This window comes from Leiobunum rupestre, chromosome 4, assembly GCF_980474605.1.
Source record: "Leiobunum rupestre chromosome 4, qqLeiRupe1.1.hap1, whole genome shotgun sequence".
NCBI classification, from domain to species: Eukaryota; Metazoa; Arthropoda; class Arachnida; order Opiliones; family Sclerosomatidae; genus Leiobunum; species Leiobunum rupestre.
The window spans coordinates 37,837,038-37,981,216 of NC_143387.1; the positions used below are offsets into that span (position 1 = coordinate 37,837,038).

Consider the following 144,179-nt stretch of genomic DNA (forward strand, 5'->3'; position numbering starts at 1 on the left):
GGTTCCCAATTTCACTGCGCTTCGGATTAGGTCATCTTGTCTCTTCTTTGGGGTCTATGAAATTCGCCAGTAGATGACTATTATTATTATTACTATTATTATTATTTTTTTAAGACGTCTTTTATTTCAGGTGAGGCGGTACACTATACTTCATAGTTATTTTAAGATTAGAATTTCTAATATTAAGTGGTTATCTTCTAGTCGTTAATAGAGTTGGTTATATACTGTTAGATAGTTTAGTTCTTTTTTTGTATCTTTTTGTTGTTGTTTGTGAAGGCTGTCTGGGTTTAGGTATTTTGATTAGTCTTGTAAAAGGGTTTGGGGGGGAGATATTTAGTATAATGAATTTGTTACAGTGTTAAGGATTTTTTTATGTAGTTTGTTTTTGACCTTCTTTCTGGGTTTGTTAGAGTTTCCTCTTATTGTAGCTTATCTTTTATTTTTAATGGTGTGTATAGTTTCTGTGTATCCTTCGGGGGAATGGGGTTCTTTTAGAAGATTTTTTGGTTTAGATAGTTTAGGGTATGCTCTTTTGTTCTTAACGGTTTCGATCATAGTAGTAAGTTTATTGAGCTCTTATTCTTTATTGTTAAGGGGTGGTAGTGGTGTGTTTCTTTCCCTAAGTTTTATTCTTATAAATTTTTTATTTTTAAGATTTAGTGTGAATAATTTAATGCTCTTTTATATTTTTTTTGAAGTGTCTTTGGTCCCTCTTTTAGTTATTGTTGTTGGGTATGGTGCACAACCTGAGAGGGTCGGTGCTGGTCTTTATATGTTATTTTATACTATTTTTGGCTCTTTACCGTTGTTAGTCGGGATTTTATTAATTGGGTTAGATGTGGGGAGTTTAGCCTATAGTTATTTGTACTACATTAATTGTGACTTTGACTTAATTATGTTTCCTCTAATTTTCTTTGCTTTTTTGGTTACGTTGCCTGTGTATATGGTGCATTTGTGGCTCCCTAAAGCTCATGTAGAAGCACCTGTTTTTGGTTCTATAGTATTAGCTGGTGTAATACTGAAATTAGGGGGTTATGGACTTATTCGATTTTTACCCTTTTTTGTGAATACTCTTAAAAGTTGACTAGATTTAGTAGTAAGTTTTTCTGTTGTGGGTGGTGTTTTGTCTAGAGTTATTTGTTTATCACAGGGGGACTTAAAGTCCCTTGTAGCATATTCTTCTGTCGGGCATATAATAATATTTTTAGGTGGTGTTTTTAGTATAAGAGTATATGGTTATAATGGGGGGGTTATTATGATGATTGCCCATGGGTTTACATCTTCTGGGTTATTTAGCTTAATTAATATGGTTTATGAGCGTCTGCATTCTCGTAGCCTTATATTAATTCGTGGGATATTGTTAGTAAACCCTTTTATGGGGTTATTTTGGTTTCTTTTAAGTGTAAGAAATATGGCTGCTCCCCCCTTTTTGAATCTGGTAGGGGAATTAATTTTATCTTTTGGGATTTTGGGTGTTGAAAGATTATACGCAGTTCCTTTAGGGCTAATATTTTTTTTAGGCGCTGCATACTCCTTATATTTTTTTTCTTTAGTTCAACATGGGCCTTTATTGTGTAGTTATAGATTTTATAGTTGTTTTAATTTGCGAGAAAGTTTTATTATTCTAGCACATATTATCCCCCTTCTATTCTTTGTTTTGAAGTTAGATTTTTTTTAGCCTTAAATAGTTTAAGAAAAATATCAATTTGTGGTATTGGAGATAATATACAATTTTTAGGTAGTGAATATTTTTAAATTTTGATTTATACTATTAAGAGTGTGTTTCGTAGGGGTATTGTTTTTTGGGTTAAATTTATTAATAAAAGGTCAAAGTTTTGTTTTAGAGTATTCTCTTTATGAAGGGGGTGTTAGAATGAGTTTTATACTTTTGTTTGATTGACTAGGTTTATTTTTTTTTTCTGTGGTGTTGATTATTAGAAGATTTGTACTTTTTTATAGAAGAAGTTATATAGGGACTGACTTAAATTTTAGGCGATTTTCTTATTTGGTCGTTTTATTCGTCTTGAGTATGGGTTTATTTGTTTTAAGTCCTAATTTAGTATCTTTGTTACTAGGGTGGGATGGTCTTGGTTTAATTTCTTATTGTTTAGTAATTTTTTATCCTAATATTAAGGCTTATAATTCTGGCATAATCACTGTTTTAATGAATCGTATTGGGGATGTGGGTATTTTATTAGGTATTTCTTTTTTGGCTTCGAGAGGGAGATGAAATTTTATTTGATTTTCTCTAGAGGATTTGGGTAGAAACTTAAGTATAGTTGGAGCTTTAATTATTTTAGGGGCTATAACTAGGAGAGCACAGCTACCTTTCTCTTGTTGGTTACCAGCTGCTATAGCAGCTCCTACTCCTGTTTCTGCTCTAGTGCATTCTTCTACTTTAGTGACTGCAGGTGTATTTTTACTTCTTCGTTCTGAGGGCCTTTTAGGTTTAGAGTTAAAGGGGGTTTTAATGGTTATTTCTTTATTAACTCTCATTATGGGTGGTATAGGTGCTTGTGTGGAAATAGATTTTAGGAAAGTTATTGCTTTATCTACTTTGAGCCAATTAGGGTTGATAGTGTTTACATTTTCTTTAGGCCTCTGAGAAATAGCTTACTTTCATCTTTTGATCCATGCTATTTTTAAGGCCTTATTATTCTTATGCGCTGGTTTTGTTATTCATAGTATATTTGGTTACCAGGATATTCGGGGTTTGGGGGGATTAATACAGAGTTCCCCTCTTGTAGGCTTGGGGCTCCTAGTAAGTTTTTTAAGATTGTGTGGGGTTCCTTTTTCCTGTGGGTTTTACTCCAAAGATTTAATTATTGAGTTATATCTTATAGGGTCTAAAAATTTCTTTATTGTTTTTGGCTTTTTTTTTGGTATTTTTATGACGGTAATTTATAGATTTCGTTTAGTTTACTATTTATGTATAAGAGCTTACCAGGGGGGATATTTATTAGCTTACAAGGAGGATAGTACTATAAATTTTTCTATCGGGGGTATAAGACTTTTAGGTGTAATTTTTGGGGGGGTAGTTCAATGGCTTACTTTGGATTATGTCTCTGGTGTTTATTTATCTTTTTGGGGGAAAGTTTTTACTTTTACTTGTGTTCTTTTGGTGTTATTTTTAGTAGCCTTAAATGTCTTTTATAGAAGTTTTTTAGCAAAATTTGTTAATGTGATAATAAATTTTTTATTGGGAATATGATTTTTAAGCTGGGTTAGTTCTTATCCTGGGATACTTTTAGGGGATAAAATTGGCAGGATGATAGTCCTAGGGGATTTAGGTTGAAATGAGTTAATAGGGGGTGTGGGTGTTTATGAAGTTTTAGGTAAGATAAGAGTAAAAATGCAAAGTTATCAGTATAATTTTTTAGGCTCACAGTTAGGTTTTATTTTACTAATTACAGTTTGATGTTTTTTTTACTACTTGTATAGTTTAATTAGAATATAGTTTTGAAGCAACTAGGGTAAGAATTTTATAAGTATTTTTAACCAAAGGTAGTTTGGGTCTGAAAATCCCACGTGTTTTTTACACCATAAAAATAAAGACTATGTTATCAATTAACATCTTTAAAGTTAGCGGCTTTATCTATTTAGTCTCTTTAATAGGAGTATCCTCAATTTTCTTATTAACAATAAGATACCTCTATTTGGTTTCTATTAAGATTAATAGGGTTTTCCTTCTTTCAGGCCGAAACTGAATGTAATATTATACTACTATTAAGGGAGTAAGGCTAGGTAAGATCACAATTTTTAATTGCAAATTAAACTTTATTTTTTAAATACTAACCTTAAGCTCAATTAAGTGCTCCTTGGTGCCATTCGTGTAATAGTCCTAGTATTAAAATAAGTATTAGAATAATAACGGATGTTACTATTGTTATTGAGATAAAGTCTCTAATAGGGATGGGGATTATAATTACAATTTCGATGTCGAATACGATGAAGATTAGTGCAATCAAAAAGAATTGGAGGGAAAACGGGATTCGGTTTTTATATAAGGGGTTGAATCCGCACTCAAATGGAGAGATTTTCTCTAAGGCGGTGTGGGGGGTAAAAGCTAAATTAGAGGTGAGTAATATAAATGAGATTCTAATTATTAGGGTGATTAAAACTAGTGTAATAATGATTATCTAATTTATTTAAACTTTTTAGTTGGAAGCTAAGTGTACTTTGATTATACTAAGTAGATAGCTACCTCATCAGTAGATTATTGAATATAGAAGTAATCAGACAACGTCTACGAAATGTCAATATCAAGCTGAGGCTTCAAACCCAAAATGATGAAGACTTGAAAAATGAAAGTTGTTATGGCGTAGAAAGGAGACTATTAAAAGGGTAGACCCTACAATTACATGTAAACCATGAAATCCTGTTGAGACAAAAAATGTGGTGCCATAAATTGAATCCGCGATGGTAAAAGGGGCTTCAAGGTATTCTCACGCTTGTAAAAGTGTGAAGTACACTCCTAAGGCTAGAGTAATTGCTAAGGCTGATTTAGCTTGTGAAAAATTATTATGTAGGAGTCTATGGTGTGCTCATGTAATTGAGATGCCTGAAGATAGTAGGATTGTTGTGTTAAGTAACGGGATTTGGAGAGGGTTAAAAGGTTGAATTCTTTGAGGTGGCCAGATTATTCCTACTTCGATATTAGGGGCTAATCTTCTATGTAAAAAAGCTCAAAAGAATGAGATAAAGAAAAATACTTCTGAAATAATAAAGAGGATTATACCCCATTGGAGTCCTCTTATAACTTTATTGGAGTGTATGCCTTGGAATGTTGCTTCTCGAGTAATATCACGTCATCATTGGTAGGCTGATAGAGATAATATCATTAGTCTAATTAATAGTAAAAAGTTAACTTTTAGGTAAATTCATCTGATAATACCTGAAGTTATAAATAGGATACTAAGTGACGTTATTAAGGGTCATGGGCTTTGATCCACAATATGGTAGGGGTGAAAGTTTTTCATAATGGATTTCTGTTGAGTATAAAGAGATTAAAACGATAAAAACGTAAGCTTGGATTATAGCCACTGCCCATTCTAGGGTTAAGAGTAAGAATTGTGTTGAAATAATAAGTCTTCTTTTAGTTAGAGAACTAATTGTTCCCTGGTTACCAAGGAGTGTTAGAAGCAGGTGCCCTGCAATTATATTAGCAGATAGTCGGATAGCAAGAGTAATAGGTCGAATTGTATTTCTAATTGTTTCAATTAGAATTATGAAAGTTATTAAAGCAAATGGGGTGTTGTTGGGGAGTAAATGTGCAAATATCCTATTTGTGTTATTTAGCCATCCGAATAGTATAAATGTGACCCAAATTGGAAGGGCTAAGCTTAGCGTAATTACTATGTGACTAGTAGCGGTGAAAATAAATGGAAATAGCCCTATTAAATTATTAATTAGAATTATCCATATTAGTGCGATAATAATTAGGGGTATCCCTTGTGTTGCAGTTCTCCTAAGTAGGGCTGTAAGCTCCTTAGTTAAGGAGCTTATAGCCTTACTTATTAAAATATTATTCCGCGTTGGTAGTAGCCAAAATCAGAAGGGTATAATGAAAATAGGGCTAAAGGCTCTAATTCAGTTTATTGCGAAATTTTGTGAAGTAGAGGGGTCAAAAGTGGAGAATAAATTAGTTATCATTGTCAGTTTAAGTCTTTGTTCTGTTGGATTGGGTGGTTGTTTATAGCTCTCGGATTGAATTTTTTGTAAAAATTTAGCATAATTAAAGTTAATCTTATTAAAATAAGAGGGTAAAAGAAAAGACTAGTTCATATTATGGGAGCTATTTGTGGCAATAAAAGGGGCGACTGCGATTGTATTTTGACAAAATACTGTTATTTGTTAACTACCCTTTGCATTAAGGGGGGACCCATAGGATGGTTTAAGAGACCAATGCTTATACTTTCAGCCACTTAATGATATTATTTATGTATCTGCCCATCCCCCTATATTAATTCAGTTGATATAATTTTGTGTGGGGATACTTTCTAGAATGATGGGCATAAAACTGTGTTCTGCTCCACAAATTTCTGAGCATTGGCCGTAGAATACTCCATTTCGTAGGGATAAAAGAGGGAGTTGGTTGATTCGTCCTGGGATGGCATCTGCTTTAATCCCTATTGAGGGCATTGCTCATGAATGGATTACGTCCGTGGCTGAGATTAAAAGGCGAACATTAATATTAGTTGGGACCACTATTCGATTATCTACTTCTAGTAGTCGGAAATTATCTTTTAAAAGGTCATTTGTTTGGATTATATAAGAGTCAAAAATAATGTCTTTAAAATCTGTATATTCGTATGACCAATATCATTGGTGCCCCATAGTCTTAATAGTTATGTTTGGGTGGTTTGTTTCATCCATTATATAAAGTAGTTGTAGCGATGGGAAAGCAATAAAAATAAGTATGAAGGCGGGGATGATTGTTCAGAAAGTTTCAATTTCTTGTCCCTCTAGTAAGAGTCGATTTGAGAATTTATTGATTAATGAATTAATTATTATATATGAAACTAAGATAGTGATTAAGATTAAAATAATTAAAGTATGGTCATGGAAGAAGATTATTTGTTCCATAATAGGTGAAGCTGCGTCTGGGAAGAGAATTTTATTTCAAGTTGCCATAATTGAATACTAAATTTAATTGGGTGTTAGTATGACTTATTGGTGGGTGTTGATGGGCCCATTCTACAGAAGTTGGTATATGGGAAGAGAAGATTATAATTCGTTGGGCTACTATACTTTCTCAAATGATAAAAATTAAATAAATTATAGCAATTATGGATAGGGTAGAACCAAGTGAAGATATAATGTTTCATGAGGTGTAGGCATCTGGGTAGTCAGAATAGCGTCGGGGTATCCCCCCCAAACCCAAGAAGTGTTGGGGAAAAAAGGTTAAATTAACTCCCAGAAATATTAGGATGAAATGTGTTTTTAATCATTTAGGATTTATAACTAGTCCTGTGAACAGAGGTATTCAGTGAACAATACCCCCCATAATGGCAAAAACCGCTCCTATTGATAGAACATAATGAAAATGTGCGACCACATAGTAGGTGTCGTGGAGGATGATGTCTAGTGAAGAATTTGCTAAGATTACACCTGTGAGCCCCCCTATAGTAAATAAAAAGACAAAACCTAGACTTCAATACAGAGAGGGGTCTAAGTTTAGCTTTGATCCATGTATTGTTGCTAACCAGCTGAAAATTTTAATTCCTGTGGGTACTGCAATGATCATTGTGGCAGCAGTGAAATATGCCCGTGTGTCCACATCTATTCCGACAGTGAATATGTGGTGGGCTCACACGACAAAGCCTAAGATTCCAATAGCTAGCATTGCGTATATTATTCCCAATGTCCCAAACGGTTCTTTTTTTCCTGTTTGGTGTCTAATGATGTGGGAAACTATCCCAAACCCAGGGAGGATTAAGATATATACTTCTGGGTGCCCAAAAAATCAGAAGAGGTGTTGGTATAAAATTGGGTCTCCCCCTCCTGCGGGGTCAAAAAAAGAAGTATTAAAGTTACGATCTGTTAAAAGTATCGTGATAGCCCCTGCGAGAACTGGTAGCGAAAGTAGGAGAAGAATTGCTGTAATTTTAATTGATCAGACGAATAAAGGAACTCGTTCAAAAATTATCCCTGGTGTTCGTATGTTAATAACAGTTGTAATAAAATTTACAGCCCCCAAAATTGAGGAGACACCTGCTAAATGCAAAGAAAAAATAGTGAGATCAACAGAAGGCCCTCTATGGGCTAAGTTTCTTGATAGGGGGGGGTAGACTGTCCATCCTGTTCCGGCCCCACTTTCTACTATAGTGGATCTTAAGAGTAAGAGAAAAGAGGGCGGGAGTAATCAAAATCTTATATTGTTTAAACGGGGGAATGCTATATCTGGGGCTCCTAGCATTAGGGGGACTAACCAGTTTCCGAAACTTCCTATTATAATAGGTATAACTATAAAGAAAATTATAACAAAAGCGTGGGAGGTTACAATTACGTTGTAAATTTGTTAATGTGGCGTTATCAATTGAAAATCCTCCTCAAATTCAGATTACTAGATTGGGACCAATATAAGGAATTGCTGAGAATAGGTTTGTGATAACTGTTGCTCCTCAAAAAGATATTTGTCCTCATGGTAGGACATAACCAAGGAATGCTGTTGCTATTAGTAGAAGAAGAATAAACACTTCTAAGATTAAAAAATAAAAGCTTTTTAAAACAAAGGAAAAAACAAAACCACGACAGTTTAACAAATAAGAACTTCTTGCTCAACCAACGACATATAAAATTACACATCATTAACCAAGCTAATTTTGTTGTTTTCTTCCTTAACTATCCCGCTGCACAAAAAAAGTATATATAACGAAGTTCGATAGCGCTTTTGACATTCTTTTTCCATTTCCACAAATTGGATTAATTTCGATTTAAAAAATACCTTTAACATTATCAAAGCCTCTTCGCTGTTGCCATTCATTTTTTTATTATAAGTAAAGTATATAGATAAGTTAGTTAATTATTATTTTTAACTATAATATTAACTATATTATCATAAGAAGTTTTGTCGAACAAAAAATTCTGTCGATTTACAACTATTCAAAACCTCTAGAACGGAAAGTAAATCTCTCCTTAAAAGTGATAGGGAAACCTACGAGAATATAATAATAGACGACATCCAATCAAACCCAAACAAGCTTTGGTCATACGTCAATGAACGCATCAAACCCAAGGAAAAGGAGATCATTCTGGAAGAGAATGGCAGCTATGTAACCGAGACTAGCGAAATTGCATCAAAGTTCAAAAACTACTTTTCTAAGCTTTGCAGTGCTTGCGACAATCCTAATTCCCACAAAGATTTTGTCTCTAAAAAAGTCGACTCCTTCTGCCAGCTGAAGATCAAGGGTGGTGATATCGATACTGCCATCAGGAAGTTCAAAGTTAAAAAAGCTACCGGCGCGGATCAGATACCGACTGTTATAATCAAAAGTTGCAAAGACATTTTTATCCCGTTACTGCTATATATATTTAACCTCTCTCTGAAAAAAAGAAGATTCCCAACACGCTGGAAAAAATCAGTGCCAGTTTTCAAGAAATGGTACAAAAGTGTGGTCGGAAATTATCGGCCAATCTCCCTTCTTAGCATCTTTTCTTTGAGTCAATCTTCCACATTTACCTATACAGTTGGTTCAAACAGTTTCTTTCCACAAACCAGCACGGCTTTTGCAATGGCAGGTCAACCGCCACAAAGCTAGTCAGTTTTATGAATTATCTTGTACCCAAAGTAGTCAGCAAAGGTCAAGTGGACGCCATATTTTCTTACTTTAACAAGGCTTTTGACTGCATGAACCATAACATTCTACTATCTAAGCTGAAAGGGTATGGGCTAGGTGGTGCGGTACTTAATTGGGTGGAAAGCTACTTGGCGGATCGTCCTAACATTATCAAAGTAAACGGTACAATAACATCTGTAAGCTATGTGACACGCCGCGGCGTTCCCCAAGGATCGTGCTTAGGTCCACTTTTATTTATTATATTCACAAATGACATCTTTTGGGAGATAGACAGTCCAAGTGTTGCCAAAGCGTACGCCGAAGTTACAACAACATACAATAACATAGAGTCAATATCAGACTGTAAAACCTTAGACACCAACGTTAACCGAATTTATTCTTGGGGGGTTACCAATGAAATGCCATTAAACGGCTCGAAAACCATTGTTGTCTCTTTCACCCGAAAGCACAAACCCATAACCTATCCCTATTCAATCAACAGTGAAACTTTAAAACGAGAACTCGAGGTCAAAAACTTGAGCATCATCTTTTGACTCGCAGCTACGTTTTTCCCACCATATTGATAAACTTAAGAAAGATTGTATAGGAAAATTGTACTGTATCCTAAAATTGGCCAAAAGACTCCGTTCTCCAAAGGCCTTTCATTTGTTATACATTTCGTTAGTTAGGTCTAGGCTTGAGTATTGTTGTGTGGTGTGGAATGGCTGCAGTGAATATCTCAAAAACATAACTGAAGGCGTACAAAATAAGTTCGCCCATCTATATTCTCATAATTTCCACCCGGTTTCCAATTACAGATACAAAAAAATTTTAATAATGTGTAACCTTCAATCAATTAAAAACCGAGTAAATTACCACGAGATAATGCTAATATATAACCTGCTAAGCTCTAGAACTGACTGCATCGAGCTAGTTAACGAAATAAATTTAAGTACACCACTCAAGAATACTCGAGCCAATACGCTTTTCTATATCAAGGATACAAAAGACCTAAACCCAATAACCCGATGCCAAAAGACATTCAATAAATTATGCCACAAACTAGATATATCGTATCCGTATTCAACGTTTCGCAAAAATGTACTAAAAGAAATGACTTTGCTTTAAAAATTTATATCTGTAACTTTGCAATTTGGTACGGCTCTGAGCGCCTATGCTACAGACAACTGTCGAAACCGCGGTCGAAACCCTAATGAATAGAACCATAAGTTAATGATACCTCTAAGTACACAAATAAGCCCTTTCAAGGAGGAATCTTTGTCCAGAAAATGTGATGTCAAATCTTGTCCCTCCGATTCCCGCAAAAATGAAAGATTTGAAAAATATCTCTGACCCAGCGCCGCTGTGCGGTCGAGAATGAAACTATATTGGGAGGGGCTACTTTTACTAGTCGTACCTTAGTGGGGGTGCCTTAGCGGGGTGGAGGGGGAGAGGGAGAGGGAGAGAGTTCATTCGTTATAATTTCAGTCACATGAGAGAAATAAACCAATAGCAAAAAAAAACGTTTTTCTGCCTCTGCGGGGGGAACGAATTTTCTAAGGGAATATCGAAATTTACCTCTTTTGGAGAAGTTCAAGCTAGCCTTGCACCAAACAGGATTAAAGAAACGTCAGCTTCGGCAGTTCCAAGTGTATGTTAAGGCTACTTTGATACGCAGTACGGAGATACATAGGTCGATTTGGACAAGCATTTCCGCCATAGGCAGCATAGCCATTTGTCTACTTAGAGGTATCATTAACTTATGATAGAACTTATCTACAGGAGAAAGTAGGATACCTCTAGCACGGGCGATATGTACCCTACCTCGGGACGGGAAAAGAAGAAGGGGTGGATATTTCTGTCAGACTTGCATTTTTAAGTATCACCTAGAGGCGGTAAAAATTGTAAAATTGAAGTGCGTCGCCGTTAAAACAAAACCACGTAACTTGAGATACGTGGTTTTGTAAAAATTGACATATTTAGATTCTACACCCCAATTTACGTATATAACATTAAAAACATTAATAGGTTGCAATTTAATTTCTTTTTTTGAATCGAGAAAACATTTAAACGTATCTTTGATATTCACAACGCATTTCGCGTAGAAGCACGTATCTTGCTTATTTTCAGCTCCTATTTCACCTCATGACGCGAAACCAAGTATCTCTAAAAATTCCCCTTTAGCAAAATATTTTTAAATTAAAATCCTCATAAATTCAATATCGAAACGAAATTATTTAACTATAAAATTAACTCGCGTGTAAAAACCTAACACGCGATTTCACAAGTCCCTGCAAAATTAAATATCCAATTTTCTCAAAAAGGCCACCGAAAAGATACGTGGTTTTGTTTTAACGGCGACGACTGTGGTCGACATCTACTATTTTCTCCAGCTAGGCTTAGGAAGTTGTAGGTGTGTAACGGTTTTCAACTTTTTAAACGTTCATGATTAATTATGGGGAAATATTGCTTCTATGAAAAATTTAAAAATGATTATAGATATCACAACAATATAACCTTTTATCCGGTACCGAACCGGGGAAAAAATACTAATTTAGAACTTACCCAAATGGGTTTCAAGTATAAACCGCGATACAATAACTGTGACAAATATTTTTTAATAAATCCTAGGGCGGCTAGGGCCTATGCGAAATACAATCTCTAAAAGCACTTGTTTTTCTTTCTCAGTCAAGGTCAAGGCATGTCAAGGGTTTGGGGAACGAAAAAATATTTATAGTTCAAAATTCCGCTAAAAGGCGGCAGCACTAAACTGACGTTCGACCAAAACCAAACCCCCCTGTCCCGACTCCCGGGCTAGGGTACTGAAACTTTTCCCCTCCAGAAGTCCAGATAAGTTATATTTTCCAAGCTTTGACAAATACCGCAAACGCGACCTTGGTTCGAATATCAGTTTTTTTTAATGGTTGGAAATCGATAACTGTGTAACTATATTAGCGCTATTTTTAATATAATCCTCGATATAAACCAAGGTAGAAAGGCGTTTTCGAAAAACTCCAAAAACATAAGTAAATCAAGTTATTCATTTCAGAAGAACACGTATGTTAATAGACCCATGTTGAAAGTTGGGGGGTCGAAAATTAACATTTTTACCTGGCAGCTCAGCATTTGGACGGAACATCCGTTTCCTTACTTCTGCCTGTATATTTCAATGGCGGTCACGTGGTTCAAAACGTCACAAACAGGATGTTCCGTCCAAAGGTCTCACTTAAGCCTCGTCTGCGGCCCCTCTTTTGTTATGGGTCTATAGCAAATTGTTTTCGTAAGAACGTTTATGATCAGAGTTCAATCGCGATCCGGCACGGTAATTTGGATATGCCGTCGTTCTTATCAACAGTCGCGTGAGACAAATTGATAGCCTTCGAATAACTGTTGAGCGATATAATCAAACAGATAAATTCGAGCGCCATGGATAGAAGCATTTATTTGCTCGTCTTCGCTTTAATATTTTCAGTTTTAGAAAATGTTCAACCGGAAGAAACGGACAACCACGTAGTAACTAATTCTGGTACTGTTCGAGGGAAGTCCTTAACCACATCCAGCGGGAAATCTGTGACGGCGTTTTTGGGAATTCCTTACGCGAATCCTCCAATCGGTGACTTGAGGTTCACACCTCCGCAAGATGTTAAACCATGGCCTGGAGTACGCGACGCTACGAAAATGTCAAAATCATGCGTCCAACTTCCCTGGTCCAGCTATTTGGGTTTGCCCAATCCTTGGTGGGAAGCACCTACCGCGGAATCGTCCGAAGACTGCCTACACTTGAATATATGGGTTCCGGAAGTGAAACCGGAAAAAGCGGAAGTACTAGTTTGGATTCACGGAGGTGGATATTTCTGTGGTTATTCCGGAATTGAGAGGTACAGTGGAGACACTTTGGCGGCGGAGGAAAATATTATCGTTGTGTCCTTGAACTACCGACTAAACGTTTTCGGTTTTTTGTTCTCGGATACTCCCGAGGCTCCCGGAAATATGGGGCTTTTGGATCAATCTCTCGCTATTCAATGGGTTTACCAGAACATAGAACATTTCGGCGGTGATCCAAAGGAAATTACCATAATGGGCCATAGTGCTGGTTCATCCTCGGTCAGTTTTCAACTCGCGGCTCTGAGCAAAGCCAACCTAGTGAAAAGAGGCATTCTTCTCAGTGGAACCCACTTTCATTCTTTCGCATTCGCAAAGCCGAAGAATATACTAGAGAGTACCGTAAAATTAGCCACTGAATCCGGCTGCCTTAGTTCGAGCCCAGACAGCTCAGGAATGGTGCAGTGTTTGAGGAAATTATCCCCGGACGAACTGATTAAAGCAACTATTCAAGTTGCGCTTTCGAAGGGGCCTTTGGCGTTCTTACCGGTTGAGGATGACTTATTAGTTTCGAAGGACTTAAGTTACAAGCGCGTCAAGGAAGTCATGATTGGCGAGACAAAGGAGGATGGCGCTTTTCTGGTCTCCATGTTCGCCCGAGATCTTCTTTCTCGTGATTTCAGCCAGGAGGAATGGATCCAAGCTACGAAGCTCGCCATGGCCACTGATGACACGGAAGTAGCGGAACTGGTACACTCGTATTATAAAAATTGGACTGATCCGGATGACGAGGGAGAGAAACGTTCGAGTTACGTAAAGCTGGCTACCGACTTCATTATGTCTTGTCCAAACGACGAATATGGAAACGAACTTGTCAAACAAGTATGTCCCAAGTGTCTATAATACTTCTGGTTTTTTAAGAAATCATTTGTAAGTTTCGTTTTTATCTTGGACAGGGTGTGAAATCGTACCGTTTCATTTTCGACCACGTGCCGTCCGTCTCTGATAATCCAAAGTGGTTGGGTTCTGTGCATGGCGACGAAATCGAATTTATCTTTGGTGGCGTTCTGAAACCGGAAAAAGGCTTCACTGACGCTGAAATGACATTTTCAAAAAATGTTATGAAACGAATTGGAAATTTTGTTAAAACTGGGTAAGTATTTAAAATATTTCATTAAATTAATTAGAATAACTTTGGAATTTTTATTTCGGCTTGCAGAAATCCAAATGACGAAGACGACAGCGATGTTCAGTGGCCATCGTTCAATCTAAAACGACAGCATCTGCACTTGAACTTGAAAAACAAAGTTGGCTCAAACTATCGCGTAACTGAATGCTCTCTTTGGAAATACGTTTTTAAAAAACTTTTACAAAAGGACAGTCAGGAAGATTCGTGTTTGTTCACACCGAGATCATAAGTCATTTATTAAACCATTATAAAATTCAACTATTTTCTATGAAATTCTATTATAACGAGCATATATATATATATATACATTCCTTTCGTAAAAATTTCGTTACGCTCGAATAGCGCGCCTTTCGTCTTGAATTTTATTCAAAGTGACACTGTTAAGCGCCGCCTAGTGACTACCACGAAATTCATTCAAACGATTATAATAATAATAAAATTAATTATCGTCATTCGTATTTATTTTTTAACTACCAAATTTTAAATTCTTAGACTTAATTTTTATTTTTTTCTTTGTATACTTCACTCGGGAGAACAGAGATGGCGACGTAACACTATAGACCGATTTTTTTTTGAGGCGAGCTGGTTGCGTTATCAATTCGAATTCTAAATGAGACATCCGCTTACTCAACATGTTTATCGTCTTCGATGATGGGGAAAAAGTGAAAGTCACGAGTAATTTAATACAAACAAAGCTAAAAAGAACCCGCAATGGACTAGAATTCCGAACAAATCTGATTATGAATATATTTAATTCGATATTTTTAGGAACGGAATTGAAATAAGCAAATAATACATCTTGTTTTAAGTCGCTACGCAATAACTAAAAGGGTTTTAGCAACAATATTTATTTCTTATTATTTCCATTTTCCATCACCGTTACTTAGGTTATTAATTCAACCAACGCGATACAAATTATTACGTATTCGTGTTACCCTTCAACGAAGCTGAACAAATAGAATGGTAATCACAAAAATAGCCGCCGACAACCCACGAACGAGGAAGCAGGATATTCGCGGCCAGAAAAATTTAAGCTTAAAATATCCCAACACCTGTTAACGCGTATCGTTCAATATCTCCATAATTTTTTTATTAGTTTTTTTCAGCCGTTTCTTTTTCGGAGGGTTGCAGTGACGTGTCGCAATAGGTTCCGCGAACGCCCAAAGTAACCCTGGACTCGTTGCTATCGGTATATTTATTTCTTTTTATTTGGAAAGAGGGATGTAGTGGAAAGGAAAAAAAACCACCCAAATTCCGAACAATTTAACTCACTCGGAGGGGACTGTTCAATATTAACGCCACGGATTTTAGCCAGTCAGTGATACGTTTTCGAAACCCACTTGAGAAGCGTTTCGATACGCGCGTCTACGTATTGTGTTAGAACGCGAGTATAGGGAAAGTCATCTCGAAAACGATTCATCAAAAAAATGTACGTCGAAGCGCGTGGTGTATAAATTGGGCGCTTTGCCAGCATACTCGTTGTACTGTTACGAAATAGTTCGAATCGCGCGAAAGCCGTTTCGCCGTGAACACTGGATAACAGCGGTGGGTGTAGCGTTCTGTTAGCCGTCTCTCCCCCCTCAGTCTCGCTTTCCGCGGTTTCGTCGTTGTTTTTGTTTCAGACGCGTTAATTTGCGTTTAATGTAAGGCGCCCAGATGGCCAAATTCTAAATCGCGTAACGAACGGAGTATCAGGTACTTAATGGAACTAGGTTTATTTGGAGTAGATGTTCGCGAAGCGTTCGAATTAAGTAGTACTAGTCGTCGTCGCCTCCGCTTTTGGGAATATCATGGCGCAACCGGTGGCTCTGCTATGGCTGCCCTTAGCGACGCTGATGTTTCGTCTGATTTCTCTGGGGGCCTTCGAACTGCCCGAAGATGTCAGCGAAATTACTTGGGCCCACGCCGTTAATAGCCGCAACGACTTGGACACTGCCCTCAACAGTGAGTATCTTTTTAATCATTCCTAACGTGTTTTTACCTATTAAAACGCGTCTTCCTTATTCCCGAGTATAATATGGTATCACCTTTATTTCAAGAGCGGTTTTCCGTACAGGCACACCCATACGCGCCTCATTTTACTAGAAATGTTACCTGATATTAAAAAAATATAAATACGATGGCCATCTAACATTTGACAGTAGTAACGTGTTATAATAGGGAAGGTGGATTTCTAGAATGTTTTTCCTTTAATTTCTTGTAAATTCAATAATGGTTGTCGTGATTTCAAGACCGGTTCTGAAATAAGCCATGGACTGGGGAAAAAAGGTTTTTGTAGCCTGTCAAAATTTAAAGAAGGTTTGTAAAATTTAATATGGTGTCCGATGTTAGAAACGTAAATATTGAGGTTTCCGTTTCTAACATCAGGCACCATATTAAATTTTACAAACCTTTTTTAAATTTTGACATGCAACAAAAACCTTTTTTTCCCCAGCCCATGGCTTAATATTCATAATATCATAAGTGGAATAATTATATGTATGACACTTCCTAATCTGATATAGTCTCGCTTATATCAGACCTGAACCAACTGGTTGAGTAGTAGTGTATTTCGCCTTGGGCGTATTTAGACACTACATTGATCTTCGCTAAAATAAACGCAATAATTCTGAAATCAGTTCGGTGGTAATTTTGGCTAATTGCCAGACTTATATTTATTATGCTACTTAAAATTTGGGTAAAAATGCCGACCCTTCCAGCAAAATTTGAATTAGTATGAAAGACCAATAAGAAACTGCTATTTCGTTACCCGTCGTCTGAAACGCAGACGATTTAAAACCGAAAACATTTTTTTTTAAATATTTCTTACAAACATAATTTTTTTAATTGGAATTTATAATATCATTAAAACTAGTGACGCCCATTAACGGTAGCCCGGTTAATTTGCGTAGGAGGGTGGTGGAAAGCCCTTCGTGTCACAGTTACTATTACCGGTAACCTCGGTAAGTTTTTATGGATTGGGAAAACCCAAGAGCTCGGAGAAAACCCATCTAACCAACAAGGCAATATTTGATTTTTTAAAATGTCTTTACGCTTGCCCAACTTGTTGAAATGTTGCCCTGGAATAGCTCAGCCAATGCCTAAGAATGAGTTCATAAGGGCTACGTTCAGCAGCAGTCAACGGAAAAAAAACCCGATGGATTTGATATTTTCCACCGATGAGCTTTTCCATCATAATGACGTCGTAAGTTGCTGAACGCTTTTATTCAGTCATCGGTGTTTTTTAAAATGCCGTAGCTTTAATAGTAGTTTTACGTCAGATATGACGTCAGTCATCGGAAAAACCGACTCTTCCAACCGATGACTTCGGTGAGTAACCGATGACCATCGTGACGTCAAAACCGGAAACGCGGCAAAGCGTACAGTAGGAAACCGATGTCACCGATTAGTAATCGGTGAGTCCGATGAGCGCTGCTGAACGTACCCCTCCTCTTTAGTGGGAAAGAAAACGGATCCACAGCTGAAGCGGGGAGGCAACATTTCAACAAGGTGGCCAAGGTTATTTTATAAAAAGAACTATTACTTTTATTTTTAATGGAGAAGTGGTTCCGAGATTTCACCCATTGCCACAAGCTGGGATTGAACCCGTCTCCTCTCGCTGCGAGAGTGCCAACCCCTACCCCACCTCACTTATACTCAATGTTTGGCCCATTGTTGTCTTAAACCTGTTTTTTAATTAATTTATCATTTCCAACTAAACAAGAATACTGTAAACTTCAACGTATGACTATTGATCCTATCTTGGACGTTCGGCAAATTTTGGGCGAGGGGATATAGTCAACGTGGCACCGAAATCGAGGCCCTTATCTGGAGCGCGCTCTCTTATATTTCCATTTGAGATTTACTCCCGAAGATCGAGTGGCCAGACAGTAAAGTTTAATCTCTGGTATTTGTTTCCAGGCGAGATATCGTTCTTGGAAGGCGACATCTCCATGGGCTATATTCGGAGAACGGACAATCTGAGCCCGGTCCTAGAACCCATCATGGCGCACCCGCCCTTGACAATGTCGGACATATCGCTGAACGAGTGGATAGGCGAGGTCGTCGAGCGCTCGAACGCCACGAAAGGGGTGAAACTAGACTTTAAAAGCACCGACGCCGCTAATGCTTCATTAGAAATTCTGAATAAGTGGCGGGATAAAGTAAGCCACGTTTCCACTCTCAGTATCTCTCCGCATTCTCGCCGCTGATAACGGAATTGCCGAAACTTTAAGCTCTTCGCCGATATTTACGTCTCACGAACGATATACGCTCGTTTGTCATTTTGGGGGCTGCGAAGTTAGTTTTGCGGATTAACAAGAAGCCGCCCGTTCTCGTTCCCCGGAATATTTCGAGCTTCCATCCGCGACCTTGTTGGCCGCGTGCGCGCGTGACCCAATTAATGCCCTCGGCGAGTCGCGAAACTTTGAAGCGAAGCGACCGAGTTTTGCCAAGTTCGGACTTTCGCGACTTCCCCACCAAAACGAATATTCAACGGAACTCTTTTCGCTTGTCAGTCGCGACTTTGCCCGGGACCGAAATAATTAATAACCCACGTGTAGAAAAGAGAATGTAAAACGCAAGCTGGTTCGGATTTCTAACGCCAATAGCTGTTTACCACCTGAGAGACCTTTTCTCGGAACTTTTAGGACACCCGAGAGAACGGGCGCGCGAGAACCAAATTTATTTACCTCTTGTCGGACTGAATAGGCCCCTCTCGAGTTGCGCTGAAGCGGCCAATCGCGATCGTTACTTAAACTATATCGTAATGGATAAAGTTGGCGGTGTTGGAGTCTTTCGTGCGGGTGAAACTCTCGGGAGTGGGAGATCCCAAAGCAGCCATTCGCGTTAATAATGAAATACTGCCTGAATCGTTATCGCCTTAAGATGTCGAGATGATGCGCGATATCGTAATTTATTTAAAAAAAAACGCTTTCTTTGTATTTCAGATAACGTTTCCTTTGTGGCTGAACGCGGACATCCTTCCTGGACCAGTCGACGCCGTCAGCACCCCGGTCGACGCCAATACGTTTATTCTTTTATGCCGGCACTTTTTTCCGAACGCCACTTTGTCCATTGGCTGGACAACCGACATTTTCGCCGACGAAAACGATTATCGATACACTTGGAATCACGTATGGCGAATGGTGAAGATCATTCGCTGTCTGGAAGTAGACGGACTTCAACCAATCACTTTTCCAATTAGAGCTCTTTTCGTTAAAAATTCGATGCCGCAATTATTGTGGCTAGTCAACATGGTCTTAGATTCTTCCATAACGGTGTGGTCGAGTAAATTTGACAAGGTGGACGTGAGCTCTTTAATCCAATTACGAAAGTCACTTCCCTTTTCCCAAGTATTTTACGATTTACCCAAGAAACTAGATGATAAGTTCCACGCTTTGAAAGTCAACGTTAGTTACGATCCGTCCATAATTCCGTTTAATAATTGGGCAGTTTTAAGGGACTCCACCGAGCCGTTCGGTTGCGAAGACGAGACCTTGGTGTCGGGAAACACTGTCGTGTACGGAGGTGACAGAACCGTGGCAGTTTTCAACGAGTCACCCGTTCGCCGCAACGCCAATATTACGGGGAAACTCTACCCGTACGCCCTGCCTGACTTCGCCGGAAACTTCAGCGAGAGGGCAGGTGCCATGGCCGTTATTCTCGCTCCGGATAGGAACTTCTGGGCGGATGGTCACTGGAAGTCTTGGCAGAATCTGACATCCCTGGCGATCGGAGTGCTCTCGCCAAACCATTCTGAGTCTTGCTGTTCCATAGACTTTAAATTGAAGACTATCATGCCGGAAGGTGGACTGGAGCACGACGTCCAGTTACGAACGTGCCACGACACGGAACCGTGTATCGTGTACCAGGACACGGCCGAATTCAATTTGTCAGGCATAAATGAATTTTACTTGGGTTTTGTTTTCATGGGTGAAAGAGCTTTGATTCTCGACGAAATAACAGTTAATGGAGTTTCCGATTATTTCGTTCAACCTGTGATATCTTCCGCATATGGTCTGTTTTCAGCGAACGTGTTCACATCCGTATTATGGTCGCTAATACTAATCCACGCGTCTTTTTATTAAACCACACCTTAAACTAACCAAGGCGAGTTCGTATGACGGCCAGCAGCGAACCACCAACCAGTTATCGGCCGTATCATTACATTGTAACAGGAATGACAACATTCCAATATTCAAGTACAAAATATGAAACAATTTTGCAGTATTGAAATCGTTTTTTTTGCAAATACAGCAGACTTAATTTTCCTTTCATTGATACAATCGTACCAATAACAACGAATCGTTTTCTATCTGTTGCATCACAGTGATCAGCAGAGTTCATTCCATTTAATAAATCTTGACATCACTGCAAAACTAATATATTACTCACATTGTCAGTGGTCTGACCAACGAGCAAATTCAAATGAAATATGACGGTGTATGAATAACATTTTCATCACAATTCTTTTTGTTTAACTATGTGGTCCCTTTTCGCCGGCCGACAGAAATACTGAGAAAAGTCAGTTACATTTATCTTCTTGATAAACATAAACTAGATTTGGACCAACGAAGATGACGTAACAATAGCCGCATATAAGGGACGTTGGGTTCTTCAATGCAACCTAGAATATCTCGACACGTAATTAAAATCAGAGCAGCAGAAAAGTGAAGACTTCCTCTTTAGTTATCTTTGCGCTTCCGACAAAGATATTCCAGGAAAAAAGAAACAAAAAATGTACAAATATAAATGGAAATAAAGTAACTTTTTGTGATATTGTAATTATTTGAACTGTTCCTACTTAGATCTTAGTTCATTTAGTTATAAATATTATACAGGGTGTTTCAAAAAGTTAGGCGACAATTTTAAGGAGTTGTGGGGGGTGAGTTGAGACGTATGCCTGTTTTTTTTAGTTTAAATAGCGCCAGAGAACTTAAAAAAAATGGCCTACTAGCCCCTGGAAGTAGGCTGCAACAAGCGCAAAACCAAGTAGCAGGGACTTTAAATACTGTTTAAGTTCACTTTTTTACGCTGGTTACCTCGATTTGTTTACGAACCCAAACCTTAATGTTCGCGTTTCCCTGCTGCTTGGTTTGGCGCTTGTTGCAGCCTACGATTTTTAGCGTATCTCCCTATCCACCTCATGCTCGTAAAAGTGAAGCTCCTTCCCCCTAAACAAAAGCAAATCAGCTCGGAATCTCGTTGGTTCCTATTCACACGAGTGGACATGTTGTCGGGGAGAGTTCTCTAAAGAAGTTCTTTCGAGAATAATTTCAGTTCGATAAAGGAGTCATCGAGGTGCTCATCAAAACTAGAACCAGGGACGTCTTTTCAGGATTTTTCAGGAGGGGGCAGAACTTGTGCTCCGGAAAACAGTTTTTGTCAAGGATAAAAACGTGTCTAATTTTAATTTTAATTTTTAATTTTTAATCGAAATAGTTATTGCATAGTTGCTAGTGATTTTCAGGATAATAGACAGAACAAATCCTTTTCCCCAGAAATTCCTTATACTTCATCCAATTCTGAGTTGGTATTAGAAAAATGTGTGAACTTTTTTAGCTCATATAAATTCAGGGGGGGGGGGGGGGGTGTCCAATGCCCCCCCCCCCATGACGTCCCTGACTAGAACTCGATGTTTTGTTCCTAACCAGCCAATTGCAGATACTTTGGAAGCTCACGAAATCATGTTGTGAAGTTTGTTTCAGCTCGTTTATTTAAACTGACTTTTCTATAATTACTTAATTTCACTTTAAATCACGCGCAAGACTTAAAATCACACCCCTACCAAAGTATTATATCTGGTTTCATGGTTAATAACTTGAACCTTAGTTCGTATTACATTTTGGTGGCGCTTGAGAAACCTTTTTTCTAATTCTTAGACATAACCTCAATTTTTAGCGTCGCAATTTTGTAATTCAAAGGTCAGGAATTCAGCGGTGCGTGGTTTCAAAATTAGTCTACCCGAATAGTTTCTACTTTCTAGTAATGCCGAAAAATTTAAAATGTCCTCGCTTCCTGTTTTCGGATCTTAAAATTCTGGTTTAAATTCCTGGTCCTCCCTCGAAGGTACCGGAGATCAAACAGTCAAAGGCAAGGCCGAGGGAATAAATAGTGCTGAAACTTGGGCTGTGCGATTAGTGGTCTAAGGCAATCGAGTCGGTTATCGAGTGTCAATTTTTTTTCATCGACTATTTAGTAATATTGAAGTCGAGTCAAATAATCGAGTACTTGATTAAAGGAAAAGTTCAGGTTGGGTAAGATTTGGATTTATTTGAAAGATCAAATAAACTCGAAAATATCAGTCGTAAAATTGTATATTTTTTTTAATGACGATAAATTAATTTTTAAACGACCCAAATTTACCCGCCAAGCGATCTGCCATTTTGTTTCGCGGTGACGTTTTAGGACTTTAATCACGCGCTGTTCGCGCTATAACAGCCCACTGTTCCCTGCGCGCGCTTGCTTCGCGTGCGGTCTGCGGAGGCACGGCCAACTTTGATCACGCGCTGTTCGCGCTACTACGGCCAACACATTCGTCGAAATTCCGCGAGCAAGGATTTTCCCCCTATAAACTGTACTATAATGTGTAGGAGTTCAGCGCCACGCTCGGTGGTTATATTGTCCCCAATGTAAAAACTATACTAAAAATAATAATCCGCTAGGGGCGCTGACGTCATACACATCTTTTGCTCATAGGTTAACACAGAAACGTCAACGAATGAGATGGCCGCTGTAGCGCGAGAGATGCGTGAGAAATCAAAGTTGGCCGTGGCGGAGGGAAGGCGAAAGAAAATGGCAGCTCGCTTGGCGGGTAAATTTCGCTCGTTTAAAAAATAATTTCTCGTCATTAAAAAAAGATACAATTTTTGAGTATATTTAAACATGATCTTTCAAATAGACCCAAGTTTTACCCAACCTGGACTTTTCCTTTAAGGGGAAACTTTTTCTTATTCGAGTCGAGTAACTAAAAAAACCTCTAGTAATATTTTTAACGAGTCGGGTTATCGAGTACTTGATTAGAAGCTGGTTTTATTCAAATAATTATGAAATTAATTTTAAAAGGAGTATAAAGTTACTTTCAATGCTGAAAAATATTCCTTTAATTTAAATGAACCACAGTTTCCAAAACTTTGTAGGTACCGTTTATTGCCCCCCAAAAAGTTGTAATAATCCCTCTTTGAACTTCGAAGCAACGAGGATAGAAATACAAATACCCGACGAGTTTAGAGAGTAATCGGTAATTGGTACTCGGTAATCGACGAGTATTCTCCAATTACTCAAAAAAGGCCGAGTACTAAATGATATTCGAGTACTCGCATTGCCCTAGCTCAAGGATGATAAAATTAGCGAATAAGTAGATTAGTCCATTATGAAAACGGATAACAAAGCTAAACCCTAAACAAAGGACATCGCACTTCTTCTATGGGATTTGGCTTTTGACCGATTTTTTTCAAATTGAAACATGTTGTTGGGCTTGATCAAAGGAGAAAAATTGTCCATTGCCTTTTTTCCTAGCTCCTATAGTTTGGCCAGTAGCAGCGGTCAAAAGTGGACGAAACTTAGTGTAGTCTATTTGTTAAAAGAAGTCTCGGCCCATCGCTTAGCGCTCTATGTTTGCGCGTCGCTAGTCCGGGCTCACTATCAATAGAGGTTTCTTGCCGAAATTCCCGGTGCTTCCCAAAACCGAGCGTCGTATTTGGTTTCGTTCTGTTCGTACGACGTTCTGATCACACGATGAACGAACTCAGTAGATAAATAGTTAAGTATTGAGTCTTAACTGTCGTGTGACCGTGACTTTAACCGACTATGTGCTGTATCGATAAATAAGTGTTTGATCTGTTGTTGAGTGACTGTTTCTTACCTATGAGCGAGTGTTGAATGTGGGATTCAACGAAACGGTTAATCATATATATTCTGATTTCTTTAGTATTTCTTTTATTTTATTATTTCTCATAAAATATTGAATAATTAATAATTCCACGTACGAAAATTCATCGAATAATAAGTTGCGAGAAAAGAAATAATGAAGTAGTGTAAAAATCTTGGCAAGAAAACTCTATTGATAGTGAGCCCGGACTAGCGACGCGCGAGCGTAGAGCGCTAACCGATGGGCCGTGCTCCTTTTAACAAATAGACTATACTAAGTTTTGTCCACTTTTGACCGCTGATACTGGACAAACTGTAGGAGCTAGGGAAAAATGGCAATTGACAATTTTGCTCCTTTGATCAAGCTTAGCAACATGTTTCATTTTGAAAAAAATCTGTCGAAAGCCAAATCCCATAGAAGAAGTGCGATGTCCTTTGAAGAAATTTAAAAACTTACTATAATAGCTCGTACCGATAGGTCTTCGAGCAAACATAAAGACGCGAAACTCGGACCAAATAGATCTTCGAGTGAAAAACAAAATTAAATTAAGTAAAATAGCCAGAAATTCCAACGGTAGACCGGTTTCGTCCTATTTGGGACTCGTCAGTACCGTGCGGGAAATCTGGCTCGCGACTATAGGCCAAAACTATTCGCTCGCTTTGGGACGAAAAGAGTACACCTTTTATCCCAAACTACCAACTTCTTCCATACAATAACAGCCAAACTGTATTTTGAAGTTGCTCGCTATTTCCTAAAAAATTACTCCAAAACTAGCGAATAGTTTTCGCCTTATAACACCGAAAAGAAAAACTAAGCCTAAACGGAAAGCCGAATAGGGGGAGAGTGGTGGAGATTAGTATATACGCAATGTTAAGTTAAGCCCTAGCTCAAACCTATCGCTTTACTTTATTTAATGCGGGAACGAAGGTTTCAGGTGTCACCACATTAATATAAACGACAAGACCAATTAGATATAGTCGTTTGGCAACTGCGAGAACATTCTCGGATTCCGGAGACCTTCAAACCGATAAAATAGCGCTCTCACGAATTTTCCGAGCGACGTCCCGAGTGTCGGTGGAGCGGCTTTTACCGCTGGCCCATCTGATTTATTTCTCCTCGCGATCAAAGTTTTTAAAGAGTTTTCTCTGGAAGAGATTAATGGGCTAGAAGGAGAAAATTTATTTCGTTCATAGGCGAGTTTCCTTTCGAATTTACTGGAGTGTGTATGAATAATGTTCCCGAGAAACCTAACATCATGATACGCGCGGGGCATCGAAACATTGGCGGCCAGCAACCAACTACAACCGGAAGCCACCGTCTGATGCCATTTCTCTCTTTCTTCGAAGAAAAAAATAGGAAGATAAGAACGATTTTGCAACAGGCTCTTGTCTGGCAGCTCAAAGCCGCCGCTTTCGATATAAATCGCTTTCTAGCGTACACCCGTATTTAAGTAATACACTCGTTTTGAATGATTGGACTGACTGGGAAAAATATCGTTTCCGCTATGTCGTTACGTAAGGAAAGTAACGGTAAGGTATTTCCTAATCTACTTTAAACGTAACACCCTAGAAACTTGTTCTTTCTCACTCGGAAACGATAGAGTAGTCTTTTTTATTATTCCTAATAATAAGACCGCTTTGATCAACTTCCGGAATCTAAGACATCTCGAAGATAGGAAATTAAATGTTCCCATCTATTTACGGTCGGCATATCGGCTTCCTTAGCGCGTTTATCTTTTCCTCGATCAGTGATAATTCTCCAAAGTCTCATTGGTTTGGAATAATCTTTGGGCAAGTTCGAATGAAGGGAATTTACGAACCAATCACCCACGAGACAATGAGAGAGAGAGAAAGCACGAGGGAACCGGAAATGGAACTTTATCTTCGCGGAATAAATGACCCATAAATAATACAGCGAGAACAAAGCTCGTAAAAGGAGAGCCTTTAATTAGTACGATATATATGACCCTTAATTAAAATTAGAGGCACTCCGGTGGTGAAAAGTTATTTATCCCTGTCGCGGGTAGGAACCCATCTCTCGTCCGAACCCTTAGAGAGAAGAAAGGCCCTTTACCAAAGTACGGCGCCCCTGAAAATAGGGAAATATATCCGTTGGACGTAGGCCAATAAGCACCTTTTGGGAGCCCAGAAGGCCGCGGTGGCTCGAGCAACGGCGTAAGGGGTTCGGCCGATAACGCGGAATACCCTCGGATAACGACTTAACAGCCTTGTAATGGTAGTTGCGCGCGTGCATTGAAAAAATAAAGTAAACGAGTGAACAACGCGAAAAGTACCCAAATGACTTTATCGATCAAGAAGAGTGTTTACGCGTTTCCCGTCACATATTTCGCCTCTCGCCAACGCTGACTATAGTCCGTCGATTTGACGTTGAGTGATGTTTTGCAAAGTACGATTGCCGGGCACGAACCCAACTCTCGTTTCCTCCTGACTAGATATTATTAAGACATCCATTCGCGTATTGAGGGCAAAAGTACGTATCTGGAGAAATATATTTAAAGGCTCGTTCGTGTTTCCAAAGCCCGGTATCGCAAACAGGTCCGCGCGTGTGTGTGTTCGGGATAAAGCACGGAGACTTCCATTCTTGTCGTGTAGTTGTCGGGGCGTCGGTTTGTTTTCGCGTGCGTGCCGGCCAGATGGATTTTAGACACTTGTTCGTCACATACAGGGCGAATATCTCAAAATGTGTTTTAGCTAAGATTTTGAAATTTTAGGTTGTTATAGAGCGCTCAGGGGGTCAACCAACTATGAAAATTTCAATGACCTTGAACCATGTCTTCAAGGTCGTTTGAAAATTAACTTGAGAACCGTAAGAGTTAGGAAGTTGATTCCAATTAGAAAAGTGTTCCCCGTCTCATTTTATGCTTAACTAGCTTTGACTCGATCTGATTTGCGAAATAGGAAGTCGAGAAATGTTAGGCCAAAAACAAGAAGGTCGTTAAGTTGATAACGTGTAGAAGACGAGTTTTGGGAGCTGAAATTTTCAAACTAAAGACCCTCAACCACGATAAGGTTGTCTAACAAATTCCAGTACTCTAACAAGAGTACTTTTAAAGTTATCAGTTGAACATCGTCTTTAACACGTTATCAACTTAACGGCCTTCTTGATTTTGGCCTAACATTGCTCATCTTCCTATTTCGCAAATCAGATCGAGTCAAAGCTAGTTAACCATAAAATGTGACGGGGAACAACTTTCTAATGGGAACCAACTTCGTAGCTCTTACGGTTCTCAAGTTAATTTTCGAATGACCTTGAAGACATGGTTCAAGGTCATTGACATTTTCATAGTTGGTTGACCCCCTGAGCACTCTATAACAACCTAAATTTTCAAAATCGTAGCTAAAACACATTTTGAGATATTCGCCCTGGTCCATTTTTAGTTAACACCCTGTATAGCGAGCGAGGACGAGACAAAGATTAAGCCCGCGTCGTGAAACTCGTCAGAAGCGGGACTGATCACGACAATGTACGAATACTAATTTCGGGGACTAGTAGTTACGTCACTCTTCAGCTCCGGCACTCATTTAGCACCGTTACGTCACATTCCGACTTTAAACCTAACACTGGATCGGAAGAGGACTCCAAGCCTCCAAAATAAGAGCTTGAATTTAATTAAAGCTTCAGATGTGGAATTTTTAGGGTCATTTTATTAGAGTGATACCCAACCTCGATGGAGGGGCAAGTCCCGGGTTGGCACGGGTGGAAAAACTAGATTTTTCCGCGGTTTTTTCCACCTATTGTTTTCCTGTTAAAAACCGTGTGGAAAATCGTACTTCCATGGTTTTTTCCACCTCTAGTGGCAAAATTCAATACAAAATAAATAATAAAAACAGTATATTCTTCTATTCTATTCACTCTTCTTCTGGCCTTTTTTTCATCTCTCCTATTTGCAATGACCAAATTAGTCACTTATAATAGATATATTAATGATTAATTTAGCATGAAAAGAGTTTTTCCCAACCGAGGGGTAAGACACCGAGTTCGTGCATTTCGCACTGTTAAAGGTACATATTTTCAAGAGTTCACGAGTTCCATTTAGCACTGCCAAAGGTACGGCAGTGTACACCGAGTTCGCAGAGTGTCTTACCCCTTGTTCCCAACCCTGGGCAAGTCACGTGATTTTTGTTAGTAAAAGATAAAAAGGTAGGGACGAATTGTCCGGTACTTTTCAGCGCTCTTTAAAGTAGAATCTTCCTCGAATACCCACTACTAGAGCCTAGCGCCGCCGATCCAACGCCGCCTTCACCGAATCGCAGCGGCAGAATCATTTACTTTTTGGCGCGCCGCCGTTAAATTTTGATCCCGCCACCGAGTTATTTTTGAAATTTTCTACGTAACTTAATTTTTTTTCTTTCAAAAACATTTTGGAATTTTTTTTTTTCAAAATTTTCAAAAGGGGGGAGAAACTTTTGCCCCTTCGCGCCGCCACCGCCGCCGAAAAAAAACTCCACCGTGGAGAATTTTTGAAAAATTGGCACGCCGCGCCGCCGCCGACCAAATTGAAATCGGCGCTATGCTCTTCCCACTACTATCTTATCTCTATTCCCATTGTGACATTAGCCGTTTAGCTAAAAGAAGTGGCGTAGTGTAAAGATAATTCCTCGCAAAAGAAAAAGGATTCCACTTCAAAGAGCCAATGCAATGGGCTTCCCTCGCTTTTGTTACGCCTATAGACCATAAACGCGCCTTCCCAATCGACCGCCATTACCTTACAGTCAACGGGGAGGGTGATGAAAAACCCAGTTTTGGGGGGATGAAATTTCTGCGGTAGAGGGCTAGCTCGTTGGTTGTCTGTCAGTGGCGCCGATCCCATGGGGGCGGCGGGGCCGAAGCCCCCATCGGGAAAAGTCAATGAGGGCAGAGCCCCCATTGGTAAAACCGCCGATGTTAAAGGCCATTTACTTTTAAGCAAGAAAGTGTTGCCAGCAGCCTCATTCCAAGTTTATTAGTGAGCTTCGGCCCCCATTGGGAAAAAAGCGATCGGCGCCACTGTTGTCTGTACGATAATGGCGGCACCCAGTAAACGTTTCTAAAAAGAGTGTATAGCCAAATCGAATAAGTTTACTCGAACTTCCTTATCAAAGAATTGACGAATGCGTTTTCTGAGTCAATCGCTCGCTGTTAGGGCTGTGCGAGTACTCGATCAGCATCGAATACCCAACGATTTTTGAGGTCAGATACTCGAACTCGAACCCTCCTACGCAGTGTAACCCGGCCACGGTCCACCTGAATTAAAGGCTTCAAAAGTCGCTTGATGACTTAGGCCTAAGGTGGTGCCTTGGGTATTAGCCTAGCTGATATATTATTATAAAAAAAATAATAAATTCTCGTTGATTATCGAGTATCACAAATTTGCCATAATCGGGTTCTCGGATACTGTAAAACTCGCCGAATTGTTTTACCTGCTGAAAATATTCGGGTAATCGACCACAAGCCGTGTAATCGACCTTGAGTGATTGGCTGGCTGGATTTGTATATAAGTTTTTTATTTTTGGTTTTGAGATCTCGGAATTATCTCTGGCGTGAGTGCCTGAGTAATGTTCTTTAGTTTAGCGTTTTGTTAACGATTTTCATCTTTTTTAACTTGTTAGTTGTTACCTAACATCCATTTAAGTAGTAACTAGTAGGCTATTTTAAATTTTTCTTAATTACTCGACTACCCGAATAGAACTCGTCGATTAATCAAGTACCCGAACGATATTTCTAACTACTCGAGTACCCGAACGGGTTTTTCTGACTACTTTACTACTCGAACAAAAAAATTTTGAAATAATCGAATGCTCGATCAAAATATTAGCTGACTCGACTACCCGTTGAAAAATTTATTAATTCTCGAAACCCCACTCGATTACATAAAACCCCTACTCGCACAGCCCTACTCACTGGTCAATAGTTCGATTTCGACCACCAGTGGATGAAAATATAGTTCTCTCTATCTCACTGTTGCGTCGTCTTACCTGGAGAGTGGCAAAAATAAAACGAAGGAATAGATGACGCTATGTAAAAGTGTTTTTTTGTTTTTGTGTTTTGTTTGAAGATTTGGGCCCCCTCGAGATGACGAAACCCCAGGCGCCCAACTGTTTCGGATTTCCAAAGTCTTCTCGAGATTCAATATCCCGTACGCAATATTCGTAAACGTCTGACCTCTCTGTTTTGGTATACCAAATACATATATTGCCACTTGTGATACGACAGTAGCGTCTAAGTTGTGAATTCTAAATACCTCTAAATTATGAAGGTCATCATTTTCAAGGTAAAGATCGCGAAGTTTATAATAATTATATAAATTTATTATAATCAGTTAGGCCAATACCCGAGGCACCACCTTAGGCCCAATCTAGCGACTTATAATGCCTTTTAAACAGGTGGCCGGGTTACAATGCGTAGGAGGGTGGTGGCAAGCCCTTCATGCCACGTGAGCCAACAGCTCCCTACACTAAATATTACCGTTATATATTTTAGAGATAACCATTTTGAAGTTACAAATCACCATTTACTAAAGATCGGCAATTTTTGCACCAATGTGCTATAATCGAGAACGTTTCTACTTGGTTTAAAGTTACTCCGTGTGTCAATAAGCGCCAACTTCGGCAACAAATTAAAAATATTCATTCGGGGCAGTAGCGGCTCGTCTGGATTTTAACCGCGGTTTTTACGGGAATAGCGCCATTTGCGCGTATGTACATTGTACAATTCGTAGAGAAGGCGCTCGAACAACTTTGATACAATAGTCGAATTTGCGGAGATCCTCGCGCGGTAATAAAAAGTCGAGCCTTTCGCCCCGAAACTAAAACTGGAGTCGCCTCTCATTCGCGGTGGAGCCGAAGCTCGGATCGGGTCGGGGGAGCTCTCTCTGGCGGGTCGCTGAGACACTCGCTTTTATATTATCGAGCGAACGGCGCTATAAAACGGAGCCGCGCAACGTCGGCCGAATCAATCGGGAAGCCGGTCCGGCAGAGCAACAGTCATTCCAGGGGTTCTTTGTCCGCAGCTTCCCCTTTCGGAGCGGCACGCGCCAGCAGTACCGCACGCCGCGGCGCTTTCATTTCGGCGCTCGGTTATCGGGAACTGTCTTTCTCCCCACTCGACCAAAAAAACGAAATCAGCCAGTGTGTTCGGTGGTGATAAAAAGGATTCTGCACTTTCATTCTCAGCGTCGAGGGACGCAATATGCCGCACGTTCTCTCCAGAAGCTTTCTCTGCAAGAATGAAAGGTGCGTAAATCCTCTTTTTTTTTCTTCTCTTTTCCTCGCGTTGACATCGGACTCCTCGAGGGGAAGGGGTGGGAAAATAAATTCTTGATTTATTGAAAGCCTTTGACAAAAGCCACCTCTCCGGGACAGACCGCGATAGCGGCCTCAGGACGTCAAAACGCCGTGTTGGAAATGCTAATTCGTCAACTTGCCCAACTTCTTCGCGTCAATCTCGCCATAATTTAATATTAATACGAAATTCCTCTTGGGTAAATATTTCGCCTTCACCTCAGCTCTGCAGATTTATAAATTCAAACAAATTGGAAAAGTTATTTATAAGTAGCGAACTAAAACTTCGCCTTAATACGCGAGTGAAAAATTTTAATACGTTGGAATATTTATTTTTAATGAAAAGTCGAGCAAAAATGAGGAATGAAATTTCCAGAAAAAAATATTCGATCTGTGAAAATATTCCCGTTTTAAACTTTTTAAACGTGTCAGCGCTGTTTAAATAAACAAACAAAGAATAGTTAAATAAGGCGCAATGTTTTGGTTATTTTAAGGTAGTTTTCCATAATATGTTTGAATGAATGGAAGGGTGTACTTTAAATGAACGCATTAAACGAATAAACGTACAAGAATTATAAAAAATGTTAATCCCAACTTCACTTGACAGAATGATTTTGGACGGGCGATCTAGTCTTGGGGACATGATTGTTGCGCTCGTTGATTTAACTATTAAGCCTAAGCTTAATTATTCTGTAGCGTTTGGTACGACTCATAAATAAGTGTGCCTAATATAAGTCTAATTATAAACTGCATTTACGCTTAATCTAGATTAGGTGAGTCGACCCCTGCCACAAAAGGTAATAAGATCCGGGTATTCGCCAGGCTTTCTCTATTGGGGCCTGCGACTAAAAATGAATTAATGTCTAGGGGTAACTTTAGCGATAGGGAATTATAAAACGTATGCAGGTTGCCAAGTAACGTTTAATTAAGAGGATAATAAACACTTTTATGACAATAAATCCTAATTCTAAGGTGCACCCAATGTTTGAACAATTACCTAAGCTACCTTAAAACTATTAACATTTCCCGACAAATTAATAATAAATTGATTATAATGAAATTGAACTAAAGTTAAGTAATTTAAGAATGAACCGACATTAATAAAATTTAACGACAGAATTGAGATAATTAAAGAATTAGTACTATTTTAAATTTATCCGTAGTAACGGAACTGTGGTTTTCGGAGAAGCATTACGCTGAGGTGAATGTTATAAAATGGTTTGTTCGATACTTAAGTTTGTGCGATGAACATCCTGAGCTGAGATCATTGCCTCGTAGTTGAAGTTCTCGATGACTTGCTTGATTGAACAATTCAACGGCAAGCGAACACCACTGGAATCCGTCGCGTCTTGCAGGATCGCGACTGCTAAATTAATTACGCCGACGATGGATTTTATAAATCCGACACATCTCGCGGTAAAACTTCCGCGGAACACCTTAAGCTAGGCGCGGTCAAGACTTGTGCCTGTTCATCGGAGAGAACTTATTCTTAGCTGGAGCATGGCTCTTCTGACCTTCTCGAGTTCATCCCAAACCCATCGCACCTCGGTTTTCATTATTAGTCCCCTTCTTTCCGTTTTCCAGGAAAGAGGCTCTATATCACGGCCTTTCCCGTTGGACCGGGGATTTCGGCCTATTGCGACACCATACCGATGTGCCTTTTTCGCGCACTCGAACTCGAGTAAAACCACATTCTATTCATACCAAATAACCTTACAGTCTATCTAAATATATACAACAGAACTCAAAAACGCTTGGCAACCTACATTTCTTAAGGGCATCTTAGAAGTATGCGAGGGGGGGTAGTGGATGAAAATAGAACAAGAAAGCCTGTCAATCCCAGAAAACAACCATTGCCACAGGAAATCGACGCACCTGGCCAGATAAGCGCAAATTCCCCGAAAGGGCTAAACCCAAAATCCTTCTCCAAATGACCAGCATTTGGATAGAAATTAAGTAGGCCTAGACCAATAGCTTTGAATATTCAATTTTGTCCTAATTTTACGTTACAATCCCGAATCATTTTTTCTTAATAATATAATAATAATAATAATAATCAGCTAGGCTAATACAAAAGGCACCACCTTAGGCCCAAGTCATCTAGCGACTTATAATATTTATCTCGCAGTCATTTTTCTCTAGCGTTAAATAAAGTCAACCAAGTTTATTTTGGAAATAAATGAATTTAGTATCGCTATTACTTTCTTAAATTTATTTTATCATAATTTTTGTGACGAATCAGTATAAACTATAATTTGCCGTTAGAAGGCAAAAATATTAAATTAAGGGAGATATATTAAGCTCCTACAAGAAGACTTATAGAAACGGAAATTTAACTACAAACGAATGATTCTTTTCGACTCTTAACACTCGTCATGACAAACTAGAGGTCGGGGATGCTTAACTCTTATTCAATAGATAAAGCTCTCAAAATTATTCGTAAAACGTTTTGATCAAGTTATTTATAATTCTGTATCATACGATTAGTTTTATGATAAATTTGTAAAATTAATCGGAAAAACGACGTTTTTTTCGATAAAAAGCAAAAATTTTACGAATAATACATGTTATTTAATCATTTTCCGAAATATTAACCGGTAAATTTCTTTGTTTACATTTTTTCCCCGAAAAAAATCAATTTAAACATGGATAATGATTAACCATCCCCGACCTCTAATACAAACAAAACTACGATTTAGATTATTAGAATGAAATATTTAGCCTTAAAAATCCCAAGTCTATATAAATAAGCACAGCGGCGCGTACCCTCTAGGGGGTTTTGTCGCCTTTGCTTAATCTCTCTCCCTAATAACATTCAGCGCTGCCACATTTATGGCCGATCTCCGCGTAATTTATAGGGTAGCTTGGAAAATATCATCGAAAAACACAAACTCCCGGAGTTTTCTTCTCCCACAGGAGGAGGGGGGGGGGGAGGGGAAACTCTAGCTCCCCGAAGTAATAAAACTCGGTAATAAATGTCCTAATCCCGGCTGGGAACGGTCTACGCGCGAAGGCGCCCGATTACCACCTCATTCTCAAAACATTCTCGTAAAGAACAATCACGGCTAAAATAACGCGAGCCGTTACGCACCGTCCGTAAATGATAGAGTCCTTGGCGCCCCAGACGACGCGTTTTTTCCGCTCTCTCTCTCTTGAGCGCACGTGCTCCTTGGGAATCTACATTCGGGATAATTAGAAGAGATTCGGCCTTTCTACGTTTTTATCGGACAATATACTCTCGGTTAGCGCGTGGTGAGTGCTAGTCGCTAAAACGGCACCGAACTCTCGGGTTATCAAAATGGCGAAAGGCCAGCGCTCAAACAAGGAACGCGTTTCTATTTAATTTACTCGCGAATATCGAATCTTATTATCTCTCCGCCAAGTTTTTTTCGCTCACTTTCTATTCCCGGTCAAAGTAAATGCGTTGACCTATTTTCGCCTAACTGATATTTATAAAAGGGGTCCAACACTCCCCTCGTTGCGTTTTCGGGGGTGGGTGCCTATAACCGTGATTTATTAACGCATTAAATTCCTCGCGAGCCGGAATCTCAATTATTGTCGGTACATTTAGGTTGAAAAAGGCCGAAGGCTATCACCGATTTATTGTTTTGGGGGAAACCTAATCAAAATAAGGCCGAATGTCCTTCACCCTTCCACGCGCTTGAATACTTTTATACTCTAGATTGGCTTCTCACCCACGTCTTATTTAGAAAACCAAATCGCATCTAAAAATAATTAGAAAACGTTGAGAAACGAATTTTTAATTAAACAGTGGGTTGTTAATTAAATGTAAAAATAAATGTAACACAAATTTTCGTTTGGTGTTTTCTTAATTGGTGAAATATTATTTGTTTAATACGTATCGTTATTCCTTCAAAAGAGAGTGCCCTAGTGTTGCGTAGCCGCCCCCATTTATCAAAAAACATTCAAATTTTTGGCGGGAAGCGATTAAAACTCAAACACGTAGCCCATTTAAAGGAAGTATGAACTAAATCGGAAGATCATCCAAAATTCTAAACTTAATTAATCTCTTTCTAACCTTTGTCCTGACCATCTATACTCCTAAAATGTAAAAACACTATCCAACTTTAGTCAGTTGATTAGCCGCACGATTTTTGTGGACAAATCGGTGAACGTGAACGTGTCGTGTCCTCTGACAATAGCTGAAAACTATTCGTGAGTTCTGAACCGTTCAACCAGTCCCCATGCGCACTATTCGGCAAAAAAATTCTAGAACTACCCAAATGCAAACTATTCGCAGACAAGAACCTCTTGTTGAACCGTTCGGAACCGTTCTAAATGGTACCTGCTCAAGAGCAAGTACTGGCCGGAACTCAAGGTTGAAATCTCTAAAATTCGTCTGCACATCGGGCTGCGTACGTCAAATCGTACGAATCACAACTATTCGTCCAAAAGTTCTGAACTATCCAGAACTTTTGCGTGACGTTACAGCTCAGTCCTAGGCCGTTCTCTTAACGGTTCAGAACTCACGAATAGTTTTCAGCTAATATGTTTATCGGGAAAGCTTCCAATTTCGAATCGGAGAGTGAGAGGCGATTTGAATCGGCAGACTGCTAGCTAATAGGAGACCTTCCCCAATACGACGGCAATGCATCACGTATCGAAGCCCACTAGGCCTAAACTTAAAAACATGATCTTATAATTTCCTACACTTATTGTGGTTTGGCGCGTTAAAAGTGGCATTTATCTAATAGTTATTTAAATATAAATTAAAATACGCGAAAAAGTAGATTAGTCCATAATTAAAAGGGATAATATAGCTAAATCCTAAACAAATTTGAAGAAATTAAAAAACTTACTAATAACTCGTACCCAATAGGTCTTCGAGCAAAAAACGCGAAACTCGGATCAAATAGATCTTCGAGTAATAAACTAAATTAAAATTAAATAAAATAGTCAGAAATTCCAACGGTAGACCGGTTTCGTTCTATTTGGAACTCATCAGTACCGTGCGGGAAATCTGGCTGACGACTGTCAAATCTAAAGGAGAAACTAAGCCTAAACATTAAAAATTTCAAAACGCGTTGCATATAGCAACGGAAAGCCGAAAAGGGGGGAGTATGGTGGAGAATAGAATATACGATAAGTTAAGTTAGAAGAAACCACCTATGGACTGTGAGAAGGATGATAAAATACGCGAAAAAGTAGATTAGTCCATAATTAAAAGGGATAATATAGCTAAATCCTAAACAAATTTGAAGAAATTAAAAAACTTACTAATAACTCGTACCCAATAGGTCTTCGAGCAAAAAACGCGAAACTCGGATCAAATAGATCTTCGAGTAATAAACTAAATTAAAATTAAATAAAATAGCCAGAAATTCCAACGGTAGACCGGTTTCGTTATATTTGGAACTCATCAGTACCGTGCGGGAAATCTGGCTGGCGACTGTCAAATCTAAAGGAGAAACTAAGCCTAAACATTAAAAATTTCAAAACGCGTTGCATATAGCAACGGAAAGCCGAAAAGGGGGGAGTATGGTGGAGAATAGAATATACGATAAGTTAAGTTAGAAGAAACCACCTATGGACTGTGAGAAGGATGATAAAATACGCGAAAAAGTAGATTAGTCCATAATTAAAAGGGATAATATAGCTATATTATCCCTTTTAATTATGGACTAATCTACTTTTTCGCGTATTTTATCATCCTTCTCACAGTCCATAGGTGGTTTCTTCTAACTTAACTAAATATAAATTAAACTAATTACGAAACTTTCTAAGGAAGAATACTGAAAAGGGTATAGATAACGTCTATCGGTTATCGCTTAGGGCTTGGATAAAACGCTCGATACAAGTCTAAATTCTTATAATATTACCTCAAGAGACGAAGCGAGTTTGAAAAATGGACGCGGTAAACTATATATTTATCCAAATGTCGAACTTTTTTTCTATATTTTGCTTATATGATATGAACCTAGTAAAGTACACGAGAACTACATTTTAAAAATACCAAGGCCATTTAGGAAATTGGAGGTAGCCTACCGTAGCCTATAGCCTTAGTGGCACCCTACACGCCGGTGTACAGTTTCCTATTTATTACCTCCGCGTGTATACAGGGTGTTTCAAAAAGTTAAGCCAAAATTTATGCCAAAATTTTATGGATTTGTAGGGGGTGATTAAACCGTGAGTTGAGAAGTATGCCTGATTTCCCCATTTTCCTACGATGAGTTAAAAGAGCGCCAGATAACTTAAAAAAAATGGCCTACTAGCCCCTGGAGGTAGGCTGCAACAAGCGCAAATCCAAGCAGCAGGGACTTTAAATACCGTTTAAGTTTACTTTTTTACGCTGGCTACCTCGATTTCTTTACAAAGTCCTTTTTCACCTATCACACAAACCCAAACCTTAATGTTCGCGTTTCCCTGCTGCTTGGTTTCGCGCTCCTTGCAGCCTACTTCCAGGGGCTAGTAGGCCACAATTTGAAGCTCTATGGCGTTCTTTTAACTCATCGGAGGAAAATGGGACAAAAACAGGTATACTTCTCAACTCCTTCAAATTTTGCATAACCTATTGAAACACCCTGTATAAATAGTGATAAGTCACGGGTGAGATGGGCTTTTCAACGTTGTCCTTATTTCGTGTTTTACTATTTTTTCATCCATTATATCCTTGCGCCTTAATTTTCGCTGTGGATTTTTAATGAAAAATAATGGGCTTTTTAATCTGGTCAGCCGAGATCTTACGATGGATTTTAATCATTACGCGCTTCTGAGGGCTCGTGTAGTGCCTTTTACGGCCTCTTTCTCGCTTTCTCGACCGCAATTTTGAAACGCGTATTACGCACGGAATAACCGCGCTCTATATACGAGAAATTTCGCAGTTCTTTCTGCTTTTAATTGCTTGAAATTTAATATAAACTGGTCACTTTCTCGGTTAGTAGCGGTTCCGAGGGGTCGGACACTTGCCATTATTTTGTACGGGATTTCGGGATTTCGTAGAGATTTTGGCGATTTTATCAGTACTTTTTGAAGTGATTTCGGGATTTCAATGTTAATTTACATAGAAAGAGTTAAAAGATTTTGCGATTTTAGACAAAGTGTACGGGATTTTGGTAAATGTCCGACCCCTCGAGCGGTTCGTTTTCTTGTCGGACGCTCGCGCCTGCGCCAGTGCTCAACCGTTTTCGGGAGGATATCACCGTATTTAAATTAACAACAAACTCTAATTTTTCCTTACATATCGACAATTTACTGGGAACCGCGTATTGCCCTAATCTGTACAGATTGTACTAATCAGAACACAGATGCTAATTATATAGCACCAGTGGCAAATAGTGGAAATTTGTGGCAAAATGTGACCAGTAGTAGATGAAAATGCAATAATGCGCGTAAAAAGCTAAGTTAACCATATAGTTTGATTGAAATTTTCAAACCATTCCTTTAAGAGTAATAACTAATAATATACTTTTAATTTGCCATAATACAAGAAATATAATAAAAAATTGGAATGCTATGTCGTTCATCTGAATCAGTTTATCTGATATATTATTTTAACCAATTTTCAATAAAAAAATAGTCCACTATTTGGCTCATTGGGCAGCAAACTTCTTATTTTTCAAGCTGGAAAGATTCACTATAAGACTAGTATCAGTGTGACGTCAACCATGTTTTTTTCAATAGTGAAAAAAATCGCGTATAAAATGGCTGCCATGACCAAAGCTACGAGGTATTACACCGATTTGGTTCAATCTCGGGGGTTAAGTAGGCCATAATGAATCATGAAAATTCCTAAAAGGAAAAGTTTCAACGGGCATTAGTTTTACCATGGAAACACAAAATGGAAAATTCCTTACCAAAAAAAAAACATGGGATTTTGAAAAATTCTAAGGGTGCCCCGTTGGAAAATTTGATCAATTTAATTTTTTTTCGTCAATTTTGATAAAGTTTTTCTAGTTTTTGCATTTAAAATTTTTTTAATTTTTTGGAAAAAATTCCATAACCTTGTAATTTTTCAAAATACCATGTTTTTTTCCCATGAATTCGGTGTTATACACTTGGCAGTAAGGCGGAGGTAGTAGTATTATAATCGCCGACTGTGCGGCGAACCCGTCCCAAACTCCGCGGGGTGCCAACAGGCAGGCAGAAAATGTCCCGGTCGCAGAAGCAGGTACGACGCTCAATCTTCGCCAAAATCTTTTTTTTGCGGGAAGTATAAATGCAAGGGGAGTGTAAGGAGTGTTGCAGGTAAGACAAATTCAAGGCGGACAGGCAGAAGAAAAACTGGGCCTTTAACCCCCGCGTTTGAACAAAATCGGTGTGTTACACCTCGGGTAGTCCCCTTGTAAGTGATACTACTCTATACTTTAAGATACTATTTACTACCAGAATTTGTATCCAGGTCTCTGAACGCTGGTTTGGATGGATTCAATACTCAAAATCCTAAGATTCTAATAAAAGCCGATTTATAGAAATTTCGGAGGGGTGAGTTAAATCAACAGAAATATTAATTTTCGGTTCAATTTAAATAAGAAGAATTTGTACCGTGTAGAGAAGTAATATTAGATTAATTGTTTGCCGGAAATTTTATATGGGGTGAATGAAGTCCGGGTCACACGTACAAAGTGGAACAAATTTAATATAAAATGGTTTTAAATGGCGGCTAAGATGATAAGGAACTGCGGAGAAGAGGTTGGAAAAAAATGGTTTCTGTCGTTTAGATGGGCTAAAATGACCGAAGCCGAGTTAAAACCTTGAATAAGTCCTTAATCATCTAAAAGTTCCGCTTTCGAAGATAAAGCTCCCGTTTTAATTTACTGCAGCCGCTTGAATAGTAGCGAATGAAAAGCCACTAATGAACGAACGAGTTCACTCGAGAAGACCCGAGCGCCAAAACTATATATCGGGAGGAGCGTAGGCCGCAGCTATTGCCCCTATTTGGAAAGCGGCTTTCCAAATCAGTCAAAATGAGATAAAATTTATTTTTTTACCTCCTAATTATCAACATAATCAACGAGAACGCCTTTCACCTTCATTTTGGCGGAATATAACATCCGAATATACATCTTCGTTTGTTAAAACGTTATGAAATTTACGATGTAAATTTCTACGTAGAAATTGATACGCGAAGCCTTGTTTAAGGCTGGTCACGTTTGCACACTAAAATAGGCTTTAGCTCCGAAACAAAATTTTGTGGTTTTATTTCCATTATGATAATCAAAATCTTGGATTTTGTGGCAAATATTTACGAAATAAAAGAATGTAATTTACCAATCTGTTTTATTAAAATGTCAAAAAGCTCCTTTTTCTGTACACTTTATACCACAATTATTATGGCCGCGATGACCCGAGGGGGAAATAACTTGAGTAATCTGTTGTACACTCGTTAGGTAATCCCAGGTAATTTGTGTAATCTCAAGTAACATCCGTAATTACAAAATAATCTCAAGTAACATCCGTAATTCCAAAATAATCTCAAGTAATATCCGTAATTTCAAAATAATCTCAAGTAATATCCGTAATTAAAAAATAGTCTCAAGTAACATCCGTAATTACAAAATAATCTCAAGTAATATCCGTAATTCCGCTGCCTTTTGGTGCAACCAATTCTGCCTTGAACAATAAAATGTGGCACGGATTCCCAATATTTTGAAGGAAATTGAAATATTGGGGGTATAATAGGTGTTAATGAATAACACGTAATATCAGTAATCTCGCGTAATCTCGCGTAATGTCGCGTAATATCAGTAATCTCCAGTAATCTCGCGTAATCTCTAGTAATCTTCAGTAATCCCCAGTAATATCGCGTAATCTCTAGTAATCTTCAGTAATCTCCAGTAATCTCGCGTAATCTCTAGTAATCTTCAGTAATCTCCAGTAATCTCGCGTAATCTCTAGTAATCTCCAGTAATCTCGCGTAATCTCTAGTAATCTTCAGTAATCTCCAGTAATCTCGCGTAATCTCTAGTAATCTCCAGTAATCTCGCATAATCTCTAGTAATCTTCAGTAATCTCCAGTAATCTCGCGTAATCTCTAGTAATCTCTAGTAATCTCCAGTAATCTCGCGTAATCTCTAGTAATCTTCAGTAATCTCCAGTAATCTCGCGTAATCTCTAGTAATCTTCAGTAATCTCATAACAAATCTCCAATAATATTATTTGAATTCGTCGAAATAAATAATCCCGCGTAATTTTTTGAAGAAATCTCTTGAAATATGTAATCTGGTGTCTATATTTTCAGCGAGTTATTTCCCCCTCGCGATGACCCTTGGAAAGCCTTCCCACAGAAATTAACCTCTATATCAGAGTCCGACGCCGCCGCCGCTCACGCCGCCACGCCGGCTTTTTACCTCATTTTTGGCGCGCCGCCGCCGCGGTTTCTTCGGCGTGACGCCGTGCTATTTCCAATTTTTTTCCCAAAAAACCAAAAAATATCAAAGCCAGAAAATTCTATTATTCCAAAGCTTATTATCTCAGGTTACATTTATTTCTAGTATGGGTTTTGTAGCATTTCGTTTAAATAAAGAATGAGTGTTTCAGTTCCTACTTCCTAGCCTGTGTTAAAGGCCTAGGATTTCTTCTGCCTGTTTTCCTTTATGTTTTCTTCCCGCCGCGCAAATATCCTGGTGGTAGGCCAGCCGCAGAACACGTTGGCCTACCACCAGGATATTTGCGCGGCGGGAAGAATACTTAAAGGAAAACAAGCAGAAGAAATCCTAGGCCTTTAACTTATAATTCCCATTTCAATTTTTTATATTCTTTGATGTATTTTTAAGGCAAAAATAACCGTACGCTCTGAAAATCGGCGTCGGACTCTATACTCTATATATGAGATAAGTCAAATTGTAACGATTTTGCTATCTCCGATGCCAGGAGCCGATGCCTTATCCTTATCTCCTCTGCAGCGACTTATCGACGATTTATCGTTTCGAATGGAAATGATAATAGATAATTCGTTAAATAGTTAACGATGTTTGATAAATCAGCTAGGCTAATACCCAAGGCACCACCTTAGGCCTAAGTCATCGAGCGACTTTTGAAGCCTTTAATTCAGGTGGCCGGGTTATAAAGCGTAGGAGGGTGGTGACAAGCCCTGCATGCCACGCGTTCGAGCCAACAGCTCCCTACACTAACTATTACCGTTAACCTCAACAAGTTTTTATGGAAGGGGAAACCGAAGATCTCGGGGGAAAACCCCTTAAACCAGTGGGGAGAGATCTTGCAAACTCTACGCAGAAGGAGTTGTTCCGAGTTTTCACCCAGTGCCACAAGCTGGGATCGAACCCGGCTCCTCTTGCTGCGAGGCGAAAGTGCTAACCACTCCGCCACCCCATGGTATGTTACATTTCTTAATGAGAAAGTTTAGGGGGAGCTTAAGCCATAAGGCATTCCATAAGGGCACCCGACATTCAAATAATATATAATCAATCGTTATTTCACTGTATACAATGGTTTGGAGAGACAAATTTTTGTCATGGTGAACTGACTTGTATGCGAAATAAATAAATTACGGAATACTCATGACGTTAAAAATATTTATTTAAAAATATTAGATGCTCGTTTGTAGCATCACGGCCTTTTAATATTTTTAAATAAATATTTTTAACGTCATGAGTATTCTGTAATTTATTTATTTCGCATTCTATACAATGGTTTGTTTAAAAAATTTAACCTATATACGATTTTCACACTGACATCTATTTAAAATTAAATATATTGTAAATTTGGGCATTTCATACTCAAAAGGATGAAATTACTCTAGCAAAAGCATACAGGGATTAAGAAAGATTTAAAAAGAAAATATAATTTTATATATAAATATGAAGTGAAACCATGAACATCATTACACTTTCTGGCATCTGGAACTAGGATGGGCGTTTTACTTAATCAATTAAGCCAGTCAGAAGACATGTCAGATGTCGTTTACTCGATCCAGAAACCGTTTTCGGAATTTCTCGTTTTAAAAAATCAAGGAAATTAGTTGTAATTCGAAGAAAAATATTACCAATATTTTCCACAACTTTCATTCAATCGAAAGGATGTATATTTCAATTTTAGAAATTAAATTTCGCGCGGTGAAAACTAGCCCAGTTTCCATTTCAAATTTGTTATAATGCAACGATTGGCACATTGAATATTTTTTGTGGTTCTTGAATCTTGAAAATTGGTACGTTGCGGTTGCCTAGGCCGAGGGGCTAACCACTCTTAGAAAGTTTGTACACCGGATTACGCTTAGATTAGTACTGCCAAAGGCAGGGACTACAAAGATTACGTGAAATCCCATTAGTACAGTCAAAGGTACGGCTCTGTACACCGATTACGCGGAGTGATCAGCCCCTCGGCCTAGGCAACTAGGTCCCGATGCGAGGGAGAAAGAAAGAATCCTATGCACAGGATTTTATACGTAGATAACGCGTGTGAAATTAGAGCGGAAGCTGGCCTATTTGGCGCCCTGGGCTAAAACCCTACATTGCGCCCTTGTGAACTTAGAAATATAGATATCAATCATAAATACGTAAAGAAAACTATTCATGGTGTCTGAAATTACTTTTTATAAAAATGTATTTTACTTAGAATTGTAAAATAGTAAAAAAATTAAAAGATTTTCGTGGTTTCAAAAATTGTAATTTGACACCGGTAGTTATGTATACTTTTTAATGAGCAAGTTGTGAAATCTACGCGAAAACGCCAAATTGAAGTTAATAGCGTAGAAAACGGAAGCTTTTCACTTAGATATAAGTGTATGAATAAAAGCAAGTTGGTATAAGAAGGCAAAATCCTTTCACGGATTACCGTCTATAAATGCTGAAAATGGTTTATTGTAACACAATTGGTTATTTTCAACCAAAAAGCTTTTCAGGTTACCGATCATGTTCAATAACACCTCCGTCCACAGCAATTCAGATCTGATCACGATCAGGCGTGTTTGGAAGTAAGCGCATGACGAATGGAATCAACCATTCTTGGATGCAAATCTACAAGGCTGTTAGTGGGTGTCTGTTATACCAGCTCCACGATGAATACCCACCGAAAACGTCTATCAAAGAAAGATCTGGAGATTTTAGAGCTCAATCCTTCCGGCGTGTTAAGATGCTTCGGAAAAGCTCGAGGAACTTGGAACCATAGCCGTCTGAAGTTAACCAAATAAATGTCGTCCAACGCGTTCGCAACTTCGTTCAGCTTCAGCAAGAAGATAAATTAATTCTGACCATTCAGACGAATTGTCCTTACGTTTAGTTATTCTTTAACAGTTAGAAATTGGAACACTATCTGTATTTTCACACTCTTCCATTATCTTATTTGATCAGATAAAATCTACTAGACTTTTGATTTGTTTCAAGTTTAAAATCCGATATTTAAACAACTGTCCGGTTTTTGAAAAATATTATTTTGATGTATAAATAATAAAAACATCAAAAGTGAAGTGTTTTGTTTTCGGTTAAAGAGACGTTTTAAAATTCACGATGTCACGTGATGTAAACTTTCTGATCTGATACCTCGTCTAAAAACTGATTGTAAATTTGGATAAAGGAAGCGGATAGGTTTTTGTTATCTCATTTTGATATCCTTGCAAGTATTATAGGGCAAAATTCCAGATAAAATATCGAGGGTTAAAGCACTTCGTTTAGTCGTAATTGCACTTGGTGAGGCTATTGGAATCACCCAAAGCGGATTTTGGTTGTTTTGGTTTGTTGAATAATTCATTTCTTGAAATTGAACACACAACTAACACAAAGAATAATGGTTTCGTCCGCCGTTATTCCGCTAAGGCAGTTAAAAAAGTCAAATCCATGTTCTAATTCACTTTCATGAAGAGTGATTGAAACCGATGAGAGTTATGACGGTGAACGGTCCTCTACCAAATTAAACAGACTTAACTGATTTAAATGAGTAAAACTTGGGAATTATTTTAAGTGAAATTGTCGATTTAAAATTATTTGGAAATCTGACCATTGAGCAAATAATTAAATGGGAAAAATTCAAAAATCTGTGAAACAATGAATTTTGCTATATCGGATAAACATTTCCCACCGTTATGGAAAATTTTCTATAAAAATATATATTGTCCTTGTTAAAAATAGGCCGTTTCCCAACAAAATAACTTACGATTTTATCCTTGAAATATATTGTGAAAATTGCGGAACAATTGAAATTTTCTGAAATTTACAAATGAAAGAGTACACTACCATTGAAGTATATGTATAGTGAAAGACACTAGGTTAAGTAATTTTTTGTGAGAAAAACTATGAAATTTGAAACACATGAAATAAATTTTCCTTTTTACACAAAATCCTAAGGATTTGTGTGTATTAGTCTCACGTACAGTGTAGCCGTTGCCGCCGTGTCACGCATACCTCTTCAACGGTTATAGCTAGAAGAGGCAATGATATCTACGTTCGAATGTACATACATTACCATTGATAGCCTTTCATAAAGTTTTCAAATCGGAGCCCAAGAAGTTGGGCATTTGCCCGATTTACCGTTTTCGGTAGTTTGGCTTTGTGTGGTTGATATTTTGTTAAAAATTAAGTCCAGTAACGTTAAAAAAAATATTATTGGATAGGTTAGGATTCAGTGGAACTACAACTTCGGTTATATCAGTAAATATTAAATTTAAGTATAGTTTTCGGGGTTATTTACGGGACCTCAATGTTCGTGGTTTTATATTTCCGCCTGAAAGTCGACATAATGTTCCTTAATTTAAGTCCGATTTTCACGAAAGTTATATTTTTGAATAGCTGTAGTTTCCATAGCACATAGAATTGCAATTACGTTGCTTAATTTTTTTCTAAGTAAGGTTTTTTGGGCAGCGTATACGGACCCCCTCAACTTCTCTCTGGCATTTTTCAAGGCCGTTCTAATATGGCCCAAAGTAACAAATAAGTGTGACACTTATCGGAGCAGTACGTGATGCTTGCAACGTATGACCTGAAGTAACAAAGAAGTGTGACACTTATCGGAGAAATACGCGATGCTTACAACGTATGACCTGAAGTAACAAATAAGTGTGACACTTATCGGAGAAATACGCTATGCTTATAACGTATGACCTGAAGTAACAAATAAGTGTGACACTTATCGGAGCCGTACACGATGCTTGCAACGTATGACCACAAGTAACAAATAAGTGTGATCTAAGTAAAAAATAAGAAAGACACTGATCGAAGGAATCTTCGATGCTTTCAAAGTATGACTAAAAGTAACAAATAAGTGTAAATACAATTATGTGTGGCCGTGGATATATATTGGTTGTGATACCGGCGTTGCAGGCTGCTGTGAATAGCTCAAACAAACTTAACACATTAGAAGGATTGTGTGTATTCTGACCGTCGTACGTCTTGTTTCAATTGACATTTCCATGAAATAGCTACTTGTGTACGCTGCGTTCTGCAGGCAATAATTTGATCTATCCTATCTTTCTAAAATATTCAACCTATCAACAAAATTTTATCCAGAATCTATTATTATCTCGAATACTTCAGCTGTAACTTATTTTATTATATATTTAAAATCTTATACGCATTTCTAGAAAATTGAAGTCGGCCATTATTTGAAATCGCTAATTTGCGTCCTGGGCAAGTGCCCCGCTTACCAGGCACCTAGCTACATAACTGCTCTGGTTGAAACGTTTAAGACTAAATAAGGTAGAAAAACAACCGTAGACCAAAACCACAAAAAATTCCCCGTGCGACAAGCAAATGCGTTCGTCGATGAAGTTTATTTTGTACAAATATGCGGAAAAAACCAGCTAAATTACTGCGAAACTAACAACAACAATTACTACACGTGATTGACTATAGTTTCGCTGTATCGCCGAGCGTTAATTGTTTGAGAGGGAAAGACGCGTTACCATAGAAACAATTGGCGAGAAATTGAGCAGACGCCCGCCAAAGGTGAAATTTTGCACTCTCGTATATCGATAAACTGTCTTTTTCTCTTCGATCGGTACAGATAGGTACGAAACGGGCATTTAATCTCGTTCCTTTTAAACGGACGCTGGTCGGCGCTTTTAGCGGAGGCCCCCTCCCTGAGTGCCGTACACGTAGTCAGCCGAAGCGGAAAATGAAACTCAATTGACTCCCCGCAACCACTATGAAGTTAAGTTTCTTCTGGCGCAAACTGAAAGTTCGTTACACGACGCCAAAAAGTAATCGGGATGCGAGGAGGGGGCGAAATAAATTTTGTATTATCTCTCACGTCAGAAGGAAAAAGAAAACTTCTTTTGCCCTTACATTTATTATTTAAAAAGCCTGGCGAATATAGCGGCTGATGCTGAGACTAGTTTATCCTCCCGGAATCAACCTCTCGCTTCCCGTTCTCCAGAAACTAGCGGTTTTTCCATCGTGTAATAGTATAATCACGGACCAACAAATCTTTCCCGGGACTCACGGCGAAAGTATTATCCTGACGATACTCTTGGCTAAGAAAGTGCCGTTTCGGTACCGTTTGGGGACGTCTTCAGTGGTCAATCGGTACTACCCATGGCCCCACGATTCTAAGAAGCCCCCATGCAGGGATGGTAAAAGGGTCGTTTACAGGAATCCATACCTCTACTTGGAATGCTTTTCCTGCCGTATCGCGTACGGTAAGATCACTCTGACAGCTTTGACCCCACCTACGAGAGAAAAAATTCCCTCTGCGCGCGCTCCCCTCTCACGTTGTTGTTTGTTAAGTTAACATAGCGACGTCAAAAAACCGTTAGCCACATCGATACGAAAATCTGCCGCGATAAGATTCCAAGTTGATGTATGGATTCCTGTCGTTGCATGAGAATAGGCACCGTGTGCGTTGCTTTCCCATGTTCCTCTAATTCTCTAAATAATACGTCTTCCATTGAAAATCGAAAGAACTCGCGTCTTGAATTTTAACGCTGTGGTACTCGACTACAGCGCCACGACGTTCGTTCGAGATGAACTAGACTCTGCCACGATCAGCCTTTTAAAAAACTACGCGTTTTTCCGTTACAAAGCGGCGAATCCCACCAAACCGTTCTCCGTCCGTGGTCCGCGAAAAGTAATTTTCAACTTTTATTCTACAGACTTCGAAGAGAAAATTTTATTTAGAGGCGAGAAAAATTTCTCATTCGCGGGGCAGAAAATTCCGAACTATTTTTTCGGCGTTGAAAAAGCGAAGCCGCATCACAGTCATAACTCGGAAGGGTCGCCCGCGGAGCTCTTCTTATATCCTGGCCCATATATCAGCGGGCCGAAACAAAAACTTATTATTAAAGGGGCCCTGAAATATAGCGTGCTAAAAAATCGTTATATGGGGGGGGGGGGGCGGAGCAATCAGTGCACGCGCTCGACGCTGTCTTCTAGCCGGGGAAATAGCTTCTTCCTAATAGGTCACGGAGTGCTAACGGTCACTCACCGTTTCTACTCGCCAGCTTATTGTTCCGCCGCTATTTTCGCGAGTGGCAAGCACGAAACGATATTGCGCTTAGGCAATCCTCTCTCTCTCTCTCTTTCTCTCTCGAAAGAGCTAGTATCTCCACGAAAGCGAAAATATAGCGATATCAGTTCTTCTAAGAACGAAACGATACGGCTATAGCTAACGAAGAATTATACGCTCGTGATGCGCAATTTTGCTGCCGAGATTAGTTACTAGCCAGATCGTACGAGACCCGGCTTTCGTGGCTATTATCTTTTGGTCTATTACTCAGTGGCTGAATAGCGGGGTCTTTAACGGCAATGGGCTCCTAGCTGTTGCGTTGTATGTCATTTGAATTCGCCTATATTCCACGAATATGGTCTCGTTTCGCGTGATTTACGGCCACATCCGTAAAGGGCTTACGCGATTGCTCCCTCTATTGCCCGGAATTCGCCTGCGCGTACTCTTGTTTCGTACTTTTTCGATAAATAGGAGAAGTCTACTTAATAGTTCACCCGTTGAAATTAACGATCGCGACCAAAAAGAGTGGAAACGTTTTTTCACCTCTCTTTATTATCGGTGTGAGGGGGCGCAATGGCGCCGCGGCGTAGTTTGGTTTCCACCGTTTCGAGTTAACGATTTTCGTCGCTCGGGGGAAAGGTGGATTTCAATTGCGCTAACAATTTTTCCTGGTCAAGAGCGGCGGCACCTGGAATAGTAGGCGCGTGGCCCCCGGCGCTTAGCATCCTCGGCGGGCCCGGCGAGAGGATAGTTTCGAAACAAGGCCCCGGATAATTCGCTATCTTCGCGCGTGACTGGCTTCGGTCTCTCCGTGATCCGTCGGGAGGCGCGCGCCCCGACAACGCGAGAGGACAGTTCCCGGCAAAGGGTCCTCCATCTCGAAATCAAGTGGCTTATTTGGGCGAAGGGCTTCGGCTATCCATTAGGTCGCTTCGAACGAATGGGTCCCCTCCGCTAATCGAAATTGGCCGTGGCCGCGAGGGGTGGATTAAGCGTTATTGAGAAAGCAGATGCTTTGGACGTTGATTTATACTCACTCGGTCCGGGTATTTTTATACGACTTATATTACTTAAAAATCTCGGACTCTCGCATCCACGCGCCGGAATTCGTTATAAATTGAGTCGTTTATTAAATGGTCCCCATTCGGTGATTTATCGTCGTCGTTTGGCCAGAGAGCCCCTTTCTTGGGCCGTCCCGAATTCCATCGTGGATATGACTGCCTTTCCCACCGACGCCGCCGACGAATTAGATAAATGACTTCTCGACGAGAGATGGAAATTTCGTATAGGACCTTTAGGGTGAATAAATAAAATTTCGCCTTATTTAAGAGTTTTATTGATGGCAATTCGTATTGTTCGTTCTAGGTTACCGTAATTCCGATCGCAAACTGCGGAGGCACGAATTTGGTTTCTCTTCGGGTTTTTGGGTCCCAGATTTAGAGATAGATTTAAAGGGTGGTTTGAACGCGGTGCCGGTTGCTGAACCCATTTGAGTTATTTATCGAGTTCCACTGCCCCTCTTTTATCGAAATTTGGATACATTGACAAAGTTGTTTTCAATTTCGTTGCTTTAGAGGCGGAACAAGCTACGCTCTCGTTTATAATAAATAATGACCAATGTTCAAAGTGAATGGATCCATAAATTCATTCGCAGTACGGTAGTCAGAAACCTAAATATTTAATTTTTGGTCGCTTATAAAATCGTACAGCACTATCTTTTCAAATACTCTTGAGATCTGAATATCCTTGGAGGCAAATATGTAGTTATGTACCTCCATTTACCATCCCTACCACCACCAATACATTATAAATTTCATCTCTAAGAGATGTCATTTAACAGGTAAAACAAAAACAAATTAAGGGGTATTTTCTATTTGTTCAAGCTCAGTTTTCTAGCTTTTGGACATTTGAGTGCGAGCTGTTTTCTGGCTTGTGGACATTTGATTCGAGCTCTGTTTTCTGGGTTGTGGACATTTGATTTCAAGCTCGATTTTCCGGCACGTGGACATTTGATTCGAGCTCTGTTTTCTGGGTTGTGGACATTTGATTTCAAGCTCGATTTTCCGGCACGTGGACATTTGATTCGAGCTCTGTTTTCTGGCACGTGGACATTTGATTTCAAGCTCAATTTTCCGGCACGTGGACATTTGATTCGAGCTCTGTTTTCTGGGTTGTGGACATTTGATTTCAAGCTCGATTTTCCGGCACGTGGACATTTGATTCGAGCTCTGTTTTCTGGGTTGTGGACATTTGATTTCAAGCTCGATTTTCCGGCACGTGGACATTTGATTCGAGCTCTGTTTTCTGGCACGTGGACATTTGATTTCAAGCTCGATTTTCCGGCACGTGGACATTTGATTTGAGCTCTGTTTTCTGGGTTGTGGACATTTGATTTCAAGCTCGATTTTCCGGCACGTGGACATTTGATTTCGAGTTCGGTTTTCTGGCTTGTGGACATTTGATTTCGAGTTCGGTTTTCTGGCACGTGGACATTTGATTTCAAGCTCGATTTTCTGGCACGTGGACATTTGATTTTGAGCTCTGTTTTCTAGCTCGTAGACATTTGATTTCGAGTTCGGTTTTCTGGCATGTGAACATTTGATTTAGAGCTCGGTTTTCTGGCTTCTTAATCTCGGGTAACGAAATGTAGATTTAGGTTTAAGCAATGCTAAAATAGTGTAACCTAATCGGCGTTCTTTGAAAATTCTACTAATCGCTTCATTCTAAAATTTAATTACTTTTCTAAGCGATGTTGCGATGTCACATATCGAAAAGATATTAGTTTCACAAAAAAATAGGCTAATCTATTTAAGACTCAAAAACATCCTTTTTTATATCCAGGCAGATCCGACAACGACTATTTATCAAAGGGGGGGGGTGGGGGGCGTATACTGACTCCTTGGCAACGCCACCCCCCCTCCATCTGAGTAACAACCCCAGCTGCAGCAAACTGAAACTAGATTCTCCATTATAAAGTATTCCATTATAAGGCGCGTAGTAGTATGGATGAGGCTCTCTCGAGTTCGATCATGGTTTTTTTAGTTCGCGAAGGAGTACGGGTTCTTTTCCAACTTCGTTACAAAATGCGCGGCCCGCAAAAAGATAGGAATTTAAGGCTCGAAGCGAAGTGATATCGAGTGACAGTTAAGTCGATAATCTCATCCCCCGTTGCCCCTTATGCTCTGACGGTTCCTGTCCATTTGTCTCGGTCAATCATACTCTATAGTCGCGGGTCAACTCGTCCCCGGAGAAGGCGCGCGCGACGTCACGTGACTCCGGAGGGACATCGTAGTTGCCGATATCGACCGGCCACGGCCAACTACGTACAATGGACCGAGTGGAGTCTTTGGCCAGAGTAGCGGAGAGATTTACAGCTTCTTAGGAGCGCCAGGCATCAATCTGCAGTTTCCCTGTTCTCGCAAAAAGGCGGCAAAGCATCGTGCTTTTCCGAATCGGAACCTACAGGTTTCCTAGCGCGGTTTCCAATAGTCCCTCAACGTATTAAAGGTATGATCGTTTTCAAAAAAGGAAGATAAACTGCGCCTTGTAAGAAAAGAGGAACCAATCGGCGCGACCACCTAAGGACGGAACTTGGGAAGTAACGGGACGTTGGATATCAGGCTAAGGCTAACCGATCATTTTGTATTTTCAGGTGTAAAACGCCGCGCGAATCCTAACTTTATTTTTATAATGAAAAATTGAGAGCGGTTTTTTTCCAAACATACAGTATTTCATCATGTGATGCTATAATGAAATAAAAATAATATAGTACTTTAGGTTTTCTAGAACGATTTTATCAAAATTTGTTTTACTAAAGTCAAACTCCCAAATAAAAATTCTTCATTCTTAACAAAAAATAAGTAATTTGATAGCCAGTTTCAGCGATAAGTTTAAAGGTCAATAAAAGTGACGTGGGATAAATTAAGTGGCGGAACCTGCTCAAACTGCACCGTGACATTGAATCTAGTACCTTTTACGTTGTATAGCAGCACCATAGGCAAACTTTCTTTGAATTGTGCCACATTCTCTCTCTTTCGCCAGTGTCATGGTGCAATTTCTGCAGATTCTGCCACTTAGAAATTGTTAGTTTCCCTCATGTTAAGAAGATGGGAATGAGTATTTTTGGTTGTTGTTGTTATTATTGTAATATTGTAAAATATTTGCGTTCTTTGATTTAGTTATGAACTTAATTGAATTTGTAATATAGAAAAAATCACATAATTTAACTAAAATAAACAATTTAAAACTGTAACTACACCTTTTAATAAATATTGCAACGCACGTGAAATAGGATCCGTATAAAAATAAAAAAGGTCGTGAGAGGGAATAAAATTTGGTTAATCTCCCAAATTTATAAAAATTATTAGTAGGCCCCGAATAGGCAGGTTCAAATTAAAAGTAAAATAAAGTTCGCAAAAATCAAGTCTTATTTAAATTTATATAGCAATATCTAACGTCGCAAAACTATCGGGTTTTTCAGCAAGCGCGGTGCCTTAAAATTCGCTCTACCTAAACCCGGAAGAAGGGTTAGTGAAAGACAAGATATTGGAACTGTATACAGAATTACGAATAAAATGACGACTCGGTATGAGATATGGAACTCCAAAAGACAAGTGGTGTTCGCTAGTGCCAAGAGAATTCAAGATGAGCTCGCAGTTGTTATACAAGCTCCGATAACAGAAACCATGGTTTGGGACATGGGAAACAAATTGGCCTTCTTGGAAATGAAGGTGACCACACTGCAGGAGATAGACGAGAAGGCGTGGAAGTATTTGCCAGAAGAGTTTACGCTTGACGTAATCCAAAAGCAACAGGATGAAATCGCAAACATTCAAGAAGAAATAGCGCTCAGCAAAACCAAGGCCAAGAGAAAGCTTCGGGAATTAGAGACTAAAAACAACGACTCGGTAAACCACTCAATTCAAATCGCGAAAGTAGCAAGACTACCAACACTCGTGCTTCAATTGTAGAATGAGAAGGACTAACTTAGGTACAACAATATTATTATTTGCTGTCTTTATTGGGTGGCGAAGCGAAATTATCTATTTCGGGTTTGAAAGTGTCAGAAGCAAATTATTATGTCGCGTTAAACATATTAGAAAATAGATTTTAACGACCGGACCTTGTGGTCGAAAATTTTATGAATAAACTTAGAGCTTTAGAAGTAGTATAAGACTCTATTGATGTTAGTGCCTTAAGAAAGCTGTAGGACACCAATATTTGAGGGTTAAAGGCTTTAGACGTAGATGTTAGAGCAAATTCAGTTTTTTTGTGCCCATGCAGTTTTGATTAGTTGTTTACACCAGGATATTAGGCTTAAGTGCACTATGGCTCAAGGTAGAAATATTGAGTGGGATATCGCGTCTTTGGTACGTTTTCTGAGGTTAGAGGTAGAAGGTAGGGAAACGTGCTCAATGATTAAAGGTAAAAAACAAAATAAGGTGTTCGAAAAGAAATCGTAATCAAAGCAGAAAATGTCAAAAATTAACTGCCCATGACAACAGCTGATTATTATTATCAAGTCAGATTAGAAAAACGAATCAAAACAATGGAGTTCGGCGATGTTGTCATGTTGCATGATGACAAAGTTCCAAAACACATGTGGCGTATAGGGGTAATAGTTAAGGCCCGAAAAGGGCGTGGCAAAGTTAGCTCTTGTTTGGTTCCAATGCCAAACGGAAATATTATTAAGCATCCCATATCTTTATTATACTCCCTAGAAATTGCTGTTAAAAATTAAGTTTGGAACGCTAATCTTTGTGTAAATAACATTTTATTTAAGGGCGAGTGTTAATAAGATGGGAATAAGTGTTTTTGTTTTGTTATTATTGTATTCAAAATTATTACACGTTATAAGAAATATTGCAACACACATGCAATAGGAATAGTATAAAGGTAGCAGAACGTCGCGGTAGGGAAATTTTAACCTTTCACCTATTGTAAAACGGTCGCCTTCGAAGAACAAGGTCAGAGTTCTTCTGGCCTACGTGAGAATAGCCACAAAGGAGAACAATTTCCTACCTCCCTCTTTGCAAGGAGGTCGTTGAAAAACCTTTTGTAAGACAGTGTGCAATTAGAAGCCTCCGAAGGCCGATAAAATTTGGTCAATATTCCAAATGAAAAATTCTTAGTAGACCGCAAATGGGCAGGTTCAAATTAAAAATAAAATAAAATTCGCAAAAATCAAGTCTTCTTATTTAAATTTATATAGCAATTTCTAACGTCGCAAAAGGCTACCGGTTTTTTCAGTCGGAGCGGTGCCTTAAAATTAGCTCTGCCAGCCCCGTTACGAATTAACATCCCACGACACTTTTGTGGCCCTTTTTTGATTAACAAGAAAATAAACATAACTTATCCCACTTGGTTTTCCCGTTGAATTTTCGTTAGTAGGACGACATCAAATAGAAGCTTTGCAAAGTCTAAGCCACATGCAAATGTAAAAAGTCTGACATAATTCCAAAAACAAATCGTTTTATTTCGATTCATAACTCACGAACGAGGAACATTTCTAAGGAATTGTCTTGCATCTCGCGTGAGAGGGGGCGTCGCAATGACCACTGTAGGTGCGAGGGAGCAAAATTGGTGCCGTGTATCTATCGTTTTCTCTAAAAAATAGTGCACCCTATAAACGGCTCTCAAACCTGAGCTAAGAAAAAAAACCAACAAAAACACTATAAAACGAAATGGGGTTTTTGGGCGGATAAACTAGCTCGGGCGAAGTAGATCGGTGTCTGCAAGGTGTGTCTTTTGCGGCAAAAAGGGCGGAGGAGATCCTACTTTTATTCGCGGGTCATTTATTTCCAGTGTCAGATGTATTATTAGGATAAATGATGTTATATTATAATGCACGCGCGAAGCTATTCGGAGGAAATTGACGCGGTCGTAATCAATTTCGCTGGAAATAACAGCGTGGATAGCTTCATTCTAGTTATTTTCGGTTTCCCAAGAATCCTTCCCTCGGCTAATAACCTAGAAAGAACCCGCTCACGTGCCGTCCGTTCGTTCGTTAAACATAGTTTGATACGAAAACTCGCTTTCTTTAAAACTTCGAAGGTACCTTCCGCGTTACTTGGAAGTGAATAGGTTTCAAGGCCGTTTTTGTTGCTTTGTACATGTTTGCTTTTCGATATTGAAAATATGAAGCACGCAATGTTTCAAAAGGCGGAATTTTAAAAAACACGGTTGTTACGTATAAAACTAGTTGGATCGAATAGATGTTAACTACGGACCTCTTGCGGCGGTTTGCCTTGACACGAAAAAGGTTCGTACTCGTGTTGTTTTTTTTTGTTAATATACTTAAATCATTTTAATCAAATTTTGCAAATATTATGATAAAAGAAAAAATTTTAGTTTTCACGTTTTTTCACTTTGTGTATCTAATAGAGAATAAGCAAACAGGCAATAGGTGGCGGAGTACTTGTAACTTAGCACTTTTGCCTCGCAACATGAGGAGCCAGGTTCTATTTCAGCTTGTGGTTGAGTTTGCAAGTTATCTCCCCACTGGTTAAAGGGGGTTTCCCTTTCCATATATACTAAGAAGTAAACAGTTCACTATACTTATTATTACTGTTGGCTCGAGTGGCACATGCAATTGCAATGTGACTGCAGAGGAGCTTTAAAGTTGATGCGAGAGAACTGCAATGCGGCTGCTACTTATCTGTAATTGAACTTCAAGGAACTGTAATGAACGCCGCCGTTTACTTTTCGGCGCGCTGCCGACGCCACCGCCGATATATTTTGATTCCGCCGCCGAATTGTTTTTGGCGATTTTCAACGTAACTTTATTTTCTTGCCCGCAAAAAATCTTTGAATTTTTTCACCAAAATTTAAAAAGGGGAAAGAAACGTTTACCCTTCGTGCCACCGAAAAAAATCAGCGCGCCGGCGCTGGGTGTTTTTCGTGAAACACCACCGCCGCCAAAATCAAATCGGCGCTATGCTTTAGGCTGTTATGTAGCTGAAACTGGCCTGCAAAGATTCCAATGAGTTCTGGAAATGGACTGTTTTAAGACTGTATTCTTCTGCAAAACCCAAGGCGGTAGTCACTCGTAAATATTTTGTACACCTGATTTCTGTTTTTCGTTAAATATTCGGTGATTACCAGTGATTTCTCATAATTTTTCGGTGATTTCCATTGATTACTCACAATTTTTCAGTGATTTCCGGTGATTATAGTGTATTCCCGTGATTACCTATGATTGGTTCATCTGATTACTTAAGTGACTACCACCTCGGCAAAACCTTTACAAGAGACCTTTCTATAAAATAAGCTACGCTTTCTAAACTTATTTTTATGTAGCTCATTCGTCACGAAATACGTAGAAGTTCTATTCAGTTTATGCTTAAAAACAGGGTGCCTCATCAAATTTACTCCAGGGACTTTCGTAGTTAAACGTCATCGATACGTCACCTGTGATGCAGCAGCAACATCAAAACCAGAAGGCCAATATTACTTTATAGAAAGGCCTATTTGACTGTAGGTTGTTTGATTTTTGGCTACCGTTTTCGTTAGAAATACATTTTTCGAGTTATGAAAAATGCATGAAATTGGACCCTATCCAGTCCAAACACAGATGTATTTCAGCTAAACTGCAGTTTCTAAATGAATTGATTATAAAAGTCGGAAATTTGCATCCATATTGCAGCCTTCGACTGTAAATATGGAATTGAAAGTCGTTCGCAAATCTGTGCTTGGTACAATTCAGAAGTTTGGAATAAATTAAAAAAAATAACCTATTCGTAAAACAAAATGTAAGCCACAAAAGTATGAGTAGATCCGTTGGTTAAGATTACTCTTGTTCAATCGGCGTGTTCCCATTTATCGGAATCTCTTATGTCTGTAAGGGCTTTCTTAAAGTAATATTTGCCGCGTTAGCAAGAAATTATAATAATATTTCGCAATGTACACATTTAGTTCAACGATATTAAAATTTAGATAACTGCGAACACGGTGTAATATTATCTTTAGCAAAGTTCCCCGGGATGAGCGTATTCCGCTCTGTAGAGTTTCTCTTCATTTCAACGAGCTTAGCTGTTTACCGAAGAAATGGCGCCGCTTAGGTGAAATTTCCCTATCGCCCTTTGGTAATTACGGTGGCGCGAATCAACAGCCTCCCACCTCGCCCAACTGTGTTTTCTTAACTCCAAGGATAAATTTTCTCAGTGTTTGCTTCTCTCCTTTAGTTTTCTTCGCATTCTCTATCCAGGCAACTTTATCCTCGAGTTTTATTATTTGTGATATCAAAATTTCTCCGAGTTTCGACTCTACAATAAGAAGAAAACAAAACTCTTTTTCGCGAATTTGAATCTGAGAGGGCAGGTGCTATTTTCTCGGCGTCCGCCGAAAAAAACCTCCCGCGCGCTGTTTAGAGAAGATGAAGAAAAAAAAAGAATTTGAAGTGATTTGAATAATTAATCCGACAAAAATTTTGAATGGCGGAAATTTCCTTTACACTTCTAATTTGCATTTAGGTGTTCAATTTGCATTATTTAAATGTTAATAACTTTTCGTTCCTGGCGAGCAAATCTTATACTGTCTTTCCCTTCACGGACTCAGAGTGACTTCGCTCCGAAAATGTCGATAAAACGTCCGAGGGGCGTTTCTTTCGGGCCATCTTTAATTTAAAGACGTCAAGGCTCGTCCACGACGCGAGCCTATTTGAAATGACTTCGGGACACGCGAGCCCAGGATGACTTCAATTACCCATCTACGTATACTTTGGTCTCTGTTCTCGCCGCCCGCGGTGACTCCCTGTTCTTTGACTTTTCGTCGCCCGCGATCGTATGAGGGACAGCCCTGGTGACTTTTATCTTCGCGGTTACCGTTTTGCCTCTCTTCGTGTCAAACGTAAATGCTACAATTTCGGTGACGTCTTTGGCGATGGTAGCGGAGATATCGATTTCGATATTATATTACGAGGAAGGTTTCATTCCCTTTAATAGTTTATAGTTGTTACAACGTAAGGCATACTAACAACAAGCTTTGTAAAGTTTATCTATTATTACTGGACTAATATCATTCAAATATTAGCGCTAAAATATAACGTATACAAAGGGCATCCCGTACTTAGAAAGTTAATTTAACTAAACTTACTGTCTTATAGGGAAAAGTTAAGACTAAATATTAATTTTATAATTAAAAACAACACGTTTTGGAATTGATAATTTTATCGTATTACGCGGGTAAGAAACCAAAACCTACAATATTCCGTCATTTTTATCGTCGTGATAGGTATTTCTTTTTCAAAAATTGCAGTCGGATATTTCGCCATTTTTGTCGACTTCTGTTCTAAAAATAATTTTATCTGTGTCAAGCTCATTGCCGTTAACGAGCCATCTGGTCCAAAGCCATTTGGAGAGACAATTATAGGAGCATCAACCGAGTTATGAAATATTGTTAGGAAATGGCGAATGCTCGAGTTTCACGCGGAATCATTTTCCTTTTAGCTCTCCGCGCTTTTCAGGGTTATTATATATCCATTTAAATTGTTTTTCATTATCTTTAGATACCATAATGACATCGTATACCACTCTATTTGTCTTTTCAATTCCCCTTGGAAATGAAGATATCAAAATTATCCCCTTCCGTCGTGACTTTAATAACACCGACATTAAAAGGAAATGTTTCAATTTCTTTCTTGCGTATAAATACCGTATTGTTAATTTGCAGAAGAAACAAATTGTTGCTGATTTTGTAATTGAATTGTAATTATTTTTTAATTAATTTAAGTGTATGGGGCCATGTGCTATATTAAAAAGTAGTTTTCCCCGTTGACTTGGTTCGTGGTGACAACGACGTTTTTCGTTGTCTGCAAGAGCCTTAAATAAACTATCTGAAAAAGTGATGATAAATCATGTCGCAAAGTGAAGAAATCGTTGTTGGCAACCACCGAGGCAAAGCCTATTTGGACATCGTTACCAAGACAAACAAATATTACAACAAATTAAAATAATTATCAAGAATTTTAAAATAAATATAAAGAATTTTAAAATAATTGTCAAGAATTTTAAAATAATTATCAAGAATTTTAAAATAATTGTCAAGAATTTTAAAATAATTGTCAATAATTTTAAAATAATTGTCAATAATTTTAAAATAATGAACAAGAATTTTAAAATAATTAAAAATAATTTTAAAATAATTATCAAGAATTTTAAAATAATTGTCAAGAATTTTAAAATAATGAACAAGAATTTTAAAACAATTAAAAATAATTTTAAAATAATTAACGATAATTTTAAAACAATTAACAAGAATTTTAAAACAATTACCGATGATTTTAAAACAATTAACGAGAATTTTAAAACAATTAACGATGATTTTAAAACAATTAACGAGAATTTTAAAACAATTATCAAGCATTTTAAAACAATTAACGAGAATTTTAAAACAATTAACGAGAATTTTAAAACAATTAACGAGAATTTTAAAACAATTAACAAGAATTTAAAACAATTAACGAGAATTTTAAAACAGTTAACGAGAATTTTAAAACAGTTAACGATAATTTTAAAACAGTTAACGATAATTTTAAAAGAATTAACGAGAATTTTAAAACAATTAACGAGTATTTCAAAACAATTAACGATAATTTTAAAACAATTAACGATAATTTTAAAACAATTAACAAGAATTTTAAAACAATTAACAAGAATTTCAAAACAATTAACAAGAATTTCAAAACAATTAACAAGAATTTCAAAACAATTAACGATAATTTTAAAACAATTAACAAGAATTTCAAAACAATTAACAAGAATTTCAAAACAATTAACAAGAATTTCAAAACAATTAACGATAATTTTAAAACAATTAATTAACAAGAATTTCAAAACAATTAACGATAGTTTTAAAACAATTAACGATAATTTTAAAACAATTAACGATAATTTTAAAACAATTAACGATAATTTTAAAACAATTAACGATAATTTTAAAACAATTAACGAAAAACTAACAAGATGTTATCAAATAAATTTAAAATAATTAAACAAAATATTATGTAATAAAGGAAATAATTATTGGTGCTTGTTTTGAAATTTAGAGTTAGGACTCAATTATTTCTTTGTAAAAGTAATTGTGATAGGAAAGAAAATGTTTTCTAACGATCCATCCCCTTTCCGCGAAATGGGTGTCAAATGTTGTCTTTTCTCCGCATCTTCTCAGCATCCTTTTTGATATTCTGGTAACTCGACGTATTAAGGGAGAAAATGTCAAAATTTATTAAAAGGTTTATCGCAGCGCCATCTGTTTCGCTCTTAGGGAACGTAATTTAGTTAATACTTTTGAGAACTCGGCCACACCCTGATTTTTAAGAGCCATTTGAAAGTTAACGGCAAACCTATTTTAAATTTGAAAGCTTCGACTCTGGATTTCTAAAATTTCTGGGCGAAAAAATTCGAAACGGTTCATTTGGTGAGAAAGTGGATATTAGAAAATCTCGTTAAGAAATTAATTGAAATTGACTTATAAATAGCGTCTGGGGGTTGAAAGAGTCTATATTTCCCGGGATTATGAAGTGCGAAAATCCTTTAGAGGGGGCTTTACGCGTTTCAAAGTCAGCCGCAGGCGTTGCCCTCGGGCAAACAGATTTAAAGCTCCGGTAGCGGCGGTCCCTCTGATACCGGCGTTGTCTTTCGAGCCTCGTCTTCAAACGAAGACTTTGGCCGCGGTAGAGACGACAAAGCGAACGAAGGGGCTGCTCTTTTCACGGATAGATGGCGCGAGTGTCGGCGGCGGTGCGGGCAAAGGCCGGCCCCGTAAGTGATCTCATTACCGCCACCGGCCCTAATTAAGCGGCCGGAATATAAAGGCGGCCGGCGAATGCGCCAACATTAAAAGCCCGAATCGAAAGTTAAGCTTTATTAGCGGCACCGTTCTCTAAACCCGCGCCACCCCACCCCCCGCCAAGATTCTCTTTTATTTCGGACGCGTTAATGGGCTTAAGGGAAGAGTGGGTGCTCGTATATCCCGGCCACTGCACCCTTTATTGGTCGCTCGCGTTCACTTTTCAATTTCGTAAATGGAATTAGCGATATAGAGTGACATCGGGCTGGCGCTGTAGACTTTCGATATTAATTTTTCAGTTTATCTCTGTTGCTGAAACACGGGCGGCCGCTCGGATGTAATGGGCCCCAATTGAATTAAGGCACCGTTATTTCGTTTATATTTAATGTCTTTGTGTCGTCTCCTAATGAACTAGCTACTAGTCTCTCCAGAAACACCAGCGCGAGTCGTATTAGCGGCCAACGCGCGCCTGAGCACGTCTTTCCTCAGTTTGCCGTTGTTTCTCGGCCGTATCGAGCCAGGAACTCTGGCAAGAAAGTTTCCCGAAATTTATCTTCCGAGAGTCGCTGATATGTGTTTCCTCCGGTTCCCGAAATTGTCTTTTACTCGTTTCTAAAACTGATCTTGTTTGGCAGTTTCGCGAGATAGTTCTCGAGTTATTTTTACCAACCGTTGTTTGGACTTCGGACAAAACTTAAAGGAAACTTTCTTGATAATTGGTCCAATTTAAAAAAATATTTAGGTTTCATCAAGAACTGATTTATACGTTGAGACTAAAGGTGGACATCATGGACGAAATTTGCGTCAGTATTAGGGAAACAATTATTTAAGTAGTTTAAACATATCGAAATTAAAACTAATATGACCCCCTTCAAAAAGGTAATGAATAATGATAATTTGAAAACCATAATTTTTTCAAAGTTTAATAATATTATATATAGTCCATAGTTTCATATTTGTTTGGGGCTGATCTGTTAGTAATGTAAAAATTAATTTTTCAGTCTATGTTTTCGCGCGAGTATAGCGGCGAATATGTATTTATTTTTCGCTGCTAGAGGCTGATGCGTTACGAATAATAAATAAATAAACAGACGTAAGCCCAAATTCTCTTCCACTATATGTTCATAAATTCAAGCTTGCCGAAGTTTTACAAAGGATACCTTCGTAACCGAAGCGTAAACGGAGTGAATGGAATTATTGTATGTCTAAGAGACGGGTGGGAATTCCGAAACTTCGCATCGAGGTGTTCGCGGGGCTGCTGCAAAGCGAAAACGTGAGTACGTGACTACAGAATCTGGGATATTTTTGGGTATAAAAATGTTTATCTCGACGATAGAGCGAGTAGATCACTAACGATGGCCCCGTATTTGACCAATTTTGCGAAATCGCTTCGATAAGAATGGAAGAGTTTGGCCGCCAGGGAAAAAGTCTAACAATCGTCGAAGGCGGGTGCTGCGGGGAAGAAGCCCTCTCTTCCATTTTGAGGAGAAAGGGAGAAGGGCTAATGAAAAATGTATCGGTATTTCCACCCCCCTCTGCGTTCCAGATAAGGGCTTACAAAGTTTGTTTCGCTGACTCGACTGCGCTTTCTCGAAGAAAACAAAGTTTCCGATAATAATCAAAACTTCCGGCTGAGCCCACGCTGGAAGCCGCTGCCTTTAAAACCTTTCGATTTCGATCTCGCTGTAAAGATCCTCGGGGACCTAATTATAACTTTTAAATAAATAACTTTTAAACTATTTATAATGTTTGTAATAAAATTTAGGTTTCTTTGTTTAAATAAAATTTTAATAAATGTATGGACAGTATAAATTTTAGATTAACTTTGCTGTAATTAAAAGTTAACATAACGGGTGATAAACGATAGTTACGAATAGATAATGATGCTAATATTAATATTTTATCGTAAGTTTATAACGTATTCACGCGGTGTTATGGTATAGTTTACTTATATTAGTTTTAGTCGTAAATGAAATGACTCATCACTCGAAATTAAATAGGTAGATTAAAAAGGTGAGAGGTGTAAATTTTCACTTACAAATTTGAAAATTTTGGCGAGTGTCCACGTAGTTCTACGAAACTTATATTATCGGATAGTACATTTCATTTATAACTAACGCGTTATTAATAGCGATGTTTTAGCTCGTTTTCGCTCCGTCGGGCTTTTTCGAATTACGCGGGGATCGAACCATCCCCGGCGCTAAACGGGGAACCCTTACACAACGGCGCGTTACTAATCGTATACTACTTAATTCTCTCTATTTAGCTTGGCGCGAAGATTGCCCCTAGTAGTAAATTTACGGTCGCTTAGACGTAAGCCGAATCCAATCTTTAAGCGCGAAAAAAAAGGACGCGAAGAGATTGACGCTCATTCGAACGAGGGTGCGCTATAGGTGGGAGCCCGTTTCTCTTTCTGGTCCGCGTCGTTTTCGCCTTTTCTCTTTTCGGTCCGCGTTCCAGCTTCCCTTCGAATAATCCGCTGGCGTTCATTTCGAGTCGCGTTAGACCTCTACCGGCGGCGCCATTCGCATCAGCGACCCTCATCGAATTTACCATTTGGCCCGAGGGTCTACCGCGCCGCTATATACTGGTCAGCCATCCACAAATCGAGGCCCCGCTCGCCCTACAGCTACGAGGAGTCGTTCCGCTACTTCTGTCCAACCAGTGATAAAATTAAATTCCCTCTTCGCTAACTTCGCTAAACGAGCCCAGGTCGCTTGATGAGTGGGGAGCCCTTCTAGGTTTTTGGCCCGGAAGAGAGAAATGCGAAGGGGAAGAACAACAAATAGAACCCACTCCCCCATTCAACCGGGACCCACTTCGACTGCTCCAACGTGTACTAAGCCTTGGAATATTTAGCCCTCGACCCTCGAGCGCCTTTCGGAATCGGGATAAATTTGAGAGTTTCGCTATTACAAATCTATTTCTCTGGTCTATTTGTGTACGTTTTGCTAGTGTAAAGTGAACGTAAAAAAAGATTGAATCTGATTTAAGTGCTAAGAACAACAAATTGTAACCCGAAAGAATCGGGTCGCGGGTGGAACATCCTCAGAAAAATAAGAAATAAATGAGACCCATTAATTATCAATTAATTAATGGTTCCGAAGGTTGGATTGCAAATTTGGTTCATATTTCCGTAAAATGGAATATTTCAATGTCTATCAAATAGCCTGATCTATAACCTTTCGTCAAGGTGTCGCTATAGAGACGCGCGATCGAAGGTACAAAATGCGTAGAGGCCCACTCTCAACACGTTCTTATCCCGAACCTAAAAGGGTTTGGGGATTACGTCATTCTTTTCTTTTAATATTATTTTATGTAAATCGAAGTTTTATTCCTCGAAACATCTGGTTGTAGGTTTTGACGCGATAAGCTTTTAAAATAAGTGGAAATTGTTCTCCAACTAGGACAGACAAATCCTCGAGAAAAGCTTTCGTAATATTCCTAGTATACAGATAGCGCGAGGATTTCATCCAGGCAGAGGAGCAAAGTCAAATCTCTTTTCTTCTTCTTTAAAACCGTTGCTGTTTGAGCACGGGGGGGGGGGGGGGGGGGCAACCCATTTGGGAAAACGCGAGACCGTCTGTTGATAGTCGTCCGCTCGAATGGTCTCCCACCACTCTCGGAAATAAGTAATTTCAAAACCGTTATAGAGTTAAATGAGCAAATATCCCGCAGGCTGGATTCTTGACACGACTGACTGACGTTTCTATGTCACTCATCTTCGCGATAAGAACTTCCCGGAGTGAAAAAAAAAGATTGTCTTTCGACAGAAACCGTAAATCGAAATTAGGTCAGGGACAACTTCGCTTTGAATATAATTAGAATAACGCGGCTTATTCATTAACGAAATTTATAATACCTGTATTGAAAATCGCATTTTGTATAATCAAACTAATAAGAATTATTAGATGCTTCCGCGAAATGAGAGTAGGATGGTCTAATGAAAATGGTCGCTGGACTAATGATATATTTACGACTTCGTTCCGACCTTTAATTTGCATAAATTAGCACGAAAATGAATTAAATTTGAAGTAACGCGGGTGTAACTCGATTTGGGTTCCGGGGCGACACTGTTTAATACGAAAGCGTATAGCAGTTCCCAATTTAACGACGTAAATTGACACTCGAACAATTTTTGTTGGAACATAAGCGATTGGACCAAAGCTTCGATCGTAGGCCTATTAGTAAGGAGAAGGCGTTTAAAATTTCCATTATTGTTCTCTATCGATTCGGTTTTATTTTTAGTCTTAAAGAAGAGACTTTATAGGTAAAATATATATCCACCCTCATGGTCCTCTCATTCTTTTGTTGTATCGGAGAGTTACGGTGAAAATTCCAAAAATCGGCAATCAATGGAATGTTTTTCGCGTTTTCTTTTCGAAGAAAAATACAATACGAATGCGAGTACCGTCGAGTCTGAAGTAAGAAAAATAGCGCGAGATCGTTGATACAGCTCGAAAATGGTGAAATGCTATTGTAATACGCCGTTAAAAAAGAACGAGTTTCGGAAGATCGTATCTCTCGCAAACTGCGACGTTTCATGCCCCGAAAAGAATGTCATTCATTATCCGTTATTTTATTTTACGTCGTCATTTGCAATGAAATACAATTTATAGTAAAATTTCGCTCCTTTTGTTGTCCGTAGACGTTGAATTTAATTTATTACTATTACTCTTATATACGAGTTTAAAAAAAATTGTGTTAAAATAGGTATTTTAGATGATTTATGAACTCTCGATTCAATGGAATAAAGTTTTGGATTCTACGAATGCTTTTGAAATGAGACAGTGTTGGTTTGGGATAACTGATAAAAACTTGGTGCCATTAAATGTGCTGAAATAAACCCCCTTGGAATCTTGTAGGTGTGTCAATGTAACTTTATTCCGTACAATCTGCGCGCGTACACGTTCACCCGTCTACTAACAATGTTTATTAGTTAATTATTATAATTAACCAGCGCATTGGACTTATTTGCATTGAAATCGTATTCCTATTAGCTCGTACGAATAAATTAACTACAGCGCTTTCCTAAACAGCATTTGTTTATTCAGCATTTTCGAAAACAGCGTTTTTCAAATCAGCGTTTTGTCATAACAGCGCTTGGTCCTAACTGCGTTTCTTTACATAGAATTTCCCAAAATAACAAATTGTTCAAACGGCGCTTTGTCATAACGGCGGTTCTCTAAACCTCATTTTGTCGAAACAGCGTTTCCCAAAACCGCGCTGCTTTCTATAGCAAAACGGTGCCTACGCGCCTACGGCGTGCCCGGCTAACCTAACCGTTGCGCGCTCCGCGCGCTAGCCTTGAGATAACTCCCTATATATATCGAAAATTCCCCGTAGCCGAAGAAATCGCTGTCTTGACCAAAACCGCGGTTTCAAAATCGCTAATTTGAGAAACGCTATATTCAGAAACGCTGTTTATGGAAAAAGCTGTTTTGACAAACCGTTCTACTGAGAAACGCTTAACCAAAAAACGCTGTTTTAACAAAGCGCCGTACGCTAGGCACGATACCATCCAAAGAGACAGGAGAATCGAAGACTGGAAATATTATGTCGTAGTAAAAACTGTGGACTGTAGGACCTTTGTAACATCGCGATTTAAAAATGTTTTCCCAATGTATGCTAAATTAATCCTACCGTAAAAGTTTACTAGCGCGTAGACTAAATTTAGAGACTGATAGAGTTTGTAATCTTCAAAATTAAATTTTATTTTCTTATCTATATTCGCAAACACAATGTACTAGCCGTAAATAAAATTGTAGCTCTGGCAAATCGAAAACGGGGAATATTTTTCGAACTCGCCTCTAGCGCTTTCTTTAAAGTTTATGGGAAACAGCTTCCAGCAATAAAAGAAATGGGAATTTGTACTTGTATACGAGCGATACGTAGAAGCGGTTCTTTTCGCTCTTTGCATTCTTCATTTTTTTATTTTCTGGATGCACTATTCGTCGGCGGTGGCGGCGCCAAACGAAAAAAGAAGGGATACGAAAACAAAGGCGAGCAGTAACGGTTTCTTCTTCCGCGAAACACTTTTTTCGCTATCTCTCTCTCTCTCTCTCTCTCTGCGCGTCTTGAGGGGGGAAAAACACTGAATTTGAATCCATTTATTTAAAGCAAAGTAACGCTTTTTTTACTGTACTCGTAAAAGCGGCTATCTTCTGGGCAATTAAGCCAGCGAAAATTATTGTTTACCGTTAGAAAAGGCTTTTTGATCGAGAAAGTGGTTTTCTTGAGATGAGTTCTTACTTTTTACCTTCGAAAAGTGAGGTTGCGCGGAGCTCTCTTGACGTACGCTATATTTAAGCTTATGTTAATACGGAGAATTGCGAAAATTTACATTAGGGATTTTTTTTAATAATTTTCCATTAGCCGTTGAAATCTTTGAGCGGATTAGCAGCGCGCCCGGAATTTTCTCGTTCGCGAGAAATGTTTTTTAGCATAAACCAAATAAAGAACGGAAAATATTATACGTAAGTAAGTATTTCCCGAATATATTCAGATTTGACGTGAATTTGACTTTCAAAGGTTTTAAAAGCGGCCGTCATGGAAATGTGGGTACTTAGAGCCGACTCGGCTCTCGTGCCCGAAACGACCACGAGACGGAAGAAAAATTTCCCATTGAGATTTTATATCGGTAAAGTCCCGAATAAAAAATACCCTATAAATATTTTGATGAGAAACCCGAGGTCCAACGTCGGAAATACGTAAGCCTACCATACGCCAGTCGTCAGAGTTAAAAAGACACCTTTATCAGTAAAAGAACTACGCGTAGAGGACAATCGGTTTGGACTTGAGGCTCGGGATACCGAGGATTTGCTTTTATTAACTTTTACGATCTCTTCTACATTTTTTTATTCTTAAACGAGGGACTAACTTTGGAAACGCCAGTTTAAATGGTGCTACCTCGTGGGAGCCCCTCTTTTAAACCATTTCCAGTGGCTTTAAAAACGCGGGTGAAACGCGTAAATCTCCGTGAATTGTAAATACAAGCGATACCAGGGTATTAAATATACATCAATGAGAAAGATGGGGTAAACCTCGGACCCCGCATCCCTTGATTCCCTTCCTAGTAAGGTTTATAAATTGGTTATATCTTTATACGCGCTAAAGAACGTTTCTGTGTAGAGAATTGGGGATTTCCGCGGCCGACTTTCTTTCGATGAGACGTTTAACGTCCTTATCCCTCGAGAGAAATGAGACAAGAAGTGTGCGAAAGAAATAGCTTGTTTTTTTAAAGCGGGCCTCGAAGTTGCTAAGAACTCCTGGCGAAAAAACCCTGACGTTTGCGTAGTTGGTACGGTTTCAAATATACCGGCGCGGTGTCGTATATCGCAAACCCGGAACTTTTTTTTCGCCGACTCTATTACCATCTCTCGGGGCACCAGAATTTACAAACGCCATTATATAAACGCTTTTTATTGATCTCAACGTACTTTGTACGGTGTTTGGGAGATGTAAGAGAAAAACCTTTTGAAAAAATAATCCCGCGTAGAGATCGCGGAATTTGCGCCTTTGCGAGATTGTGAAAAAAAGTTGCTTATCCCATATTAAACTATGTCTTTAAAGAGGAGTTTTAAATGTTTAATTTGTTTAATTAATATTTGAAATCAGAGCGGTCTTAGTAATAATAATCAGCTATGCTAATAACCAAGGCCTAAGTCATCGAGCGTCTTTTATAGTCATTAATTCAGGTGGCCGGGTTACAATGCGTAGGAGGGTGGTGGCAAGCCCTGCATGCCACGAGATCGAGCCAACAGCTCCCTACATTAACTATTACCGTTAACCTCGACAAGTTATTATGGAAGGGGAAACCAAAGAACTCGGGGGAAAACCCCTTAAACCAGTGGGGAGAGAACTTGCAAACTCAACGCGGAAGGAGTCGTTCCGAGTTTTCACCCACAAGCTGGGATCGAACCCGGCTCCTCTTGCTGCGAGGCGAAAGTGCTAACCACTCCGCCACCCCACTTTGCTAAATACTATTGAACAATTTTTCTTTTAATCGAATTTAAAGAGCATCTAACATTTCTGAAACTAAAACTCTGAAACTAAAACTATTTTGTAGACTGTTTATCCAAAACAAAGTAAATCCCTTCGCTGCCCAATTTAAGAAGTCCATTCGCTTCGACTCCGAGGCAATCGTCAAATGTAAAGATTTTGTTTTTCCAATTTTATTATTTCAACAAATTTTTTATTTTTCGGAATCCGGTACTAATGTACTTTATCTCCAAAAACTATTTCCCAGGACATTATCATTTACTTTCATATTGGCAAATCCTGGCAATAATCGTAGGCGGTAGAACTGTTACATAACCAAACTACCATCCAAACAGTTCGTTGCGCGTTTGTACCACGAATACCATTTGGCAATATTTTGATTGTGGAATATTCGAAACGGGTAGAAACCAAGATGAAGATGGCGCTCGCGAATTACTCGGGCTTTGGCGAGCGCTTTTTGATTTTTCTAAATATTTTCGGTCGGTGTCGTTTGGAAAGGCTTCCGACTCCCAGTCCAATAACGGCGAATTCTCTGACCTCACATGCTTCATATTTGGAAATAGGTCCGGAAGGATCCAATGGCCGTAATATTTTCTTTTCGTTATTTTCGTCGAACCGTGACGGGGGCCAAAGGACAGAGAGAGAAGGGACAGGGACACACGCTGCCGTAGAAACAAAAGAGCTTCTCGCCATAAATATGTCGCCTCGGAGAGTGCAAACATACATTTCGATAATTCCAGCCGTATTTCTCGCGGGCCGCGGCTTTATTTAGACTTTCTTCGATGTAATCCCGGGCCATGCCACCACGAAAATCGATACGTCGAGGCACGTCCCGCGGGAGCCTAACTCCTCTTCGATATATACGGCCCGGAGCGCAACTTTTGAAAGAACCAACGAAAGATTTTTATATATATATATATATATATATATATATATATATATATATATATATATATATATATATGTATATATATATATATGTATATATATATATATATATATATATATATATATATATATATATATATATATATATATTACACCGTATATATATATATATATATATACGGTGTAATAAAAATAAAGGGTACGTGAAATGAGAAATGTCTTCTTCGTTAATAAATTTACGTCCCACAAGATCGCGATATTGATCTCGTATACCAAAATATAGGTTGCTTCGTGGCGAGAATTGCAGATCTGAAGACAACAATTTAGTGGTATTTTGCCCGAAGATAGTGTCGAAGTTTCAACTGGAACTTATAGGCAAACACTCTCAAGTAGGGGCGTAGGAACCGGGAAATTTTTAAATTTCCCAACCCCCAAACGTACGGTTTTAAGTGATAATTAAATAATTTTGCAGTTTTTAGTGAAGTTTGTAGAAAATGGTTTTATTTCACTACCAAAAACGAATATTGTTTATTTTTGTGTAATAATATTATATGAAGTTTGTAAAATCTAATATAATGTTTTGAAATTCCGTATTAAAAAGGCAATAAATATTTGGGACGGTCCAAAAATATCAAACCTTAGGTGTTTTTATTTCTCCGAAAGGCCTCATTTTCAGAATACTGGGGGTTCTGACCCATTTTACCATCCCCCCTGACTCAGAAACCTTGCTACGCCCCTTCCACGAAACGATGAAGACCTAAATGAAACCGTTCGGATGCTAAAAGGATTAGCTTCATTAGTATTTAATTGTCTAAAATCGTAATAAAAGAGATTAGCTTATAAAATAGACTCGCAGAAAAAAAGGATTAAAATTTAATGTTCAGTTATTTCAATTTGAATAAATTTTAGAAATGACGTAATGCAGCTGCGCCACCTAACGCTACTGGCGAGAAATGCGGATACCTCTAATCTAAGATAAATCGTGTTTTTTCTTTTTTCCACTTCTCGCTGCGTATTATAATTCTACAGCCATCCGCTATCCATTTCTGTCGCTAGGAGTAGGCCACTCAAGGAAAATGGGGGTCACAAAGGTTTTGGCGGAGGATGCGTGAGCTTTTGCGTTTTAGCTAATTGTGGGTGGAGTACTGATTTACTTATTACAAATTATATATCATTTTAAAGATAAAAAAACTTCCCTATCGTTTTTCATATAAAGAAAGAACAGTCAAATTTTAATGACCTCTGTAATATGTGTTAGATCACCACAATTTTCTTTATTTCTTGAACAGGTTTCGAGGAAGTCCGATGTGCCTGCAGAAAAACGCGACCGCTTTGGGTTTGAAGGGATCGGCGCACGAAAATTTCAGCAAAGACCACCTTGTGTATCCAGACCAGTCTACCGACGCTATCGTCTATGTAACGGTAAGTTACTCTTATTTAGCAATATCATGTATCGTTGTAATGCAGGCACGCTCGTACGCGAGGTGGACATATTTCAGGCACTGTTTTTCTTCGGGTAATCACGAGGCCCATACATTTCCTGACAACCTAAATACTTAACGTATAACTGATTGCTGAAACATAATGCGCGGGAAAAGTTTTTTCGTTTTTTGCCCAAGTTCATTTTCGGATACCGATAATTTTGGGACGCGTAAACTAGGAGTTTCAAAGTTCCAAATAGGGAATATCGGAAAAACGATAAAAGTCCAATTTTAGGGAATACGGCGAATATTTCGAGTCTTATCTATAAATATTAAAGAACGAACACGGCGAAAGAGTAAGGCGCGATAAACTGCCAGGTCCCAGGGCAAAAATAGCCCTTACTGCCCTCTAAAATAAGGGTAGCAATAAAGAAGAACCGGCGTCAAGACGCGCGCGGCGTGACATTTCGACGTGTACTACATTCTCTTTTATCATTCGCGGCAGTATTCTTAGACGCCAATTGGCGCTCCGGCACGCGCCCTCCGAAACTTTTAACGCTTTTGACTAAAGGGGGTAGGGGGGGGGGTGGTGAAAGGTCCTTTATTTTTACTCGCTGGTCGTTTTGCCGCCACTCCGTCATTTTTGGGAAAATAGTGTAAGCGCGTAAAAGGGTTTTTGGGGGATCCAAAGTTTACTCTTTTTTTTCTCTCACGAAGAGATACAATTTTATCTCTTCTCCGAGTCTTTACTCGGTGTCGTCTGCAACTGACAGGGTGCCAAGCCCCATCAGAAAATGCTGATGGCTAAAGCGCATAGCAAACTCGCGGCCATAGAGAGAAAAGTTCCCCGAGAGCGTATACTTACGAGTTTGGCTTGTCAAACGGAAAGGCGCGTTTTCGCGTGCCTGGCCGTGTGTGTACGCGCCCCGAGCGACGAGTGTCCCGAAGCCGACATTCAGGGACTCGCTCAGGAAAGAGATTTCTCTCTTTGACGAGTGTTTAGAAAATATGGCCCCGACCAATTGCCGACACGCGTATTTCCAGATCCGATCGATGTCTCTTATAGCTTTACAAAGAAACGCGATAACATGTCGAAAATGTTTCAGTTTATTACGTACCAAAATCAATGCGTGATAAATAATGCTTTATCCTTGACCAACCAATATTTTATTTTTAATCATTCGAATAGTTGTTTTCGTATAGAATTCTGGTTCTTCCGTGTTTACGTTTTTACTCTTATAAAAGTAAAAAGCGGAAACGTAATAAATAACTAGGTATACCCTTGGCACCACCGTCCTTAGGCCGAAGTCATCGAGCGACTTTTAAATGCTATTAATTCGAGGGGCCGCGTAGGAGGGTCGTGGCAAGCCCTTCATGCCACGTGAGCCAACGGCTCCCTACACTAACTATTACGGTAAACCTCGACCAGTTTTTATGGTAAGGGGCATACTGCTGTTTGAATTAATCTGCGAAGAAACAAGAAGATATACTTGGGTTTGTGTAGAAAATAGAAACATTTGTATACTTCGACATTTATATTTTTAATGTTATGGAAACCCCTATAATGAGTCTCTCATACACAGACTCTCAGCTTATAATAATAATAATCAGCTAGGCTAATACCCAAGGCACTACCTTAGGCCTAAGTCATCAAGCGACTTTTGAAGCCATTAATTCAGGTGGCCGGGTTAAATAGCGTGCTACGCGAGCCAACAGCTCCCTATACTAACTACTACCGTTAACCTGTACAAGTTTTTATGGAAGGGGAAACCGAAGAGCACGGGGAAATACCCCTTAAACCAGTGGGGAGAGAACTTGCAAACTCGACGCGTAAGGAGTAGTTCCGAGTTTTCACCCAGTGCCACAAGGTGGGAACCGTGGGATCGAGCCCGGCTCCTCTTACTGCGAGGCGAAAGTGCTAACCACTCCGCCACCCCACCTTGATACTTCTTTTTATATATAGGATAAGAGTTTCGTACAATTTTAAACAAAATTGTGATTCTTGGTCTGTTGAGGGAGATAAATCTTGATATTCCTAACCTCGTTTTCTTTTGTACATTTCGAACGCGGGAAGAGAGTATTAGCTAGTTCTTGAACTGGTATTAGGACAATGTAGGTTTCGTTTTACGAAACTATAAATTCTAGCGGCATTAGCATTTCATTCCACATGGCCTTTAAAATGTCTTACCAGGTGTCGTTGATTACGTTTCTCAGATACCCCCGTAAATTAAAAACTTCTTCGGATAGTTTTCATAATTGTATGATGCTCTTACATTTAAATAACAGCGCCTTATGGCCATTTCAATTATAGGATATAATTTTAATACGACGTCGTTTTTCTCTCAATAACAGTTTGCAAGAATTATTTAACAAAAAGCGTTATTTTATCTGAGAGTTTCCCCCCAAAATAGTCCTACATTTAGAACCAAAATTAGATACGCAAAGTACCAGTAGATCAGATCAAGCCATCGTTTCGTGGAAAAACGCATTGTAAATTATCCTCGTACCTGAAGTGCACGAACAATATTACGGGAAATTAACACCTCGGTTTTAAACCCCAGGACAGAAATATCCTCGTCTCCATACATTCATCTCCAGGTAAATATTTGTTGGAATAAGTATTTAAAAAAATAGTAAATTTTCTGGTTGGAATAATAATTTAACAAAATACTAAATACGTTTTCGATGAGTATTTAAAGTAAAATATTTTATTTCGGTATTTTAAAATACAAAATATTGTGTAAGTCTATTCCAAATTTCAGAAAAACTATTTTTACTGCTTTAAATCTACGCAACTCTCTTAAATCTGAAGAAGAGGGCTCTTCCCGATATCTAAGGCATTATAAATAGATGAAACCGTTTCAGGTTTTGTAAAAACAAAATATTCATTTGTTTGGGTTTCATTTTCAAGGGTAATATTTTTTCTATTTTCGTAATTGAACATCGTAGGACTTCTAGAAAACTGTCTCTAACAGAATCTCTTTCTTTATTCGGAACCCACTTAAGTTTGAATTTGAAGTGGGCTACGGAAATGGGAAAAATATGACTCTCAGATGAAAATAACAATTTTTTTTTCCAAACTACTCTAATATAGCTCGAAGGTAATCTCAGTGCAAGCGAGTAAATTGGATTTTCAAAAAGCTTATTTTTACTTGTTAATATAGTTAGCATTAGTGAGCCCAATAAACTATATTTTAATCTTGTAAACGGTACAGTGCCGCTTTTTTCCAGGGGCGTAATTTCAGGATTTTTCAGGAGGGGACAGAAAACAATTTTTCAAAACGCAAAAACGCGTCAAATTTAATTTTTTTTTGGATTTTTAATGAAAATAGTTATTGCATAATTGCTAGTGATTTTCAAGATAATCGACATAACAAAACTAATTACTAAGATATTACTTATCCTTCATACAATTCTGAGTTGGTATTAGAAAAATTCGTGAACCTTTTTAGCTCATAAAAATTCCCCCTTGCCCCACCCAAATGACGCCCCTGTCAATTTTCCACGACTTTATGGAAATTTAAGCACTAGAGAGCACCAATCAATTCCCCAAGTTTGAAAAGTATAATTTCATTGTGCCAGCATTTCATATTTTCATAATTTTTAGCTACTTAGAAATTTTCCATTTGTTTTAACACTCAGGGTATTTATCTTTTGATTTTTACAAGTTCTTTTAGCCAGATTAAACCCAGTGACGTCATTTCATGGGATTTTTCAGGAGGAGGCAACTCTTGAATATCCGAGGGTCTGGGAAAACTGATTTTTTTTTACAAGGGAAAAAAACGCGTCAAATTTAATATTTTTGGACTATAAATCGAAATAGTTATTGCGTAATTCAGGATAATAGACTGAACCAAACATTTTACCATCTTGGGGAAATGCCCACCCAAATGCCGTCCCTGTTTTGTTCTAATAACCTCATTAATGCATCAAAAAAAGATTTTCTCAGCAACATCTAATCCTTTAGCGCTTTGACTTGTTAAATTCAACAATTTTCTTCACAACATCTGATCCTTTAGCGCTTCGACTTGTTATGGAGAATGTAACAGAATATTTATCCCAGTAACAATTTATTGTTGCTCCGGGTACTCGCATAACTGACACTATTGGGGTTAGCGAGATAGTTACTTTTACTTAGCTCAAAAATCTTAGGGATGTGTTTCGGCTTAGCTACTAAGGAAATAAAACTATTCATTGAGAATTGCCATAGGTAAAATTTAATAGTTGACTCCGGAAATTAATTTCAGTAAACAAAACAAGAAATGGCGCAAAGGCCGTGAAAAGGTTATACATTCAAGTATATAGCAAATTAACCCGTAGGGTTAATGCCAGAGGCATATAAAAATGGTAACTTGACCAAAATACTAAAATAACATATTTACGAAAACAACACTAACAATGTTCTACGCCCGAAGGCCATTGGAAGTTTTTGGGTGCCGTATTATCGGCTTATAACCCGGTTGCAGACCGCTAACCATAAATTGTGGTTAACGCGGAAGTAGCGACGAATCGCCATTACGAGTTAAAGTTATACTCAAGTGAAATTAAAGGGTGCGTCCAACGAGGTAGTCCGTCGAGGGGGAGGATCGTCGGCTCCTGTTATCGCGGACCGCACATAGTTAGAGTTGGCGTCGAGGAACCGCTACCGAGAAGCACCGGTGAACACTTCGATGTCTTTATTTTAACTTTATTTTGGAGCGGTTGGTCGGTCTCTCTTGGAGAGAGAGAGAGAGAGAGACTCCAACTTCTTCCGCTTCTATTTCTAGTTGTCGTTCTCGTTCTCTAAATCACTGACTTCTGGTTTTAATCAAAAGGGGGCCGTGACCTATTTCATCCGGATCGGATATAGTGTCACTTGGACCCAATAACCTCTTGGCATCCATATTTAAATTGCCCAATAGGCCGAGGCGGGATGTACCAAGTCTAATGACCAAGGGGGTACTTAGTCTTGATTACCCCCAGGGTCAGAGGTCGGGACACTTTCGCTGGAAGTCGTTAAGTCCCGCTCACCACGCGCAAGATCCAAGGTCAGAGACCATAAATAACCACTTTAACTTTGACACATTCAATTTTTAAAAGTAATATAACAAAAAATACTTTAACATGAAAGCATCGACACCGATGCACACATTACTGGTTTTATGGCAATTCTCAATTCTTGGAATAATAGTTCGAAATGAATAATGAAACTAAGGAACTTTATGGGACTAACATTTGGGAACGGGCGGCTTATGACAATGCCTCAAAAGAAAAACAGGGGAAGGACTATCGGACCAACGACCAAAACGGGGTCGGGAATAGAGACTATGCGCACTAGTCTTCTAAACCAATTTGGGGACGACTCTGCTACAGTGCCTGGGGGCACCTTCGCGGAGACCAATTGAGAATATAATAATCGTCAGAAAGAACGGCCAGCATTAAAACTCAGGAAAGATATTTTAAACGAAACTTAAGGGGGGAGAAGCGTGAGAGGGATAATTGTTACTAAGAAAAATTAACGAAAGAGCAATATATTCCAAAACTTAATATTTTTGAATTACAAGAAAATTGTCGAATTTAACAACTAATCCTTTAGCGCTTCGACTTGTTAAATTCAACAACTTACTCTACAAAAGCTGCTCCATTAGCGCTTCGAATTGTTAAATTTCTCAATTTTCCCAGATCATCTGATCCTTTAGCGCTTCGACTTGTTAAATTTCTCAATTTTATCCAGATCATCTGATTCTTTAGCGCTACGACTTGTTAAATTCAACAATTTTCTCCACAACCTCGGATCCTTTAGCGCTACGACTTGTTAAATTCAACCATTTTCTCCACAACCTCGGATCCTTTAGCGCTACGACTTGTTAAATTCAACAATTTTCTCCACAACCTCGGATCCTTTAGCGCTACGACTTGTTAAATTCAACAATTTTCTCCACAACCTCGGATCCTTTAGCGCTACGACTTGTTAAATTCAACAATTTAGCGCAAGTAGCCATTGCACTTCTAAAACCTTTTTTGTAAGTACGTTTATCCTGAATTATGCGTTATTGACATCAGTATTAGAAAGCGAATTTTAACTAGCACATATCATATGTGGATGCCAGAGGTAATCTTCTTCGTTATTTTCTGCTTCTACACATCAGTGTCCGTAACTTCGCTATAATCATCTTCGCCTTCAGTAATAGACAGGACAAACCCGCACCAGAAAATGGCCCGAAAACGTGAACAGGGAAACTTGTACACACAAAGACGTCTACATCCCTACAAGTTCCGCCGTTCGCGTTTTCCTATGCTGGCTTACTTAACCTCTCTATTATCATTGTTTTCAATTTCATTATCCAAATCGAAAGATTCAGAAATCGCAATTCTTTCTCCATTTTCCTGAAACGCGTTGACCAAATTAAATCCATTATCTGTAACAGTAAAACATATTTTCTGAATGTCTATATTGTGTCTGGAGAAAATGTTTATAAGCATTTCTGAAATTTTGTCACTTTTGTGACTGTCTTTTAATCGTTTACGGATCAAAACAACAGAGACAATGTCAATCCAATGACCAGTGACATGTGTCAGAATTTATAGCCCGGTGTACCGGTAAGATTGAAACCACACCACCGGAGGTCTATCATCAGAATGCGTCCACAAGTCCGGACAGGTGACAAAACCAGCATGGGTAGCAGAACCCTACTACTGACGGACGCACCCTCGACGCAAGCCGCTCAACTCAGCAGAAGGTGGAGCAATGGTTCGACCAGCTCGCCACTTCGCACACAGCAGTGGGATCGAGAGCGGACGCTCTGGCAACTCCGGCTGACACTCTACCTAGGAAGGTAGAGAGCCAAACCCTTTGGAAAGAGCTCCTAAAGGGGAACGACGAGCACACAGCAGCCCAAGTAACCCGGCACAGCTGGCACCGGAGATCCCGGTGGACTCCAAAAGGCCGGGAAACAGGGCCGCCGTGCCCGCATATGGAGGCCCTCCGCCCCACAGCAGGCTACCCAATCCGCCGAGGCGGCCAGTTTGCCTGTACCCTCTCCGTTAGCGTGGGCCGAAGCCGAGTATCCAGCCCACACCTAACCGAAATCAGAGGTGGAGATAGGACCATTTGGACGGAGCTAACATCTCCCAGTGCACCACTGCCCTTACGGGTTACAAGAGCCGGACCCCGAATCCCCGGTAAAGCCACCAGTTATTGCACACTCCGACCCCTTGAGGGCCAATGACCAGTGACACCCGTTAAATCTTTTTATTTGTATTCCAATATCACCTGTGGTACACTGGCTCGTTATATTCTTAATTACATGTTCTGGATTGAGCGCAATAAATTAACCTCGGAGTTTAACTCTTGTACCAATTCTTTAAATGCGCTTTTTTCCACAGGTCAACGAGAGTAAACGTCTTTTAGAATGTAGATCACGTGAGCCTATCAACGTATTCTTGATCAGTTTTAGTTTTATTTTCAGATGGTCCATGAAAGTCTAAAATTGGTTTTGGTTGTTTTCGTTTGCCAGAGGTATTATCAAATAATTTAAATCAGAATATACGTAACCTTTTGCTTTAACGTAACTACTTTAAAATTGGAATTCTCTGACGCTGAGACTTATCCATTTTAACACCATAGATAAACTGCGGGCAAAGAATGTTCTCTTCCATAAGCACAGCTCAGAATCACTTTTCCGCTAGGAAACATTTTAGTTCCTGCCAGTACAGTTAACGCGCGCATTCTCGAGTTAAACCTAGAGTATATGCATTTCGGGAAGCGAGTCGCGATTACGTGCCGATATTCAACATAATCCTACTCTTTAGTACGAGAAACGACTCACCGGAATAACGCGCCTATTCTCGCTCTGTTGAGGATTAAATTCAGAATAAAAATGGAAAAGGGTCGTAGAAATAGTAACTTATGTGGGATTATAATATGATTATTGTTAAAAATATTTCCATTTTTAAATTTTGGTATTTTGAAACCAAATACTACAAAATAGTATATAAAATAAAATACTAAATATTTGTAAAAATTATTTAAACAGAAATACTAAATATTTGTAAAAATTATTTAAACTAAAATACTAAATATTTGTAAAAATTATTTAAACAGAAATACTAAATATTTGTAAAATTTATTTAAACTAAAATACTAAATATTTATAAAAATTATTTAAACTAAAATACTAAATATTTCTAAAAATTATTTAAACTAAAATACTAAATATTTGTAAAAATTATTTAAACAAAAATACTTAATATTTCTAAAAATTATTTAAACAAAAATACTAAATATTTGTAAAAATTATTTAAACAGAAATACTAAATATTTTAAAAAAATGTAAAATAAAATACTAAATATTTTAAAAAAATATAAAATAAAATACTAATTACTTTAAAAAAATGTAAAGTAAAATACTAAATACTTTAAAAAAATGTAAAATAAAATACGAAATAATAATAATAATTTTTAACAATTATCATATTTAAAATAAAATACGGAATACTTTTAAAAAAGATTTAAAATAAAATGCTAAATAATATTTTAAATTATTTAAAATAAAATACTAAATACTTTTTTAAATATATATAAAATAAACACGAAATACTATTTACAAATATTCAAAATAAAATACTAAATACTTTTTAAAAGATATTTTAAATAAATTACTAAATACTTTAAAAAAATGTAAAATAAAATACTAAATACTTTAAAAAATGTAAAATAATATACTAAATACTTTATAAATATGTGAAATAAAATACTAAATACTTTAAAAAAATGTAAAATAAAATACTAAATACTTTAAAAAAATGTAAAATAAAATACTAAATACTTTAAAAAATGTAAAATAAAATACTAAATACTTTAAAAAAATGTAAAATAAAATACTAAATACTTTAAAAAAATGTAAAATAAAATAATAAATACTTTAAAAAAATGTAAAATAAAATAATAAATACTTTAAAAAAATGTAAAATAAAATACTAAATATTTTAAAAAAATGTAAAATAAAATACTAATTACTTTAAAAAACTGTAAAATAAAATACTAAATACTTTAAAAAAATGTAAAGTAAAATACTAAATACTTTAAAAAAATGTAAAATAAAATACTAAATTCTTTAAAAAAACGTAAAATAAAATACTAAATACTTTAAATGAATGTAAAGTAAAATACTAAATACTTTAAATGAATGTAAAGTAAAATACTAAATACTTTAAAAAATGTAAAATAAAATACGAAATAATAATAATAATAATAATTTTTAATAATTATCATATTTAAAATAAAATACAGAATACCTTTAAAAAAGATTTAAAATAAAATGCTTAATATTTTTTTTAATTATTTAAAATAAAATACTAAATACTTTTTTAAATATATTTAAAATAAACACGAAATACTATTTACAAGTATTTAAAAAAACACGAAATACTATTTACAAGTATTCAAAATAAAATACTAAATACTTTTTAAGAGATATTTTAAATAAATTACTAAATACTTTAAAAAAATGTAAAATAAAATACTAAATACTTTAAAAATGTAAAATACAATACTAAATACTTTAAAAAAATTTAAAATAAAATACTAAATACTTTAAAAAAATGTAAAATACAATACTAAATACTTTAAAAAAATTTAAAATAAAATACTAAATACTTTAAAAAAATGTAAAATAAAATACTAAATACTTTAAAAAATGTAAAATAAAATACTAAATACTTTAAAAAAATGTAAAATATAATACTAAACAGTTTAAAAAAATGTAAAATAAAATACTAAATACTTTAAAAAATGTAAAATAAAATACTAAATACTTTAAAAAAATGTTAAATAAAGTACTAAATAGTTTTAATAAAGAATTTAAAATACAAGTATTTAAAATACTAACTAACACAGCCCACCACGAATAACTAATTTCTTTTTATTGTAACTCTGTATTTACAATGGACGAGACATGAAATGACGGAAAAACATTGTGTTTGATTGTAAAGGTGCCCCTATTATAGCTACAGCTATGATGTGATTTGGAAATCGTTCTAATTTCTTTATATTTGAAATAAAATGCAAACCAACACATGAAATTTGTTAAACTTTCTAAAGGCTCACGAGTCACTTTGTTGACTTAGCCCATCAACCATTTGAAAAAAAAACAACTAATAAAAAATTATTGGATTTGATGATTTGACATTTTCAAGTAATGAAGGTAACGATTTTACCAACCTTGGAAGGTAACCAAAAAATATAAAAGACGAAGGGAATAATGGAAGAAATTCACTTGAAAACCTCCATTGTGTCCATCTCAATCAAATTACCCCATGTAAGATTTGGAGTCTAAATAAATCGAAGAAACGCAGGCACTTTCTAAACAAGTATTTCTTTTATTCGTTCTTTTACATATTAGGTTATATATATTACCTATTTCGGAATTTAAATAATTATCATCTAAAGTACGTCGCAAGGATAATAAAATTTTCTTACAAAGTAGTTCTTTTTAAAATTAAAAAAACAACTATAAAAACTAGTTTCACGATTTTGTAATTGTTTCCTCAAGTTGTGAGGTTTCGCCTTCGAAGAATATATTTTTTCAAGAATGGTGAAAAATCACATCCTGATATATAAGTATATGTATTTGTACCCCGCTGCTCCGCCTTAAGCACTACAGCGGCCACCTAAAACAACCAGCCTCGGACAAAAGTGCGCTTTGCGAAACAACGTTCGGCCAGTGAGACAGCCATTTTGACCGCCTCACATATAGCAAACAAACGCCCTCATCACGGCCCAACAAAAGGCGACACCATGGGCTGCCCGAGACCCACCCTCGCACAGCTGAGGACTAGAGTGGCTTCCTCTTCCACTGCAAACTACCCTCCTTAGTAGGTCACAGAATGACGAGTGTGGAACACCCATGAGGTTCCAGTGACCCAGCGCCCCGATCACATGACCTTGAGAGCCGGGTATGGAGCCCCCCACAGGCTCCAGTGACCCAGCGCCCCGATCACATGACCTTGAGAGCCGGGTATGGAGCCCCCCACAGGCTCCAGTGACCCCATCACACCACTAGATAGGGACAAAATATATAGTTCCAAGATTTTAGCGGGTGGAGTATGCTTAAAGCAGAAATGTAATAGAGTGAACAAAGAATATGCGCGCAGCGACCTGTTTGCCTCCTCGTTATTCCCACAAGAAAAACCACGCCCCCTGCCTTTCCCCGTGTAGTTTTTGCCCGAGTAAGGGGGGGAAGTTACTCCATGTACAATCGCATACTCTATCTCTGTTCGTATCGTTTATTCCCATTCGACCGAAATCCCATTCGACCGAATCCCATTCGACCGAATCCCATTCGACCGAATCCCATTCGACCGAATCCCATTCGACCGAAATAATTTTAAAATGTAGCCCAATTGGCGGGGTGATTTGGTATTTTATTTATAAGGTATGTACTATCGAAGATCCATGTTTAGGTTAGGTTAGGTTAGGTTAGGTTAGAGTTGGTTAAGTTTACTATTTCAGTTTTGGTTCAGTTACTTTTCTTGACTAGGTGAAGATAAAAATATAATTCATGCTCATTCCATTTTATTTTCCGCTCCATTGCAAACGACTTCAGTAACTAAATTGAAAACATAGCAAAAGCCAATTTATATAGCAGCGTTCGGTCGAATGGGACACATAAAAGCGTTCGGTCGAATGGGACACATAAAAACCGCACGTTTCGGTGGAATTTGGTCGAATGGGACACCTCAACAACCGCCTTCGGTCGAATGGGACTAAAGCGTTCGTATAGGTGGAGAATATCTGCCGGGAATCATGAAAGCGGAGGTTATAGTTGAGGCTTCATATTCTCAGTTCACCCGAATACATTCTTGGTTGAAGTTTGCGGGAGGATGATGATTTCCTGGACGCGTTTTCGATCGAATCTGAAGTGTTTCTTTCGACGCTAGATCTTGAGATTTCGCGGAGAAAGTACTTTTTTGGTAAAAGATTTAAGGCTACTGTATTGTGGTCTACTAAAAACTTCGAAAGGGCTAAAATTCATCAAGAATTCGAGTCTACGCTTCGCACGACATATTTCATTTTTAGCTATGTCATCTGTTTAAGTTTAACGGGTATCCATACCTCGAACTAGCAATGCCATATCCCCTAAGACTTCAAATGGTAATCCACAGAAATTTTATATCTGGTTTGGAAATTTGTATGAATATTTTATAATTTTGATGGAAAAAATTCGGTTGAAAATATTATTACAAATAAATCCTAATTAAGCCGAATACTAATCCAAGGCAGTCTCCACGCCGGCTGCTATCATTAAATTTCTAATTGCTTCCTGCAGACTGAAGGCTATCACGAGTGAAAATGCGTCGAACCGTTAAGATTTGGAAGTTAAAATGGCAGTACAAAGTGCACTCTTTCATTTGACATCGATTATTTTATTAGATTATTGCATAAGTAACATAATAACAATAAGTATGACAAATAACGAGATTTACAACCAAACTGATTTTCATAGTTATTGCGTAATCAAGATTTTTCTCAGCTAAGAGCCCTCTAGTGTCTAAAATATGCGAGACTTCCGCTAAGCCGAAATATCTGGTTTCCGATAGATAGGCGGAATATTAAAATGATAAAAATTAAAAAAAATTTATCGGCGCCACGAGCTCATGTTTTTTTATCACGCGTGATTCGCACGCGGGCTTCAAAACAAAACCAAAGGCCCTCGCGACTCCAGAACGTGCTCTCCGATATTAGGCTTAAATTTTTATCAAAAAGTAGTCATCCAAAACGGTAAGTCGCGAGTCCAAGTCACAGTTCGAAGAGAGTATCAGTGCCGAAAAAAAGGTTCGGTTAGAAAATTAGCATTAAAGCAATAGGAAGTGTCATACTTATTGTTATTATGTTACTTATGATTATTGGAATACCTGTACCGTAGTTTCCAGTTTGAATCAATATTGCAAATAAAATAAGGTTTCAAGGTTCGTAATCTATTTTCGATATTGTTTATTACCAGAAGTCTAAAATATATATCTTATGAGACTATATCTCCCTATACTGCTGATGTTAAACTCTCGAAACCTGTACCTTCGCAAGCTCTCGCGGATTTTTCTAAATGCTTTGTGGAAGAAAACGTAGTTCTTCATCATTTAACGAATTTTTAAAACTATTGCATCGGGAAAATGTTTTACTAATTAGTACATATCCATATGCAGTGTAATTTTAAAATTTTACCATTGTATTCTAGACCTTTCTGTGTTATCGTGACCGTTGGAAGGTTTTTTTTGCGAATGAAACGCCTAAGAAAATGGATTCCTGAATTTTAATAATATAAGGATATTCCTAAGTGCTGGAATAGGTGTTCCCATACTATACCGGAGGTCACGTGTAAATGTTTTTCCTACGTCACTAGCTATAGTGGTTTTTTTCGCCCGTTCTGGGTAATAATAATAATAATAATCAGCTAGGCTAATACCCAAGGCACCACCTTAGGCCTAAGTCATCAAGCGACTTTTGAAGCCTTTAATTCAGGTGGCCGGGTTACAATGCGTAGGAGGGTGGTGGCAAGCCCTGCATGCCACGCGATCGAGCCAACAGCTCCCTACACTAACTATTACCGTTAACCTCAACAAGTTTTGATCAGTTTAAAAAGTCTAGCCATATGACGTAATTTTACTTCAATTCTGTCTTGACGAAAAAAACGAGTTGGAGTAAGAAGGGAGTAGTTAAAGGTTAAAGGTTATTTACAAAAAGCTTGCCTCATGTGAAGAGGTCTAAACCCGTCATGTTTTCGTTTAAGCAGACGACAAAGCTAGATTACTCCTGCTACACCTCCTTTCGAGGAGGAGTAAAAAGTGTAACCTTAGAGCTCTGGAACAAGCGAACAAAAATCGGGACAGGGTAAATCTTACCCCGAGAACAGGCGAATAAAACGTTTTAGGGTAAAAAGTTTACACTTTTTGTCCTCGGACAAGCGAAAAAACCACCTAATTGAAGATAGAGAACACGCGCTCGAGTCGATCAAGATTTTGGAATTTGAAGTCCACGTGCGAAATGCGCGTGCCAATAAAGAACTAAAAAGCTTTATTTAATGGAAACACCTATTTGGAAAGTCAGGTATAACCGCGAATAAATCATTTATTACAATGCAATTTGATTTGATATATCCAATTATTAGAAATTTCGTAAACAAAAGCTTACTTCAGAAATTAAGAATCCTTAAAACTATTTTAAAAGTGTTCAAGAATAAATTTGGTTAATAATGAACGAAATTTTAGGGCACGATAACAAATCTCGAGAGATCTTTTTTTGGTAGGAAATTCTTAATTTCGGTTCACCGAAAATTGTAATTATTTTGCCGTTGGGAATTATTTATATAGTCTTGAGATAAAAGGAAAACGGCTTGATCCATTTTGTAGCGGAAAACTGTATAAATGAATTTAATAATTCATGGGAACTGAAATGGGATTGAAATAATGCTAAGATTTATTTTTATTTTGACAAAAGAATACTTCCCCAATGGAAATAAAATCCCCCGAAAGGATTTAAATGAAATTTTAGACAAATTGAACCATAAACAATCCTGCTCAATGCAAAGAGGTTCGTTTTCTCCAGTAAGCCGCGTGAGTGACACTTTAAAACAAGGAGACGAGCACTCGTTCGAAACGCTGGGACGCTATAGTAACCAGATTCGAGTTTTTCCTTCGAAAATGTCTTCGGCTTGACGAAAATAGATTTCTTCGCAGCCAAATGCAAAACCCCAGGACGGAACGCGTTTTTCCTCACATTTTTACTTTGAAAATCAAAACTTGGTCTTTCAAAGTAGTATTCTGATAGTTCTCGGAGAGACGGCTCGCCGGCTGGCTACCGAACTACTTTCAACTTATATATGTAGTGTCTGTTATATTAGTGTTAGCAGGAAATTATACACACATTCATTTGGAAGGTCTAAGTCTATGATTCGCATAGAAACGGGCGTGGTTTACAACGGAGATTTTATCGTCTTCTTAGCGCAGGCAGCAATCCAGTGAGTTTGATAAAAACACCCTACGTCCTACATTCGACGTAGTTTAAGCCCCGCCCATTTAATAATCAGCTATGATTATACCCAAGGCACCACCTTAGGCCCAAGTCATCTAGCGACTTTTAATGCCTTAAACAGGTGGCCGGTTACAATGCGTAGGAGGGTGGTGGCAAGCACTTCATGCCAGCTCCCTACACTCACTATAATTACCATTAACCTCTACAAGTTTTTATGGAAAGGGGAATCCCCTTTAACTTGCAAACTCTAAGGAGTGGTTCCGAGTTTTTCACCCAGTGCCACAAGCTGGAATCAAACCCGGCTCCTCTTGCTGCGTGGCGAAAGTGCTAACCACTTCGCCAACCCACCTATTCGAGCCGCTTTCACAGCACGATGGCAACTAATCCTTAGACATTCCAAATGTATACGTATATAATTTCCTGGTATTAAGAAAGTTAACTCAAATATCTCGCATTCCATCATTAAGAACTCGCTTCAAATTTACTAAATAACAGAAATAACAATCGATTACTTTTTTCTTGGTATCTTAAATTGAAATATATTCCTTCTAAATACAAATGTATTTAATAGACAACTACAATAATGTACATCCCTAGATTAAGTAGGCAACATTTCTATGAAAAAACGTTGCGAAAAACTAAAACATTGGCGATTTAATTTAGGAGATTTCGATTTCAAAGTATATTTTTAATGGGCCAGCTTGTTTTCCCTGTCCGCTAACCTCTTCGAAGTCGACTGCTTAGATGAAAAGAAAGACATCGAATTCTGGGAGTACGTTTAGTGGAATATAACGGGGGGGGGGGGGGGAGTTATTGAAGTTCGAGGGGAGAGAAAATATCTAGAATTGCGGAAAAAGAGAAGAAAACTAGACGGCTAGAAAATGGAAGCGTCGCTTCTTAAGTGCTCTTTTGAAATAGCCGCCTCTTTCCCGGACAGGTACTATATTATTAAGCAAGAGCGCCGGTACAAAGCGGACGAATAGGGAGATAAAACACGGTATTAAGGAATCAATAAAGTTTGCATAATTTGTGTTTCGTATAACGACGGCTAATTCCATAAAACGATTTGTTTTTGGCCGCGAGACTGTTCCCTCAGTCTGAACCCCTTCGCCCACAAATTGCCGTTTTTCGGGCCAAATTATTATTTTCGGTTTGAAATTGATCTCTCCCGCTACAAATATACAGGGTGTTTGAAAAGGTTATGCAAAAATGATAAGGAGTTGAGAAGTATGCCTGTTTTCTTCCCATTTTCCTACGATGAGTTAAAAGAGCGCCAGAGAGCTTCAAAGTGTGGCCTACTAGCCCCTGGAACATTAAGGTTTGGGTTCGTGTGATAGGTAGAAAAAGGACTTTGTAAACAAATCGGTGGAAACAGCGTAAAAAAGTAAATTTAATCATTATTTAAAGTCGTGATGGACCGCGATTTCTCGCAAATTCATCGTACCCCTGAAATAGCATTTCCCTGCTGCTTGGTATTGCGCTTGTTGCAGCCTACTTCCAGGACCTAGTAGGCCACACTTTGAAGCTCTCTGGCGCTCTTTTAACTCATCGTAGGAATATGGGGAAAAAACAGGCATACTTCTCAACTCAACCCCTAAAACACCTTAAATTGTTTGCATAACCTTTTGAAACACCCTGTATATATATTTTATCTTTGTCGTGTTTTTTTTTACATTTTCGACTTTCCAGTTTAAATGAGAAAAAAATTCTTTTTCAAGATTTTATATTCGAAATTGAATCCTTTCCCGATTTTCGTTTTCCCACAAAATGTTACTCGAAAAAAGGAAATGACGACCAATAGGCGCTTGTTTGGTTTTATTAAAAACAAGAGCCGACTTTCCAATAGACAAATTGTTTCTAAAAAAATGGAATTGGTATCGAAAACCTTGTCTTTCTCTTATTATTGAAATCCAACCAGACTTAGTTTTGTTTTAAATATAAGAGAAAAAACACCTCAGTTAAAATTGGAATTGTCAAACCTCTGCTAAAACTAAATTGTAAGTTCCAGTTTTTAATTCCGAAAGCTTTAATAACAAGACGCGGTGGAGATAACCAGAATAATATTGAACTTTTTAGTTGAACATACAGATTTGCCACCATTGCCAAATAAAGTTCCGTTTTATATTCCGGGTAGCGTCTCCGAATTTCTGGTGTCTTCGACAATAAATCGCCTTAGTACTTTCGTCGCGCCGTGGATACGAAGAAATTTCTAAATGAATTATTCATTACTTCTGTTATTGTTCAAACGCGACGTTTTTATCTTTTTCTCCAGCGTCTTTAATTCTAAAACCAGCGCCTTGTCTGATTATTTCACAAAAAAGGGTTTCACTTTGATTGTTATTCACGCGTCGTTTCGCAACCTTTGATCGTGCTTTATTGATTTTCGCATGATCATTATTGTTCATAATTTCTTTTTGTTTTTCTGATGCACCGGCTCGCTGGATTCTGTGTTGTCGTATACCCGCTCACTTGATTTCGTTTTGTCGTACACCCGCTCCCTTGATTCTGTTTTTCATACACCCACTCCCTTAATTCTGTTTTGTCGTACAGCCGCTCCCTTGATTCTGTGTTATCATACACCCGCTTCCTTGATTCTATGTTGTCGTACACCCGCTCCCTTGATTCAGTGTTGTCGTACACCTGCTCCCTTGATTCTGTGTTGTCGTACAGCCGCTCCCTTGATTCTGTTTTTCATACACCCACTCCCTTAATTCTGTGTTGTCCCGCTCCCTTGATTCTGTGTTGTCGTACACCCGTTCCCTTGATTCTGTTTTTCATACACCCGCTCCCTTGATTCTGTGTTGTCGTACCAGGGGCGTAGGAACGTTCTAGAAGTTGGAGGGGGCAAAGAGCAAAGAAAAGGGGCCTAAAGAATGGTTTTGAATTTTTAATGGAGTGTAGCTTCTCCGAGTGCATGTCGTAAATTAAGTGTAATAATTTTAATTTAATCTATAAATACAAACCCTAGGAAGTTTTTAAAGGGATTGAAAAGAGTTTACATATAAACCGTGTTGTGTCGATTGTCTGTATTTACGGGGTTTTGTTGCAAACCCTAGGAAGTTTTTAAAGGGTTTCTAATGGTTCAATTTGTAATCATGAAAGTGCTCATTTTTAAGCCTTGTGGGTTTGAAAATTTCCGTTAAAGGGTTTTGGAGGGTTTGAATTTGTGGATTTTTTTTTAAGAACCTTGGGGGTTTATAATCAAACCCTTTTTTCTAACTGTGCACCCGCTCCCTTGATTCTGTGTTGTCGTACACCCGTTCCCTTGGTTCTGTTTTTCATACACCCGCTCCCTTGATTCTGTGTTGTCGTACCAGGGGCGTAGGAACGTTCTAGAAGTTGAAGGGGGCAAAGAGCAAAGAAAAGGGGCCTAAAGAATGGTTTTGAATTTTTAATGGAGTGTAGCTTCTCCGAGTGCATGTGTAATTTTTACTTATATGTGAATTGGTGGGAAAAGACTGAAAATTAAACACAGTTGTGGTTCTACAAGCTTTATATGCGTTTAAAATGAGCATTTGAGCCTTTTTAAGATTTCAACAGACCAAAAAGTTGGAGGGGGCAATAGCATTAGTTGCCCCTCCCAGCAAAATTCTAGGGAGGGGCATTGCCCCCCTGCCCCCCCCCCCTGGTTCCTACGCCCCTGTGTCGTACACCCGCTCCCTTGATTCTGTGTTGTCGTACACCCGCTCCCTTGATTCTGTGTTGTCGTACACCCGCTCCCTTGATTCTGTGTTGTCGTACACCCCCTCCTGGATTCTGGGTTGTCGTACAACAGTTCCCTAGATTCGGTTTTGACGTACACTCGCTCCCTTGATTTTGTTTTTCATACGCCCGCTCGCTTGGTTTTGTTTCTAGTACACCCGGCCGCTAGATTCCGTTTTGACGTACACCCGATCACTTAGTTAAGTTTTGACGTACACATATTCGTTTTAATCACTAAACCATTAATCTGACTTCCCTCAGGTGATTGTGGTCTTCTACACTGCCATCATCCTGCTGCTGCTCGGCACCAACATCCGACGCTTCAGGAGAAAGCGAGACACCAAGAGGAAAAGGAAGAAACGAAAATCCAAAAAGCGCGATCTGGTGGTCAAAGTCGATTCCGTGACGGGTGAAGGGCAGACAACTTCCTCTTATCAGGACACGGAGGTCGACTACACTTCTCAGGTCTGATTGGCGAGGGTCTCCGGCTTGACCTTAAGACAATAATATTGAAACAGTGCTTTATACTCAAAATACTCGCGTCGTTGCGTAAAACGAAATTACGAAAATGATATTCGAGTTTAAATATTTTAAATATAATGAATAAACCTTGAAGATCTGCAGGGACTGTTGAAATTATCGCGCTATTTTTAAAAAAAGAAGACTCTCTCTCTCAGTACCAATGACGCGAAAGGGGGACTTTTCCCAACGCGCTATCGCTTTGTAATCATCGATGTATATCATAAATAATGTTTTAGATCCTTGTATAAATTTTAACGCTTTAATAATTTATTATAGTTTATATGACAAATACTATATAAAAGAAATAATACTTTGTGGAACTCAATTTGAGGTTTGAACTGTAGTTACTTTAGAATTCTATTTTAGAAACTTGAACGTATCAAAAACACACACTTCGGTACATTGAAATTTGATAGGTATCGTTCCCCATGTTGTTGAAGCCCAACCAGCCTTAGATCTTAACTCGTTTTAAAACAATGAAAAAATCCGTGAAATAAAAAAATGCCTTGTGAATTTAAATTAAACGAGCTTTTCCCGACAGATGGAGACGCGATAATCAAATATATAATTTGTACGAAAAAGATTCGCGGTATGGCCGAACAGAGCCGTTGTCGCCCTGTTTTTTCCCTCAATTAATACATTATACCGAATTTCTTTCGACCTTGTAGATGGCGAGGTGCCAAAAACCGGGAAGTATTAGCGGAGATCTAAAGAACGCTAAGATTTGGAATAAGTTACCGAAATTTACAGCTGCCATATCCAAAAATTAAATGGACCTTTTAAAACTAGATTATATTCGAAAATTAATTTTTAATAAAAATCTCGAATTTGTTTAAAGATTGAGCCAGAGTAATCCGGTTTTGTCTCGGTTTGAAAGGGATTTTCTCACGCAGCTATAGGGATCAGAATTTTAAACCTAAAAAAGCGCGAGCCCAACCACACGGTAACTCTTTCATTTCCCTTTTTCTCCCCACATTGTGTATTTCTTTAACTGACATATAATTTGCGAATTTCGAAAACACTAAAATTCCACACCACTGAAGCGACTCGACACGGCGAATTGCGGAATAAAAAAAATTCCATTATTGTTTGTCGATAGTGTTATTGCGGATATTCCATAGCACTGTATTTTCTTTTAGAAACTTATATCTGAAACGCAATGGTCAAAAATATGTACGCTGAAGAGTTTTCCATTTATACTAAAATCACTTTTATCTTGATTTATTCCAAAAATTGTAAAGGAACGAGAAAGCAAAATCAAGCAATTATTTTAAAATCAAAATCTTAAAATTAAAACAAAAAACCTCTTAAAAGTTAGGTAAACAAAGTATATATAAAATGAATATACTGTGATATTAATATTCTTTGAACGTTTGCTGAAATTCGCCTAAACCGACACGGAACACTTCAACATATCATTAGAAAAAAAAACAGCGAATCGAGACGTAAATTTCACTATTGACGAAAGGAAGTGTTGACAAAAACATTTGTTAGTTTTGTTATAAATGTAACACTGTGTAAATAAACGTATAAACACAACTTAAATGGGAAACCACAATAAAAGTTCCTTTGGTGAAATTAATTAAGTCTTTAATAAACTCAAATAGTAACCAATCAACGGTACACTAAAGAAAGACTCAGTTCACACTTATTTTAGTTTTAACACATGTTTATTCTAAAATTTTAAATATATGATTCATAGATTTTACTAGAAATGTCTTAAATTTTATTAATATCGCGAGTTGAAATAAATCGATTTTTGTAATGTTAACTTGTTAGCTAACTAGTGCTCGGAATTGTTTATTAATTATCCACAAATTTTCCGATTTATTTAAAAAACGTTTTATTTGAATAAAAGTGGCATTTATTTAAATAATTGTTTGTTTTATTTAAAAAATAGGCTTATTCACTTTCGATTATTTAAAAAAATTTACAATTTTTATTCAACTATTGGTTATTTAAATAAATATTATTTTAATATAGCCGAGCCTATTTTATTCACGGATAAAAATTAATCGAAATCCGAGCACTAAGCCTAACTTTTAATAAAACCCAAATAAAAACAATAAAACCCGATGGGTTTTTTTTTAAACCCTGCTTATTTGAGAATTGGAAGCGAAGACTTCCACAGAGATAACTAATCAAAGTCTAAACCATTTAATGGCATATTTAAAGCGACTGATGCAACGTGGATTAAAAAACAACTTTTTTTATAAAGTACGACTAAAAATTCGTTCTCTAAATCTAGGAATATAATACTGCGTACCTGGAACAGAAATTTGTTTTCCCCCATCACGGACTCGCTGTTTTAGCTTCGGCAACGCGAAAGCTATACAATTTCGGACATACGAGCGTAGCGCCATCGTAAAAATAGGCGGAATTTTTTGTCTCTATAAATTTTGCCTACTTTTCATTCTACTCACAAGGATTTTTTGTACAAGTTGAAACACGAATATTCTACCTGGATTCTACGAAACTAATTTCGGAGATGTTTATTTAATTTGAAGACAAAATAAATAAATCTTTAACATGATTTTAAAACCGGCACGCATTTCTAACCAAGTCCCAACGAACACGCGGACGAAATTTTGACTACGGTGTCCGCTAGGTGTCTCTAGTATCTTCTTCACATTGCGAGGCCTATGAATCCCATATCCCCCCCCCCCCAGTATTTCCATCCTCCTAGCTCTAAATATACTGTATATAATTATAAGAAATATCTTAAAATATATATAGTTGACAATGATTATTCTCAGCGTTTAATTTTAAATTTTACAAAGTAACGAAATAACTATCGCATTATATAATAGAGATTTTTTAATGAATAATCTTTTCCATCCGTTTTCATCAGTAAGCCGAGGCTGTTAAGAATTCTCCGAGAAATGTCGAAGGCAGTTCGTAATATCTTTTCGGCTGCACTAACTTGTAAGTGGCTTATATATTGCCTACTCCAGTCCCGTTTCCCAGGAGGGGGCTAGGTTTCTTATATGAATAACATTAGGCCATGATATTTATAAAGGGTCAATTCTCTTATATTAAACCTCCGGGGGTGTTATCGCTCGAAATGTAATATTGGAAGGGCCCCTGCTCTTATATTGAAAAAGTTTCCGTTACTCTGATAGTCGTTTTCTCTTATTCGCCTGTCTTGTTAGTTTCCTTTTTCTTATACGGTGGCGCCCCCGTCCTACCAAATACGCGACTGTAAAGACTGGCACCGGGTGAGCGCGAATGCCCCATTGCCGAGATCGAAGAAACTGTTCTATCTATTCAATAAGAAATATATATATATAATAGTAACGGTATTAGCGGCGGCCCTACACGGAATGGGCGTTAAAGGCGACATCGACGAAGAGGCTCGACAGAAACGTTTAAGGCGAACGCGAGTTGCGCTTATTGACGTTTACGAATATTAAAAGAGAGAGAACAAGATGGCACAGCCGCAATAGTAGCCGCTTCCTCCTAGCACTCTTGATTTTACCCCTTTGATTAAAAACTACGGCTCAGCACTGGCATAGGTAGATAAAGAGAACTAATACCAATCGAATGACGCCTGAAGTAAATTTATATCGAGTACCCTTGAAGATAATTCGACGATTCCCTATACGCCGTATTTTCCAATCGGGGGGGGGGGATATCCCCCTTTTTTTTAAAAACCACAGCTCAGCACTGGCATAGGTAGATAGAGAGAACTAATACCAATCGGATGACGCCTGAATTAAATTTATATCGAGTGCCGTGAATAGAATTCGACGATTCTTGGGGACCTATACGGACCTATAGCTTCCACTGTATTATTCACCTTCACCACCACCACCACAGCATACATCAGGAGCGAAAATAACAGCCTCTTTCCTCTATACTAGAGGAAGAGGCTAAAAACACTGGTTGTCCCCCGTTCAAACTAAAAAAAAAACAAAACCAAAAAAAACACGCAGTGCAGCGGCCTAGCAGAAAACCAATTCGATAGAAACATTTTTTCCGATAAACACAAAAAGGTATGAGAAAAGTTTCTATTCTTATACCGTCATTGTCATTACTCCAAAAATTATTATCACTGTTTTTGGTATTTATATGTATGCGTTTCTTAACCGAGCCAAAAGTACGTCCCTCATAACAGAGATATAACTTCAAATAATGTATACAAATATTTTGGGTACTTTCAGTTTTCTTGATTTATAGTGATGCTGGCTTCTCCCTGAACACGCGTATGCTGCTGTTGGAACACTTCTACAGGAGTTAGTAGACCTAAAATAGACCTTTACAAATCGCATGCTTCGAAATATTGAGAATTTAAGCTGAAATAAAATTTTATAAATAACAAATTGTATAGTTTCCACATGGAAGATTTTTTATGAAACCTTCAATATTTAGAGGAAAATACATTGTTTACCACGAAATTTGTAAAACAAAAAATATTAACGTAATGTATTGAACAATACAAATTTATAAAAATGCAGAGTCTAATTATACCTTACATAATATTAATTAATAATTTAATAATTATTTAATTAATTACCATTTATCTTTATATATGCCATAGCTGTGATTTCATCGAATTATTCTTGAATGATTTTAATTATTTTACTATGAAGTATGCTTAGAGTGCTGATAAAATAGGTTTTATATTAAAGATATTATTATAAACAAGATGACAAGGCCATAATCATCCCTTTCATCCAAGTCGATGGCCCAAACAAACCACCACTCCACCACTAAATCGATAATCCCCTATTGCCCTGTCAAGAGCAACAACTTAAGAAAAGTCCGATCGTTAGGGCCAAAAATTCCCTTTCGATTCATATATATTTTACGATAATTGACCAAATGTTTTCAAATAAATTAAATGCCAAATTTTACGTGCACCCGATTTTTAAAATTAATTTTGCCCCTTTGAGTTTGATATATTTCCCATCGATGCGTGTATTATTTAAAATTTTTGTTCAAACTGTTTCAAAAGAAATAAAACGACCAATTTTCATGGGACTTCGATTGCACAAATTGACTGTACTTCCACAACTTTATTTTATTTCCTATTGATTCATGAATCATTTACAAATTTTGCCCAATGGTTTCATAAAAATAAATGGCCCAATTTTAGCCCTCCGCCCCCCTTTGACCATTATAGACCTTAAAATGCTCGCAATTATCTAGTGAGATCATTTTCACATTCTGATCTTTGGAAGAAATACTGAAACTGATAAAGTATTTGTCGCTTCCTATACTTTACAGATGTCACATCAAGCTAACTTAGCATTTCTGTCAGAGCATCTTGAAGCTCTCGGTGAGGTTGAGTAATTATCTAGTGACAAACGTAATAGATAGACACACGTAGCCTTTGACAGCGCCTCGCTAGGGGGAGATTTGCTTCTTGTAAAAACGTCACTTCGTTACTAGCTCTCAGTAAAATATTCCCCAAAGTGACAAACTTATGAAACAATATTATAGACTTATTGTTTAACGTACGGTTATACCCACTGATTGAGTTCACATTTTTACTAGGAACCAAATCTCAATATTCACCTCTACCACGACGATAATGGATTTATCTCGGTGGAGATTGTAAACCTATACAGTTGAACATCTAATGTAGTGTTATCACTAAAAGTGGAGTCCCACAGAATACCACATAGATGGGATACTAAGAAATCCCAATGAAACCCCTTAAGAAATTCTTCGAAAATTAACACAATGAGAAACAAAATACTGTAATATAATCAAATGTCTTGTTTAACTTCATACTGGGCAAACTGCGTGAGCTAAGAAAAGGTTGCAATGGACATTTTTGCACCTTTTGATCATGTGTCAGAATTTGTAGCCCGGCGTACCGGTAAGATTTAAGCCACACCACCGGAGGTCTATCATCAGAATGCCCTACGCCAGCGTCCACAAGTCCGGACAGGTGACAAAACCAGCATGGGTAGTAGAACCCTACTACTGATGGTCGCACCCTCGACGCAAGCCGCTCAACCCAGCAGAAGGTGCAGCAATGGTACGACCATCCCGCCACTTCGCACACAGCAGTGGGATTAAGAGCGGATGCTATGGCAACTCCGGCCGACACCCTACCTAGGAGGGTAGAGAGCCAAACCCTTTGGAAAGAGCTCCTAAAGGGGAACGACGAGCACACAGCAGCCCAAGTAACCCGGCACAGCTGGCACCGGTGATCCCGGTGGACTCCAAAAGGCCGGGAAACAGGACCGCCGTGCCCACATATGGAGGCTACCCAATCCGCCGAGGCAGCCAGTTTGCCTGGACCTTCTCCGTTAGCTTGAGCCGAAGCTCAGTATCCAGCCCAAACCTGACCCAAGTGGGAGGTGGAGATAGGACCATTTGGTCGGAGCTAACATTTCCCAGTGCGCCACCACCATTATGGGTTACAAGAGCCGGACCCCGACTCCCCGGTAAAGCCACCAGTTATTGCACACTCCGACCCCTTTAGGGTCGCACCTTTTGATCAAGCGTAATAAACATTTTCAATCCGAAAGTCATATCCCTTATAATTCAATTTAAATTTAATTCAATTCTATTTTAATTATGTACACCCGTTAATGTTAATCAACTGGTACTGTAGCAAATAATATTATTACTAAACCTCCCTTTAGCACTTTTCTAAACATTGTAACTCATCCTTTAAAGGCCTAGAAATCCTCCTTTTAAAATAGAACGTCAACGTTCTTTTGAAACGTCAATTCGAAAGCCATTCGAAACTAAGATGAACGTGTTAATAAAACGTATACACGTCGGCGCGTGGGTAAAAAAACAGAGAAGAAGGCGTCTTCCATCTTACGCCTTAATACGAGAATGATACCCTTAACATCTAAGATAAAACCGAACAATATACAATTTTACGAAGAAAAACAGGAGGGCGAGAAGAGCGAAATTTTCCATTGTAACGGCGTAACCGTGGCGTTTCACGAGAGGGTTTATTTTTAAGGCAATTTTTGATCCCGGGTCTTAAGCCCGTTAGTGAGCTCTTTGACAAGCCAAAGCTGCCGGTTTTCCTTTCGCGTTCCGCCTATAGCGTATTACCCGGGAAATTTTGGCGTATAAGCGAGAATGCGTTTTTTCAGTATACTCGCGACGCCTTTAGGCCGCTCGAGCGAAAATGTTCCCAACTTATTTTTTTATTTATTTTCCGGCAAAGAGGCCTCCTTGTCGAGCCGGCGTGACGGCCCCTACGTGTTGGACCTTCCAACGAATCGTTGCGCCGCGGTTCTGGCTGCTCCCAGGGTCAATAGTTCCCCTTTAGCCCGACAGAGGGCCGAAAATGGGAAATCGGGGTCCGGAATGAGATATTTTTCCAATGATAGCGTCGCTCTCGGGCGGATCTCGCGCGATACTCGCCTTCCTCGAATTCTCGAAATCCGAGCGCCGTTTTCTCAACTCTGATAAATCGGATTTGGAGGCTCTCCATCTCTCCAACCGAGTCGCTCTCTCTCTCTCTCTCTCTCTCTCTCTCTCTCTCTCTCTCTCTCTCTGTCGGGTTCCTAATTTCCGTTTATGTATTTAATGGCGAGGAATAGTATCTATGGACTATTTCTCTTTATTACTTTCTCCGATGGCATGCAGCTGCCTAAGCTATTTAATTAAACGGGTTCTCGTAATTATGTTAGGCCTGAACTGAAACGCGGACTATTAAATCCGTTTGTTTCGGGCCCTCCTCTCACGAAGACACGCTCCGAAACTGAACTATAGAAAGTCCTTTAACGGGCGATCATAAATTGGCCGAAGCCCGCCAGAATTATCCGTGATTACGTGCTGATCAAGGGTGCATTTTGCTTATGACACCCCAATCAAAACATTATGCATTTATTGCTTAGTGATGACTTTAAAAAGAGAAAACGGTTTATGATTCGAAAATTTACCATTTAAATGCCTGTATATAATATCTCATTTTTAATAAACGTTTCTAAATATGACTTAACCGATTGTAACTGAACAGAGGTAAAGAATAAACTGTTTTAACTTAATTTCTTCAGATTTTGTTACAAAACATGCTTGATCAAATTTAAGTGATTCGGTTATTTTTTTTTAATTCTGTAAATTTTCATATAACAATTAGCAGAAGTTCTTCAAGATAATGACGTCTATCGGACAAGCCGTTTGATGATGGATGACGTCATCGTTAAAAATTAAACATAATATTCAAAAGGTTAACTTGCGGTTACGATCGACCTGTTTCATCACTTTGATTAGTAGGTAAAATTTAAATATCACTGATAAGATGTTTTAGTAGTAATAGTAGCTCAGACTTATTATTTTTTATATTTATGTTGATTTCCATTGCCTGCAATACGTTTACCCGCGTCCATTTTGTAAAGTATAAATTTTTAATTAAATTTTAACTTCACAGGAATTGGAACCAATTTCACTTTGAACTCTACAATTGTACTAGTTCGAAACGTCAGATGAATCCTTATATATCTCGATGAAATCCTTAAGGTAAATATAAATAATTGAATGGAATTCTAAACATTTTGTTTATGTTCTCTAACATGTTTGAACATTTTCTACAAATTTAAGGGAGATTTGTTTTGATAACACATAGACATTACCAATAGGAGGGGATACTAAGGGAGAGGGACAGGACCGGGTTTCTCACTAGGCAATATTGGCCATTGCCTAAGGCGGGATTTTATAATTAGATTTGTTTTAATAACATATCCGGATCACGATAAAAACCATTTATCAGGTTGCAGGTTAGACAGGTGAAAAGAGCTGCGGATACAGGTTGGATAGATCATATTATCGCAGTATTGCAGGTTTAAGAAATTAGTGTGAAGGTCGAGCACGCAGTCACGCGTAGCACAAATTAGGAGCACCCTGCGGGTTTGGGAGGTACCCGCTCACTCTTTATGTTAATAAAATATGCATTGAAAACTTTTGACACCTCAAGTTCTTAATTTTATTAGTATATTTTTCAGGTGATTTGCAAGTTCGACAGGTTAAATAGCCTGCAGTTTCCAAAAAATTGCCTTTTGCAGATTGCGCAGGTTTTAGAAAATTGCAGATGGTCTTTTTCCCTTCCTCAAATTTTAAACTCAAACTCATTTGCTTTTACTAGCGTAAAATAACCTTTTATCTAAGGCTTTTTCTCTGGAATTCGCTAAATTAACTAGCCTTCACACACCCATTAATATCGTTGGAAAATTCTGTCTCATCTCGTGCTCTTCTTTTTGATGTGTAAAGCCTGCATTTGCACTCGCAAATGCAGGCTTTCTCCCTAACAAAAAATACAATACTCGGTTCTGATGTCGATAGGCAAACATTGCAACAAGGCGGGGCAAAGAAACGTGGCTTTATCTGCTATGTTAAATCCTAAAATGTTTTAGCTTCTAATACTAGTTTCGCGGGTATTAAGTACTAAGGAGCGTAATCCTTTTACGTCACTGCACATGGAGTCGCTAATTGGTTAAATTTGTTTTAGCTTCTCCATGCGCGTATTTATTGCTAAATTATTTTACGTATTATAACTGCTTCGTTGTTTTGGGCCAACGCTGCTGGGGAAGGTAGAGATGACTCATCCTCACTCGCGTCGTCCACCTTCGGAATTCTCCGAAAGTGGCGACCTCTGACCCGAAGGGTTAAGAGCGGGGTTAAGTTACCGGTGACGCTTACTATTGTACCACAGTGAGTCCACTAAGATTTCTTGGCGGGCTTTCTTCTCCAGCCAATTAGGTTGGAGACCGGTAGCGTCATCCGAGATGCCCACTATATAAGGGACGTCGGGACAATTGATATATCTCTTTTAGTTCTGGAGTGTGACCTAGCAGCCGTACATTTCTAAGCCTTCTCTCTTTTAGAGAAGTTTGTTTGGTACTTAAAGCTGGTAAATATACATAAGATTTTATAATTAAAAGAATGTTTCACAGTTTGACTCTCGTACATGGTTTAAACATAAGCCGACAATTTCCAGCTTCACAGATGAGAACAATAAAATATATCCTATCACTAAAATTCATACTCTGTCGAACTCGTCTCGTGCTTCTGTCTTATCGAAGCTTGGAGCATCTCATCTCCTTTCAGCTGCGCTCACACAGAAAGAGACTCACCATCACTGTTTTTTATACTTTCATGAGTGGGATATAAAAGTAAGCGCAATTTTGATTAGCCCCTTCGTTTGATAATGGTCAGTTCCGAAATAAAGTTACACGGAAAGAGTAAGTGGGTTTTTATACTTGTATTAGTAAGGGAAATCTTTAATTTGTAAAGTCGGAAAACATTTCGTTGTTTTAAAAAATGTATTTTTTCACCGGTAGGTGGTAGACCAAACGTTCAAAGAAGAAAGTTGTAAAGTATACTCTGAAAGGATTAAAATTGGTCCTGTTGAAATAGGCTTATTATTCACTGAGTTTAGAGGTCATGAAAAAAACACTTTGTATAACCCAAATTAAAGTTTTGTGGTGAAAATGCTTTTCTATTACGTGTTAGCATTCAACAAAACATTTTTTTATGAGTCAAAGGCTCAGAGATTTTATTGAAATCGAAACTGATAAATATTTAAAAATTACAAATGGGGTTCGATAATTCCTCACTCGGCAGTAAAACAGATTTCAGCACATAAATTTATACCACGAAATTACCTCGGGATCATATCCAGAGTTACACTACGGAAATCTTCAATGAATCACTGGTGAAAATCTTCAAGGCTTTAACAGACGTTTGGTATACTTGTTCCTTGATGAATATGTATAATAAAACGTCGAGCGGTGTCAGCTTGTTGATCTTGTATACCATTTCACGGATATATTTCCTGCCAATCCACCCGTGAGTGAACTCTGTGGTTAGATATGTCACAACGTCACGATATTGATGTGCTGGTGCATCGTCATGCTGGAACTATAAGTCTTCTGTAATCAGCCAAAAACATGTCATTCAACATCGTTTTGCAAAAAGGCTAAGTAGGTCGGTCCATCAAGACGCCAACCAGAACTACCCAAACGTTTTATCTAAATTGTTCTTGGTTGTGGTGAGAGAATCCTCAGTGTGAACTGACGTTATTCCATTTGTGGTTGTTTCGGTGGTTGAAGGGCCTATCTCTCGAAAAGCAACATTAATCGAACACTAAGGTTAATAATAATAATAATAATAATAATCAGCTAGGCTAATACCCAAGGCACCACCCTAGGCCTAAGTCATCGAGCGACTTTTAAAGCCTTTAATTCAGGTGGCCGGGTTACAATGCGTAGGAGGGTGGTGGCAAGCCCTGCAAGCCACGTGAGCCAACAGCTCCCTACACAAACTATTACCGTTAACCTCAACAAGTTTTTATGGAAGGGGAAACCGAAGATCTCGGTGGAAAACCCCTTTAACCAGTGGGGAGAGAACTTGCAAACTCAACGCAGAAGGAGTTGTTCCGAGTTTTCACCCAGTGCCACAAGTTGGGATCGAACCCGGCTCCTCTTGCTGCAGGATACTCTTCATTCATATTATTGAAATAAACTATATTAGGCTTACCCCACAGAGGTTATGCCACTAACGTCGTAAGTGAGTTTGCTCAGGTTACTAACACCATAATCGTAGAATATTAATGCATTTTTCAGAAATTCAGAAAGCTAATTTTTATATCGCAGATTCAATTTTTATACTAAATTAATTATGTTTGACTAAAGTTTGACTCGTAAACGGGTAGAATTATAGTATAAGGTATCCGTCACCATTTTGTTTTTTAATTTTTTTTTAAACAATCAATGGACAATACAATTTTTTTTTCAAATAAACCCCCGCTTTTCGAGAAACATTGAGAATTTCTGGTATATTTTCAAAATCATAAATTACGTTATTCTATCCAATATAGGTAGAATATAAAGAGCCATTTTGGACTTGACGATAGCCGGAGTAATGCACCTCATTTTTATTGGCCGACGAAACGTCGCAGAAATATTAGAAAATCATAAATACGCACCTATATTACGAAATCAACCTAACCTAACCTAACCTAACCTAACCTAACCTAACCGGGTATTTCTCGTTTTGCCTCTACTCGGTTTGCATTTACTGTGTTTGCATTTACTGTGTAAATCGTAGCTAAGTCCAAAAGTAGTAAGACTACCGACGTGTACCCTACTATCTATCAATCTATCAAAATGAATAAATACGACCAAATTTGCTCTGTATATTCTACCTATATTGGATAGAATAACGTATTTTTAAATTTTGAAAATATACCATAAATTCTCAATGTTTCTTGAAAAGCGGGGGTTCATTTGAAATAAAATTGGTTTGTCCATTGGTTTAAAAAAATTTGAATAAAAAAGAAAATGGCGACGGATACCTTATACTATAATTGTACCCATAAACGATAAGAATGTTATACGTCTACTTTCTAGGCATTTCTTGAATATTTATTCTCTAATCTCGAGAAACAGCTTTGTCTTTGCTAGTAAATTCTATAAAATTGTATATAATCGCTACCCTTAGGAGGTCTTGATAATCTATTAGTATTATGGCAGCCAGGAACACAACACGTAAGCATGGTATCTGTCAGAGTATAGTAATTAATATTTTGATTATTCCATAAATTAATAGTTTATTGAAATAAGTTATAACTAGAACTGTACTCAAAATTAAAATGTTCAATAAAAATTGTTTCCGTCGAATTATGCCCTTGCACACATTAAAATCGTCTTTTGTTTACTATTATAATTATACCGCGTAGCTTAGGGGTCGCACCGGTTGGCCGTATGCGCATGCACGACTGTTATCCACATGGTGCCTCCCGCATATACTTTTTTGCGCGAAAAGGCTCTTAGAGGAGTGGGACCACAGATGTTCGGTCGGATTAATACTAAGGCATATCAACAGCACCGAATATAACCGCACGGATGGGAAATATACCACGTCTGGGGTTTGTCAGTAAAGTTAGAGTTACCCTTCTTGTCGAAGTAAAATAGCCTATTTTAATTTTAATTTTAATTTTGAATAAATTTATCTTGTGCACTCTTAGAATTTCGTTGTATTTTATCATTTCTTCTTATACTATTGCGCAAGTCGCTAAACAATTAATTGAATATCAAAAGTATTATTTTTGATAGCATTAACAATTTCGGGATTTGATAACGTGATATCTCCAACGCCCTTATTTGGATGGCACCCGGGCGCGATTATCCCCTTTGCCTCTCCTTTAACGCAGTCTTGAATCTTACTTGGAAATGTTCATTACTTGTCATTGGATATATTTCGGAACAAGATAAACTTACAAACACGCCACTAATGTACGCTTATAAAAGCAAGATAGAGTAAAAACTACGCGACAAGAAGCTCGATTCGCTTAATGGAAGGGGATAGGAAAGCCTTCCAATTTAATAGATACGAGACTAAGCCAACGCGGCTGAATAAAGCTAAGCCTCGACGAATTTGCATACGGAGTCAGGCGCGCGCTATTGCATTCCTAGCGAGCCTCGTCATTAATTAAAGTTCCCAACTTTTTCCGTCGCGGCATTGCGGCGCGAGTTTTTGCCAAGGCCTATCTTATAAAGGACGCGTATAAATTGAAATAGGCGGATTCCGGTATCGCGGCCGCCGGTGGATAAAAGGAGAGCTGACAGGTATTTTCCCAGAGAAATATTTTTCCTTTTGTTCCATTTTTCATCTTCAACGAACGCGAATAAAAGCGAGCGCGTCGCGGGAAGGCGTCGACTGAAGACTCGCGAACTGCCGCTTTGCAGTATTGCGGATTTCCGAGACGGCGAATACTTCGATATTTTAACTGACTGAATTTATAAATCGCGATTCGTCGCTTCGTATCATCAGACGTTCGCTCTGGAATCGAAGTTGACGAAAACTTCTTCAAAGATATAAATTTTAATAAAAGGAAATTTATCTGGCGAATATATTCAAGCAGCCGGCAAAAAAAATCCTATCCAGAATTTCAAAAGCTATTTTCAATTAGTTTCTTTCACCCGGATCAAAGATATCCGACGGTTTGCGGGAGTATATTTTATTTTCACGTGTTATATGGATTAGCTCCAATATTGAGAGAATACGAAGCAATCGTTCACTTAAGAAGCATAATAATAAGGCACCACCTTAGGCCCAAGTCATCTAGCGACTTATAATGCCCTTAAACAGGTGGCCGGGTTACAATGCGTAGGAGGGTGGTGGCAAGCCCTTCATGCCAGCTAGGAGCAACAAACACAAGGAGAACGCAGCTAGCCTTTAAACACGCTAACGAAGGGTTGTGTACGAATTTCATTGGACGAGCGTCACGAGCCTTTACGATGAACGTTTAACGGGTGGGGGGGAGAAAATTTCCGAATTTTCCCCTTCCGACGGCAGCAGGCGCTAAAGCGTCTAGCCAATGAAAAACGTACACAAGAAAATCCACGACTTTTGACGGGTTGCGTTCTCCTTGTGTGGGGTGTTGTGTTTGTTGCTCCTAGATGCCAGGCGAGGACTAACTATTACCGTTAACCTCAACGAAAATTTATGGGAAGGGGAAACCGAAGAACTCGGGGGAAAACCCCTTTAACCAGTGGGGATAAAACTTGCAAACTCAACGCGGAAGGAGTAGTTCCGAGTTTTCACCCAGTGCCACAAGTTGGGACCGAACCCGGCACCTCTTGTTGCGCGGCGAAAGAGCTAACTAATCCGCCACCCCCTTATATTAAATTAAATTATATTAAATATAAACTAATTAAATAAATTAACTAAAAATATAATTTGTTGTTTCGTAATAAACTTCATTCATAGTGTAGATGGCGTGAGTCAAAACAAAGTCAAATTGTGATTTCCTTCGGGACTTCTTCTGTTTATTCGCGAAAACAAGTTCACCAACCTCCTTAATAACAAATAAATAGCAGTAACACGTCAGGCGAAAGAAAAAAGTTTAGCTTTGCCTTCTTTACGGAGCCGCTCGTGAATAATTAACACGCAATTAGGAGCCTTTGAAAAACATTCGTGGAATTTGAAATAAGCGTTTTTAACGGATGCTGCCAGCTAGGAGCAACAAACACAGCACCCCACACAAGGAGAACGCAACCCGTCAAAAGTCGTACATTTTTCATTGGTTAGACGATTTAGCGCCTGCTGCCGTCGGAAGGGGATAATTCGGAAATTGTCTTACCCCTTTCCGTAAAACGATCAGCGTAAAGGCTCGTCCAATGAAATTTGTACACAACACTGCGTGTTTAAAGGCTAGCTGCGTTCTTCTTGTGTTTGTTGCTCCTAGCTGGTTGTTTCAAAAGTCGCTTGATGACTTAGGCCTAAGGAGGTGCCTTGGGTATTAGCCTAACTGATTATTATTATTATTTTTATTATTATTATTATTTTCATTTTAGTACAAACTTCGAAAAATCGGATTAGACGTTTTCGCGTTTAAACAAATATAATATTCATCCATTGCACTGTTAAAAATAAAGGTCTTATTTTAGACCTCTAAAGTGCTTAAAACATTTTCCAATATTTAAGACCATTCAGGGTTTTATCATAGAACATATTTAAACCTTCTGCTCCCCAAATTCAGTCCTTTTGTGGAGTGTTTAAGTACTTATTTTACACTCTTTTATCCATTTTACTTCATAAACAGTAAGAAGTTACTCCTTTTTAACTTCATTTTCAGTCCTTTATAGGCCCTTATTTAATACTTATTATTATTATTATTCAATGCGACTCAATAGATTAACCATTAACATGGCCAGATTAAGCTGGTTTTCGCTAGGGGGAAATAGTCGTTGAACGAAGGGAGTTGATCACGTAAGGTATCAGTTAATACTTTCAGTTTTTGATATACATGTAGCAAGAATTCTTTAGTGCCGATATTTGGGTTAAAATAGTTTGACGCCATAATCAATATCCCCTATATTTAAATCTGTTATAAAATTTTTAAAGACTGAACCTTAGTTAAATATTCCTGGTGATTGGAATTTCTTCGCATTATGTTATTTTAAAGAAAATATTAAAAAAGAAATAACGTAGTATTCAAATACTAGTCTCGAAATTGGTCCATATCATTTTTTTCTTCGTTTAAGGGAATGAAATGGGTATTCAAAAGGAATAAATGTTAGAACATAACTTTTTTATAGCTTTACTACAAGGACTGGAAAAGGTTTATTCTTAGGTCTCTCCCTTTCAATACCCCAAAAGGTATTGTATTAAACATGAAAGAGTAAAATGGGTCTAAAATAATTGATTAGACCGTTTTCAGTAACCAAATGGTTTGAAATAAATTAAAAGTCCAATTTTGGTCGTTTTATAAACCTTTATTTTTAACAGTGTGGCGCATCATATTACATTACCGTTAACTATAACTATCTTTCACGTGTTACATTTCCATTCATTACCATTTTGAAAGAAATATTTGATGGTAATCTAAATATCTTTGAAGCTATCGTTTCAAAGATATGTTAGTACTTCCAAATTCCGCTTCTTAAGCGTATCCGTACAATGGCAACCGAAGGAACGGTATACAACTACATTGTATATGTAGAACCAGTAAAGGCATTGTATAAATGCCAATTAGCGGGTCCAATTAAAGTTCATCGCGCGGGGAAACTTTAGTTCCGATCGCCGAAGCGAAAAGAACCGCGCTCAATTTCTCCTCTTCGTTAGAGTTCCGAGAGAAAGATGGGAGGAGAGAGAGCGAAGGTCAGCCACGCGCGGAGGAAAGGTCCGAGCCCTGACAAGTGATTCCCGATTGTTCGGAGGCGGTGTTGCGAGGATACGCTCGTGTTCTCGCTTAATCGGTCCGGTTTTTCCCGATGACCGCTTCGCTATCACAAATCAATGAGAGAACGCTAATACTTTCGAAGCTCCGAGTACGAGCGCTCTTCCTTAAAACCCCAAGATACACTTGCGAGAACGAAACCGCGCTCTCTTCTTGTTGGCTGAGCTCTTCATACATCCCCTGGTTTTTCTCTACGGCACCACGATGTTTGTAATTTCTTCCTTGGACTCGAAGGATTAAAAGTTTACTAATAGTAGTTTCCTAATGACTTTTATTTACAAATTGCATTTTCGTCTAAGCGCGAACTTTGAAAACGTAGGTAGAACGCGTTCCACGGAGTTTTGGGTTTCTCCTTTAAATTTTAAATGAAACGTATACTCTTTTCGTAAATAAAAGTGCCGTTATTTTCAGGGAAAAAAAGCTTATATATAGTTTTAATGTGTTAAGCGGCTATAATGAAGGTATACGGTTCTTCAAAAAAATATCTTCGTAAATTCGCGAGTGATACCCGAGCGAGTTCATTACATTTTTGAGGGACTTAAAGAGTTTCTCTGTTAAGAAATTCTTTGGAAGTTTTAAGTGTTCCGGTAAATGTTTCTCCTCAGTTTATGCTTACGAGGAATTTATTAGACGTAAAAGGGTCCATAGTTATCTGTTACGCTTTCTATTCAAAGATATATTTCAGAAAATGAAACTAGTGCGTCAATTTTTATTAAGGGGGAAGACTATACAGTGGCCATTGTCTAGTTTCGCGCTATTTCAAGCTGAACTGTTTTATTTTGGTGTTTTAACTTATAAAATTAATATTGATGTGTAGAACAACCTCTTGTTTAGTGCTTAAAATAATTTTGACAATTTTAAATTTCAAAGTAATTTAATTATTACGTTTTAATTCGGACCCCCGGAGCTAAACAAGTTGGGCAAGCGCGCAAACTACCCTATAGTTAGGACCTTATATCTCGTTCACTATTAATATTAGAATTATCAAAATTATTTTAAGCACCAGCCTCTTAATAAAAATATTATTCGATTGTGTAATTTTTAAAACTAAAACGTTCAGCTTGAACGAAAAAGAGTTTATTATATAGTCTTCCCCCTTAAAATCTAATACTTCTTTCCATAAATATTTCCCCGACTGTTTCAACCCCTGTAAAAGGTTGCTGCCAGAACTTTGACAACAGCTTTGGCAGTACAATGAAAAACTGGTTTCAAGTCCAGCCGCTTTAGCACAAACTAAATTTTTGATTTTGACAGGGAGTTTATGGAAAAATCTTTTACAATTTTTGAAATTAAATGTTTTTCCTATTTGATGAATTTTATTTGATACAAATAGAATTTAATGTGTTTCGACTTCAGTTGGATCCAAATTTGGACATTGGATCGAGTCATTTCCGTAAGGTAGGTAATTATATTTCTTATTACGTTGCTAAAATGAATTGAGTTTATAAAGTAATTGGAACTGATGTTGCTATAAAAATATTCGCAATAGAGCGTTCTATAAAATCGGCCCAAGCTTTTCATACAGACTATAGAGCTAGTTTAGCAGGACTAGCAACGATTTTTTATTCTTTGGTTTAAGAGAATTCCTGTATTTACATGAATATTATTATATTATTATATATTATTATTTTTAGGAGTTGTTGGAGGGACCCTAGTGGTTGAAGTATGTTTGGGGCGAAGAATATGTTCATGATCTCAGTTTCTTTTTAAACCCGTGGATTTGGGACTAGTATTTTGCTTATTTTCCATCATACATTTATTACAAAAATCATTTAAAATAAGAAAAACGGCGCGGAAAGCCGGAAATTAGTGAAGCCTAGGCTAGCACCTACGCTACTCCTAAAAATCGACTGCTCTCAATTTCTTACGGGTTTGCCAGATTAATATTTTTCTCTCATACGGAAAACCGGCCAAAACCTTCACCTCCTCCGAACTCAAAAGGGGGAAAGCACACCTCACTGATTTTATAGAACGCTCTATTGTATCTACAAAAAGTTATATCCAACTTTATCCGCATTTTAAATTTGAGGAACAATTCCCGAGAAAGATGCAATCTCCCGAGCTTCGCAATTTCGTACAACGACTGAGGAATGGGACATCAAATCTTAAGAAAGAGCTCCATCTAGATTGCGAAGACACATCGCGAAAGTAGAAGAAAAAGGGACGAGAAAGACGGAAAAAGTAACAGAATGCCGGTGACAAGAGTAGGGTTTTGTTTATAAAGCCGGAAATTAAAGGGTCCAGTCCTTTGGGAAGTCGGGGGGTCTGATGGACACCCAGACGCTGAAGGAGAGAAAGAGATACTATAGTGTACCGTCGAGTGCGAGGTGGTTTTAACCCATTCTCATTTAGGGAGGACAAAACGAAGCGCGGGAGTTCGGATTAGACGGCGACACGCGGGAGGAAGGCGACCCTTAATGTATTAAGGAAGTGCTCAATACGGGGGCGTCGTTGCATTAACCCGCCAAACAATGCCCCTCTTCACGGAGCGCCCCCCGCCACGAGCCGCTTTCAATCGAAGGCCTTAAGCTCATCGTATAAGTCAACACAAATTTAATGGTACGCTGTTGATAAAGGGAGACGGTGTATAACTTTCCAATACAAAAGCTTAGCGAGTGGTTGAGCTGCTGTCATTCAGTCGCGGCCACCGCGTCTTTACCTTCTCTAGGGCCGTCTGTTCTGTCTAGGTGAGCGGATGAACGATCCTTTCTAGTTCCGCTCCACTTCGTACGACTGGGTATAGGACAAGCGCTCGCGCTCGACGCTCATTATTAGAAAATCTAGACAAAAGAGAATATTTCCAAAACTTTGTAACAGCGGGTTTTGAAGCGCCATGGTTATTATTTCCAACGACCCAAAACTGGAGATTATGGGCGTCATCAAGTTCTCCACTTTCGTACAAACCCGCTCTCAAAATCATATTCTTCAGAGATCATTCGAAATCAAAATATTAGGGCTTTTTTCTCTCAACGTACAAATTTATAAATTTTTTAAAGGTATCCAGGAGCACTTTTAAATAGTTGTATGCTTTTAATTTTTTTATAAATTTTGGCCCTGAAAAATGGTATTATATTCGTATTATATACACATATGTATAGTCAGGTTGACAGATAATGTGATTTTAATTCCAGAAAACACTAGGCTGCCTACATTCTCTGGTTACCCGAATACACTCTTGGTATATGTTATCGGAGTTAGATCTTAACATATTAATCAAAGAACTCCAATATAATTAGAGGTAAATCCGCGTAATTTATGCGAAAAGTATGAGATATTAGTGCTAATCGGAGCATCCAAAGAGAGATACACGAAAGCGTGACTATTTGAGCTTTAGGATTCCCCCGGATTGAATCGCGAATTATTCCTTTTGGCAGTTAGTTTGCTAAACTTAAACAATACTTTTGTTTGTTGGTATACTTCGGTCTCGTTTGGAATACTCGAAAACTGAAAGCTCCATTGAATGGATAGCGGCCAATGGGTTCGCGGTATTATTTCCGGATTGGGCTTTAGCTAGCTCCGCTTAATATTATGATAAGTTAATCCGGCGCGTCTCTGTCTGTATGGCCCGCGGCCGCGCGCGTCCCGCTGGGATCGGATATTAGGCGAAACGATGCAAAGCCAATTACTCTCGGCACGCGTCAGATCTGGCTGTTAGTCGCTCGCTGTAGCGCGCTCGATGCACCCGATCGAAGGAAGAGGCCGGGGGGTCCTCGCTACTACCACTATTGGCCCATACGCAACGTGGTTCGCCACTATTCTCCCCGGGGCCGATTGCAAATAACGACAAGCTAAGGAACTTCCTCGGGGCTCTATTTTACCCAAGTATAAGCTCGATTAAAATATAATAAGTTTAGCCACCAATGGAGCTTTCCAAGCGGCCGACTCAAGATTAACTTGGCCATAAATTGAAAATGAGGGTAAGCAATTGGCTACGAAATTAACTACCACGATGGTAGTATATCGGAATTTCTTTATATAAAACCCGTGGCTGATTGGTGCGCGATTGGTTGATTAATCGTCTCCAAAACTTTGCTGTTCCTCCAGTTAGATGTCATAACTTATGTTGGAGTTTATTAATTCTATACAGCTACTACGTTTTTGAACTTTTCGCTAATTTCACCAAGGCTGCAGTTTATAATAACATTCCTGGAGACGACAAGCCAAAAACCTTTCAGTCCAGAGAAGTGAGAGAACATTATTCTCCAAAGACGAACCATTAGCCAGAAATTGCAATTGTAGACTGGTTTCACCCTTTTGAGGAACATCAGTACAGTCTGTCTGAGCTTAACCAGTGGTGTAGTCCTAAAAAAAAGAAACGGGGCCCTACCTGGGTACAACCCACTTCGATTTCGCGCGTAATCGAAGTTGGCTGTAACGGCCGCTATATTAAATGTACGTTCAACTTCGATTTTTAGCGTGATCGAAGCTGGCCGTACCTAGGTAACTATTTGAAATTGTTATGGTATTTTCCTGGGGGCAAAATTTATAATGAATTTTACACTAGTAAATGACCCCCTGCACGAGGAATGTTCCATAAAAATTTTAAAATTAAAAAAAAAGTTTTCCAGCTATTTATAATTTCGTTTTTTAGTGGACACCTTGTATATCTAGACAATACAATCAGCGTTGCTATTAAATTTGGGTGGCATCAACTGATTAAACCAATGAAGGGGCTAGATCAACAAGAAGGGTGCCTTTGTAGCTTTGAGAGGTATTTGACGGGTCGTCATCGCTTTCCCGACGCTGAAATATCAACGTCTCTCTCTTAAAATCCCAAGAACCGATGATTGACGAGTTCACTTGACGTCAAAGTGACGGAGTGGACAGAAGTCGATAGATAATAAAACGTTTGCTAAATAAAAACGCTGATTTGGTACTGTTTTCTTTGTTTTAAATCTGTCGAAGTAATTTATTCATCAAAGATTTTTCCTATAAACAGTGCCAAACTAATTTCAAGGGACCGGACCTAACAACTCCATCGAAAGAAAATATAAAAAGAAGGCGCAATAAGAAATGTCCACCCCCTCTCGAAAATGTGAACGAGGGAACCAATGGGAGAGTATAAAATGCACACAAAAAAACTACGTCTACAATCCTACCAATTTACCGTAAACGATTCCGTTGAGTATCTTAACCTTTTGAATTTCATTACCATAGATTTTGTAAAAACAAAAACGTTTATAAAATTTTTTTTAACGCTATTAAAAATATTTTATGTATAGATATGTAACTATGCACATTTTGTGACACAAATAAAGACGTTTTACAAAAAATAATAGTAATGCTCACTGAACACAGCAGGAATCTAACTCCTGTTTCCCCCTCGTGACAAACGGATCAATCAAGCAATGTGTCCAACTAGTGATTGGCCAGACCAGTCCACTCTTTCACGTTATTTGCGCATGTGAAGGATTCATATACATTAAAGAAGGCCACCAATCAAGCATCGAATCCAAAGTAATATTCCCAAAACACAAACTAAGATAAATTAATATACCTCTCTTCGTAATACTGCGGTATACAATCCGCTTGCTAAAAGTATGACCTGGGTTCGATTTCTGGCCACGACCATGTGTTATATTAAAATAATTAAATTATTTTGAATTTGATTTATAAATATTGAAAATAATGTAGAATAAATCGACGTTAATACGTTTATAAAAGCGTAAAGGAAAACGGACTTTCGCCAAAGCTGTTTTTCGACGGATCATGGTAGCGAAATGTGTCGGTGGTTCTGTAGCGAGGTTGGTAAAATACTGCGTATCGAACACTCGTCTGCCCAGCAAGAGGACCCGAGTTCTAATCCAGAATTGCTTTTAATTCAATAGACAAGCCGCAACATTTGAATTTCTTTTACGCAATAATTTAAATTGAACACGAAATATCGTTATATTTAAATAAGATCCGAAATGTAAAACTCTATTAACTATTAATATGTATACGCTTCAGCTGAATTTCTAATTTTCAGTAAAGTGTTATAAGCGTCGATGGTTCTATGGTAGAACTCTAGCCTGCCACAGGGCAAAAGTACCCCGGGCCCGGGCCTCCGAAAGGGGCCCGCCGGAACGGGTGCCTAACTAAAACTATCTAACTATTTCCAAAAAAAAACAAATTTTGGAGTAAAAATTACCTGGGGCCCGAAAATCCTAGCGCCAGCCCCTGCCAAGCAGCAGGGCTCCGGTTCAAATCCCACCCGACTGTTTCACAAGTTGATATTAAGACGTCTACCGTTGAAACTCTGCCGTTTGGGTGCTATGACTTTTAACGTAATATTTAGGAGAGCATAAATACGCCATAATTCACACAAACAACACATACAAACACTCCAACCTACGTCACCATATATACAAACTAACAAATCGCACGAACACACATACTGGAAGAATAGAATGGTTTTCGAAAAAACCTTTTCCACAATTTCAAAAACTGCGAACACGGTGATTATAAAACTCCTCCTAGGGAACATAAGTTCCTAGGAGAGGTAAAAATAACTATAAAATCGTTTCCATTTACAGGTGTTTTATTTGTAAATGAAATTGCTGGTATTTAGAATGAAAATTACCACAATATAATTGATGCTTATTTTACCAATTTACTAAAATCTGAATAGGAAAAAAGTAAAGATGGCTGATAAATTTGGTTTTTAAATGTTAACTGCTGCTCTAGTTTTTAAATAAAAGATTATACTACGGCTCCTAAATTGATGTACATAATTCAAAGCAGTTTTGAAATGTACAAATTCTATTACTATTTAAATAATCAAATGGTTCGTATAAAATCTTTTTAGCGTGACAAAATAATTTTCGTTAAAAAATTCCATTTGAGATTGTCACCCATTTACAAATTATCTTGAAATGATGGGAAACGTTTTTTAAAACAATTTAAAAAATACAATTAAGTAATAATAACAATGTGTAAGCTGAAACTAGCTTTTTTCCAAATAATAAAAATTACAATTTTTTTAGTTATAAAAATATTCTTGCTTAGCTTAAGCGAAAAGCTAAAGCTAATTGACAACGAAACAAATTAACAACGAGACGGAAATAAAGTTTAAATTCACAATACTAAATAATTCATATAAAAATTCTACTTTATGAAGGAACTGTACCTCCAATGCATTGGGTGTTTAAATAAATTAAAGTGTTGTGAATTTAAACCGTTATTTACGTTTCAAATTAATTTTGTTAATTTCTCAAGCAATAACAACGTTAAATTGTAATTACTTAGGTGGAAAGTTATGGTTCAAAAAATAGTTTCAAATAGCTACTGAAAAATTTTACATCAATTTATTTTCTTACCACTTGTTAATTTTTCACACAATATCAAAGTAAGCTAAAGTAAATTTTAATGTATATTTTTTAGAGAAAATGCTTAATTTTTTCTTTGAACTAACTGAAACTTCTCTCATGACTAGGTTTGAAATTTGAAGCCTTAAATATTAAATATACGACATTATCTAAATTATACTGTAGAGCTGTTTGAAAATACGGTTAATAAGTTTATTCTGGTTTAACTTTTAATTTGTACTTTGATATAAATTCAAAATAATTTAATTGGAAATTCATGTAAAAATTAATTTATCTAATGCCATGGTAATATTAATCCATTAACATATATTATAATAATTACCCAATGCTTAATATTTACTTTGGTTTAATTTGTTTGATGGTACTCGTACCCTTGAAGACGCCGATGGTAAGCGTACCATTGAAGACGCCGGATGGTACACGTACCGTTGAAGATGCCGGATCATACTCGTACCCTTGAAGACGCCGGATGGTACTCTTACCGTTAAAGATGTTGGATGGTACTCATACCGTTGAAGACGCCGGATGGTACGCTTACCGTTAAAGATGTTGGATGGTACTCAAACCGTTGAAGACGCCGATGGTAAGCGTACCATTGAAGACGCCGGATGGTACACGTACCGTTAAAGATGTTGGATGGTACTCGTACCGTTGAAGACGCCGGATGGTACTCTTACCGTTAAAGATGTTGGATGGTACTCATACCGTTGAAGACGCCGGATGGTACGCTTACCGTTAAAGATGTTGGATGGTACTCAAACCGTTGAAGACGCCGATGGTAAGCGTACCATTGAAGACGCCGGATGGTAAGCGTACCATTGAAGACGCCGGATGGTAAGCGTACCATTGAAGACACCGGATGGTACACGTACCGTTGAAGATGCCGGATCATACTCGTACCCTTGAAGACGCCGGATGGTACTCTTACCGTTAAAGATGTTGGATGGTACTCATATCGTTGAAGACGCCGATGGTAAGCGTACCATTGAAGACACCGGATGGTACACGTACCGTTGAAGATGCCGGATCATACTCGTACCCTTGAAGACGCCGGATGGTACTCTTACCGTTAAAGATGTTGGATGGTACTCATACCGTTGAAGACGCCGGATGGTACGCTTACCGTTAAAGATGTTGGATGGTACTCAAACCGTTGAAGACGCCGATGGTAAGCGTACCATTGAAGACGCCGGATGGTACACGTACCGTTAAAGATGTTGGATGGTACTCGTACCGTTGAAGACGCCGGATGGTACTCTTACCGTTAAAGATGTTGGATGGTACTCATACCGTTGAAGACGCCGATGGTAAGCGTACCATTGAAGACACCGGATGGTACACGTACCGTTGAAGATGCCGGATCATACTCGTACCCTTGAAGACGCCGGATGGTACTCGTACCGTTGAAGACGCCGGATGGTACTCTTACCGTTGAAGACGCCGGATGGTACTCATACCCTTGAAGACGCCGGATGGTACGCTTACCGTTAAAGATGTTGGATGGTACTCATACCGTTGAAGACGCTGATGGTAAGCGTACCATTGAAGACGCCGGATGGTACACGTACCGTTGAAGATGCCGGATCATACTCGTACCCTTGAAGACGCCGGATGGTACTCTTACCGTTAAAGATGTTGGATGGTACTCATACCGTTGAAGACGCCGATGGTAAGCGTACCATTGAAGACGCCGGATGGTACACGTACCGTTGAAGATGCCGGATCATACTCGTACCCTTGAAGACGCCGGATGGTACTCTTACCGTTAAAGATGTTGGATGGTAGTCATACCGTTGAAGACGCCGGATGGTACGCTTACCGTTAAAGATGTTGGATGGTACTCAAACCGTTGAAGACGCCGATGGTAAGCGTACCATTGAAGACACCGGATGGTACACGTACCGTTGAAGATGCCGGATTTAAAACAATTTAAAAAATACAATTAAGTAATAATAACAATGTGTAAGCTGAAACTAGCTTTTTTCCAAATAATAAAAATTACAATTTTTTTAGTTATAAAAATATTCTTGCTTAGCTTAAGCGAAAAGCTAAAGCTAATTGACAACGAAACAAATTAACAACGAGACGCAAATAAAGTTTAAATTCACAATACTAAATAATTCATATAAAAATTCTACTTTATGAAGGAACTGTACCTCCAATGCATTGGGTGTTTAAATAAATTAAAGTGTTGTGAATTTAAACCGTTATTTACGTTTCAAATTAATTTTGTTAATTTCTCAAGCAATAACAACGTTAAATTGTAATTACTTAGGTGGAAAGTTATGGTTCAAAAAATAGTTTCAAATAGCTACTGAAAAATTTTACATCAATTTATTTTCTTACCACTTGTTAATTTTTCACACAATATCAAAGTAAGCTAAAGTAAATTTTAATGTATATTTTTTAGAGAAAATGCTTAATTTTTTCTTTGAACTAACTGAAACTTCTCTCATGACTAGGTTTGAAATTTGAAGCCTTAAATATTAAATATACGACATTATCTAAATTATACTGTAGAGCTGTTTGAAAATACGGTTAATAAGTTTATTCTGGTTTAACTTTTAATTTGTACTTTGATATAAATTCAAAATAATTTAATTGGAAATTCATGTAAAAATTAATTTATCTAATGCCATGGTAATATTAATCCATTAACATATATTATAATAATTACCCAATGCTTAATATTTACTTTGGTTTAATTTGTTTGATGGTACTCGTACCCTTGAAGACGCCGATGGTAAGCGTACCATTGAAGACGCCGGATGGTACACGTACCGTTGAAGATGCCGGATCATACTCGTACCCTTGAAGACGCCGGATGGTACTCTTACCGTTAAAGATGTTGGATGGTACTCATACCGTTGAAGACGCCGGATGGTACGCTTACCGTTAAAGATGTTGGATGGTACTCAAACCGTTGAAGACGCCGATGGTAAGCGTACCATTGAAGACGCCGGATGGTACACGTACCGTTAAAGATGTTGGATGGTACTCGTACCGTTGAAGACGCCGGATGGTACTCTTACCGTTAAAGATGTTGGATGGTACTCATACCGTTGAAGACGCCGGATGGTACGCTTACCGTTAAAGATGTTGGATGGTACTCAAACCGTTGAAGACGCCGATGGTAAGCGTACCATTGAAGACGCCGGATGGTAAGCGTACCATTGAAGACGCCGGATGGTAAGCGTACCATTGAAGACACCGGATGGTACACGTACCGTTGAAGATGCCGGATCATACTCGTACCCTTGAAGACGCCGGATGGTACTCGTACCGTTGAAGACGCCGGATGGTACTCTTACCGTTGAAGACGCCGGATGGTACTCATACCCTTGAAGACGCCGGATGGTACGCTTACCGTTAAAGATGTTGGATGGTACTCATACCGTTGAAGACGCTGATGGTAAGCGTACCATTGAAGACGCCGGATGGTACACGTACCGTTGAAGATGCCGGATCATACTCGTACCCTTGAAGACGCCGGATGGTACTCTTACCGTTAAAGATGTTGGATGGTACTCATACCGTTGAAGACGCCGATGGTAAGCGTACCATTGAAGACGCCGGATGGTACACGTACCGTTGAAGATGCCGGATCATACTCGTACCCTTGAAGACGCCGGATGGTACTCTTACCGTTGAAGACGCCGGATGGTACTCCTACCGTTGAAGACGCCGGATGGTACTCGTACCCTTGAAGACGCCGGATGGTACTCTTACCGTTAAAGATGTTGGATGGTACTCGTACCGTTGAAGACGCCGGATGGTACTCGTACCGTTGAAGACGCCGGATGGTACTCGTACCGTTGAAGACGCCGGATGGTACTCTTACCGTTAAAGATGTTGGATGGTACTCATACCGTTGAAGACGCCGATGGTAAGCGTACCATTGAAGACGCCGGATGGTACACGTACCGTTGAAGATGCCGGATCATACTCGTACCCTTGAAGACGCCGGATAGTACGCTTACCGTTAAAGATGTTGGATGGTACTCATACCGTTGAAGACGCTGATGGTAAGCGTACCATTGAAGACGCCGGATGGTACACGTACCGTTGAAGATGCCGGATCATACTCGTACCCTTGAAGACGCCGGATGGTACTCTTACCGTTAAAGATGTTGGATGGTACTCATACCGTTGAAGACGCCGATGGTAAGCGTACCATTGAAGACGCCGGATGGTACATGTACCGTTGAAGATGCCGGATCATACTCGTACCCTTGAAGACGCCGGATGGTACTCTTACCGTTGAAGACGCCGGATGGTACTCGTACCGTTGAAGACGCCGGATGGTACTCGTACCCTTGAAGACGCCGGATGGTACTCTTACCGTTAAAGATGTTGGATGGTACTCGTACCGTTGAAGACGCCGGATGGTACTCGTACCGTTGAAGACGCCGGATGGTACTCTTACCGTTAAAGATGTTGGATGGTACTCATACCGTTGAAGACGCCGATGGTAAGCGTACCATTGAAGACGCCGGATGGTACACGTACCGTTGAAGATGCCGGATCATACTCGTACCCTTGAAGACGCCGGATAGTACGCTTACCGTTAAAGATGTTGGATGGTACTCGTACCGTTGAAGACGCCGGATGGTACTCGTACCGTTGAAGACGCCGGATGGTACTCTTACCGTTGAAGACGCCGGATGGTACTCGTACCGTTGAAGACGCCGGATGGTACTCGTACCCTTGAAGACGCCGGATGGTACGCTTACCGTTAAAGATGTTGGATGGTACTCATACCGTTGAAGACGCTGATGGTAAGCGTACCATTAAAAACGCCGGATGGTACACGTACCGTTGAAGATGCCGGATCATACTCGTACCCTTGAAGACGCCGGATAGTACGCTTACCGTTAAAGATGTTGGATGGTACTCGTACCGTTGAAGACGCCGGATGGTACTCGTACCGTTGAAGACGCCGGATGGTACTCTTAGCGTTAAAGATGTTGGATGGTACTCTTACCGTTAAAGATGTTGGATGGTACTCATACCGTTGAAGACGCCGGATGGTACGCTTACCGTTAAAGATGTTGGATGGTACTCATACCGTTGAAGACGCTGATGGTAAGCGTACCATTGAAGACGCCGGATGGTACACGTACCGTTGAAGATGCCGGATCATACTCGTACCCTTGAAGACGCCGGATGGTACTCTTACCGTTAAAGATGTTGGATGGTACTCATACCGTTGAAGACGCCGATGGTAAGCGTACCATTGAAGATGCCAGATCATACTCGTACCCTTGAAGACGCCGGATGGTACTCTTACCGTTAAAGATGTTGGATGGTACTCATACCGTTGAAGACGCCGATGGTAAGCGTACCATTGAAGACGCCGGATGGTACACGTACCGTTGAAGATGCTGGATCATACTCGTACCCTTGAAGACGCCGGATGGTACTCGTACCGTTGAAGACGCCGGATGGTACTCTTACCGTTGAAGACGCCGGTTGGTACTCGTACCGTTGAAGACGCCGGATGGTACTCTTACCGTTAAAGACGCCGGATGGTACTCGTACCGTTGAAGACGCCGGATGGTACTCGTACCGTTGAAGACGCCGGATGGTACTCTTACCGTTAAAGATTTTGGATGGTACTCATACCGTTAAAGATTTTGGATGGTACTCATACCGTTGAAGACGCCGATGGTAAGCGTACCATTGAAGACGCCGGATGGTACACGTACCGTTGAAGATGCCGGATCATACTCGTACCCTTGAAGACGCCGGATGGTACTCGTACCGTTGAAGACGCCGGATGGTACTCTTACCGTTAAAGATTTTGGATGGTACTCATACCGTTGAAGACGCCGATGGTAAGCGTACCATTGAAGACGCCGGATGGTACACGTACCGTTGAAGATGCCGGATCATACTCGTACCCTTGAAGACGCCGGATAGTACGCTTACCGTTAAAGATGTTGGATGGTACTCGTACCGTTGAAGACGCCGGATGGTACTCTTACCGTTGAAGACGCCGGATGGTACTCGTACCGTTGAAGACGCCGGATGGTACTCGTACCGTTGAAGACGCCGGATGGTACGCTTACCGTTAAAGATGTTGGATGGTACTCATACCGTTGAAGACGCTGATGGTAAGCGTACCATTAAAGACGCCGGATGGTACACGTACCGTTGAAGATGCCGGATCATACTCGTACCCTTGAAGTCGCCGGATGGTACTCTTACCGTTAAAGATGTTGGATGGTACTCTTACCGTTAAAGATGTTGGATGGTACTCATACCGTTGAAGACGCCGATGGTAAGCGTACCATTGAAGACGCCGGATGGTACACGTACCGTTGAAGATGCCTTATCATACTCGTACCGTTGAAGACGCCGGATGGTACTCTTACCGTTAAAGATGTTGGATGGTACTCATACCGTTGAAGACGCCGATGGTAAGCGTACCATTGAAGACGCCGGATGGTACACGTACCGTTGAAGATGCCGGATGATACTAGTACCCTTGAAGACGCCGGATAGTACGCTTACCGTTAAAGATGTTGGATGGTACTCGTACCGTTGAAGACGCCGGATGGTACTCTTACCGTTGAAGACGCCGGATGGTACTCGTACCGTTGAAGACGCCGGATGGTACTCGTACCGTTGAAGACGCCGGATGGTACTCGTACCGTTGAAGACGCCGGATGGTACTCGTACCGTTGAAGACGCCGGATGGTACTCGTACCGTTGAAGACGCCGGATGGTACTCGTACCGTTGAAGACGCCGGATGGTACTCGTACCGTTAAAGACCGCGGAGGGTACGCGTACCATTTTAGGATTTACGAAACATCTTTGGTATTTTTTCTGCATAGTTTTCCAAACTTTTGTAAATGAAGAAATAAAAGTAGCAACAAGTAGGAGAAAAAATAAAAAGGTTTTACTGAAACGACGCGGTATTTCGGCCAATAGAGCACAGATATAATAAGGAGGGCGATGCGTTATTTCTTCTATAGACAAGTCTTCCCTATTAGGTTGCTAACATAGTGCTTGCCTGGGGCTCGTACGCTTCGATCCTAATCCGCTGCTCAAATCTTGATCATTTGAAGATGCATCTTTTGGTACTCTGTCTTTAGAAGACACATTTTATGGTACTCTGTCTTTGGAAGAGCCATTTTATGGTACTGGTTGGTGGACAGATATTAGTATTTTTTTGGAAGATACACGTTTACAACGACTTTGGAAATTACACTTTTGGAAACCAATCTTTTCTGTTTGTATTTTCGAAAAATATCTTAGTAATGAGATAGAACTCTTCCTCCTTCAATGGAGTAGCAAATGAGTCAGATGATTAAATACGTTTATGTTGACTCAAATGGCCAAGAGGTGATCGAAGAAAGCTTCATCGACTACATTTATTCACATAAAAAACAGGAGAAGGCTTATCAACTGAAATATCAAATATTCAAGAAACGAAATCATATGCATAATTAAAAAAGTACTACACCATTTTATTAAACTGCACTCCTGATGCCTCAATGAAGATACGTTTATGTTGACTCAATGTCCAAGTGGTGAGCGAAGTTCATCGACTATATTAATTCGCATAAAAAACAGGAGAAGGCGTATAAACTGAAATAATAAATATTCAAGATTCCAGAGTTCAAGGGTATGGCAACGGTGCGAATATGGCGGGAATATATATTTAAATATATCGTTGGTAGACCATGCGACAAAGTTAATTAATGGATTACGTAATACTTTACAAGGATTACGAGAAACAGGCATCGAACAAACTTTTCTTGAAGCCAAAAAAATGGCTGAAACGATGGATATACAAAGTTAATTTCCTTATAAATCAAAGAGACGAGTTAAGAAAATGGTAATAATCAAACATTGCACCAGAAAAAAAACCCATTAAAATTCAAATTTTCTGCGTTTTTGACAGCCTATTGTCTCAAATAAATTGGCGTTATGTGGAAATGAGAGCTCTCTGTGACGATTTTTGCTTTCTTTGTGATTCGTGTTTACTGTTTAGTACCGAATAATGTTGCTGATATAAATAAGGTGCCTTCAAATATCGCTAAAACATATAACATAGTAATAACTTACGACTATACGTGTGAAATTCAAAGTTTTAAGTTTGAAGCTTCGACACTCATAGAAAATATTAAAACGGCAACTCAGCTAGATATACTGCAGCCATTCACGATTTCGGATTACTAGAGTCATATCAAAATACTACCGTGGCTTTAAGAACATTTCTCACTCTTCCTGTGAGAGATGATTTAGTAAGCTAAAACAGATAAAAAATTATTTATGCTCAACTATAGGACAAGAACGCTTAATCAATCTTTCCAAAAAATGGTGTTATATTTTCCGGTTAACACAAACCCAGCCCTTACCTTGCCGAAGTGGATGAGGTTTAAGTTCAACACAATCACGATCAAATCTTTAGCTTCATTGCGTATCCCTACAGCAAGTGCAATAAATATAAACCTTAAAAAGTCTGAAGAGAAAAGATGAGATATTAATAGAAACATTTTTATCCATTTTAAAAACCCAGAATATATTATCTGGCAATTTTACTAGCCATCCTCCCAAATTCGTGTCCCTTCTTGACCGATGTGTGGATAAAGCTTTCGACGTGTTCTTAGTTCAAAGGCAGCTTTATGAAATTTCGTTAATAAATAATAAACTAGTCACTTGTTGCTCCATATTTTAGACGAAAACGATTCAAATGGCACAGTTTTTACCAGAACAAAAAAGAAACGCTTCATATTAAAAATACGATTTCCAAAAATAGTTTTATTTTCGAAACATTTGATAAAAAACGACTTCTAAGAGCGAGCGAATATAGCGAAGAGAGACCCCTTGAAACGTAGAGATCAAAAATTCATTGAACTAAAATATTGTATAATATAAAACACATCAAAGCCAGTCTCCGAAATTCGATCCTTTAAAACAAGGGTCGTTTCGAAAATTTAATAGCTTCGGAACCCCAGAGCGAAGTTTTTCCTCAAAAAAGAGAAAAATATCGAAAGAAAACGCGAATTCAAAGCGTGGAGAGCGATCCTTGACGGTGGCCGAACCTCGAAATTTATTTGAAAAAACAGTCCGCGGAAACACGTAAGGACGCTTGTTAACTCGTATTATTGGTAGGCAAACGTACGCGGCATAGAAAACGACGGACTTAAACGTCATATTTTTTTTTCAAACAGCGAGCCTCTCAACGACGTCAAAGACGTCCTGTCCGAAAAACTCATTTCGTGAAAACGTAATAAGAAGTGAAATTCGTCGTGGGGACGCGCCGAAAGATTTATTCCGGGGACAGTGAGGAGGGGGCCACCTCGCGAAAACCGATTGAAGATCGAGAAAAAGCTCGCCTCCTCGTTTTTGACATTTTGAAGGAGTTCCAAAATGAAGGCGCCTAAAGTTGAAGGAGAAGCAAATAAGGAGAGACTCCCGGCCGGAGACAGAAAGGATGTGAGGGCCCAACTCCGGCGGGGGAAGACTATGCCCATTCGCTTCTTTTTCTTCAAAAATGTGTTTCCGTCAGACCCAGCCAACGAAACCTTTTTTCTCTCAAAAGCGCCGCCCGGAAGTTGGGAAGAGATGTACAGTCGCGTTCAATGTTTCTGATCGTTTTCACTCGCTCTTCATTTGTTTATCTCTTAGAAGTATAGAGGAACTTTTAAAAGCTTATTGGAAAGGAAACCCTAGATGAAGTCAGCAAACAGCTAAAGCCTTCAATGGGGTTATCTGTTCCGTTTCAAATGGTGGAATACCGCACGACATTACGTTGAACTCTTGGAAAATGAATGCTTTCATACGCGTTACTGAACGGGTTTCTTGACAGTAACTCTTTATTCACGCAAGACAGAGCTCAACTGCACACTACTCTAGTGATCACTGAAGTGCCAGATAGGCTTAGAGTAGTCCACGAGTGTTACAAAATTTAACTGTAATTAACAGAGGTTTTTATGGAAGTCAGGAATGCGTGAGAGACGTTGGAAGGGTTACAAAATGCTTGCCGGGATTTGAAACGAGACTTAAAATTTCTCAATTCATATCACTAACAGTGAGAGACGTTTGCCAGAGGTTTGTGTAATAAATGATTTTAATTAAAATAAATTTTTGTTGTTCTGAAAACTTCATTTCGATATCATATCCAATAATCTGCTAGTAGTGTCGCTCGAAGGTTTATTATTGTTTAGCTGAATTTTGCTTAAAGTCCAGAATCACCTATAACCCATCCATAGCTAATACCCACTATTGCGGTGCCGTAATCATCCGCACAACTATAACAATATTATTAACTCAACATTAAGCCCAAAACATTATCCTTCTATTAATTCGAAAATCTTAAATTAGTCATACACGATTCTATTATCCGCGACGCTAATATTCAATGATATAGTAAAAAAGCTTTGTGATCTTGAACTATACTGAACTTTCACTTCAGTTTTAAGTTGATACGTTTCACTCAAACATTTATTTTCTGGTTCTTTTTCGATTCACTTTGAAAATTCAAAGCTGGTTTAGTTTCCACCTGAGGCCCGTAATTTTGAAGGGGTTTTATTACTTCCGGTTACGCTAAGGCTCTAATAATTCGATAAAACAAAATGTCCGCCAAGAGAAAACGACCAGAAACTTTTGATCGAGACTGTAGCTGTTCCGTCGCGGCCACCGACGTTAATAAGGAGGACGGACAGCAATGTAAACAATCAAATGAAATATATCGACCAATCGAAAGTTTCCGAGGATGGCAAACAAGGTGAAATGTTGACTCTGTCCGCGGGTTTGGGGCCATCACTTACAGATTTAAACTCATTCTCCCGCGTCATTCATTACTTAGTTGAAAATTGGCACGGACATTACCGCGGCGAACTTCGATCATTTATCAGTGGCGTCGCCAGCATTATCCTGTAATGGACGCTCAATGTTGCAATTCGGAAGCGGGTCTTAAATTTAGCTCAAAAGCCTAATTGATTGAAGGAGAAGAATGCTTTAGACACGAGCCACGCCGATGTTTTGACTGCGCGGTATTTTTATCTCGATAATTGCATTTCCCTTATTAGTACCAGAATTCGCGAATGGCTCGTCAACGAGAATATTCTTGATAAAGTTTCCAAACTTTCGCGTAACTTTTTATCTCCGCTTCTGGTACCTGCGCGGTGGGGGAGGACGCGGAAGGAGAAAGTTTGAAAAGGCTAACAATCTCGGGTCTGGCCGCACCCTGCCGCGGGGAGTCGTCGTCGCCAAGACCAACTTCGTTACCCGTAACAAGGACGAAGGAAACTGTGATCTCCCCGCAGTGGCTGAAATCAGATGCCAATTCAGCGGGATTGGGCTCTCGAGCTCGCTTGGTCTCTTCTAACGAATGAAATGAAATTGGAGTGGAAATCAGCCAGGAAGAATCGAGAACCCACCCGAAATTAGCCTACCTTTCTCTCGTTCGGATCCAAATACGTGTCTTACAATTTCGATATTTGCCGTGATTTCGCTCAAGTAGAAATTTCCATAATTGCGTATTACACTGAACAACAAATAAAATGTTTTGGAATGTTTCCTAACCCAATTGAACTATTTCTGACTATTTTTGGGTCAAGAAAAACGAATATGGCAATGAATTTTTTTATTAACTACCGTTTCCAAGATACAAAATACATAGACATTAATGCATAGACATTAATATATTATGGGCTTTTTCTAATGTTTCGAAGTAAAATGATAATCGGTATGAAACGAAGCAGCCGCACACAAGGGGAAATAGGTCAGTGTAGAGCATTCGACTGCATATAAAGGGTTCCTTAGTTCTTAACCGAAATCCCCCTTGGTGGTTTCGCTTTCTTTTAACAATCTTGATTAAATTAATTAAATCAATTTACTGAACATTAAAGAAAATGTTTCGGGCTCAAAATTTGCTGATATTAATTTATGCTGAACACGAATATGAGAATAAAAAATGTTGGTTAACTCTAGTTTTTGAGATACAGTCATAATGACTGTTCAATAATTTTGAGCCCGAAACATGTTCTTTGTTGTTCAGTGTTATTTTACAGTCGTTCTCGTCTTTCAACTCGATATCTAAATTCCTTCTCGCCGCGACCAAATTTACTATTAGCACTGCCAATACAAAAACTACGCGACCCGCTAAAGGTTCTTTACGTAGCTCGGTTGACCAGAATACTGTTTTATGTTTGAAACCAGGCTTGTTGGTTAATGATTCATTTTTTTTAATTTGAGGAAAGTGTTAACAGGGCCTCAACGTCGACATGTAATGATTTCACGTTTTCTTCCGAGTACATTATTATGCCAATAATAATAACAATAATAATTTAATAATGAAAATATGCTAATAAAAGATTTGACCAACTATTAATATGAAATATTTTAATGAGCCAGCTTAATGTAAAAACACGCGGGAGCATACTTATTTCAAATTGCTTCAAAAGTCACGAATCTCGAGTTGCATGACTTAAGCCCTTAAGTAGTGATATATAATCGAATTGTGGTTTTGTACAACTAATGTAAATTTTGACTTTGAAATAAAAAACTATTTCTAAATAATTATCAGATTCCCTAAGGATTCGAACCCGCGCCACGATGATTGTGAATCCGAAAACTTATGGCTGAAAATCTTGATGCCCTGCTTTCAGAAATTTTATGTCAAAGTCACACGAGTGGCTAAATAGGTTCATTACTGAAAAACTAGCTGTTGAATACCGTTTCCACGCTTGTTTATTTAACGAAGTTCACACGAGCCTTGGAAAGCAACTGCTACTAGTCAGGATAGCCTGTTTGTATTTTTTTGGGTTAATTACGATACGCGAAAACGAAGTGCAGGTATGGACTTTTTACCATTGTCGTAGTATTGTTTCACTTTGGTGTTCTTCGTGTTCCCTGGTTTATTCTTAAATTAGCAAGAAAATGTTTTCCCACTAAACTACCTACAGAAATACTTCGCATTGCTTCCCAAACTACAGCGTCGGGTTTTCAACAAGTGTCTTTACAATAGGCGAAACTATAAAGCTCAGGGGGGTTGAAAATATGGTAGTCACGTGACTTTGTGGAGAACGGCAACGCCATCTATCCTAAGAATTACGAACTATTATTCATTTTATTTGGCTAATGGCGGTATAAATTTTGATCGATTCATCGAAATTATCTAATTATTGTTATTATTTAAAACATTTTGTTATAGAAAAGTGGAAATTAATTAGCTGTCTCCAGTATCTGGAACGAATATTATTTTCTTTACCATCGCACGGCCAACTATGAACACGAGTTACCGAATCGAAGTTGGCTGTGATATGGTAGTCACGTGATTGAGTTTTCCCATTCTAACAAGTTGGTTAAGACCAAATTTACTTTATAGTTTGCCCTATTCGTTTTGATCATACGATGACTCAAATCGGTAAACAACTAGTTTGTTATTGGATTTTAGCAGTCTTTAGTTTCCTCTGGAGATTCGCACTGCACCTGCGCCAAATTAAATCAATAATTATTGTTAAGCCATGAAACAGTGGTGGCCCCAGCAATACGCAGGTGTAGGTTGCCGTCTACTTGAGTTATAGAAGAAATCTATAAAGGTTTAAGTATGGGGCCTCAACTAAAAAAAATATTAGATTTTGAATGACCTTTTTAAATATTATTTTCTATCTTTTACGGCTCTATACTAATTAGCCTTGTTTTTTTTTTTAATGAAGCAGAGTCCACGACGACCCAATATCCTGTTTCAACAAAAGTAAAGCTAGACACCGACACACCGTTATTCGCGTATTATTTCGTTTTTGTAATTCCAGCTGTAATAGTCTAAAGCATTTCGTCGGTTTGTAAATAGGGGCCTGCGTCCTCTTCGCTTACCTCAAAACAAATCCTAGCGCTGCCACTGCCATCAAAATATACAAATAATATCTTTTAAAATTGAAATGTATTAAAAGTAGATATTGTTGGTCCTTAAATATCAGAAATGCTTTAAAACTCTTTATAATGGCTGAAATACGGTATGTATTATTCCACAGAGTAAATGGTCGAGTAATATTATTTACATATTGAGATACACCAGGATGTAGTTGAATCAGTGGGAGTATTTATATATGAAACTATGATAGTTATAGCTGCCATAACCGTTAATAAGCGTTTACACCAAAACTCAACCGGAAATCCCCGATTAACACCAAATTTCAAGCGTAGCAACTACGTAATATTCATAAGCCATCTAGAAAATTTCAAAGCCGTCTGAATAAAACTACGCAAATTTGAAGGCCAAATGTTTTAAACTGGCATTGTAGTAAGTAACATTTACGAAAGGAAATCAATAAAAAATAATTAAAATACAAGGTATTGTCACTACGTTTAACAAATATTAAGTAACTGTAATGGTTATTATCATAATCGTGAGTGGTATATGTATGTTCTTTAAAATTTATTTTACTTAAAGGGAATATAACCCCAGGTATTTGGTGTGGAACACCAACGTTTGCAGCTCTGGCCGCTCTTGCCTTTGGCTTTAGAAATGTGTGGCGCCACTGTACGGGAAATTTGAAAAATTGAAGGGGGTCTTCCATAAAGGTTGCTTTGCAGGTTATATTCAATTTAATCAAAATATGTACTTTATATTTTTGATTTCTCTCAAAATTTTAGGAGTGTGCAAAAGAAGCTCGAAGTCTAGGGGCCCTTCAATCTAAACTATCCGGGAAACCTCTAACAAGTTAGTGCAACCTCTCGGGATAATTCATCAACGCGTATCGTATCGGTTGGGATAACGAGTACGGTATATAAAATATTCTTACCCTTGCTCAAAGATATTAATTCACCAAGGCGGAGGAAGATGGTGACACAGTGCAAGTAGTGGCCTTTCGTGGCGTGAATCAAATCAGAGAGAGGGTGTTACATTGAAGGGAAAAGGAAAAGAAGAGAGATTAGAATTCAGAATGGAAACCCTTTGTCTTTAATCGATCACAACATCTGAACAAAATGCGGCGGAAATTATTATCTATTCTGTATCGAGGGAAATAGTTCTATTTAACTCTGGTGATGGTTAGGTCATCACGACTACAATTATTTTATCTATTCAAAATAAGCGGGGGATTTAAACACAACATAAACGCTCTTTGACCTTAGATTGGTTAAAAAATCAATTTCTTACGGTTTTCCATGGGATCAGTTCCTGCATTCAAATACTCCAGCATTTTAAGCTCGAAAAGCGGGGGCAAAACATTTTACACACCGACACTAAATATGAAATATTTCAATTAAAAATACTACAATTACTTTGGTGACAATTAAACTCCATACAAACAACCAACTTTAACGAGGGCGAAATCGAAATCGGAATGAGCTCTCAACCTCGTGGGGGCCTGTTTTCACCATTTTTCGGACAATAGCGAGGGATTACATCTTTTTTCTTAGAATTCTGCTCTACATTTCACCGACTACTTCAGATTTTGACCCTGAGTACTCTATAATGGGGGGTGGATTTCACGATCCTCGGTTCACGCAAGATGCGCGACACACGCACTTCGCAGAACGGGACGTCTTGGGGGGGGGGGGTTACGTGTTTTTAATTCACTCTTTTCACAATTCTCTTTTTTTACTCTCTTTATTACCCGTCTACGGTTTGACGGCCGGATTGCAGGTTTCTTCCTGTACTCTTTTATCTTCTCTTTATTCTGACTTCTTTACAAGCTGAAGAGGGCGTAGGTACTTCGGATTTCGGTCTGAAATGTCTGACTAGGTGAGGGAATCAGTCTCTTTCATCTGGTTTTCCTCTCTCGTGATTGTTGGGTAATCGGTGACCAACAGGCTGCATGAGCATGGCACTTATTCTCTGATCGGAATGCCCTGGATGGATGTCATCTGGGTAATTAGCGATGAGAATTTAGTTCTCGAATTGCACGATGGATTTGGCGAGGGTTATTTTATCTTAAATTAAGTTAATAGGGATATCCGAGAGCGACTTCATCCCGCATTCTTTTATGTTCTTTGCGACATGGCTTCTCTCGCACTCCGAGAATCAGAGCTCTGACGTTTTGGGGCTCTATCCTCTGGTTTTGTTCCGCGGATTGTTGGGTGGAGTTGAAACCAAAACAAATGGTGACCTTACGTTTTATGTGGGTCATTGATGCACTTAAGACTCGTGTCTTGTGATGCTACGGACCTAGGAAAATTCGCTCGTGGTTGCGGGTGGGGGAGATGCCGTGGTTATGTTTAGTTTCGTCTCCTAGCGGAAACGTCCGGGCGCACCCTCGACCTTGTGGCTGCAGCCTTGGAAGTTTTGTTGGAGTCTTGTTACCTGGTAGTAGGTCTGAGGCCCAAGAACATGAAAATGGTTTTGTGTGAGTTGAGGGAATGTTGCTAGTTTTGTGCTTTGTCCAACTCGTGTCTCCGGAAAGTTTTGGCAAATACCTGGGCTTGGGAAGGAAGAGGAATGTATTGCACCACGGGCATATTTCAGAGAGAAAACCGTTTAATTACCACTATAATGCGAGGGTTTAATTTTAGCCTGGCTGAAGCTCTTAGTACGTTAATTTTTAATACGGGCTCGGGCTCGGGCTCGAGCTTCAAGTAATGGGAATCGTGAAATGGGTTCAAGTTTGAGCTCGAAGTAATTTGTATTTTAACAGGCTCTTAAGCTCGGGCTCACTAGTTACAATATGCGATCACCAATACCTCAGCTCGGGCTTGGCTTTAACGTGAAAACTTATCGGTCTCATCTCAGGCTCACAATATTTATTTCAAATACCTGAGCTCAGTCTCAAATTGAGCTCGGGCTCGCCCTTTGACCTATGATTGTGAATGAAGATTTAAGTTTACCAAAAGGAAAGCTTCTACAACTTTTAACGAAACACTTTGAGCCACCCTGGACACTCATTTAACAAAATTAATTTAAACCAATTATATTTAATAATAGTAAAACGATAAAAGATGTTTTATGTATTTCGTAAACAAAATCTGACAACATAAGCAGCCGACGTTCAGAGATGGTGACCAATGAAAAAAGGTTGATAGTTGTAAAAATCAGCCGTAAGATGTCGCTACCAACACAAATATCACGTGACTAGGCTGGATAACCCCCATTTTCAAAATACCTTTCACGTGAAAATTAAAGAAAAACTAGCAAACCATTTCTTTACGCGTCAATAATAATAAGTCTTAAAGTTTGTCCTTTTATTTATTTATTTATTTATTTGTATGTCATGTTCCTAAAAACTCGAGATCGCTTAGCTCTACAGCTTTGAAATTTTAACTCAATGTTCAGGGCCTGATTTCCAACTAAACGCACCTAATTCCAAATACCTGACATGGTTATTAATCTAATTCAATTGTACTCATTATTCAATTTTATTTTACTCGACTTTGGACTTTCGCCTTTTTGTTTCCCTTATCTATTTTAACGGCTGGTCATGGCGGGAGGGGGAGGGGATGGCGATTGTGGCTCTCCCTATCTCCCACACCGACCCTTTGCTTCCATTATCTCCTCTCTTGAGATCCTTGCGCCCGTCCCGATCTTTAAACTTTTTGAACGGGTTAGTGTGAAATTTGTAGAAGGGGAGTTAGTGTGAAAGAAAAGGTCTTCGTAGAAGGGGAGGTTTAGTTGGGATTTTTAAGTTGTTCAGGACTTTTTGCTAAGCGTGTTACGTGTGTTACGTTTTTGCTACTGCGTTTACCTTTCTTACGTACAAATCAGATTTAATTCATTAAAACTAAGACCCCGGGCGAAGCCGGGTACTAAAGCTAATAATTTTATAAATTTGGTTTTAGATATTTTGAAATAGGACGCTCCGTTTACACAAAATGTTTTAAATAGAGAGGTTAAGCAAAGCGCTCTAGAAGTTTTAACAACAACGTCGGGAGTACCTCGACGTTCGAGAAGAAACATCCTTTAAAATTGGCTTCAGTTCTCCGGCTATCGCAATCAAGTACGTTTGCAATCGAATTTTAACAAATTGCACACCTTTCGCTAACCCAGGGTACACGAAGAATTAAAAACTTCGTTTGAACAATACTAAAACCGGCGTTATGTACGGGTATGTTTATTGTTGACATACAATTATTTGTTTAATCGTGTGCACTGGTGTACCGCACGTGTCTCTCTTTGTATACTCGTGCGTATTTCGCCAATTTCGTCTTCATTGTACAAGGCTTAAGCGTATTTCAATTCTAACAAGTATTCATGCTTTTTAACAAGTATGCTGCTAGATAAATAATTGGTAGTCATGTGTGGTAAATTATAATTATCAGTATTTTAATGTAAAATATATTAATATATTAAGACGTGTCACGTAATATAGTCAGGAAATACTGAATATTTCGACTTCGAGAACAAACGGGAAAATTAAAATGTCTAAAATGTTCATGTGGCTCCCGACGTTGGTGTTCAAACATCTAGAGTGCTCTGCTTTATAACCTCTCTAATCAAATCTTGTTTAGAAATTTGCACAGAATATATTGACGAGTAAAAATTTATTTAATTAAAATATTCAAAATGACAAAATGCAGCACTAATAAAAACAAATATTCGTCGGTGTGAATAGTGAGTTAACTTGAAGTTTAACTAAATAATTTTGTCTTTGTCAAATCTAATAGGATAAATAAACTATTGCCCCTACGGACGTGCTCAATTACTTTAAAGGTAAAAAACAGCGAAAGACTACTTTTGGTAATGTAATTGTAAAAACCAATTCTTTCTTGAAATTTATAACAGAAATAAATCAGGTTTTTGACACAAGTTTTAATTTGCTATCTTATGTGACGAACGTTAAAGGGAATTGCAACGATTCATCAAGCGGCTAATTGGTAAGCTAGGACTCTGGTTTCATGATTCTGAAACTGTTTTTGAAAACATGATAAATTTATTTATTGGGTTTTACATACAAAGTACTCTTTAAAACAAGATAGAGACCACGAACATTAAATCCCCGAAAAGATAACACAGAAAACTGTTAAAAATACCAAGAAAAACAATGGATCTAAAACTTTTTTCTTAATATTTATACATTTTATATTTATATTGCATAATTTATTGCCCTCCAAATTGAATTTTGATTTTACCTTCTCTACATCTGGTCTCTAGGACTTGGTCTTTTAGGCTGTTCTCCTTAAATTTCTTCAATTAATGAAAAAAATTATTTTCAATATTTAAATATTAAAAATTAGTAAACTTTGCGGTACTTATACTTCCAATGAAATTTTCCATTTAATTGTTTTATTGAGCGAAGCGAGCCTAGCTCTCATAGCAGCGACTTCAATGGAAAAGTTACTGTCGTGTTGTAATGATGTTGTCGCACTAGTATAGTGAAACGTAAGCTGTAGTGGAACGGACAGACAAGGGGATAACTGAAAGGCCGCCAAGAACGAGATTAGGAAAAGAGAGAGTTTGTTTAAAAATAAATTATTTATTAGTTGCACGTTTTAAAAGAAATTCCAATGTGTATGCTTTTTAATTTCCCAACCTATGCAGAACATATATTGTACAACAACGTCATATCAATCTCAATGACGACCGTGTCGTTTAAAAAATGCCCCGTAAATTGCAGGAAGCGATTCCCACTTCAACTATCTTACGCCATCAGCATCAGCATTCATCGCTCTCAAGGCTTAATGCTTGAGAAAGCAGTTGTCGATCTCGGCCCTAATGAATTCGCCCTCGGGATGACATACGTTGCAGTTTCAAGAGTCAAAACTTTAGACGGCATAATTTTCGATTCGGGATATAATATCGCCCGGCTTTTAAAAGTTAACTATAAGAGCGGTTTGGCCGCAAAAAAAAACATGAACAAGAAAGCCTTAAGCTCCTACGGTAACTCATTTAATAAAAGATTTCGATAAGACGAATACTCTGTTTTTTAATTGTTATAATAATGCATGACAAATTATTATAAATAATAATCAGCTAGGCTAATACCCAAGGCACCACCTTAGGCCTAAGTCATCAAGCGACATTTAAAGCCATTAATTCAGGTGGTTGGTTTAAAATGCGTAGGAGGGTGGTGGCAAGCCCTGCATGTCACGCGAGCCAACAGCTCCCTACACCGCTAACCTCTACAGGTTTTTATGGAAAAGGGAAACCGAACGCCTTTAGCCAGTTTAGAGAGAACTTGCTAACTCTACTTGTTCCGAGTTTTTCCGCCAGTGCCACCCGGCTGCTCTTGCTGCGAGGCGAAAGAGCTAACCACTCCGCCACCCAAAATCATTGTCGAAAACGGCCTAGTTAACAAATTTCAACATCCTTTAATGATAGGAAACAATTTCCAGACGTTCAATCGCGTATAGGGATCCTGAATTCCCGTTTGGTCCAAAAACCGTGTACGGAATTTTAACATTACGGGAATAGGAAGAGACGTCTCTCTATACTATACACTCTATGGCTAAACCTTCCAACTATACGAGTCTTTTTATCGACATCTTCACTGACTGTTCTGCATCCGTGGAAGATGTGGTGATCGATGGTGTGGTGTTCTCGCAATATCGCGTACCAGAGGACTCAATGTATTCCTGACACTCAGTCACACCGAAACGGCTTAGCACCTCCTAGATTTATCTACGGGAACTTACTAAAACTAAAGCTCTTTGGTATGCGTAGTATAAAGATCTTCATAAATTAATTCATAGGGATAAGCATCGAGACCTCATTTACAATATAGAGTGCTATTTATTCCCTTTCAAAATCTATACTAAACATCAGAACTGTCGTTTTGGGTACACTTCCTTGCATTTGGGTGTTACAGACAATCAAATGCATTCTTCAGCTAATTATTTTTAAAATTAATAAAATAAAGTCATGATATGTTTGGTTAATTTGTCTAGTAAATGTAAAGCTTATCATTAAATTCTTAAACCGTAGAGTGTGGCATAATGGTAATGCTTTACACGATCGGCTTTCAAAATAAAGAAAGATAGGACATTTATTTAATGGAAACAATTCTACGAAAATATCGTAGTGGAAAACCTAGCATCACAAAATGGAAAACTTCCATCCTGAATATAGGTTTATCGAAATTAATGTTAGTAATACGTACTGTTTCTGTTCTATTCCTGATTGTTGTGCAGTAGCAGAAAAACTATAAATATACTATACTATACTATTTAAACCTTTGCCCCTTATTCCTCGGGTTCTATTTAACTAGGATCAAATTTAATTCGGAATTATTTTGAACATTTAAGGCCATTTTGAACAAAACCAGCCCTTTATCGGTAAAAACTTCAAGTAATTCGTAATTAAATCTATTTTCAGCGTATTCGTGTTAGTTAGTTACACATGCAAATATTTTTTGAGTGTAGCGTAGAGGTCGGCGTTTGGATAAAAATCAACCGTTTATTTGGATAATATCCATAAACAAAAATTATCCAACAAATAATCAGTTATTTTTGGCTTTTTCCCATATTAAATCGTTTCTATCCATGGATAATATCCATGGATAAACGGTTAACCGCAATTTTTATGATTAATTGAAATTTTGCCAGTTAATTTATCTGTTACGCCGATCTCTAGTGTAGCGTTCGTACAAATTGGTCATTTTGAGAAGGAAACGCTATCTGGTGGCTAACTGTACAGTTTACCATTTGCAAGAATATTAATTTCGAACTCAGATCCACCTTTCACCTAAATCCCACGTTCAAACGTTTTGTACTGGAAATCTGTACCATCAGCCCTGAAAGTAAGACTGATTTTACTACTCATCTCAAAAACCAGTTAACGAATGATACAGCTTGTCACACTATATATAAATTATTCGTTTACTCGGAACTGAAAAGAGTACACTTCTTTTATAAACTTCCTAATTGTACTCTATTTACAATATACTCAACATACTGTAAACTATCGTTTTAAATACGAGCATTTGGAAAATTTGTTTTGATCGAAAGAGAACAAATGGTGTAAATTCGGATTGGTCTGAATTGTTTACTCTTAAAAACAAAGGGTTGCTTGATACACTAAATCACCCTTTCTAAATCCTTATTTCGCTTAAGCTAAAAATGCAGGGCCGGACTTAGAGATCCTGGGCCCGTAGGCAGATAAGGAGTCTGGGCCCCCATTTCACGCGTGCATTTACTCTTATCCCTGAGCTCTACAGTTATATTACTAAATAAAAGCTCTTAACAATCATCGACAAAATATGCGATAATTATGCAACATTGCGATTAAAGGCTGCGTCCGTAAACTGCCAGGCAGAGATTTTGGTAATTTTAAAACAAAATCTTCTACCTTAGAATTTCTCCAATATAAATTACGATTGATATTATAGATTTATGTCTTCGAATACAGTAATTACGGTCACTGGAGGGCCCCTTCCAAGAATGGGCCCCTAGGCCACGGCCTAGGTTGGCCTAGGCTGAAAAATGTGTAACATTAATTTTACGGTAATGTCATCTTCTATTTCGCTATATCTTAACTGGGTTTTCAAACTATTATCCTTAAATTGTTAGTCTCGCAACCGCTACTAATCGGAAAATGTCCATTTATCGACGGTCTCTTCAAAAGTCATTTCCACAAGTAACAAACCGGAAAATGTCCATTTATCGACGGTCTCTTCAAAAGTCATTTCCACAAGTAACAAACCAGAAAAGGTCCATTTATCGACGGTCTCTTCAAAAGTCATTTCCACAAGTAAGAAACCGGAAAATGTCCATTTATCGACGGTCTCTTCAAAAGTCATTTCCACAAGTAACAAACTCGTTAAAAAGAGGTAACACTCTTCAGGAGGTTTATTATCAAGATTTGTTACCACAAATTAGCCGTTAGAGCGCCTAAATTACACTCTGGCATTATCTACATTTAGCGTCTCGGATAAGAGGATAATTTCCTACTACTACGTAAGCAAATATTAGCCCGAGTATTAATTCAAACGTGCAACCTTCAAAGTCGCGCGGCTTTAAGTCGTTATTAAAAATCCAGCCCGCTTTGCGCGAGTGTTGTGTGCTGATCTCATTCGCATAGCCAGTCTATAAAGAACCTTCCTTGTTTAGAACCAGTTATTTAGTCAAAAACTTGGAGTCTGGGTGACCAATTTTTTTATTTTTCTAAATTTCCACATTAACTAATTAAAAGGCTGTAAACTTCGATGGTTTCTGAAAAGTCGTTCCGTCTGTAAATAAATTGCTGTAACTATCTTTATTTAAAAAGCTAAATTTCTGATACCGCTTATTGTATGAAAATTAACATGTTGAAATTTGTGGGCTTGAGCGAAAAGTCCGTAAGTTGTGGGATCGTTGTAAAGAAATTGGGGTTTTGGGTAGTTCTTCGCTGGGACTGGTTCGTTAGTTTTGAGATAGTTTTTATTTTAGCTAACCGGACTGAAACTATTAGACTAATTTTAGTAGTGGTGGTGATCGCGGAATAATTGGCAAACTTTCGTACATGTAATGAAGGTTTATTTGAGAAAATAACTAAATTTGAAAAGTACAGACTTGAAATACTTGCTTTTGGCCAGGATGTCTCATTTGGAGACCGACTTAAGTTTTGCAGCGTCTTTTTGAAGACTGAGTGAATTGTGATGTTTTTTGCCCCCTTGAGGACAGACGAAACCGAGCTCGTTTCCTGACTCAGCTGCGGAAAATAGGGGTGAAATCCACCCGAGGTATCTTCCTATTTAATAATGTTTGAGGTAGATGGCGACACTATAAAGTTTATGAAAAATAAACTTTTTAAAAAGTTATTAATTAGTTACTAAATTATAGTACTTTAAATTCTTATTAAAAATTTATAATTTTTGTAATTTAAATTAACAATTAATTTTAACAGTAGTTAACACTCTCCGCCATAGATGGCACTATAATACGATTTTAAACTATCCAATCAGGGAAGATAATTTTGTATTTTAAATCTCGACCAAACCGTTCTCCACTAAAACTGAAAACTTTCAACCAATCGTTGAAAATCAAAATTATGACGTCATGTTGCTATCAGAGCGCCATCTACTAACAAATAACGTCATCAGCACGTTACCTCGGATGAATTTTACCCCTTTAAAGTCGTCTTTGCCCGTTACAAATTGTAAATCGATCTATTGTCGAAGGGATTATGTTGACAGGCTTTGGAGTAGAAAATAGTCAAAATACCCACTATCAACATGTACAATAGCAGTTTTTCCCAAAAATAAACAGATTGTATTTTATAATTATACATTTTAAACATTATTTAAAAAAAATTTAAATTAACACTTTGAAATAATATGTACATAAATAATACTTGAATAGAATCTGACAACTATTTTATCAGTTCCTTAACACTGCTCCAGGTAATAATTTTTGTTGAAAGAAAACGTATTACCAAAAAATTATATATATATTTTTTTTTAATATTTTTTTACAGGACAATTGTTTTTGGTGTATTTTTTAATTGTAAAGTTTTTTGTTAATCATTATTTGTTAATTCTAAAAATTGTAAGTTACATAAAGGTTGCACAGATTTTTTCATATGATTACCATCTTTGGTTTTTACAGTACAGGCTCTATTTTTCTGATCATGTCCTAAAACACTTCTCTAATAGCGTTTTCCATTTTAAAGTATTAAGCGTGCCAAGCGCTTCTTTCTACAATAAACCTCCACGTAATTCCCTGAGTACCAATTTTTTTTTAAATTTCCGCCTCGTTGAGATGTTGCCATATGATTTTAATAACAAAAGTGGCGGCGGCGTTATCGGAATAAACCGTAACTGGAACCCTTCTTTGAGCAACCAGGCGCCTAAATTCCAATATAAATTCGGCTGTATAGAGTATTTGGAATGAGCTCGAGGTGTACGGCTCGTGTTACCGCGTATGCCGCGAGAAGAATGTATGATTTTTTCATTTTTCCCCTTCTTTAATCATTAAAGATCCTGCTAAATCTGAGCCTACAATAGACCTTTTCGATGTAAGTAGTAAACATGCGCAGTTGGAACTTCGTATCAAAAGCAGACTACTCGACGAAAAAATGGATGGGGATAACCATAGAGCACGTTTAGAGAAATTTAACGTGAAGAAGTTAAAAGGGTTATGTTCAAATTGAAATATAAAGTTTAGGTCTAAATGGAAGAAAAGTGACTATATAAATAGAATTTGCGAAAATTAAAAGGCTGAGGGTGATTAAACGAAGAAAGTATTGTAAGACTTAGCCACGATCATGGGTTAGAAACGAGCGTAACGGCTAATGCGAGTAGCGTCTCTGGTCCGTCCGTGCAAAATTTCGCTACATCGACTCGAAAGCGAATCCCTAAGGCAAAAAGAAAGACAGAGCTTAAATTCAATAATGAAATCAACAAATATGTTCGAGGTAAACTTAACATGAAATTATACTGTAGCGGAATATTAATAATGTAATTTTCAGAGAAATGAGGTTGCGATGCAACGCTACTTGATGATATTTTAAACTGGTTAAAAAAAAACCTCATCCCTCTGTTATTCCTGGATTTACAGCTGTTGACTTTTTTTGACTATCTTGTACAAAAGAAAAATGAAATTGACCATTCAAGCAACAGGAATATGAAAGGTTTCAATAGAGCTATAGCACACGATGATGTGGATGATATTAACGGAGATATAGAATACTGCTTCGTACGGATGAATTAGAGTGTTAATTCTAAGTGTCTATTAAATCTAACATTCTATACATATTTCAGGTTAAACACACATTGCTGGAGCTTCCTGACGAAGTACAAATGAAAAAAAATGGTAATTTACTCAAGTACAAAACTATTTTCACCCCATGTAAGAATCAATGTCAAAAATATTACATTTATCTTCCCATTTTTTAGCTCTGACATAAGATAACTACTTTGACCCGGCTGTAGCGGAAACTTTTGTCAAAAGTCAGGTGGTGGTTAAAGAGCTAGTCAATTTTATTCACGACATTGAACGATTGATAGAAGAACTGAAGGGTAGGAAGAATCACTAGTTCCTTATTTGGACAAATTTTACGCTGCGAAGAAAAGAAATTCCCAACCTCGCTAGTTGATACTATTTTAAATCCCATGAAAATGAATAGTTAAGTTAACATTAATTTATATTTTTTTATAAAGATTGAAATATATTTTCTATTCCAGATATGCAAGGTTACCCTACGCAATAGTGAAGCGATGAGAGTTAGAACCAATAGCTCTTAAATGTTATGTAGGAACCTACAACCTAATGGTAAAAGAAAATGGCTTGACTTTAATGGAAGATCATTCATTTATGTTAGTGGAACTGATCAATTGGACCGAAAATCAAATTATTACTTTCAAGTGCTAGGAGAAAGGGGGGTAAATTTTTTTGAATGGGCAGACTTTGTGATATATACCGAAGTACCTAATGATAACATTTTTCGGGAAAGAATAACTTTTAATAACAAATTTTGGGAAAACGCTTTATTGCCAAAGCTGATATACTTTTAGCCGAACCAAAACTGCAAAAAACTGGTCAATATGTTCTTCTTTTAGCATTGGCTTTCAGATAACTTCAGATAACTTTAAAGCAAGGGCGTATTTAAGGGGGGGTTTTGGGGGTTCAAACCCCCCCCCGAAATGCTGATGACCGGGGGGGAGGTACCTAATAAAAATCAGTGAAACTTCCGTCAGCACCCCCCCCCCCTTGAAATTTTTCCTAAAACCCCCCCCAGAAATAAAATCCTGGATACGCCCTTGCTTTAAAGTAATGAAAATAAAATTACTATTTTGAAATAATTATCCGAGAATTTTTTGGATAATTACCTAAAAAGCCAAATGAAAACAACATATGTAGACAAACCCGTGTAGAATCTTGTAATTTCATCATTTCGTGCAATTTTATCTACTCTCCGTGTCATCTTTTTCAAAGTTTCCTTCAGAGATTTAATTTCACTCTTTAAACTTCTATTTTCAACTTCCGAATCGGTGTAATCAGTTTGCGTCCCAACCGAAACCAGATCTTTGTAATTAATATGTTCTCCTTTATGATGTTTCTCGATCACCCTGCTTGGCGTTTAGTCTGTTGCAAGTTATACAACCTTTGACGACAGATCTGGCGAGCTGTCGTCCAGCGGGGATCCAGTAGCGTTCTCTAAGTTGAGTGATTGTATCGTTAATCCCCCATGTAGCACCTGTTTATGGCTTCTTGTCATTAATAGACGCATTCACATATTGCCTACAGGTAAATATGCAAAAAGGGGCGAAATCCACCCTCGGGTACCTTCCTATTTAATAATGTTTGAGGTAGATGGCGACACTATAATATTTATGAAAAATAAACTTTTTTAAAAAGTTATTAATTAATTACTAAATTATAGTACTTTAAATTCATATTAAAAATATATAATTTTTGTAATTTAAATTAACAATTAATTTTAACAGTATAAAACAATTTTAAACTATCCAATCAGATAAGATAATTTTGTATTTTAAATCTCGACAAAACCGTTCTCCACTAAAAACTGAAAACTTTCAACCAATCGTTGAAAATAAAAATTATGACGTCGTGTTGCTATCAGAGCGCCATCTACAACAAATAACGTCAACAGCACGTTACCTCGGATGAACTTTACCCGTTTAAAGTCGTCTTTGCCCGTTAAAAATTGTAAATCGATCTATAGGACCTTGGCAGTGCTACGTCACAGTTTTTTTTTAATAGTTTTTATCGTGGGGAGAAAAATAATACCGCAATGGCGGCCATGGCCAAAGCTACGGAGTGCCAAGTCTCTATTGTCTGGCGCAACGAAGATTTTCATTTAATATTATTGGATGCCTTTCCGCGTACGTTAAAGAATTTGATTCGCCAAGGCGGCCACCTAAGCAAATTAGCCCATTCTCATTTCATATAGGTTTTATAATGTCGTAATTTGAGATTTGGCACTAACTGTCTTATGGAGTGTTAAGTCTGATATTTGACTTCGGTAGTGTTATCGGGTTTATTTTCTCTTTTAGAAATATTTACTAGATTTTTTCCGAATAAGGCGAAATTGTGTTTCTCTCGCCATTTTTGGTTCGACGTGAATTTTAAACTATAATTATTTAGTTCGTGACCTTAGCGAAGGCAAATGTAGAATCTGTTACTTTCCTTGAGCATTGTTCTTTTTCGTTAAAGTGTATAATTTACGCAATTATGCATTTCGTTTTTGCAAAATCTATATTATAAAAACCACTTCGTCGTCGTCGTCGTCGTCGTTCGAGCTTTTGGTTAGTCAGTAAGCAGGGAAGGCGGGCCGGCGAAAAAAAATCGACCCACGGAACAGAGGGAAACCGAGACTGCCTTCAGCTTCGTTACCGAGGTGGTTCGACTATCTATTTCGAGCTTTTGGTTAGTCAGTAAGGAACGCGAAGGCGGGCCGGCGAGGAAAAAGCCTTTCACTGAGGTGGTTCGACTAGCTATTTTCTCAAAATCTGTCGCCCCTGAGAGTTGGGCCGTGTTTGTCCAAACCCGCAATACACCCGAAATTTTCTCTCTGTTTCCGCCGCGAATTTCGGAGGGGGGGATCGTATGGGGTAGTTTCAGAAGGCCTGTGAGTTTCAGCAAAAGTAAATAGGGGGAGAAAGGCTGGTACTTGGGTCCAACCGCACGACGTCTTATTTGAGGGGTAAAATTTTTGTACTTCGGAAATGACTTCCACCTCGCCTCTTTACAGGGTCACAAAGGTACCGGTTGTACTCCGCCACGATGAAAAATAGTTATCTATAAAATACGTGAATATTAAACTTTTGCTTTCGATAATTTGGTTAATTTAGTTCCTAAATAAAGTTGATATATGATAGAAACTGAAATGCGACATTTTAAAAATAATAACACGACTTTTGAAAAGAAATAAACCGTAACTAGAAAATCGCTCACTTAAATCGTGGAGAGCGTGGCGCCATCTAAGAGCAGAGATCGGGACTAATTAGTATATTTACGATGTTAAGGCCTAGCAATTTGCAAGTTTAACTGAAATAATAGATATAGCTACGAGCTTTTATTGTTTATTTTACAATTGATATAGTAATTATTAATTAAAATCAACCGTTATCGAAGGAAATAATGGTCAACATTTGACAGAGAGACTATTTGAAATAGCGAGGCGGTAACATGGTTGCCAGGGAATAAAATTAAAAATTTTCATCTTGAGCGCGGACCGGAATACCACAAATGCACTACTTCGCGCGTAATGTGCTATCCTTATTGGTTAGAAATATCACGTGATCAGTAGCTCTTTAGAAAGGGTATCAAGCATGGTGGAAGG

General features: G+C 38.3%; 3 protein-coding genes across 3 annotated transcripts; all 3 read left to right on the forward strand.

Moving 5' to 3' along the window:
- Positions 1 to 12,673: 12,673 nt before the first annotated feature.
- On the forward strand, positions 12,674 to 14,741 carry LOC149947667 (acetylcholinesterase-like). Its single transcript, XM_090170620.1, has 3 exons — positions 12,674 to 13,982; positions 14,057 to 14,253; positions 14,320 to 14,741. The coding sequence occupies exons 1-3, from the start codon at positions 12,705 to 12,707 to the stop codon at positions 14,516 to 14,518; spliced, it is 1,674 nt and encodes a 557-aa protein (XP_090026746.1). The 5' UTR covers positions 12,674 to 12,704; the 3' UTR covers positions 14,519 to 14,741.
- Positions 14,742 to 15,172: 431 nt separating this feature from the next.
- Positions 15,173 to 21,054, forward strand: LOC149947668 (protein FAM151A-like). Its single transcript, XM_090172245.1, has 3 exons — positions 15,173 to 16,233; positions 18,190 to 18,431; positions 19,218 to 21,054. Exons 1-3 carry the CDS (start codon positions 16,080 to 16,082, stop codon positions 20,355 to 20,357), a joined length of 1,536 nt encoding a protein of 511 aa, XP_090028371.1. The 5' UTR covers positions 15,173 to 16,079; the 3' UTR covers positions 20,358 to 21,054.
- Positions 21,055 to 31,003: 9,949 nt separating this feature from the next.
- On the forward strand, positions 31,004 to 92,482 carry LOC149947669 (uncharacterized). The gene is made up of 3 exons (XM_090172980.1): positions 31,004 to 31,371; positions 71,733 to 71,865; positions 90,835 to 92,482. Exons 1-3 carry the CDS (start codon positions 31,328 to 31,330, stop codon positions 91,042 to 91,044), a joined length of 387 nt encoding a protein of 128 aa, XP_090029106.1. The 5' UTR covers positions 31,004 to 31,327; the 3' UTR covers positions 91,045 to 92,482.
- The last annotated feature ends 51,697 nt before the right edge of the window (positions 92,483 to 144,179 follow it).

What these genes read in the sequence shown, in the direction of transcription:
- LOC149947668 (XM_090172245.1), top strand. Translation starts at nt 16,080, where the DNA reads ATGGCGCAACCGGTGGCTCTGCTATGGCTGCCCTTAGCGACGCTGATG. An exon ending in CTTGGACACTGCCCTCAACA is followed by an intron (nt 16,234 to 18,189) that starts GTGAGTATCTTT and finishes ATTTGTTTCCAG; the next exon opens with GCGAGATATCGTTCTTGGAA. An exon ending in TGAATAAGTGGCGGGATAAA is followed by an intron (nt 18,432 to 19,217) that starts GTAAGCCACGTT and finishes TTTGTATTTCAG; the next exon opens with ATAACGTTTCCTTTGTGGCT.
- LOC149947669 (XM_090172980.1), top strand. Translation starts at nt 31,328, where the DNA reads ATGCCGCACGTTCTCTCCAGAAGCTTTCTCTGCAAGAATGAAAG. An exon ending in TTTCTCTGCAAGAATGAAAG is followed by an intron (nt 31,372 to 71,732) that starts GTGCGTAAATCC and finishes TTTCTTGAACAG; the next exon opens with GTTTCGAGGAAGTCCGATGT. An exon ending in ACGCTATCGTCTATGTAACG is followed by an intron (nt 71,866 to 90,834) that starts GTAAGTTACTCT and finishes GACTTCCCTCAG; the next exon opens with GTGATTGTGGTCTTCTACAC.
- LOC149947667 (XM_090170620.1), top strand. Translation starts at nt 12,705, where the DNA reads ATGGATAGAAGCATTTATTTGCTCGTCTTCGCTTTAATATTTTCAGTT. An exon ending in GAAACGAACTTGTCAAACAA is followed by an intron (nt 13,983 to 14,056) that starts GTATGTCCCAAG and finishes TATCTTGGACAG; the next exon opens with GGTGTGAAATCGTACCGTTT. An exon ending in GGAAATTTTGTTAAAACTGG is followed by an intron (nt 14,254 to 14,319) that starts GTAAGTATTTAA and finishes TTCGGCTTGCAG; the next exon opens with AAATCCAAATGACGAAGACG.